Raw genomic sequence first — 144179 nt, 5'->3', positions numbered from 1 at the left:
TTCAAGAGCATTTTGAATTTGAGGAGGAATATTAGAATATATTATTTATAAAGATTTATTATTTATTAAAATTTATTCAGTTGAAATTTAAAAAAATAAATGTGTTTCAAAAAACTAAAAGTGTTGTTGAAGGGAGAATATTGCTTGATACACACCATGAAAGCATACGAGAAAGTAAGATGTCCCAGGATTTGATTGACACATTATTATCTAAAAGGGAAGAGATCATGATTCAGAAAATAAAAAGTGCCTTCCTTTATTAATATAAAGAGCTTACAATATAAAAATCATTATAATAATAATTAATAAATATCTTAACAATATTTTATGAATACAAAACATTCCTTTAATCTCAATAAAATAAATCTTAAAATATAACAAATCTCAACACAATAAATATCAATAGATAATATATACAGATTGATCAGGAGAGAAGATTGAAGTAAAGAAAATGGGATGAGATAAAATGAAGAGGTGAGAAAACTAAAGATAAAATATTTTCTCTCATTATGTTTAAAAAAAATAAGATAAAGAAACAAAGAATACTGTGGGAAAAGTGACTAATAAATACATATAATGATAATAATACTTCATCCATTTAAAAATATAAAGTATTTTTAATCAAATTTCATCTTTTAATAAAATAGTTACTTACTTTCAAACTAATTTTATTTTTTTATATTTATTCCGATTAAACATCTTACAATAAATATAAAGTTATTATTAATAGGGGCTCTTTTGAAAAAAGCAATAATTACATCTCAAAAGATTAAAAAATATTTTATATTTTTAAATATATAATTTTTTTAAAAAAATTTACATTTTTAAATGAAGGGAGTAGTAATTAATGTACGTGTGTATAAGACATGGACAACATGCCCTTTTTTTTCTTATGTGAGGAAAATCTTTAAAGGGGAAAAAAAAAAGGGCTACAATTAAAGAAAGTGGGCCTCAATCGAACTGTTGGACCCAATTAACAAAATGTTTGGACTTCAAAACTTGTAGAAATAAATGTCATTACATTTTGTCATAAAGAATTGGGAAAATCCCTTCCAAACAAAGTGGGAGAAGGTTATTCATAGAAAATGATTAATAAATAATGTATTATTATCAAATTAAATATATGATTTTTTTTTCAAATGAAAACTTGTTATTGGTTTTTATTTGCAGATAATATTTTTCATAAGTCATTGAATGCAATTTTCTCTTAAAAAATTCAGTATTTTGGGCTCTACCTCTTATAATTTTAGGCCAAATAAAAAAAAATTAACTTAGATATATCAAAAGAAGCTAATCATTCATAATATAGCGAACTCCTATGAGAAAAAGTGTTCAGTTTTAATATTCAATGATGTTTTAAACTGGGCTACCTTTAATTAAAAAGATATCCATAAAAAAAAATTTAAAGTTACATGATGTCAATAAATAACACAAATTGTTCACATCTTTTTGTTTGGCCAACAATACCACACATCTTTATAACTATTAAAAAAAATCCAAACTTGATTTAATAAGATTAAATAGACCATGGTAATCAAGTAAACAACCCATCATTTCCCAAAACAATCTTGTTATGCATGTCCTCTTGGCGTCATCACAAAAAATGTTGGATCTAAATTATTAAAATTGGTAAAAAAAAATATATGAAGCAAATTAATTCCTTTACATATAAATTCACCTGGATTGATTTTCTCGGATATTTTTCAGGGATACAGACACCATGCCACTTTCCCACTCTCAATCGGGGCACTGAAAAAGCTTGAAAAATTGTTCTGGTTGGAAAAAGAAAAAGACAAAAGCTTGAAAACTTGTTGCGCCACCATCGCTGGATGGGGTCTAAGAAAGACCTGTTTCTGTTCATCTGCATCACAATGAGCCTTTTGGGTGCAATTAATTGGTTGCATTAAAAAATGGCAGCTTTTTCCCAAAAAAAAAAAAAGGAATAGCAGCTTTATTTATGCAGCATAGACCGAGGAGCCCCTCATCAGAAGAAGCCGTGACTCTGGAGTCTGCATCTCTTCGATACTTATGCTTCGGGTTTTGCATTTAGAAGCTCGAGAGTTCCATAAAACAAGCTTTAAATCAATACCCATATAAGAAATCTTGGCGATGAGGCCAAAGACTATTTGACTGTTTTGTCTGTTGTGTCTTTTTCTCAGTTTCGCTGTAATGGTTTTGACCAACTTCTCTGTGTATTTTGCTCTCTCTGTGTTTTTTTTTTTTTGGTTTCTCCAATTGGGGTTTCGATCAATGATCAGGTCGGTGTGGTGCTAAGAGGATACAGTGGGTATAATACGAGATGGGCACTGAAGGTTTTGGAAAGTGTCTTCCCTGCGAAACAAGGCGGTGATGGTGGGAATGGAATTCACAGCGAAAGCGAACCAATTGCGGCAGTGACGGTTTTCTTTGGGGCTAATGACGCTAGTCTTCCCGATCGATGCTCTGCGTTTCAGCGCGTGCCTCTCCATGAATATAAGCACAACCTTCACTCTATTGTCTCCTTCTTCAAGGTATCCCTCCTCTCTCAGTCCAGTGTTCATGCTTAAATGCTTACGATAAGAAAGTTGGAAGCCGTTGAAACTGGAACGATCAGCTTTTTTTAAATAACACAGGGGTTTTGGCCCTTCGGTGTTGAAGTTGATCGCATGCTTATCATCAGCAACACTAATTCTAGATTGTAATGTAGTGCAAATTTGCTAAAAGATGAATTTGGATCCCTAAGAATTTTTAAAGCTGAAAGTTTGGTAGGGAAAAAGAACGAGAAGTTGGTATGATCCCATTGGGTTTTCCTAATGGCTTTTTGAAGCGTTCGGCTGCAGTTTCAAATTTTGGATCCTGTATTCGGTTGACCTAATTATTTCCTTGCTTTTACTTGGGTTGCACTTTGATTATTAATTAAAAGTCCTAAATTTGAAGTTTAGACATGATTTTCGTAATATATCTATGCTATATATATGTATATATCTATATATAAATATATATATATATATATATATATCTCTTACAGTTAATTTACTATTCTGTTTTTACTTATTACCTCATCCTGTCAACCTGTAATTAGATAACTTCTCTTGTTTGATGTCTGATTCAATTTTTAAGACACTGTCATGGATCTCATCCTGTGATTTAAGGGGACAATGAGAAGAGAAATAGAGGATGTGGGCTCCACTATGTCAGTTGGCTCTGACACCTCTCTCTCTCCCCCCCTCTTTCAGTGAAGCGGATCCAAGTCTATTTGTGTCTATTTCTTTTTTAATTTTTTGTTTTTTCTAACTTTATACTGAAAATTACCTCCCTGAGATTAATTTGGTAACAAAGCATTGTTAGGTATGAACGTGGTTATTCAGAAAATCAACCTCCACCATCCCACCTGCTAAAGTAAATGGTCCAAGTGTTAAAATTCACGTGGTTGTACATCTATCTAATGAATTCTTAACGGTCTATTGTTTACTGGTATGTCCCCCCCCCCCCTAAAAAAAAAAACAAAAAGAATAAAAGAAGGAAAGAAAATCTTAGCCTAGATCCTTCACTGCTTGCTTAACTCCCTTTGCTGGATTTGGCTGTCAATTTTTTTAGACAGCAGAGCGGCTTAATTTTTTTAATCAAGGGAGTTCAAATCTGAAAAGGACTAATCATTTGTGCCTTAGTGGGGTTGGGTATTGTATGGTTTCTGTTTCTTTGGTTGGTTGGTCAAAAATGGTTGTGGGAGTGATGAAGTGGCCCCATTAGAGAATGATTCCTTGAGCATGCCATGCAGTGGTTGTGGCCTTGATTGTTTGTGTTTGTAGGGCTATGGTAACCATGATACCTTTGGAAAAGTAGTCTGATCCCATGTGTTAAGATACGTCAAAGATACAATATAATATTGTATAGTAAATATAGGAGTATATATATCGAGATATTGTGCCATCAGTTGTTTGACCGGTATTATCATGATACTGCATCATTTACGTGATCTCAGTGTGTGTACATATTTACGCCATTGTGCTGAATACAATCAATCAGCTTTTGCCTCTGAATTTATTATGGTATCAGAGCATCGGGTTCACTAAAATATGGTAAGCTTAGGGTTTTGAGCGGCACCTACAAAACTTCTACAGAGAGCTTAGGGTTCTTAGCCGCACACATGACCACCGAACAGTCTACCAACAAAAATGAAGCCATGGATGTGTTGTCACCATACTTCATCCATACTTCTAACAGTTCGGGTCATGTCTATGTTGGAGAACTTCTACATGAAAGTAATTACGGCGAATGTGTTAATGACATGAGCAACGCTTTGTTTGCAAAAAATAAGATTGGGTTCGTTGATGGAACACTTCCGATGTCGAAGGCGGATTCACCAAACCCGAGTCACTAGATGTGCTATGGTGCCATGGTAAAAGATGGCTCGAAGGCACAATAGACAAAGAGATAAGGAGCAACATTAGATACGCTAAGATTGCACAAGAGATGTGGGTCGATCTTGAAGAAAGGTTCGGCAAGGGCAATGCACCGAGAGCTTACGAGTTGCGTAAGGCCATGGCACACATGCGACAAGACAAACAAACTATATTGGCATTCTTCACCAAGTTGAAAGGGTACTGGGATGAGATTGAGTCTATTGCACCATAGCTGAAATGCTCTTGTGGTGGGTGCAAGTGTGACATGCAGAAGCAGTTGATGGAGATGAAGGAGAGGAAGCACCTGTACGACTTCCTCATGACTTTGGAAGACACCTATGCAACCATTTAGACTCAAGTATTGAGTATGAGGCCTTTACCAAAATTGGGAGTGGCATACCTTCCAGTGGCTGAGGATGAACAGCAGAGGCACATCTCTACGAGTCACAAACCAGCGACAGAGGCTGCCGCTTTTCGAGTCCACAATGATCGCAATGAGCATCGAAGGGATAGACCTTGGTGCAATCACTACAATAAATTGGGACACAGAAGATAAATGCTATGATCTTTTTTTCTATCCAAGTGATTGGAAGGAATTCAATTGGGAATGGCGTGACAAGAGAGGTGCACTAAAGGCAGCACAAGTCAGTGGAGAAAGAACCAGATACCTGGTCTCACAATGGAGTAGTTCAATAAGCTTTTGTAGTGCTTAAATTTGGAGGTAAATGAAAACAAGGTGACATCTCAAATCCAACTAGTGGCAAACATGTCAAATAACACTTGGGGTAATGAACCATGGATAACCGATACAGGTACTTCGGTGCATATAACTTGTAATAAAGACCACTTGATGACTTTGAATCTCTCTCACTCACCACTTGTGAAGATACCAAATGGACTGGCTATACTTGTCAAAGGCATATGAAGCGTGGCGCTCTCTCCAAAAATGAGGATTGATGATGTTTTATATATTCTTAAATTTAAATGTTGCTTATTTTCGGTTAGCAGATTGACCAAAGATTACAATTGTGCTGCGATCTTACTTCTTGATTTTTGTGTGATTCAGGACTTGAGTACGAGGAGCTTGATTGGAGTGGGTAAGTGCAAAACTGGATGCCATGAGATATAGGAGGCTAGTTAGGAAGTTACAATACATGACAGTGACCAGGTCGGATGTAGTCTACGCTGTTAACATACTAAGTCAGTTCACAATTGAGCCTAGACACACACATTTGGTTGCAGTGGAAAGGGTGCTATGTTATCTAAAGAGCGCTCTTGGACAAGGAATATTGCTCAAGACTGATGAAAACTTGGAACTAGAATCTGATAGAGCGCTGCTCTAAATTAAATGCTATTAACAGAACCTTAAATGCAAGAAGAGATGAATGAGGAAAATTTTGAGGTTTTTTTAATATTAAGTCATAAGAACCAAATCAGTGTTACAAATGAGAAACTTACTAATTCTAGCTAAAACCTTATTCTGTATAAATGAAAATTACAACAAGGAAGTAACACAACAGCGAGAACAAGATCTCTCATTGATATTCGAGGGACTAGCACTCTCCTTACTTTTGTCTAACTCACAAAAACATTCTTGAGTGCTAACCAAAATAGTAACAGCAAAATAAAGCAAGCAAAAGGTGAGTCTAGCATCGAGACTAAATCTAAGCCACCTTACCAAAACATCATGACTTAATCCTTCTTTTTTGGACTCCTAGGATATTAATTCTGACCCACTGAGTATTTCTTTTTTGCATCCACCTACCCCCTTGATCTCCTCTTGTAGGTTTGACCATATCTCACGGTCACATTAGAAGCTTATTGTGATGGAGATTGGGGGGGTTGCCACCTGACTAGACGCTCTTGTAGTGGGTGCTTCATGTCATTAGGAGGATTGCCAATGTCGTGGAGGACCAAGAAACAGCAAGCTGTGGCAAAATCCTTCGCTGAAGCAAAATATAGGGCAATGGCGTGTGCAATCAGTGAGGTATTATGGCTTCAGTGGTTGCTTGGAGAGTTGTAAGAGACCCAAAACAAAGTGACGCAACTATATTGTGACAACCAAGAAACAATACACAGACAAGAATTCGGCATTCCATGAATGAACCAAACATGTAGAAATGAACGGCTACTTTGTGAGGGAAAGGTATCAGTCTGGAGAAATATCATCAAGCAAGGTTCGGACAAAAGCGCTTGGGAAGGATTGACTTCAAGGCCTAATAGATAAGTTGGGCATTGCAGACTTGCACTCTCCAACTTGAGGGGGAATGTTAAGATATGTCAAAGATACAATATAATAATATTTTATAGTAAATATAGGAATATATATATACATATATACATATATATGGAGATACTGTGTCATTAGTTGTTTGACTGAGATTATTGTGATACTGCATCATTTACGTGATCTCAGTGTGTGTGTATATATTTATGCCATTGTGCTGGATACAATCAATCAGTTTTTGCCTTTGAATTTATTACCATGCTTTATATTGCACAGTTAAATCCCCACTAACTATTTTGTGTAAAGGCCCTCTTCTTAGAGGGACCATAGGTTCAACTATAGATGGCTAGTTAGGTATTTCTTTTGCATTATTATTGTAATCTTGTGGCCTTTTGAGGGGGCCTATTGACCTTTTTGGGAATGTGGATCTCTACATTCATTTTTTTGAGTATATAAAGTATTCGCATAGAGATAGAGTAAAGGGAGATTATACGTGTAAAGATGGGTTGTATATCCCACATATTATGATTTTCTTTTAGAATGAATGGATTTAGATGAGCTAATTTACTCTTTTGGATGTCCACAGGCACAACAAATCCTGACTCTTCTGTTGGTTTATCTTGTTTTGATGTGAAGTACATGAATGTGGATTATGTTCTCCTATAGAAGTAATTAGTGATGAGGAATAAAATGAAAATTGGGTGAGTTTAAACAAATGAAGTTCTTGAATTAAAATACTTCTTGATTTTTAATTAATGAACTTGTGTTGTTGAGATGAAATTTGATGACTGTTGATGCAAAAGACTCTGGTCTACTTCAACATATATACATGTTCCTAATGATCTCTGGATCTTAGTTGTGATATGTTAGCTTCTAAGCTAAGGTGGATATTTTAGTAGTGGTCAAGGTACTTTGCCTGTTATCTCAAGAGAACAAGCTTGGCTTTTGTGTTTTGTATTGAACATTCCTCTGTTTTGTCTCAAATATCTGGCTGACTCAAAGGATCCTAATTGTTTTTTTAATTTACAATTTGAACCAATCTTTAGCTCATGATTCAGAGTCTCCATCTTAAGTCTACTATATCTTAGTTTTGTAGAATCAATTCAAACAAAATTTAATGGATGCTTGTTCTCTAATACTTTTCACTTTCCAATATATAGATGCTGAGAATTAATTTGACAGGTTTATTTTTGCATTGCAGAAGCGATGGCCTAATGCTCATGTGCTCCTCATAACACCTCCTCCAATTGATGAAGATGCGCTCTTAAGGTATGGTTCATAGGTCCCTTTAATCTCCCTCACTGATATTGCCAAATTTCTCTCCATGTATAATGTTTATGTATAAAATAACGGTTACTTATGGTGGAAGATTTTCTAAAATCCTATACTGTAGATATCCTTATGTGGAGAATAAGCAGGGCCTTCCAGAGAGGACAAATGAAGCTGCTGGTGAATATGCCAGAGCATGCACTGATATTGCTGGAGAATGTGGAGTACTTGTCATTGACCTCTGGACCAAAATGCAACACTACCCTGAGTGGAAAAAAAGAATGTTTAAGGTTCTTAATCTTTTTATATATACTTTTTTTAATCATATGATCATTCCTTGATTGTAGAGCATTATGTTACTGGTTTTTAGATGATAGTCCCAAAAAACATGTGAGGTTGTCTCTGTTTGATGACTTTGATTTGGATTTTGAATCGTCTAAATTTTGAAAAGAAATTTAAGACTGTCAAGTTGGAGAGTTAGACACAGAAGTGGGGAGGGGATGGGGTCCACTATGTTAGTCCCACTCTTTTTAATATGTATCTTTTCAGTTTATCTTGCAATCTACTTTAGAAGATCCAAATCCCATTTTTCCTTGAATTTAGTTTATAATAATGATTAGGGATCCTTTTTTTTTAGACCAAAATAATGACTATCTATGAAGTATGGAATCCCCCCCTCGGGGCCAAAAAAAAAGCAATGTTTGACGGTTGCATCATACATGGCACGATTTCTAAAATTATAGATGGAGAATTAAAATTTTCATCTTGTCATGTTGTCCAGACTAGTATCTGTATTTTCTGTGAATTGAGTTGTTCTGAGTTTGAAATGTTACACTCTATGAAGTTTTACTTCTGATTTGTATGTTAAGTTTTGATCTATGTTTAGATAATATAAATGGCTAAAATGCATTGGGGTGACTATGCCTAGTGCGTGAGATATTTCAAGCCATGATTTGGTTGAAATTAAAAGATGAGGAAATAGTTTAGATATTTGGGAGTCATTATTCAAAATAATGGTGAAATCAGTGGATATATTTCACATATGATTCAAGTTGGGTGGTTTAATTGGAGAAAAGTTAAAGGAATTATTTGTGACCATAAGGTGTCTAACAAACTTAGAGGAAAGTTTTATCATACTACTATCAGACCGACTATGTTATATAGTAGTGAATGCTGGGCTCTAACGGGACCGTAAGAGCATAAAGTTGGAGTAGCAGAGATGAGAATATTACGATGGATGTGCGGACATACACGTAAAGATAAAATTTGAAATGAGCATGTACGCGAAAAAGTGAGGGCAGCACCTATTGAGGAAAAATGATAGAAAATCGTTTGAAATGGTTTGAGCATGTACAAAGAAGACCGCGAGAGGCACCAGTGAGAAGAGTGGAACATATAACTTTGAATTCTGTTAAGAGGGGTAGAGGAAGGCCTAAGAGAATATTTTTGAAAGTTGCTGAACGTGATCTCTTAATTAATAATATTTCTAAAAGCTTGATAAATGATAGAGCACAATGGTATCTTGCAATTCATGTAGTCGACGCCACCTAGTAGGATAAAGACTTGTTGTTGTTGTTATTGTTGTTGTAGTAAAAGATGGGGAAATAATGTAAAAAATAGTGGCTGATTTGGTGACTCTTCCTCACATAAGGATCCTCTCAATTTCAGATAGAAAACTAATGGCAGTTTTATAATTTTGACTATTTAGTTAAATTTGTATGGTCTCAATTAGATAATAATTCTCTGGATGCATCCAGGTTCAGAGATCAGCTCAAGGATTTGCTCGTCCTTTGAGAAGACTTGGACAGTACAAATTTAAAGTTTTTCCTTTGCAATTTTTTAAGTTAAAACTTCATCTTTATTTAACTTTTGTTAAAATTGTTAATGACAGTTCCATAATGCCTTTGACCTTCATAGTTAAATCTTAACTAGCTTGGTATATGTGAGCATTGGGTTCATTCTTGTTGATTATTTACTCTTATGGACTGTGTTTTTACGCTTGTTTTGTGCATCATTATATATCCTTATGGATTTTGTGTTAAAGCTTGTTATTCATTCTAATAAAGTTCTACCAAAGAATATCTTGAAATTATTTATTTTGAATTAATTTTTTAAGCATGTTGATTTTCATGAATGAGATCTTAACTGTTTGACTGAATGTGGTAGTTAGAAAGTGGAATTTGATTATCATGTTATCGTTATATGAAGATGCTTTTGATTCAAATGTTTAAATGAAATTATTTGATTTATGAGTTATGGACTTTGGTTATTATAAATGATGACTTTAGTTAAATTTATTCTTACCCCATATTTCTTTTTTTCATTTCCTTTAATTGTAAATTATGATGTTATTCATTTGGAAAGATGTTTTTGACCTTAGATGGTATTAGCTGAACTTGTATATTGAATTGTTTATTGAGGAGCTTATTGCTGAATTGTGTGGAGATCTATTTTGAGAAATTTCTTTTTTTTTTTTCCTTTTGCAAAAGTGAAATTTATGTATTATATTTTAAAATATGATTTAAGTGCTCCATGTAGATTATAGTTAGGGTCCTGACCTTTATATTAGGTTGTCTATCTGCTATTAAGGAGTGAAGCTCTATATTATTGATTTGATATTATAAATTGTTGTTGTGGAAATTTTGTGAGATTTTAATTTCAAAGGAGGTTTTGTTGACATTTTTATAGAAAAGTTTGTGATTTTTAGTTTATACGAAAAGTATCAAATTAAAATTTTCTTTGATCAAAGTTTAAAGAATGTGAGTTTTGTATACATATTCTATACTGGTCACACTTGTCTTTGGGGCATGACACAGAGAGAGCTTAGTGAGATCATGGTTAAATCTTAAAATTGCAATTAGATCTCATAGTCTCCATAGACCTAGAAGAAAATTATTGAGCCGCAAAATATATGACAGCTTTTTAAGGAGATGGTGGCTTAAGATTCGTTAAATTATAGAGATTTTTAAGTTTGGCTAACTATTATATAGAGTATCTTTGACTATTTTTTAGATAGCTAAACTATTAACTAAGTAAGGAAAGGAAATAGAAAAAAATTAAGTACATGTAATTGCCTATTTGGAACCAAATGATAATTATTAATATTTAAAGATAATGATGTGTCAGCAAAGATATTTAGATTATGATAAAAGTAGAGTCGGTGATTTGGATTAATTTTGACGGGTTAGCTTGAACCCACTTGAAAAAAATTAGGATTCCTTAGCAAAATAATAGTTTTTGAAAAAGTTTATGCCAAGCCCAAATACTTGAATAAAAATTATATTTTTAAAAAATATATAAAATATGATAAATATGAATTAATTCGGTAAGTTTTAGGTTATTTTATAATAAAATATCATAACTTTGATTGCATTAGTATAGATATTTTCTTTAAAAAAATTAAAATGATTTATATTGTCATATTTTTGTTATTTTTAATTTATAAAATATCTTAAAATAATATTTAAAATATATTTTAATATTGATTTTTAGATTTTTAAGATTACATATTTTTTTAATTTTTTTTGAGTCCTATACATAGTTTTAATATCTATATTTTTATATTTTTTATAAAATAAAATGAGTAATTTTAAAATAAAAAATTAATTAAAAAAGCTTGTTTGAGTCGGGTTTATTTCGGGTTAAGCCAATGTGGGAATTATGATTGAGGAAGAAGGCACATTACGCCATCAGCATAAAGTTCAACTAAAGTTAAAATGTAATTTCTTAAAGTTTTGGGTATGTAAGTGTAACTATTTAAAATTTACCTAAAATTCAAGAAAATTACATGAAATTTAAGCGGTAAAAATACCTCAACAAAAATAAATTGAGTCAAACGGCTTATTTTGGCTTATAATTTTATATTGAGCCAAATTCTATGGTTTAAAAATTATGCAAAGGCCTTAAATAATTCAATAATTATTGGAAATAATTATTTTAGGATTGGAGTAAATTAATGGATAAAGTTGCTCCTTAAGAAAATTGAATTATAAGTTTACATTGCAAGAAAAGGTTGAATTCTCCCAAATGGATCCAACATTATTTGAGAGCAAAATGGACACGAGATTTAAGAAATTAAATATATGAAAAGAAGAAGTATTTGGGAGAACAATACTAATTTTATTGATTAAGAATTTCCAAAGGAATTAATTATAGAAACAATATTCATTTAGGCCAAGAAAATGTTCAAAATTCCTACCCAAGATTAAAAATATAATGAGAGGCCACTTGACCTCTTTCAAGAATACTGGAAGAAGGAGTTAGGCAATTTTCTTGGTCCAAATTGATTGAAATGAAAGTGAGAAATTAGATATTTTGAAATTCAAATATTATTAAATTTGGTTTAAACCTTCACTACAATCAACAACACTTTCTCTTCCTTCTCCCTTCCCATTTTTCAGTCATGAAGAGCGCACAGAGAGCATGAGCTTCTTCTGCAGAGATTTAGAGAGAGAAGGGAAAAATAAGGAAAATCTCTATCAAAACCACATTTCTACCTCAAAGTCCCTTTATAAAAGTTGTTCATCTCATCAAGAGCAACATTCCTATGGTTTTAGGTTTTCAAGAGGAAGAGTTTGATGTGACAAAGATGTGGAAGAAATGGAGAAAGCAAGAACAAGTTAGTGCATAGGGAAGAGATAGGCACAAGCTTTATTTTGAGCTAAGTATCTTGAGATTTAATTAAATCTTCACGAGGTTGTGTTGCTGCCCTGTCTTTGTAAAGATAGAATTTTAGGATTTTGATGATACTAAGAGCTTTGAAATGATGTTAAAAGAAGTTTAGGCATGATAGAATAAGAGTTTAGCAAGTTTTGTGAAAATTGGAAAGCTTGAAGTTAGGGGGAGATGTTGCCCAATTTTCCTCAAGATTGATTTAAAAACCTAATCTTGAGCCATGTAAATATGAAGCATGGAAATTGCTTGGAAGCAATCAAAATCTAGGATCTCAAATACCAATAATTATTGTCAAAACTAGTTTAAGGGGAAGGAGTTGGAATTTGTCAAATAAGAGTTTAAAAATGACTTGCTCATGAAAATTGAGTGGGGAAACTATGGTACAAGAATTTTTATGACAAGGAAAGTTCATGTGAAAAATTAAGATAAAGAGAGTAATAATTAAATAAAGAGAAAGTTGTCATGTATTGACAATGTGATTAATAGCTCTAAAAATTATAATAAATATTTTATGTCATATATTTAAGGCTAATGGTTGTCATGGAAAAGGAATTGGAGTCATGGGGGATCAAGTTATGAAAGCAAGAAAAACAAAGAAGAAATAATAAAGTTAAAAAATAGTGAACTTACCCTTCGTTGCATATTTGAAATTTATGCTTGCTTGATGATATGTGTGATTTATTTGATTGATTATATGAACCATGAGGGCATGTTTAAAGCTCTGTTTTTAAGTGTTCTATAGTCCATGTATGATGTATGAAACATTGAGCATGTAAACATATCATTATGTGTTTGTTACGCTATGATCAGTTAAGTAATGCAAGCATATGTCATGTATAAACGTTTTTTCCTTGTATGCTTGAATGGTATTGTTTACTATTGAGATTTTTTTGAGTCTCACCTCCAATAACTAGCCATTATTTTCAAAGGAAGAGCTAAAGTGCGAAGTAAAGGTAAGTGAAAGAAAGAATTATTTTTCTATGGCATTACTTTTATAAAAGATGAAAAATGTATAAATAATTCCATGAGCTATATGATTTTATGATGTGACCTTGATATATATAAGTGACATGTGGTGATGTATGATGACTAATTTGGAGCTCTAATCAATCCTTGAAATCATGATTGGTGCTGTCCAAATTAGGTTCTTTAGAGAGCAAGGTTACTTTTTCATTGTATAACATACAGTAAACCATGTTCATTGGTCATGAGAATTTTTATGAGAAAATTAGATACATAAAGTTTTCTAACAAGTCCAAAACCAAGTTGTTTGGATGTCTAAACCTTGAGTTATGAATTTTTGAAGTTGGCATAGATTTTCTCCAAAAAACAAAGCAGTTTTAAATTAATAAACTGTATTATTTGAAATGAAAGATGGTTAAAAATGTATTTTTATTATGTAAAGGACTTGAAGAGAATTCAAGAGAATTTTAGATCATCTTCACATGAATTTTTTAAATTTAATTGTGATTTTTCAAAGTTTAGCAAAAATTTTGAATTCACCAAATGAGCAATAACTCGACGATTAATTTGCAAATTTTAATTTATAAGCTTAAATTTTTGTTTGCTTGAACTATATTGCTTCCAAGTGCTTAGAGAAAGCGTCTAAAGTGAGGATATAACAATGAGTCCTTTTTTTTAAAACCATAATTTATAAATTTTTAAGTGATTTAGATCCTGAAAAAAAAAAAATAAAGCTTGAATCATCAATCTAAATTATCCAGATGAATTGATTAATTATACAAGTTTGTTCTTTAACATCATGTCCATATGTTTGTTGATTCATCATTATTCTTCTCAATAGACTTTAATTAGATGTATTAATTACCTCCTAATTAAGAGGAAGAGTGTTGTTAAAAATACACATACACAAGATTGATCGTTTACTTGGATAGAAGCTTCTTCCAGGCTATGTACATAAAGTATGAATTCCATATGATAGGGCTTAAGAATTATTAAAATTTGTTCCTAAATTAAAAATAAAATTCAGTATTTAAGTGACTTGAGATTCTGATTTTCTCACTTGACGGTAGTTAAACCTAATGCTATTTATAATTTGTCAATGTTTGAGAACTTTTGGGGCTAAAGGCTTATATTATGCCACAAAAATTTAAATAGAATGAAGTAAAAAGATCATTTTATACTTAAATTATAAGGTCATGAGTATTTGGAATTCAATTTTTTTTTTAAACAAATCGAGAGAGAGTTGAATTTATAATGTCATTCCCTCGACAACCAACAATTTTCTTGGAAGTGCTCAGACGAACCTAAAGTATGAATTTAATTTGTTTACTTTCATGCATGCAACAATTAGTTGAAGGCCTTCACCTTTGAATTGGAAAGCGACTTAAACATTGGCTTGCGATAAATATGTATTACTACTAGTACTAATTTGATAAAATATATTGGTCGTCACAAATAAATCATAAATTAATATTTTTATCAATTAAGGTAAACACTCGTTAACATTTCAATTGTATGAGAAGAATGATGGGGCATTGGTGCTGGTTCGAACTAATTTAGTCATTTCACTGTCTTCATTTTATTTTCTGTCCATTTCAGTAAATTAAACAAAAAAAAAAAAACAATTTCAGCTTATCTCATATATGTATATATATAAGCAGAATAAAAAATGATTATTGTGATGTTCCTAAACTCACTCATTACAAGATCATGAATAACAAGAAAAACATACAACATGAACATTATTAACACAACAAAAGCAAAGGACAATTTTGACATGAAGAAAGTAAACTAAGTTGCCAAGCGCGACGCTTATTAACTCTTCTTCTCGTCCTCCTCTTTGAGAGATCATGCACCATATTTGCAATCCGAAGGGGTTTTCCTGAGAAAACAACAACCCAAAACATTGATGCTCCAAAAGAGGCTCCACATATATACCCTAGCAGAATAGGCTTCCATCCAAATTCAAAAAATTCAGCATCAGAACTTGAACTTGATAGTGGGGGTTGACTTTTCTCATGAGTGAGGCATGGAATGTTAAGTTGAAATCCATGCAAGCCCTTGTTTCCTTTAAAGGAATCATTTGAGAATGTGTCAAAATGTGGTACCACAGGAATGCATCCTTCAAGCTTATTTTGTGATAGGTTCAAGTATCCAAGAGAGTCAAGACTTGCCAATTCTGGAGGAATTTTTCCTGCAAGCTTGTCTGATGACAAGTCCAAGGATTCCAACACTCTCAAATTTCCATTTGAGCTTGGAATTTCACTAGTTAGCATATGATGTGAAAAATTGAGTCCCTTCAATGCATCAAGCTCTCTGATAACTTGTGGAACTTTTCCTTCAAACATGTTGGATACATCAATAGTTGTAAAAACAGTCAAGACCTTTTCTAAATGAATGTCCAATCCTTTAATGATTACCTCGATCGAGTCTTGATATTGTCCTATGGAGTTGTTTTCATAACCCATGTAATGCAAGCCATATTCTTCATTTGCTTTTTTCATAGCTTCAAAAGATTTGAAGAATGTTGCAGGTAAAGAGCCACTAAAATTGTTATTCGAACAAGTCCATAACTCTCAATTTTAAGAAGGCAGGGTTGGTTTCACCCATGAAACTAGGAATTGAATCGTGTAACTTATTCTCTCTAAGAACAAGTACTTGCAACTCTAGAAGCCCTTGAAGCCAATGGGGAAAGCATCCTCTATGCCATTTCTCCCAATATCCAAGACTTTCAATTTTGTGCAATTGACCAAGGATCGAGGAAATGACCCTTCCAATAAGTTCCCATTGAGATTTAGGGTCTTCAAATTGTTGCCCGCCTCAAATGATTCAGGTATATATGATGCTTGAGAATCTATTCATTTGCAAATCCATCACAGAAAGAGCAAGGCGAGAGCTATCGGTATAGAGAGGAATGGTGCCTGAGAATTTGTTATGAGACAAGTTCAAAATTTCAAGAGAGCTACTGATGCAGTGTGGAATGGTGCCGTTGAAGTAGTTGTGGGACAAGCTTAGAAATTCAAGTGAGGTAGCATTACAAATAGAAGAAGTAAGCTCTCCTTGAAGCAAGTTGTTACTTAAGTCAAAGTACTGCATATATTTCAATGACAAGTGGTGCAACTGCACACTTCCTGTGGGAAAGTTGTGAGAAAGGTTTAGATGCGTAGGGTTTTCAAGGGAATGAATTGACCTTGGAATTGAACCGGACAACTCATTGTTAGACACATCAAGAGAATTCAATGAATAAGAGGATATTTCACCTATTTGACCTTTGAATCGGTTAGAAGAAATATCTAATCACTCCAAAGATGGTAGAGTAAAACACCAAGAAGGAATTGTTCCATTCAATAGGTTATTGTTCAAATACAAATATTTAAAAGTGAAAATCCAGTTATTTCATTTGGAAGATGTCCTTGGAAGCCATTATATGACAAATCTACATACTCGAGATTTTTAATTTTTGAAATTGAAGATGGAAATTGACCATTGAAATTATTTGAAGATAAACTTAAACTAGTGAGCCTTTGAAGATTTGAAAGTGATGGTGAGATTTGACCAACCAAATCGTTATCCGAGAGTTCTAAATAAGTAAGTTGTGTATGGTTCCAAAATGATTTCGGAATTTCTCCCGTGAATTGGCATGACCAAAGATCTAAATACCTGAGGGAATTACTCCAAGTAGACTTTGGAAGATAGCCTGTGAGATTCTCGTTACATCCCAAATCTATCTTCTGAAGGCGTGGAAAAGAAAAGATTTCATCTCCCAAATTCCCTTGCAATCCAGCACAAGCAATCATGAGATAGATTAAAGAAGATGAGATATTCTTGAATAAATGGCTTGGTGATATTGATGACATATCCACACCATTTAGATGAATATCCTGTATGTGGGTGGCATTTTTTAGGAGTCTCTCCCAAGTGTTTGGTTTAAAACTTACACCATAAGAAAGATCAAGTGAAACAATTTATTTAGATAGACATTTGAAGTGGAACTTCACCAGAAAATCCAGGCTTAAGTGTGTCAAATTTACAAGCTGTGAAAAGTTGGATAAGTATAGAGACCCCTGAAAGTCATTCCTTCTAAGGTCAAGCCTCTGAAGATAGGTAAGGTGGAAGAGACTATTGTTGGGAAGAATTTTACCATGAAGGCAACTACAATTAAGGTTGAGACTAATCACTTGACCTAATGGATTGCAAGTGACTCCATCCCATAAGCAACAATTTGTACCGTTTTTCCAAGATGATTTCTTGGGGCATGGAATGATGTTATTACGAAGAAAACAATTAAGAAAAATCATAGCAAGACTCAGAATAGGGGTCAAGGTCAGGTTTTGTAGTGGGAAATGAGTTCTTGAAATGGAGTAAAGCAGAACTTGGTCCGGACGGCATGATGGAAAACCAAAAGAAGAAGAAAAGGAGCACATGAGAAAGAGTTGGAGACGGAGAACTGAAGAGAGTGAGAACCACGCCATGTGAAACTACTAACTCTTCAAAGTCTAAACTCTGTACTGCGTACTGATTGCTATGAGTGGTGAGAAGAAGTCCCTATATTTATAGCTAAAGGGGAGAGAGTCACTTTAGTGGCAAGGGGACAAAAAGAATAAAAGAATTACTTTTTAGTACAAATGCTTGAAATATTTTAATATTAAATGTAGAAATTATCTGAAAAGGCTACTAGAAAGGATAGATGTTAAAATGACTATGAAATTTTTGAATGAAATTAAAACTTAAATCTCAAGTATAATAAGTTAAATGCCACTTTTTATTATATTGTAATGAAAAAGAAAGATGTTTAAAAAACATGTTGGAAATAGTATAGCTACTTATTATATTGAGCATGTGTGATTCGAAATGTTTCATGCGTCAATTAAATTTTGGTAGAAGGGCAATTAAGTCCCAAAAAATTAAATTAATAATAGTTAGGCTTCCCACAGAATTTTTTAGAAACTGAGTTATAAATACTGATTCAGTATATAGTCACAAACAGAAATTCTTGTTATAATTTAGGAGTTACATTTGATATATTTAAATACTTATTTTGATCAATATTTTTAATTCATTTTTCAAAAACTTTTGTCAAGAGGTTAACTGTCATTAATTTAAGGTTATGGGTCCTAATTGCCATTCTTCCTTAAATTTTCTAGCCATCCTCAACGTTATTTCGAAGTCATCCCCCAATCTCGGAATTCCAAATTATTTAATTTAATTTCTAAACCGACATAAACACAATTATAAAATCATGAGAAAATTAGTAATTTAATTTTCGAAGAGTTCTTTCATTAATATATATATATATATATATTTATACTGAAAATTTAATTTAACCATGTAGGCTTAGTTTAGGTGATAAGGGTAATTAAGGTTGGTCATCGGCCGCGAGATTAAAGGTTCAAATTAGTTTTTCTTCAACTGATATTCGAAAGCTTAACAAGTTCCTACAGTGATATAAATTGTAATTAAAACAAAATATATTGTAAAATAATTTATTCTCAGGTGAAATTATAATACCGATTAAAAGACGGTACTATAAAATGCTAATTAGGTGAAACTTTGAGAACCAAAACCAAAAGTGCTTTTCCTTAATTATATTAAAAGATAAAAGTAAATCAACGATGCGCGAGGAGCCCAAACAAAATGGAGTCCGTGGCAATGTCTTATTCATTCACAAGTCAAGTTTAATATCATATACTGTATAAGTTTTTAATGTCTTGTTTCTTTTTCATCCCAAAAACAGTCTTATTTGTTTTGCCACCGAAACTACTTCACTAATTTAAATTATATACTGTATCAGGGGCACAAAAAATTACTTTAATAAAAAATAAATAATATAATTTTATATGATACTCTCTCTGTCTTTATAATTAAGATATTTTTAATCAAATCACATAAACCAATAAAAGTTAGTTACTTTCTCCGTCCCTATATATAAGAAGTTTTTTAAAACTTTTTTGTTAAAAACATAGAACATTGTAATTTTACCCCTAATTATTGTAAATAAAAAAATGAAACTCCTTTTTCAAAGTAAATTAATGAGAGTATTTATTTTTTCATTTTTAATTTAATAAGGATATAATGATCCATTCATTAAAAAATATGTTAATAACTTTTTATATTTAGAAACAAAATTTTTTTAAAAAAACCTGATGAAAGAAGTATATTGATGATCAGCAATGTCACGCCTTGGGATCCTTCGACATACTTATAATTTTCAAAAAGTCTCATACAGTTGCAGTGATGGAGAACCAGTTTTCTGCTTAAAAAATGATATTCATGAACCTGTAAAATAGATTAACAACACTTAAGGACGTTAAAAAATAAAGATTTTGTGAGTGACCAAAGTTGTTGAGGCCGCTACTGGCTAGCCACGGAAGTCAAGTGTTTCACACTTGTTTTTTATAATTTATTGCCACAGCTATCCAAAGCCACACACGTATCCGAGAGATGTGTTTAGCAAAAATAGAAGGAAAATGCGACACTGATGTAATGACGGCGAACCAACTGATTAATTATATTAAAAAGATAAAAAGTAAACCAACAGCGGGTAAGGACCGGAAGTGGGGTCTCTCCACTTCCTTTTCCTCCATTTCCCTCCACTTCTCCAATCTCCACCATTTATTAATTTTTTTATTTAAAAAAATTATTTAATAAAAAAATTTGAATGGTGATGATGGGAGAAGTGGAGGAAAAGGGATGATAAAAAAAGGAGAGACCCCTGGTCCGGACCACCAGCATGAAGAGTTAAAGATAAAAAATTGTATATTATATATGTGAGGGCGCACGCACACATATATATTATTTTGACTTACAAAGAAAACTTTTTTATTTTTTCTAAATCCGCCATTTATCTTTTCTTTGATTTTCTTTATTTTTTAATTTAACCTTCAATTGTAAATTTATAAGTGTAATGAGCTAGTAAAAATATTCAACAAGTTTATTTTTAAGTTTTGAATATTTATTTTTATTATCTTTTTTTTGGAGAATTACAATTAGGTCCCACACAAGGAAATTAATTACTATAAGATTTATTGACAACTGAAATAAATTGTATTGACAACTGGTTGTGTTGTCAATACAGTTTAGTTCAATTATCAATAGACCTTATAATAATTAATTTCTTTATGTGAGACTTTAACATCATTCTCCCCTTTTTTTTTTTTTTTAACTAGTCTCTGACTCTAGCCGTATATGAGATGAAGACGACGCAGGTCTGTTTTCATAATTCAACAATCTTCTCTTTATCATAATAATAACTTCTCCTTATCTCTAAAAATAATAATAACATTATCTAAAGCTGTCAGAACCTGCCTTTCTCCCTAATTCTTCTCTCCCACAATTCTATCCATTATCATAATTTTTTACTTTTTATTCATAATTTTAAATTTAATTATAAAATTCTTAATGTAAATATATTTTATAAAAATTGATTTAGTTTTTAAATTCATTCTATAGGGAAGTTACAGGGGGATTTTAAATTCATTATTATATTTAACCTTTTATTATTATTGAAAAAACATCAATTACATAATTTAATTTAAAATTTATTTTTCTTTAATAATAATACAAGTTTATAATTTAACTTATATATATATATATATTATTATTTATTTAAATTAGTACTTATTATTTTACACCCATGCATCGAACGAGACACATACTATTATCCAATAAAGACAACCGTTCAAAGTCTTAAATCGGAGCAAGTGGCCTGCGATGCGAAATGCTTCATGCGCCAATTAAGTAAGTCTTTATACATGAAAGACTTGGATGGTATTGGTGCTTCATTGCGTTGATTTTCTTCACCTAATCCTTTCCATGTCTTTTTGTTTCGTTTTTTCCACCTCGTGGAATGTTATTCAAACTATGTGCCACATTTTTCCCTCAACATCTCTCAAAAATAAAGAAATACCTCTGTTTTAATTACATTCTAATTAAACAGCTGCTTTCAAAGTTTGCAATATTCCACACGCATAGCTTGAAAACACATTTAAGCATGATGCCATAAAACTGCGAGATACTTTTGTATAACTTAATATTACAAATTTGAGAATTTAAATTTTTAGAAAAAAAGTAATAATAAATAAATAGCTAAGAAAATGGTCACTCTATTCCTAAATACAGAAAAGGCCTAAGAATAAGCATCAATTGTAATTACCATTGAGCTACCAATTGACGAAGCAATGTTAAAATTTCCACTGGAAAAAGTACCCAGATTTAATACCCTATTATATCTCAAACAAGATTATCTTTAATAGGAAGATAACTATGAGTAGTCAAAAAATACAGAAAAGGCCAATCATAACAAATTTTCTAAACTTCTCAACGTTATTTCTAGGTCATTCCCTCATCCATGATTGAGAACTATTTAATTTAATTTAAAGCTTAAATTCATAAAACTCCCTTAAACTTTAGGTGAAATGCACATAACACCCCTAACATTTAAAACTTAATTAAGGACCTCCCCTATGTTTTATTTTTATCTATAAAACCCCCTTCCCTTAACAGAACTGTTAAATTACTAATCGACTTTGCCCCTTCAATTTTTTTTATTTTATTCAATGGCTGAGATCTAAACGGAAAAAACAAACACGTGAGATCACACTGGTGCCACCATTGCTGCAGCATGAAGTTCGTCCACGACTCTTGTTTTCAATTGGGGAAAAAAGTAAGAAATTTTGGAGAAGTAATTTGTTATGCAATCGTTAATCCTTCACTTTGAGGTAAACAAAGATGAATCTAAAGGCAATTTTAGTGTGACTTGGTAAACAAAGATGGGTATGTTGTGGTGGTTAAGGTATGGGGATAGTGAACCCTATGTAAGACCGAGGAAGAAAACTGAAGGGAAATAATTATTCATTTACATTTTTTAAAGCCATGTCATACAACATGTCACCAAACTAAACATGGCAATTCTATTCATAATTTAACAGTTCTTTTAAAATAAAAGGCTAGTGACCAATGTTGCCCACTTCTTTACTTAGTAATAGAGGTTGTGAGATTGAAATAGATACAAGCACAATCATCAAGAAGGTTAATTTGGGATGACTGTGCTATTAGTGCACCTGTGCCTAAGTACATTGGGTTTGAAAGGGTCTCACTTTCCACTCTATCAGGGACACCTGAGGGTAAACTTTGAGATGAGAGAGGGTGAACAATTATGACAAAATGCAAACTCAATAAACCCATCCACATCATTCCATTATTCTCTAGATAGTCAATTAACCCATAGCCACTTACAATCCATATAACTAATATCATCATAAAAATTCAAGAAACAAAGACTTAGATTTTTTTAAAAAAAAATTCAGTAGAATCTTTCTTAAAAAAAGAACCTCCCAAATAATCAAACAATCAAATACTACAACACAATACATTTAAACTAAATAAATCAATTCATCCAAATAAAAATTCAGTAGCATGATGCATCTAAATTCTATCAATCAATTATAATTTAACAATAATCTCCCTTAAAAGTGAAACCTTCTAAAGAAAAAAAACATTTCATAAATAAAATAAAAAAGTTCAGATAGTTTCCTCCACAATATTATAACCCTCCATTCATCATAATTTACTACATTCAACTTTAAACTAAACTAGGAGAAGAGAATTTCAATCATGAAATTAACAACTGATTGCAATGCAAAACCGATGGCGACGCAGATATGCAACTTCAAACACAGATTTTTGATTTCAAATAGAAGATGAAAGCTTCGAATAGCGCAATGACAATGGACCGATGATGGCGTGATGAAATGAACTGGACAGACGACGGCTCACAGAAGGACGATAGACTAACAGCTTCTTCGGCTAAGTGGACGACGTCATGAGAGAGAGAGAGAGAGAGATAAAAGTTTGATAAAAGTTGATATGTTGGTGGAGGTGCTTGGTTAAAGGAAAATACACATGCCTTTCAGAGCGCTCTAAAAAGGTGGACCTTTAGGAGCACTCAACATATGAGCGCTCTTAGACACTAAGAGCACTCTGGAAAGCTCAAAGAACACTCATAAAGATTTTAATTTTCTTTTAATTTTGCATTTTATAACTTTGGAGGGTTCTTTTTTTGAGCGATCCAAAATGGATGACGTATAGGAGCGCTTTTTTTAAGAGCGCTTTGGTAAGTTTCAACTCAATTTATTGTTTTTTTTATTTAAGTGCTTATTTAAGTGCTCCTAAAGACCTGCTCCGGAATATTTATTTTGTAATAGTGCAAGATGGTAAGCTTTATGATCCCATCACAAGGTATTTCTAGGTTATTTCCCAACCCTTATTCAAAATTATTTAATTTTTAAATGTTGAAACAACATTAACAATATACAATGATGAGAAATTAATAATTTAATTTTTGAAGACCTATATCACTACTACAATAGAAGGCATAAATAATGGTTATTTTTGCTGATAAATTATGGTTAAGAATTGTCATTTAAAGTCCTCCCTTTAAATGACAGTTATTTCTCTGTCCTTTATTCCTACCTATAAATGACAGTTGAATAATTCATCATTTAAAGGTATACTTTTTTGATCCCTTCTAGGTAGCAATGAATAAATAACGGTTATTTAAAATATTCATCATTTATTGTGATTATAAATGACTGGTATTTCATTTACTTGTCATTTATTCTTTGGTACGTAAATGAAATACCCGTCATTTATAGTCACAAAATAATGACTAAATAAATAATTGTCATTTATTTTTTATTTTTTTTTTTAAAAGGCTATTATTTGTAGCTGCCCCCTGTAACAGCTATACAAAATAATGACCAAATAGCAATTCCAACATTTTCATGTATGAATAACAATTGAATTTGATTGTAATCAATGCAAAATGAAATAAACACATATCTCTTATTCTGATCTATTAAGTAATCAATGCATAGAGTTTTCTAAAGTAAACTAATGTATCAACTAATATCAAGTATTGAAAACTTGTAAAACTAAAAACATTGATGATACTATTTCTACTAACTCTATTTTTAGCATATCCAGACAACAATACAATTGAACTAGGATAGAAATAATAGCAAATTGATTTCACAAATATAATGCATTCCAAATCATTTCATTCAACTTAAAAAACAATTATTGTCCACTAATCCATATCAAAATCAATGTAACGAATTTACAAATAATTGGTTCTAATATAATAATAATTAATACTGTATCCCAAGAGTATCAAAAGAAATTTGTAAACCTTAGCAATAGATCTTCATATCTCCGGCCTACATTATCCTCATGCCATAGAACAGGGACTTTGATATCAACGGGTTTCAAAAATCTGCAGACAATAGATGCTGAAGTAAATGTGATATACATTAGTGATCCAAAAATAAGACAAAGATCAATATCTAATTTTCGTCTTTGATTTAAAAACTTTAAAAGAATATAAAGCAAAATCCAATGACAAGTCAAAGCGTATGAATCCAATGCATATATACCAAGTCTGAAATAGAGACCCAATAAATTAACATAGTTGCCAATGTTAAAGTAGCAACAATATGCACACCTTTTTGGGTATGACTACACGTGTAGGAGGTCTTAGAATGTGTCTATGACTACAAGGAGGATTAAGATAAGTACTGTTGCTCAAATTCACCAAAAAAAAAAACTCATAAATTGTATTAAAGAACTTTACATATACAAAGGGCACTAAATAAGCATTAGGCACGTATATTAGAAAGTAATGAGCATTTTGGAACAATAAAGTGATAAGCACATATATTACAATCGGAAGCGCAGCAGAAAAGATCTAAGGATAGGAAAGGGGAGGAAACCTTGACGCAAGTAAGGTCCCATAAGCTGATCAAATGACTTCAAATATTTCTCCCAACAAAAAAGGTTATTTCCATATCAGCTAATCTTTAGGAGCAGAAGCAAAAGGAGCATAGTGGTATGGGTAGTACCTGTAACAACAATCAAAGAGAGATTAAATAGTAGTCATAGGTGATATTTCATTTACAAAAAAGGCCAATCTTCTTGCAGTTACTGTCATTTGTCCTAAAGTAACTCACAGATAGCCTTGATCTTAGAAGTCCTCAAGAGTCTGTTTCCAACCTATGGAAAGAAAAATGGAAAAGAAGTCCTCAAGAGTCAAGTACAATGGAAACATTCATCAAGGCACTCACAATAAGCATTGAGTTTCAACAGGCATAGAAATGTCAAAAACTATCATTTATAGTACAAGGAAAATATACCCAGTAAATCAAGCACAAGAAACTCTCCATACGGAATCCTGCAATATACCTCACAAAATTATTTGTGAAATTACAAAAAAAAAAAACTAGAAAGTAGTTTAAAAAAAAAATCTTCAAGCTCTCAAACCACTTGAGAGAAAATGCTTTTTAAATATTACCAATTCTCAGAGTAATACCCTTGTAATATCAGCAAAATCAATACTAAATATCCTAAAAAAGCAAATCTTATCATAGAACCTGATCAACAGCTATAACTTGTGGCTCTTTAAGCTTCCTCTCTTGCCCTCACTTTCATCTCTTCATTACTTTTCGCGCCAGTATATGGAATCAAAAGGAAAACGAAACTTAAGCACACTAGTTGTTGGCAAAAGCAGGTAAAATCATAGTCTGAGTCATGCCCAAGGACACTGTCCTTAAGATCTATTCTACCATATCAGGTTGATCGCACAGCAGCTCTCCAAGATTAAACAGACTTTTCCTACTAAAAGTAGGGACACTGAACAACAAAAATTCACATAATATACTTAGGTAACAACACAATAAATCAATATAATAGAACAGGAGAGAAAGGCTGAGAGTACCAAGGCTCTCATTGAACTTGTCGTAAGCACTACCTTTTATAGGTAGATATCATAATGCTAGGCAATAAAACCACCTTAATCACATTTAAAAAATTGTTTCAAATGATAATGCTATTTAAATTATATGTTACAAAATAATAAATAGACTTAAATATAATTACTATTATTAATTTATAATAATTCATTTTTAAATACTCAAAAAATATTTTATAATATTCAACAATCCCTCACATTTCAAAAGGAAGGAAATTTTTTTTGGAAAAGTATCTTAGACAAATAATTTTGTATCTTCAAAAAATAGTTCTCAAAATTTTAAAAAATTGCCCAGTACCACATCTAACTCATGCGCCATTGTATGCAAGAGCCCATTTCTCCTCTAAACTCATTTATTACTTCACATCTTAACATCCATAAACTAAGGCCTCCATTCATTTGAGCAACATGGGAATTTCTTTTTTGACACAATTGCAACAATCCCCTACATTTGTAAAAAAAAACCACTATCATTTGAGTTTTTCACACGAAAGATAATCATTTCGAATTTAGTGTCTTTCGACTTGAACCAAACTTAGACCAATAAAATTTAGCACATAAAAAAGTCAGTATAACTTTGTTATTGAACTAACAAATCTTGGTCGTGTGCTAGAGGTCTTATTAGTCAAATTATACCCCCATAATTTTCGCTATTAACAATGGTTTTGCACATTGTCAGCCATGCGCGTGCCTGGTTTTAACAAATGCTCCAGAGATTTTGTCATAATCTCATAGGAGCGGCCTCACTCCACATTCGTATAGGTGATTTTATCAAGTGTATTTGGAACGAATACACCATCCAAAAAGGACTATGAAAATCATTAAGAGCTTCGCTCAGCCTCATGTCATGCATTCTAGTAGCTTCTCAAGCCAAAGGAAGGGACATAAAATTTAGTGCTAGCAGAACTAATAAATAACTTATTCTTACCCATTAAACCTTCTTCATGGGATCTCCAATAATAAAGGTGAGATTGCCATCATCGTTAATTTCAAATAGGCTTAAGTCCGATTTCCCTTGACATTTTAATAATTAAAATCATCCTTAGGATCTAGTTAATGGATTCGTCAGATTTACATCTAATCTCAAATAATCAATTGAGATAACTCCCTTTTTTAGCATGCTTAATTGTATCTCAAACAATATCTACCTATGTCATTGTTCTCTTTACAATGACTATTTCCTTTTGGCAATTATATAAATCATTGACATGGCTTGTATCAGTTTTACTTATAGTAGAATATTTACTAAGAAGTTCTCAACTACTTAGCCTCATTATCAACCAACTTTAGAGTAATAAACTCCGGCTCACATAATAATTTATTTGGGTACCAATGGATTTTTCCTCATCTGAATATCAAAATTAATTTACATCATTGTATTATTTTAATACAATGAAAATTCATTATATGTAATACCCGCATTTATGGAATTTTTCAAAACACTCATTTGTCTCATCCTCTTATGAGAGTAATTGATATGCTTAATTTCCATGCAACATAACTATAGCATGGGATTAACATTAATTATTGCAGTAAACTCTTTAAAGTTTGTACATTCATATATAGGTTGAGCAATAAAATCATTGCATTTTCATTTTTTTTAAATATGTTAGCATCATAGGAATGCTCATCTACACTAAATGTCAGTTTTACACCAAAATAATTGCTAAGGAAATTTTCCACAACTTAACTTCCAATTTTAAAGTAATGCACTCTAATTCTATTATGGTCGTATTATTATATTTGTTCGTATCACTACTGATGGTGGATTATCTCTAGTAGATTTTCACCCATGAATTTGCAATTCAATCAATATTCGTATATTTTATACAATAGGAATCCACTATACACAATATTATAATTCACAATATCTTATGAATATTTCATTTATCTCAAAGGACCATAACACATAAACAAACCATCATTCACAACAATGAATCTTTGTACCAAGATAATTAAATAATTCATGCACTTATTTGAAAATACATTTATCTTACCAAAAAATGATTAAATTTGTGCTCCATCACAATACTTATTTCTAAGCCACATAATTTCATAATTAACAAACTTTACCCTCATGCAAATAATAGCCTCCTCTTAATTAATTTTCCTCTCCAAATCACAACACAAAGTAATATCTTGACATTTATAAAATGAGGCTAATATTTTGGCACAACACATTTTTTTATTAAAGCAAAATCATTTTTTGCAAGGTATTCCACACATTAGGCATCCCCACACTTTCAAATATTTTAGTTACATGAAAAACATTTTCATGCCTTAACAACAATAATTTTAATTAAATTAGAATCTCACCATATAATCTCATCCCATTCTAATTAGATTAGAATTTCTCATAAATTTAAATTCATCAAATAAAATGCCCAAATTTAACGCCATATTACTTTCTTTAGGACAATAAGGTCCACATGAATTCAATTGAGACAATTACAATTATGACACTTAAAAGTCATATGATATAACTTATTTTCACACTCATGAAGTCATGTGACCATCATCATGAAACAAATTTTATGTCTCAGTGCTGCCAAAATTATAAAGCCCACAATAAATATATTTATATTTATTTATAAAGGTGCATATTTTACCACACTTTAATTAAAATCATAATGTATGTCATCATGATATAGTATCGCAGCAACACAAGCAAATAAAATGGAATCATTAAACCAAACACCAGTATACACATAAACAAGAAATGTGGATATTAAATTAAATTTCACAAAATTTTAATTTCATGAAGCACATAATCCACATGCTCCTTACAATTCAGAATCATAGGTTAACAGTACTATTAACACGATCAAACACAAAAAACACTATAAAAATTTGTTAAATAATATATCCCATCACCTTCACCATTAATCGGAAAAATTATTAGTGCACACCACACTCAAACCAACTAATATATGCTATATCCACTGCATATAATAATATTACTATGACTCAACATACAACCAAACCAACACTCCAATTCCAAAATGAATGAATGCACAGGGGAACCTCCTCCAGCCTTGCCACGGAAATAAAAATTATGATCCGCTAATAGCATTCTTAATTTATTAGATTAATTATCACCCAAATATCAATACTATTAAAGCTTACAGCGTTACTAATTCATGATTGATATTCAAACTCCTTAAAGAAACCAATAGCAACACATTTTTTCCTCATTACATTTCACCCTTATTATTTATAAAATTGAAAGCTCATTATGTCTCATTATAACGATCCATAATATATGATAATTTACATTCACACATATGTTATCAAAATATCAATGCATGCATTATTCTTGCCACTGAAGCTGTGAACAGAATGCACCTTTTCTAAAGAACAGCCTTCATCATTTCGGCAATAACAAAAGACTAATCTCTCACTAATTTCCAGCAGGTGACCATTTTAGCCCAGAGCTTCAACGACGGCTAAGCATTCCATACCCAGATGAGGGGAGTCATCCTTCCCGCTTGGGGGCTCATATAAGCCTTTTTAGTGGAGACTATCGATGCAAGTTGAAGAGGCAATGACCCTTATAAGGACCTCATCGTCCTTAATTAACATGTCTGAGTGGTCGTCCCGTTTTTGAAACACTTTTGGGTCACCTTCACTGAGGAACGTGAATGATGTACTCTAATACCCAATTATGCTCATGAACATCATCGAAACTTATTGTCTCACGGTGCACCTCCATAGGATCTAAACTCACCAAGTTCAGTACAACTAAATAAGACCAATATGATGGAGTTAGTTCTTAAGATTGTTGGCAAAAGTAGGTAAAATTATAGTTTGAGTTGTGCTCAAGGACACTGTCTTTAAGAGCTATTCCACTACACCGGGTTGATCATGCGGTAGTTCCCTAGGATTAAACAGACTTTTCCTACTAAAGGTAGGGACACAAAATAATAAAAATTCATAGAATATACTTAGGTAACTGTACAATGAATTAGTATGATAGGAGAGGAGAGAAAGACTAAGAGTATTAAGGCTCTAATTGAACCTGTCGCAAGCACTGCCTTTTATAGGTATATCTCATAATGTCAAGCAATAAAACCACCTTAATCACAATTTAAAAATGGTTTCAAATAATAATGCTATTTAAATTATATGTCACAAAAAATAAATAGACTTAAATAATAACTAATATTATTAATTTATAATAATTCCTTTTAAAATACTTAAAAAATATTTTGTAATATTCAACACTAGTCCATGCAAATATTTAAAGAACCTTGAGTTTCTTGTGCGCGCGTGCGTGCAGGATTCATACCAAGGGTTTCTTGTGCTTGATATCTGTAGCAGAGTCACTAGTGCCCATGGTTAATCCAATGAATGTAGCATATTACAGTGACGACGCAAAGGAAAACGATGGGGGTGGCGGCATCATTTCAAGGCTCCGAGGAGATCTTCAACGTTGATAAGGTGGAAGTTAGCAGCAAAGATTGATGGTGTTTGAGTATAATAGGGTTCAGAGTAAAGAAGCAGAGGAAGGGGAACATGATTCTTTGCTAATACAAAAAAGTCTGATATGATTTTGAGATAAGAAATATGACAATTACTATCATACATCTTTATTTGTTGACTTAACGATATATGATGAGTGTTAAAACAACTGTCATAAAACACCCATTATATAATAGTTGTAATTTTTAAAAAATTTTAACTATCAAGAATTTGATCCTTTATATGTTGAGTAGTGTGTAAACACCCGTCATTTATAATAAAACATTATATGACCCTCATATATTATAAAAGTGTCTTCCACCTTTTCTTTATATCACGGTCTTTTTATGATAGTCATATTTTGAGGCATCAAATATTTAGAATTTTGTAGCAATATATATTATTCTATTACTTTATTTCTTATTGTAATAATGAAAATTTTGAAATTAATTATTTTCTTGTGTGACCAGGAGTACACTCTACTAACAGCGAAGCCGATCACCCCAGTACTTACTTGAATTTAATTACTTATTAAGTTAGCATGATTTCAAGTTTAACATTTTTTTGACAGGGATGTAACTGAAGAATTTGAAAGTGAAGTAATTCTCAAATCATTTCTACTAAAATATACCATTTAATATTAGGTTAATGAGTAAATAGAACCTTGAAGTATTGCTTGAAAATCACCCTGGATTCTAAACTCTTAAAATATACAAAATATACCCTAAACTTTTAAATTCATAGCAAAATAAACCCTGACTATTAACTTTTTTAACATTATTACTGTCCATGTGGGTACTGTAATAGTCAAGGTTAAATTTGTAGGAAAAAAATTCTGAACAATACCTACGTGGATAGTAACGGTATTAAAAATTAACGGTCAAAGTTTATTTTGCTATGAATTTAAAAGTTTAGAATTTATTTGGTATATTTTAAAAATTCAGGTCCAGGGCGATTTTCAAGTAGGAATTCAAGGTTTTATTTGCTCATTAGTCCATTTAATATTTGTGTTTGAGATTCCATGAGTTATATTTTTATATATTAGGAGTTTTGAACTCTTGACCTCTATTACGTACACCACTCCTTACCCTTAAGTATATCATTTCTCACTCCTTCCTTTGTAACAGCCATACAATTGTTGAATTAAAAACAGAAGTGTTCATACTAATGTGCAATTCACAAGTCTACCCACGCATGAACATTGACTTACAAGTCATTATCCAATGACGACTCAACCCTTCAAAGTCTTCACCATTCTATACGCGTTGTTGGAGCAAGTGTGTAGAAATGCTTCATGTGTCAATTAAACATAAGTCTTTGTACATGAAAGACTCGTTAGTACTTTTTATTGGTTTGATTTTTCTTATCTTAATCCTTTCATTGTCATGTTTTATTTATCCTTGGAAACGACTTCCTAATTAGCTCAAATTAGAAGATAAATAATATTTTTTATATCATAATGCTTTCACAACACGATATATTACATTATAATCTAAACCTAATTAGCACCTTAACTTTTTAAATTATCTCGTAATGATTTTTTAAGTTAATAACAATATATATTTACAAAATTTATTTTGTCTATTCCGAAACACAGAAAAGGCCAATCATAGTCAATTTTCTAACCCTCTCGAGGTCATTATAGAGTAAAGACTTGATAATGGTTCATTATTCGTTTGATTTTTCTTCATTTGTCTAATCAATGCCCTTAATAAATAAGAAAATAAGGGTCAATATAAAATATTTATATATTTCGTCATACATACATACATATATTAAGGGCATAGTTGGTATATGTATTATAATTGGGAGTTATTTGTACAAATGCCAAGCGTTAGAAATTATATGTTTAGACTTTTGATTTTAACCCCGTAATACCCCTTATTTTGGAAAACTTGTAATTTTCCTCGTTGGATGTATTTCTGTCTACTGAATATTATGTTGTTGCTAAGATATAAGCAACAAGATATATGTTCTGTCCACAGGAAAAAAGCCTAAAATTTTTATAATGATGTAATTCAAACATATTTTTGAGAAACAGGAGGTTTTGAAATTAATGATATATAATTAACGAAATTAAATTTTGAAATTTAAAATCTTCAAAAATCATTAATGTTAACTAGCCTTATTAGTTCTCCCTCCTTCAATGCAGTTGATCAATTAAAAAAAGTGCTGTTCATAGTGAAGTGCAATTCACAAGTCTACTCACATATAAACATTGACTTACAAGTCATTATCCTTTAATTTAAAGACTAAACCGTTCAAGGTCTTCACCTTTCCATACGCGTGGTTTGAGCAAAGTGTGATGACAAATGCTTCATGTGTCAATTATATATTGATTTTTCTTCTCTTAATTATCCTTTCATTCTCTTGTTGTCTCGTTTTTCCACCTTAACGAATTTCTATTAGTGAATGCTACTAAACACAAGCCAATTATTCACATACAAACATTGACTTGAATTTTCTTCTCCTGATCCTTTCATTGTCATGTTTTAGTTTTCCAAGGAAATGACTTCTTGATAATTAATTTGCATTAAAAAGCTCAATTATAAAAGCTTCATGTGTCAATTAAATATAAGTTCTTATACATGAAAGACTTGGTAGCGCTTTTTTATTGATTTGATTTTTCTTCTCCTAATTATGCTTCCATTATTTAATGAATTTCTATTGGATAACATTTGGATGGTTGGATTTGGATTTTAAATTTAAAATATTACATTTCAAATCTCACATTTAAAATTTATGTATTTAAATTTCTTTATTTGGGTAGTTTATAAAATTTCAAATGGAGAGAAGAGACAGGTTGAGATTCAAAATGAAAACAAAAGATTAAGAATGATGAGTTTACCTATATTTTTAATCAACAAGGGATGAGAACGAGAGACAAAAAAAATACGAGAGTTATAAATGCATCAAAGGTAAAAACACGAGGAAAATAATGTGTATAAAGTGGCCAGAATTTTAAATGATTAGAGTGTAGAAAAAATTTGAAATTACAAAAATTATAATAAGAAATGGATTTGAATTTAAATCCATGAATTTTTGTGGACCCAACTAGAAGATTTAGTTCAAATTCAAATTTAAATTTTCATTAATCCAAATATATCATTATTGAATACTCAACGCAAGCCAATTATTCACATACAGAACATTGACTTGATTATTCTTCTCCCAATCCTTTCATTGTCATGTTTTAGTTGTCAGTCATGGAAATGACTTTCTAATTAATTTGCACACATTAGAAGATAAAAATCTCAATTATAAATATATAATCAGTAGCTGTTTAAAAGTTTTCAATATTCCATGCATTAAGCATCAACACAAATTTAAGCACGCTATGCAGTTGCGAGATATTTTTGTATAAATTTCTTTGACCAGAAAATATTTTTGTATACCTTAATAATATTACAAATTTGACCATTATAAATTATATCATAGTGGGTTTGTTTTAACAAAGTTATAATAAATATCTAAAAGAAAAGGCCTATCAAAGCACACTCTTTCCATGATTTTGTATAAAATCACAAAACAAGGATGTACTGCTAGAAGGTGATTGGAGTTATTATGGCATATTGGAATAATCGAATCAATCATGCAGTTAAGGTCCTAAGAAATTCTTCATACTTGATAAATAGCAATTTTATATATTTTTAATTTAGATTTTTAAATATTTATTTGAGGCTAATTGAGTTTAATTAGATATTATTTGATTTTATTAGCCAATATTTAGTTTTGAAATTTTAACTATCTAAATTAATAATTTTAAAATATAAATGATATCTTTAATATTTGTGCACAGGTACTATTGAATTTTATTTTATTTATGCAAATTTTTTAGATTCAATTTAAAAGATATAGAAAATATTTTGGGTAAGAAGAACATGGATATGCTTGGAGATCAAATTAAGAATTAAATATTTAAAACTTTATTTATATTTATTTTAGGTTTTTTAATATAGTTTTTAATTAGGGTTATTTAGGATAATTTTGTCATTTTATTAAATTATCAAGTTTTATTTATAAGGAGACGCACGCATCACCTGAGGGAATATATATATATATATATATATATGAAGGAAGGAACGGAGAGAAAGGGGAGCACGATGTTTTAGGGAGAGGAGAAAAAGAAACAAGTGGCGGCATGCGTAGGAAAAAGAAGAAAGGATAAAAGCGATCGCTATTTTTTTTTTTTTAAATATAGGCAATGGCTTTTCCTATTCTCATATCATATTATTTAATTTTTAATTTTATAAATAATTAATTTTTTTAGTGTGATCAATCACAAACCATGATCCTAAATTTTAATCGAAATCTTTGATATTTAAAAAAGATTTTATTTTAGCTTTATTCTAATTTGATTTTCTACTCGCTACCTCTAAATTTTTTGCTTTAATTGCTATTGCTAATTAAAGTAGTTTCATTGCATAATTTTGGATTATAAATTTTATATGAAGTTTTACTTGCTATAATCGATTGATATAGCATTGTAAAAGTAATTTGACCTAACTTGGGTGATTATCCATGCTTTGTTTCTGGTATGGCTAACATAGAATAGTTGTTAGGTTGTGAATTAAAGGAGATCTCAATTAATCTATTACTTAATTTCTTGTTTAATTCTTGAATGATAATTTGAGAAATAAATAATAAAGCCAGAATAATAAAATTAAATAAAATTGATTATTTGTGGACAAGGAAGATTAAATTTAGGTGATTGGGTTGTGATTAATTGCGCTACTTGTGCTTGATAATTTTCTTAGTTGAATTTCCTCTATTTATTTAATTCTAATTTAGTTTTAATTTCATCATAAAAAACCTCCCATTATTTACCTTTCCATAACCATAATTTAAATATTTACTCTATTGATTCTTAAGGAGACGACCTAAGTTGAGCTTTACTGTAAAATTTAACTTTTATTAATTTTGATGCTATTTGACAATAATGTCAATACTTTAGTTATTAGGATTTTTATCTCACTTTCAGTTAAATATTTTCCAAGTGATAGATCTATTAATGTCAGGAAGGCACTTGAGTAGAAACCTCTTCACTCATAATTCACATACCACATCACTCTACATTAATATACTTGGTGTATATATATTGTAACTGGGAGTTATTTGTACAAATGAAACATGTTAGGAATTATGTTTAGACTTTTGATTATAAACTTGTAATACACTTGTTTTGGAAAATTTGTAATTGTCCTCGTTGGATGTATTGGGATCACTGGTTTTGAATACTATGAACTTTAATATATTTCTGTCTATTGAATATTATTGTATTGCTGAGATGTTGGGCTGGGCCATGTTTTTGTGCCAGACTCCTCAGAGTAGGATCGTGGATAATTTTGTATTTCTTTTGCAAATATTTCTAAGAAGTTATCTTATGAATTAATGGTGTTACAACGAGCACATGAACAGAAATTACACACATTTAGATAAACACTTGCACATCGGTAATATACTTCATACAACCAATATGACGAAATAAAGGTAATATACTCCCAGTAACTACGCACATGCACACAACCAAGAGAACAAGATCTAAAGAACCTTTGAAGTTTAGCCACAAGTAAAATTAAAAGTTGAATAAGGACATAAAAACTATAAGCGTCTTCATTGTCTTGATTCATGGCTTTAATTCATTAGAATACTGACATATGCTGAATTGGCTCACTTAATGTTGTCGATAGAATGAAAGAGCGGTGAGAGAAGTGGTTGAAGAAGGCATTGAGGATGTGGAGGAGAGACGAGACATGAGGTGGTGCAAGGAGGAGGAAGATGGCTTTGTTCTGGTCATATCTGTTTAGTCAAAAGATTAATAGGATCGCAAAAAACTTGATTAAAAACATTATAAGGATTTAAACTGTAAAGACTTGATTACAAAATGAGTGAAATCATAAGAATTGAAAGATTAATTTTTGCTTAACTTTATCTTTTATGAGAATGTGAACGTCATTAATACAATAGGGCTTGAATTGCAAATTGAGATTATATATCAACTTAAATAATTGAAGATAACTTTCCTAATGGGGGACAAGAAAGGTTATGATTTGATTGATTAGGAGAGAAAATTGAAGAAAATGGGATAAGTGAAAATGAAGAGAAGAGAAAAAATAAAAATAAAATATATTCTCTCTTTGTTTTAATAAAAAAATAGGAAAGAATAAGAAAAAAAGGACTAAATTCATAGTAATAGTGATATTCATATGAATAAGGGTCTATTTGGTTAGGAGGGAAGGAGGGAGGAGAGGGCCAATTTTAATGAAAAATTTTCTTTCTTTGTTTGGATGAGAAAATGAAGGGAATGAGCTCCCTTTCCCTTGGCAATTTTAAGATGGAGGGGAGAGGAAGAGAAAATTATAATTAATTTTCCTTTCCTTCGCCTCTCAATCCTTTTTGTTGAAATCTCTCTCCTGCCCATTTTTACAATCAAACATGACGTGAGATCTGAGTGATGTACTTGACCAAAAAAATTCCAAGCAACATGCCTCTTTTTTATTCCTTTGAATAAATCTCGAGGGAAGACACGCGAGCCACAACTAAAAAAACTATTGGCCTTAAATGCACCGTTTGACCCAATTAACAAAATTTGGGCTTCAAAAATCGGAGAATTAAATGCCTAAGCATTGTGTACCAAAAACATAAATATCATAGCATTCTGTCAAAAAACCATTGTTCATAATATCTTGGGCTCTACCCCACTACGATTTTTGGCGCAACGAAAGTATCAACCAGCCAATTTAGATTATTTAAGTTAATGTATCAAAAAATTTATTTAAATTAAAGTTAAACGATGTAAATAAATGACATAAATTGTTCACATCTTTTTGCTTGGCCAACAATTGGCCACATCTTCATAACTATTAAAAAAAACCCAAACTTAATTCAATAAGATTAAATATAGCCAAGTCAAGTGGACAACCCATCATTTCCCAACACAAGCTTACCATACATTTCCTCTTGGTGTCATCACAAAAAGTGTTGGATCTAAATTATTAAAATTATAAAAAATATATATGAAGCAAATTAACTTCTTTACATATAAATGCACCTGGCTGATTTTCTCCGATATTTTTTAGGGATACATACGCCATATCACTTTCTCTCTCTTAACAGGGGCACCGAAAAAGATTGAAAACAGTGTTCTGGCTGAAACTTGGAAAAAGAAAAGGACAAAAAGCTTGAAAACTTGTTGCGCCACCATCACTGGATGGGATTACCTAAAATTTTGTTAAAATAAAATTTAATAAATATTATTAAATTATTTAATATTTATTAAAAAAATAATATTTTAATAAAATTAATATTGATTAAGTCTCTTAAACTTTTTAGGTCATTCTTTATAATTTTTTTAGTCAACTAACAATCAAATTAACAGATATTTAAAACTGAAGTGTCACTTGATCTTAATTGCTATTTTCATATAATGCAATATGTTCCCAAAGCGAGTTGCAAATTTAACAAGATAATATTAATTTTATTCGTTTATTTGGAGATTCATTCCCTCCTTTTTAATTCCAAGTTGCAAAATACTAAAATATTAAATTTGGGTAGTATAATATTTTGGAGGAAGATTGTTAGTTGATAAAAAAAATTAGAAAGAATGACATAAAAGATTTAAAAGGCTTAATCATTATTACTTTTTTTGTAAGGTCATTTTTTATGATCATCATCATCATCATTCCTCCTCCTCTTGCTAGGCACAGTCATTGCAACGACTCCACTGTGCACACTCTTTTGTGCGATTTGTTGGTATGATTTCCTTTCATTTTAGCCCTCTATCTATTCTTTACCTATCTATCGGTGGTTGTTTGTCAAGGTGGTGACTTTCTGTTCGTTATCACTTTACCCTTCCCCGATTCTATCGACTGGGACAGTCTTAGCTGGTTTTCTGCATGCTTAACGTTTCTTTCAAAGAAATTCAAAGATGTTTCTCAGTGAAAGAGATTGATTGGAAGAAAGGTACGGATTGACTCATATAGCCTGGTATGAGGAGCATCCTAATGCCGTCTAAGTAGGTATTTTCTTTACACCTAACAAATGATTCAGACATTTATTTCCCATTTGCATCAACTTTACAATTAGTTATTTGAATTAGGTAATATGCTATGATCGTCTTGCTTCATCATTTTCTCTTTATGTTTTTGTGTGTGTTAATGAGTAGCTTATGTTCTAGGTTATTGTTTTTGTGGTGTGTGCATTTTACACTGATCCTTGTACTCTGTAACTTTATTCAGTTTAGTGTATGGGTGTATGAGGGAGTTGGGTTAGCTCGAATCATTGTCTTTCTTGTAATCCTTTTATTATTCAGCAATAGTATTTTTAGTCCATTTTTACTATTTTTTTCTGGGTTTTGCTTGTTCTAAGTTTACTAGAATAGAAGGTTCTATCACATATTAGCTTAATGTCATTTTATATTGGGTTAAGGGTCATTTTTTCCTCTTAACTTTGCTTGAATCATCACTAGGCACTCTAAACTCAACTATAGGTTAATATCTATCTTCAATGTAAAATATCCCCTCTTTTATTATGTTGATGTTAACCCACCATCTCTTTATGGTTAGTAGACCTTATATTATATTTTTTTAATATTTTTTATTATAAAATATTTGAGTTGAGGGTGCCTAGTGACCTATCGAGTAAAAGTTGAGAGATAAAATAACCTTTAACCTAATAAAAAAATAATAAAAATATTAAAAAATGGTGGGATTCATTGATAACAAACGGACATTAGGCATTTTTAATGTCAAGGTGATGATGAAGAGAATTTTTAACTTTAAAAAATAGAATTGACTCATAATTAAATTTAGAGTACTTAAAATAACCTTTAACTCTTTTATATTTATTTGTTTCTCCTCATTTTTAGGTTTTTGGTCTCATCTTTTTCTTTTTCTTCCAAAAGAGCACTATATGAATGTTTAAGCTTTATGAATAGTGGTATAAATCTAAGGAAAACATTCAAGTTTGATTTGGAACTTTTGCTTCTTCCTCTTCATTTTTTTGTTTTTATTAACTTATCTGACTAAATAAAATTGAAATCATTTTATGAATGTTCATTTTCATGAGTTTAAATGCATGCATATACCATTGGCAAAAAGCAATTTTTATGGCTTTTATTATATCATTCTGATTTTTTTTTATCTTCATATATTGTGATAACCCAAGAATTTTAAGTAAAATTAAATATGTAAGTTTGTGTTTTAATAGTAATTATATTAACTCTTGGAATAATTCGGACTAGAAAGAAGCTGATGTGGTGGCGGCTGAATATGTATTATTTCATCAGGTCTCAGCTTCGAACCTGGTCAGGCCAAGTAGCTCAATTTGTGTTTTTTACCTTATGAAATTACTAAGCTACCCTTATCACAACCAGAATATTTTTAATCCTTCTTTCTTTCCTTCTTCGACCATTCTGGAGCAGAAAAGAGTTGAGAGATTTGCACAGAACCTTGCTCTATCACCCACCGAATCACTGCCTTCTTCATTCTCAATCGATGGTTGTCGTCGTTCATGCCAGTCACCGCCGCTGATGTGCCCTCGTCGTGTTGTTTGCCACTTTCGTGAGTTTTTCCCTGGTTTTTCATCATTTTTTCTGCTCGCTCCATGGGTGCACGTTGAAATGCTTCTTGTTTTTCTTGCTCTTGCTGCTATATATGATCTAAGTTTGTCTATGGGAAGGGAAACACGCAAGACTTGGGGTTGCTGGTTGAAGGTCTGTTATTGAACTTCATCACCTCTGTTGATCCGCCACTGCACAGCTTAACTGAGTTGAGGTGAAGAGTCTTGAACCTTTCCATTGTTGGTCTGTTGTGCGTGTGAGAGTAAGGAATAATAACATTGAAGTTGTAATTTGCATCGATAATTTTTTTTTTTTTTTTTAAGATGAAAACGTAAAAGGCATGACTCTAACATGTCTTTTGTTGATGTATTAGATTTAACTATAAACGGACTCTCTGATATTCACATTATTATTGTAGAAATTTCTACAAAAAAAAAAAAATTACTGAAACTTTCCTCATAGGTGAACATTATTAAAGGTGTTAAAAATTTGAATATAAATCTAATTAAATTTTAAAAATAAATATTAAATATTAAGTTAAAGTTTCCTTTATCACAGTTTAAGGGATGTATGTTTGTACATATATCCCATACCAATCATGTCTATTTTTGGAGTGTGATAAAAGGTTGAAAAACAAGAGACAAAGCTTAATCAAGTAATTAGAACCCTCAAATTCACTTCTAAACCACTGAAAAATCATGTCCTAGCTGAAAAAAAATTCTAGCTCCTTCTATTTTTCCTTCTTTCCTTTTCCTTTTTGTGGCAATTTCCTATTCAACATCTGCCACGATGGGGTGTTTCTATTCAACACCGGGTGTTTCTATTCAACATTGATAACCCAAAAAATTGTACCAATTGAAAATTTAGGGTATTACTTGTGTCTTCAAAAAAATTTCAAGACAAAATTGCTCTTTAATCTTAGTATAAATTGTTCAATTAATAGTCGACAAATTGCACCATTTCTAAAAACTTTTAGAGAAAATACTGTATTAATCAAAAGTTAAGAATACAAATTATACCTAATGAAAAACCTTGAGGCAAATTTATTATTTAATCTTACTTTTGTGGTATTAGGGTTGGAGGACTAAAAGATATTTTATAAAATTAAAGGATCAAATTAAAATTTTATATAAAGTTAAAAATTAGAAGTACAGTTTAACGTAATAAGAGTGTTATGTACAAGGAAAAGTGAGTCTCTTGTAAGAGTATATATTCAAACAACTTAGCCTAAAAAATGATGGCCCAAAATATCTTGTAGTGATGGAGAAAATAATAGAAAAATTTGTCAGAGATCATCCATAAATAACTAATTAAATATTCAAACCCATAAAGTTAAGGTACACACTGATGACCCTAAAAAAGGCAGCCTAATTCATCCTTGAGTAATTTAAAAATGGTGTAATATCATCTCTTCTTTAATAAACCGTTAGTTTACCATTAATAAGTGGGGAATATTACATGCAGTGCTCCAAAAATTACAAATAAATCTCCAATAAGAAAATTAATTTTAATTGAGTCCTTAAAATTACAAAATTATTATATACCAAAAGGTTTGGTTGTTGATAGAATATAATGATGCCATACAATCCATATAATAGACCTTGCCTAATAAGATAAAATTTATTGTTGTTATCTCTCGTACCACATAGGGAAAATATCTTGGTGAATGGTTCATATTTTATTAATTTATTATTATTGTTATTGTTGTTATTATTATTATTACATTTATTAGTTTTTTAAATTGTCGACCATTCATATATGATCTATGCATGGTATCCACACATCGCATGTATATTTCCAATTGATATCCAAGTCTGGGTCCCATATCTCTTGACAATATTTGATTACCATTTTCCCTCTTTCTATTTAATCTCTTAAACTGATAATTATTTGCAGCTTCAATACACAGTTTCTCCAATGATGAAGTATCCACTCCAACCCATCGTTGCTTTTCTCATAGTGAGATCACTTTCTTTCTTCTTCTTCTTCTTTTTCACTTTTTTCTTTTCCAATGAATCTAAATCTAATGAATATTTATATTTTTACATATTATATTGAATAAATGAAATATTGAAATTGCAGGTTGCATTAGTAACGCATGCTGCTTTATCTCCTGAGCTTTACTGGAAGTCCATGCTTCCCACTACTCCCATGCCTAAATTTATCGCAGATCTCCTCCACCCAGCTGGTTAGATTGCACTCTTCATCAGTAGTTTTCTTAGAATTTCAATGTTCACTTCACCAATGATACTCCCTCCATTTCAAAATTATATTGTCTTTTGAGATATTTGCACACAAATTTATTAGAAACTAAATGTAATTAATACATAAAAAATTGGCAAAATGAACACTATTATCAAATTTACCAGAAGCGTGACAAATTGTCCCTCCGTTTTCATGTATAGTCAATGCTGGGTCAAGTGATAGCACCACCGTCCACAGTGGCCGAGTGGAATTAGGCACAAGACGTTGCGATTTTCGGGTTTGTTATGCTGACTCTGGATATGATACCAAACTCACAGTAACCCCAACACAACTCTCTTCTTCTTGGAAAGGGATTTGAAGGCAGGTCGGAGAATGAACTTTCTCTTCACGCTTGCCTCCAACCAAGAATCCTTCCTGCCTCGTGAAGTCGTGAAATCTATTCCATTTTCCTCAAGCAAGGTAGGTAGCGTCAGACTCATTCTACCATGTTTGTGAACACTGATATTCTGAAGAGTTAAAGATTATTTTCTCTCAAACTTTTTTTTAGGTGTTAGGTATCCTGTACTGAAGGGCAATATGTCCCTTAAACAATTTTTTTCATTAAGAGCAAAATCACTCCTCTGTGAGACCCATAATCTTCACTCCATTATCTGCTATCTTAGCTCACGCACAGTGACAATAAGGTATTCTGATCCATTTTGACTAACTGATGCGGGCTAAAGGGGCTAGAAATGACAGTGGTAATAGCAGGAACCAAGCCTAATGATTTTAGTAGTAAGTGGTGGCAAAATGGGTTAAAATGCCTCACTGTCATCATGTGCGGGTCTCACAACTATTCCAAGTATGTTAGCAGATAATGGAGATGATGGGTCTCTGATGGAGGCAATTTTCCTCTTGAAAAATTGTTCAAGAGAATATTGCCCTGCAATTCATTAGAGTGCCTAGCTCTCCTCAAAAAAGGTTTAAAGGGAAAATTGACTTTTTACTCCTATTTTGAAATTAAGATGGGAAAAGCAGATAATTTATGTATTTGTGATTCTTTACTAACAGATGGCTGAGATATTGAACAAATTCGGCAGTGAAGCCCGGGTCAGTAAAAGCTGAGGTTATAAATAATACAATTAAACTTTGTGAGGAGTCAGGGATTAAAGGAGAAGAGAAGTATTGTGCCACGTCATTGGAATCCATGGTTGATTTTATCGCTTCCAAGCTTGGGAAAAATGTGGAAGCTTGGTCTACGGAGGGGAAGAAGGAAACAAAGAAGCAAGAGTACACAATAACTCAGGGAGTGAAGGTGGGAGAGGCCAAAGTCGCAGTGTGCCACAAGCTTAATTATGTGTATGCTGTGTTTTACTGTCACAAAATAGAGAACACAGTGGCCTATACGGTGTCGTTGAAGGGGGCTGATGGGAGCAGAGTGAAAGCTGTGAGTGTATGTCACAGAGACACGTCACAGTGGAACCCAAAACATTTGGCCTTCCAAATGCTGAAAGTGAAACCAGGGAGTGTTCCTATATGCCACTTCCTTTTCCAAGACGCTATTGCGTGGGTTCAAAGATGATTTCACATATTAGGTGAATTTCACTGCTGACTCGTTTAAATAAGAGAGTTTGTAGATGGTATGTACTACTTGTGTATCATTTAATTAAGCCTTCTAATTATCGTTCTTTCTTACTAGCCATCACCATAAAAAGAGCAAAAACAACGTGCACTTCTGCCTTTGACATGCATTTTCAATCTCTGTAGGAACAAATTTGATTCTCTAGAATGGGTTTAAATTATAATAGAAGAAAAATAGACGTTTTGTACGAATAAAGAAAGTGAATCTCATTTAAGAGTATTCATTTATACAACTTAGCCACAAAAAAATTGATGGCCCAAAATATCTTACAGTAATACAGTAATGGAGAAAATAATAGAAAAATTTTGTTAAAAATCTACCATAAGCAACTAAATATTCAAATCCATACATAAAATTAAGGGTTAAGTCCACTGATCACCCTATATGCCACCTTTAAGTACCTCGTTGTTAATAGATTGTCAATTTGACCATTAGTGAACATAAAATCAGTTTTTTAAAGACTCAAAATATAAGACTCAAAATTAAATCAGTTTTTAAAATCAATTTGACCATTTGGGAAAATTACATATAAGACTCAAAAAATTACAAATAAGTTTTTTAAAATACTAAAAATTAAAAATATGTGTCACACTATAACATAAAATCACAATTAACTGAATTTCACGTACTAATAAAAGTTTATTATTTAATCAAAATCACATAAAATCATAATACTTTTCTAGTCTTACTCTTAACAATGCCACAATTAATGTTATGGTCGCGGTAGGTAAATCACACAATTAATATTTTCTCCCTTTTCAAGATTAAAGCAAAATTATCTAATTACTTAAAAATATTATGACACCCTTTATATTTAGGGACAAAATAATTTTCTAGAAAACATTCTATAGGAGGAAGTATAATTTAATTAAAATACAATTTTAATACTAATTAATGTGGATGAGTGACGTTCTACCCTCATTTATCACTTAAGTTGAGCTAAAAGTAATCAAATCGAATCAAAGATTTAAACGAAGGTAAGCAACAAATGAGGAAACAAGTCTAAGCTATGGTTAATGTTAGTGGTAGTTTTAATACCCAAGTTGTGACATTTATTATAGCCTTGCTTACATCCTGATTAATGTACAGCTTTTCCCTTATATTGCAAACATTGTATCAGTCTAGGTCTCTTATGGGCCCGTTTGATTCAAAGAATACATGGGAATAGAATGATGTTTAAGACTATTTTGTTTGTGATGTTATGGAGGAAAGAGGATGCAAAAGGATAAAAACGTTTGGTTCATATTAAAAAAAAAGCATTAATGAGCAAATAGGATCCTGAATTCTTACTTAAAAATCACTTTGAACCTTAAACTCTTAAAATATGAAAAATAAATCATAAACTTTTAAATTCATAGCAAAATAAACCTTGACTGTTACCTTTTTTAACACTGTTATTATCGACGCAGGTACTGTAACAGTTATGGTTAAATTCGTAGGAAAATAAACCCTGAATAGTACCTGCGTGGATAGTAACAATGTTAAAAAGTTAATGGTTTGGGTTTATTTCACTTTGAATTTAAAAGCTTAAGGTTTCTTTTGCATATTTTAAAAGTTCAAGATTTAAGGTGATTTTCGAGCAATTGTTCAGGGTCCTATTTGCTCATTAATCCTAAAAAAATCATGGGAATAGATTGTATTATTGAACCAAAATAAAAAAGTACCCTTGTGCTTTGAAGAGAACCCTGACGATGTTCCAAAAATTAATCAAAAATATTACTATACCTTTATATAAAGAATCCATATAAATTAATCAAAACAATCCATATAAAGGTCCTGCAAAGCTAATTAAATATCTAGAAGTCTTGCACATTTATTCGAGAAGGCTTTGGATTCAAGTAGTCATCTCGTCATCTTTATATGAGCCTTGTTTATCTCACCTCATGTGAGTCCCTGTACTCCCAAAAATTGACTCTCTATATATGTATATATACTTCCTTTGCTCTATACAAATCAATAGGACCGAGCTTCTTGACTCTTTTCGTATTTCAGCAAATTGTAACATCCTTTATCCAGACCCGACGCGTAGAAACATGTTGAGACTTCTAAAAATTGCTAGGAGGGTTTGAACACATCAGAATGGGTAAAACGCAGTACTGTGGGTATTGCATGAGATAACAACAACTATGTTTTGTATAAATGAAAATATGAATGGAAAATTATGTTTGTACTCCTAACAAAAAATAATAAAATAAAAAATGATTATGGTTATGATTATGATAGTGATGGATATTGCATAAGTTAACCACTCATTTGTATGCTTTCATTATTCATATGCCGTCTCCTTTAGGCAACCCAATGTGCTGTTAATTAATGTCATCTTAGACACAGTGATATGAATGGCATAAACGCGTAGCTCTGGCATTTTTATGAAAGTGATAGAGCGAGCAATTATATGAAGCTTCGCTTGGTTTCAAAGGCATGTGCTGCCTTAAAGATTTTATAGGAACTCTGAAAAAATATAAATAAAATATTCTCATAAAATCTTACAATTGTTATTAACAAAAATCATAGATTTTAATTTTTTTATTTTTTAAGAGTTTAAGATATATATATATATATATGTATATAAATCTTTTGTTCAAATTTATTATAATATAAAATGACATATTAAAAATCTGTATAGTCACCCAATAAGGCTTATATAGAATTATTAAATGTCTATTAAGAAGACTTGTTTTCCTTTATTTGATTTACAATTATGTCAACGCATGCTTGATGACTATGACTAGACATTATCAATAAATCAATAAATTTAAGTTATCTTACTTGTATGGTTACTTTCTAAGATTGATCAGAAGAGACAAATTTAAAAGAAATCAGTGAATGTGCATGGATCCATGCATGGCATGCATTGGGGCCCTACAACTTTTTTTAAAGGGACCCTTATAATTTATTCAGAGAGTTTTGAGCAAATTCAATTTTTTTAAAGGAAAACTCACATCCAATGATCACTTCAGCAAATTATTTATAAATAAAGATTAATAGCAAATCCCATTTGAGAAAAGACAAATCACGTTCCTATTTTAACAATATCTATTTCATATTGATGCTTATCTATAAATAATTTTTTTGAATATTTTTTAATGTGATTCTCCCTTTTCTAAAATAGATGAAAATCTAAACAGTGGTGTGTCTCTGTGTTTGTGTGTGAATGCATTGCTTGTGGAAACAGCAACTTGCCCGGTCCTCAAACTTTTGCAAAAACAGCAACTTGCAACATAATTTATTAAAAATTTTCAGAAACAACTTTTATGATACGTTTAGATAGTAAAGGAAAAATAATAATAAAACCCTTTCAAATTATATAAATAATAATTTCGTTCCTCGAAATACCATGATATCAATCAAGTCTCCAGAGACCTCTTTGTCAATAACTTTTTTAAAAAAAATACCATTTTACCCTTATTTAAAATAACAAGATCCAATCATAATTTTTATTTAAGGAATCATAATTTTTGTTCTGTAAATCATAAGAGTTGAACAAGAAATTATAACTTGTCAAGTGTAATTTCTGTTATTAAAAAATAAGCTCCACTTACAACTTTTCTTTAAGGAATAACAATTTTATTCTGTAAATTGTAAGAATTGAACAAAAAATCACAATTTGTCAAATGTAATTTCTATTATTGAAAAACAAGTTTTCAAAATAACAAACTCCATTCATAACTTTTATTTAAAGAATCACAACTTTTCTTCAAAGAATCATAAGAATTGAACAAAAATCACAATTTGTCAATAAGGATAAAATAGTCTTTTCCCTAAAAAAGCTATTGACAAAGAGGTTTCTAAGGATTTTATTGGTATTATGACATTTTGAGAGACCAAATTGTTATCTATATAATTCGGAGGAATTTTATTATCATTTTCTCATAAGTAAATGTGCCAAAGTACCTACTTTCAAAATGGGTCCCCGTGAGAAAATTTTGTTGGGTGGAAGTGTGATATACATTGAAATATCGAGAATAAGATGTGATGGTCCAACTAATATAAATACTTTGTTCAAAATTAAATAAACTAGCATTATTGATCACATCATAATTGAATCTCTTATGTTCAAAGTTAGTAATTAATGTTAACATTATTATATGCTAAAATTTGAATAATCTCATTAACTTATTGATATTTTTAATAAGACATTCACTTAATTATTTTTTTTCCTATATATGTACATATAAGCACTGCCACAAAAACAAAAAGGGTTAAAAATGATAAAATTTTCCTTGAAATCATGGTTTGAGAGTTTGAAGTCAAATGTTTAACATTTCTCTTCAATGAATGATCTTTAATTTGATGTCACACTCGGATGAATTAATGAGTCATGAACAAGGAGTAGTCGAGAATTATCATACGAAGAACTTTCAAAATAGGTCCCAATTTGGCCAAATGTGTCATATCTATATGTCGATATCTAGAATAAGATGTGTTAGGCGGCAAAGACTTTTTTTCGTTCAGAAGCAAATTAACATCACATCTAAGATACTTGTCAACAAAGCATTGAATTTCTCACCATTACTCTCAATAATTAATGCTACTACTATTTAGAAATCAAGAATCAGCATAACCTCATCCACTCGTTTGTTTTAATATTTTTTAATGAACATTTTAAATTGGGTTAAAGGTTTTTGTCCCTTAAACAGTGTTTTAAAAATTAAAGCGGATCGGAGGGTTCAACTGCCGATCGGCCACAACAACGGCTCAGTTCTCTTAAAGAAAAAAAAAACCATTGTTGTGATCGAATTGGACCATATTGAGCTAAGAATAGATCAGAAAACTGCTATTGGACTAGAACCTGAACCTGATGGTTATTATAATTTTGTTGAGATTTTTTTTCTGGTGAGAGAAGAGAAGAGGGAGCTTTGATGAGGAGAAAAGGGCAAGATAAGAAGGGAGAGGAGGAAGATTTTTTATGTATTAAAGAATAAACAACTTACTGATAATATTGAAGAAATGATGAAAGTTTGTCATTAGAAATGGAAGAGTTGGACATTACAGGAGAGGAAGAAACATGCTTCGTTGAAATGAGGACTCTTTCCAGACAAGATGAAGGGTAAAGATCGGGGGAAGTTTAAAACTTTTGAAAATCATGACCTTCTCACGTTTTTTATTCTTGCACGTCTCCTCCTGACATTCATGGTAAATGATAACAGTTAGGCTTTGTTTGGTTGGGGGGAGCCCCCCTCCCCCTCCTCTTCTCTCCCCTCCTCTTGAACCAAACAGACCCTTAAAGACGTAGAGTCTAACATCCAATGACCTGACTTTCTATTATTAATTAATGTATATGCATGTATATATTAAATATTATATATAATATTTTTTATTTGATTATCGTATCACCGGCTTGACTGTTCAATTTGACAGGTTAGACCATGTGAACTTTAAACCATTAGCTTTTCTGATTCATTAGCGAGTCCGGTTTTCAAAACATTGCCCTTAAGGATACAATTATAAGCTTTTAATATTCTAAACTTACATGTGGTGTAATTCTTCTTTTAGCATTTGTAAATGATGCATTAGAAATCCTCACGTTCAAAAAAATTAATTTTGATTAGTAGTTGACTCAAAAATTATCATATAGAACATCAAAAATTTCACAATATAAGGAGAGTTTATCTAAGGACATTCATTGGATGTGACATATTCTCAAATCAAACCTAACACAACATAAAATTTCACTACAGTATGCTGGGCTTGAATTGAAATAAATTATAAAACAAAATGACTAAAATATTCTTATATCAATATGTTGTAGCGAAACGAGTAATATAAGAGAATTAACATGTAAAATAAAGCTTTTAACAAGTAAAATATCCTTATTTAATCTTCTTTCATTCTTTCACATTTTTTTTATTTAATGGAAAAACACAATCATTGGCCTATATAGTTTTCTTGGATTTTGCATTTAATTTTTGTAGTTCCCCCCCCTAGTGTTTTCAATGACCTGAGGAACAAATATCACCCAAGCTTGTTGAAACTATAGAGATTGAAAAAAACTGAAAAAACTACAAAGATTAAAAGCAAAATCCAATGAAATTATATAAGAATTGATGATTATATTTTTCTTTATTTAATTTTAGTTTCAATAAATTTAGAATATATTTTTATTATTATTACTATTTTAATTTTTTATTTCAAATAGAAAGTATGATAGTTAAAATATATTAAATAAATTAATAACTGGTTTGACCTTGGTTAGATTATTACCCTTAAATCAGTCTTTTAATCGATTTAATAATTAATCTGATTTTTAATAGCTTGCTTTACAGTAATTTCTCTATCTTGTGGTCCTAAATCATATGCCTACTTGTATTGTTTTTATCTGTCATTCTCAAATTTTTTTTCTGTAGTATTTGCTGAATCTGCCCCAAATCCACTCACATGAAATATCCCAAAAGATATTTTCGGACCCAAAGCCGAGTCCCATATCTCTGTACAAGAAAAAGATGCCTGGCCTTCTCCCTCTATATAATTCCTCTAGCTTTTGTCTCTATCATCATCAACACATTAGTTTAGCTTCAGAAAGGAGCTCCTCCAACAATGACGTTTTCACTCCTACCCATCATTGCTTTTTACATAGTGAGCTTCGACTTCCTTTCATGATTTCACCTTTTTTTTATTTTATATTTTCCCTAATGAAACCAATTATGTGAATGAGTATTTAATTTATATTTTATTTATGAAATTGCAGGTTGTGCTGGATGCTGCACATGAAACCTTATTACTTCTGAACTTTATTGGAAGTCCATGCTTCCCACTACTCCCATGCCTAAATCCATCAGAGATCTCCTCCATCCAACTGGTTAGTATTTTTAAAGTTTGTAGGTACCTTATTAATGCAAATTTTGAAACTCACATGACAAGCACAGTATGCTTCTTTTCAGCCATGAATGAAAACCTGACCTGACCCACCAATTAAACTGGCAAATTGGCACTCAGTTAACTACAGCTTAAGGACTTCTTTGATTTCTTTATCTCTAATATTTCTTTTGCTGCTTTTTTTTTTTATTGAATCAAACTGTTGTTATCATGCCATGTAAAATACTCATTGAATGAGTGAATTTGTGCAACTTATGAATCCAAATCCATTTCGCTTCAAGTGCTGATAGTTAATGCTGACAATGAAGTCAGGTTATGGCACCACTGTCCATGGCGGGACCGAATACAGACTAGAAGATATATGGTGCGTCAACTATTGTTTAAAAGAACAATCGGAACAAGCTACACGATAACGACAACACAGCTCTCTCTTCTTGGAGAAGGACTTGAAGGCTGGTCACAGAATGAACTTGTTCTTCACGCAAACCTCCAATCAAGCATCCTTCCTGCCTCGAGAAATCTTGAAATTCATTCCCTTTACTTCAAGCAAGGTACGTAGTGTTAGAATCATTCAACCATGTCTGTGAACATTGATATTCAGAAACTAAGAGAGGAAAAATAGATAATTTATGTATCTGTGATTCTTTACTAATAGATGGCTGAGATATTGAACAAATTCGTTGTGAAGCTGGGACAGTAAAAGCTGAGGTTATGAATAATACAATTAAACTTTGCGAGGAGTCAGGGATTAAAGGAGAGGAGAAGTATTGTGCCACTTCATTGGAATCCATGGTTGATTTTATCGCTTCCAAGCTTGAAAGACACGTGGAAGCTTGGTCTACTGAAGTGGTGAATGAAACAAAGAAGCAAGAGTACACAATAATGCATGGAGTGAAGAAGGTGGCAGTAGAGACGAAAGCAGTGGTGTGCCACAAGCTAAATTATGTGTATGCAGTGTTTTACTGTCACAAAATAGAGAACACAGTCACCTATATGGTGTCGTTGAAGGGGGCTGATGGAAGCAGAATGAAAGCTGTAAGTGTATGTCACAGAGACACGTCACAGTGGAATCCAAAACATTTGGCCTTCCAAATGCTAAAAGTGAAACCAGGGAGTGTTCCTATATGCCACTTCCTTTTTCAAGACACCATTGCGTGGGTTCAAACACAAATGAATTCACAGATTAGGTGAATTTCACTACTCACTCATTCTTCTTCTAGACTTGTTGTGACTGGTGAGTGAATGAGAGAGAGAGCACGCGCGTTTGTAGATGGTATGTCTTGTTTGTGTGTCATTTAAATAAGCTTTCTATTTTTCATTTTCTCTTACTACTCGCCATCACAATAAAAGGGCAAAAACGACATGCACTTTTGCCTTTGGCATGCAATTTCAATCTTCTCTGTAGGCACAAATTTGATTCTCTAGAATGCGTTTAAATTATAATAGAAGTAAAAGAGACGTTTTGTACAAAACAAGAAAGTGAACCTCATATAAGAGTATGCATTTATCAATTATACAACATAGCGGCACGCAAAAATGATGGCCAACATATCTTACCGTAATGGAGAAAATAATAGAAAAATTTGCCAAAGATCTACCACAAACAACTAAATATTCAAACCCATAAAGTTAAGGATTAAGGTCCACTGATCACTCTAAAAAGGATGGCATAATGTCACCTTTAAGTATTAACACTGGTGCAATGTTACTTCTTCGTTTAATAGATTGTCAATTTGATCATTAGTGAACAGGAAAATTGCATATAAAACTCCAAAAATTACAAATAAAATTATTAATATGAGTGATGTTCTACCCTTATTGTAACATCTTAAATTTCCAATCACTAGGTTATCAATTAATTATAGGTAATTTTGAGGCATAGAAAGGAAATTCGTATGCATAGAAAATTATTGGATATTTATTAAGGATTAGAAATTTAGAAAATAGATAAATTATAAGGATGTAATTCCAAGTAAAAATAATAATAATAATAATAATTAATAAAAATGACATATGCATAAATGCATACATGCATACATACAAACATACATGTATATGTACAGTGGGTAAAAATAATTATATATATATATATTTTATATTTATAATAATATATTATAAATATAAAATTAAAGAGAGAAAGAGAGAGAGAGAATAGAATGGGAGGATCCACGGCCACACCCAATCCATATAATCAAACCTATCACTCTCTTTGGTGCTCATCGATCAGAACAAATCTAGATGGCCTAGATTTTTAAATTTTAATTTTATATTTATTAATATAAACATTTATAATTTTTTTTATAAATATATTCATCATCAATCTTAATAGTACTAATTTAATCTGAATGGTCCAATGTAATATTATAATTTTTATAAATTGACTCTCTGAATGTATTCTAGACAATCCATATTTAATATTAAATTTTTATTTTCAAGGTTCAAATTTAAAGTTTTTATTTTTTTTATTTATATTTATTAAAATAAAAAATTATTAATAAGTTTAATATTAAATCTGTATTGTCCAAAGTATATTTAGATAATCAATTTATAAAAATTATAAAATTAAATTGAACTATTTAAATTAAATCAGTATTTTTCAGATTGATAATAAACATATTTATTAAAAAAATTATAAATTTTAATTTTTATAAATATAAAATTAAAATTAAAGTTAAAAAAATCTGGGCGATTTGTTTTGGGTGATGAACGGTGCTCGAAGACAGATCCCTTTTTCTCTGGCCCCGATTAGTGATTCCTATCTTTTCTGACCACGATGTCCTGATTACTATCACCGACTCCTCCTCACATAAATTATTTATGATAAATATATGCTCCCTTCTCGTATTTTCACTCCCACGGCCCCACCACTATATAATATATATTTTTGTATTATATTTTTATTTTTAAAATAATATTAAATAATAATATATTTTTTCTTCCCTCTTTATTGTAAAACATATTTAATAGCAGTAAATTTTTTTAATTTAATTATAATTTTTAGTGTATAATATTTAAAATATATTAATTATATTAATTTATTTATAAACAATTCAATCTTGGTCAAACTATTAAATTGTGAATAATGCCTCGACTGATTTAATGGTCGGTTCGGCTATAATACCTTGGTTGAAAGGGAATAGTCTAATTGTCTGCGTTGCTTTGTTATGTTCGTCCAAGTCATTAGTATAAAATAACCAATTCACTTTCTGTAGTTATGCGAGGTTCCATTAATACATTTTCTTACACAATATCACATCACAAGAAAAAGCCTTTCTAGTAGCCATGCATTAGAGTTGATAATTTGGGTAAGGATAATTAGACTAACTTGAATAAATTAAACCCAAAAAATTATAAAACCAAACTTGATAGTTTAAAAAGTTTTCTTTACTTTAAATTTATTTAGGCAGCCTGAATAAATTTGAACAAATTTGTGCCAAGCTCAAATCCAAATGGGTTTAGTTTGAATATTCAAATTCTATTTTATTATTGATAAAATAAAATTAAAATAGAATAACAATTCAAAATATTAATTTTAAGATAAAATTGGAATTAGCTACTAAAGAAAAAGTAAAATAAATAATATTTAATAATTTGGGTATTTGGATAAGCCTAAATAAGTCTGAAACACCAAGATGTTAAGGTTGAGTTTGGCTATATGGGTTTCTTATATGATTGAATGTTTGAAGCCTAACCTGCCCAAATTACCTATTACACTCTCCTGTCTTTAATGTAAAACAAATTTGACCAATTTCACAGATATTAAAAAATTATACTTATATCCAAAAAATGTTAAAAAGTATATAATTGTTCAGTTTTGCCTATAAATTCAAGCTATATATTAATTACACTAACTTTGCCTTATATTAAAAATAACTTTTAAAATTTGTCAAATGTAAAGAAACAAAGAGAATATTTATATATAGAAAATAATGCATTTACTTTAAATATTTCCAAGTGGAGAAAAACAACCCACCCTTCGCCTATGCAGTTAACTTTTCTATCCAATTTTTCAAAGTCATCTTAGAAAATGATGCATTTCCTTTTATAACAAGACTTGCATTGACAGCCAATTTTGAAATTTGCACGAAGTGGACGATTTCACAACTTTTTTGCACGTCATTCTAGGTTTTTTTTTAAAAAAAATTAAGAACGCCTAGCAAAACGAATCATATATGTAAATACTAAAGATTATTTAATCCATGCAGTTAACTTGTCATCATTAATTGATAATTATTTTTCTCTCCCTTTCTCTCCCTCTGCACGCACAAATTAATTGATAATTATTTGCAGCTTCATTACACAGTTTCTCCAACAATGAAGTTTTCACTCCAACCCATCGTTTTTTTTTTTCATTGTGAGCTTCGACTTAATTGCTTTCGCTTTTCACTTTGTTTTTCTTTTTTTTGACTATTCAAATGAAGCTAATGCGAATGAATATTTATATATTTACATATTATGTATGAATACATGAAATTGCAGGTTGCAGTGGTGGCATCACATGCCTTACCTCCGGAACTTTATTGGCAATCCAAGCTTCCCACTACTCCAATTCCTAAATCTATCACAGATCTCCTCTACCCATCTGGTCAGCATTTTACTGTTCATTGGTGCTTTCTCTGCTCACAGGTAATGTTGGCAAGTCATTTATTATATCGATTCCACCAACATTGAGGTTTTCTTATATTCATTGTGGGATTGAATTCCATGATAATCCCAACACAGTTCTCTTCTTCTTGGAAAAGGACTTGAAGCCACATCGCAAAATGAACGTGCTCTTCACGCAAGCTTCCAACAAACCTCCTTCCTTCCTCGTGAAGTTGCGAACTTTATTCCCTTTTCTTCAAATAAGGCAGTGCCCAGATCCCCTTTCACAATGCAGTGCCTGCGAACCACTAATATTTTGAGACAACAAATACCTTGTGTATTTATATAATTCTTTACTTATAGATTACCCAAATATTGAACGAGTTTGCTGTGAAGCCTGGGCCAGCAACTGCCGAGGTTATGAAGAATACAATTGAAGAGTGTGAGAGGTCAGGGATTAAAAGGGAGGAGAAGTATTGTGCCACGTCACTGGAATCCATGATTGATTTTATCACTTCCATTCTTGAGGAAAATGTGGAAACTTTGTCAACAGAAGTGAACAAGGAAACAAAGAAGCAAGAATACACAATAACGCAGGGAGTGAAGAAGGTAGGAGAGGCCAAAGTGGTGGTGTGCCACAAGCTTAATTATGTGTATGCTGTGTTTTGCTGTCACAAAATAGAGAACACAGTTGCCTATACGGTGTCATTGAAGGGGACTGATGGAAGTAGAGTTAAAGCTGTGAGTGTATGTCACAGAGACACGTCACAGTGGAACCCAAAACATCTGGCCTTTCAAATGCTAGATGTCAAACCAGGGAGCTTTCCTATATGCCACTTCCTTTCTCAAGGCACCATTGTGTGGGTTCCCAAACAAAACTAATAAGCATGAATTTCAGTCCTGGACGATCGAGAAGCTGAAGTATATGTGATTTTGGTTCAGGTCTTTATTATCTTTGCTTTGCTTCCATTGCTATGTTTTTTTTGGTTTTGGCTTTTGTGTTTTTTTAGTGACTTGTACTCATGACTTTGGTTTTTCTTTGTTTAAGTAATTTTACATTCTCTGTGGTAAAAAATAGACATAATTGAATTAAGGTTAACACATATAAAGAAATAATTCATCATCCTATAATCTATAATCATGTTATAACAACCCAAACCAAAAGTTTCACCACATAAATTGAACACTCCATTGAATAAAATGCAAAGCCATCCAAATCCAAAATAAAAGATATAGAGATGAAGGGAAAGGAAAGAGTTTAGTGACTTGTACTCATGACTTTGGTTTTTCTTTAATTTATTAAGTAATACAATCTCTATGGTAAAAAAAAAAAACCATATTTGATTACCGTTAACACATATAAAGACATAAATTATCTATTTTCGGCCACTTCACTAATCTATCTATTTTCATCTAAGACTTGAAAGCACATGTTGCACATACGTTTGAAGCCCCCTAGAATTGAACTGACCATGATGGCAGAAACAAGGACTTTGATATGTTTGGGGCATCTTTGATAATGGAAGTTAGCAGATTCACACTTAAGAAAATTATTATATTGTTCAAGTGTGAATGGATAAAATGCTAATATGAGAAGTTTCACATCAAATAAAAGTTGGACTTCATAAGTACTTCCTTCGTCTCAAATTATAAAATACTTTTAGATAAAATTTTACATACCAATAAAGCTCATTAAATACACTTTATAACCTTACTTTTTTAAGATAAAAATATAAACTTTCAAAAATGTCCTTTCTTTAATACTATATTGATGAAAGAATATTGAAGAGAAAAAAATATATAAGAAGGGTACGTAATATTGAAAAAGAGTCATTAATGAAACCTTATTTTTCTTAAAGTATCTTATATTTTGAGACATTGAATCTTCCTTAAAAGTGTCTTATAATTTAGGATGGAGGAAGTAATATATAATAAAATGTGGTGTTCTTTAGTTATTCTTTGCCCATTTAATTTATTCTTTCTCCCAACGTTTGAGGGAGAGATTGTTAAGTTATTCAAGTGTGAATGGACTTGAGTCGATTTTTCACATCGGATAATGTTGGGTTATAAACTAGAACCTTAAAATTTTGAGTTAAGATGTAAAGCTATTCAATTATTCTTTATCTTTTAATAATCTAAGCTTTCCAAATCAGTAAAAAGAAAATGGATCAATGCATATCTTTGTATTGACAACAAATGAATACACATAAAGGGCATTTGAAGAGAAATAGAAAAAAAAAATTAGTTGTATATATATATATATATAGACTACATGCATGTACAGTTTACTTTTTGAGAAAATACGTACAGATCTCATAGATTAAACTTATTTACAAATAAGTTCGGCGAAATTCAGAATCCACAATGAGGTCTCTTAAGACTTGAGTATAATTTAAAATTATAATTCAAAGACAATAAAGCCCCTATTAATCAATCAAATAATTTACAATCACTTTGTCAATAATTTATAACTATCATTTCAACTTTTTACGATTGTAACTTCACATATCCAACATTTAAATCGATCATGTATTATAAGTTTAATACTAATTATATGCAATTATGTCATTGGTAATTTACAACTATCACTTTAATAATTTACAACTATAACTTCACATATCTAATAGTTAAACTGATCATGTGTTACTAAAAAGTGTTAACACTAATTGTTTATAATTATCTCATCAGTAATTTATGATTATCATGTCAATATTTTGTAATGGTAACTGCAGTATTTTTTAATAGGGGTAGTATTGTTTTTGTAAGCTAATTTCAAATTATACTCAAGTTCTAAGAGATTTAGATGTGGTTTTTTAAATTTTATAAGATTTATTTGTAAATAAGTGTGCTCCACAAAACATATACATAATTTTTCCCTTACTTTTTTTGCCTTTGTTTTTGTTGTAAATGCAGGAGTAAATGAAAGAAGAAAGGAACTAGTCTCTTCTTAATCTTCCTTAATTTTCTGGTCAAAGTCATTTTTGGAAAAAAAAAATTAATGCATTTAATAATATGATGAAAACAATGACCGCCCACCATAGTTGTTCTCTCACTGAACAACCCATTTTCAGTATGCTTCCTCGCACTTTCTTCAATTAGCTACTCTCAATCTATGTATACTAAGCAGTAGGTGACTCTAAGTTTCTGCGCTGACAGAGAGTCGCTTAGTATAATTCGACTATTTGGGTTTTAGTTGTCAAAAAGTTGCTGCTTATAGGCACTACAGATTTGGTAGTCGTCTTTGTGGGGTTGAAGGCTTTGAAGCACAAGAAAGTGGGACAAAAGTGGAAGCAATGAAATTTCCCTCCAGTTGATTCATTCAATATGGGACTTGACTTTATTGGCTTAGTGTCTGCGATTACCAAATCGCTTAGTATAAAGAAATAAATTTCAGATATTCGTGGATTTCGTTAGCCCTTGGCGCGCCATGGTCAATTACCTGCTTTTGTTTCATGGCTTTGAACACGTCTGTTTCATGGCTTCGACTGCGTCTGGTTACTTCTCCTCATGGACTATGTGTCTACATCTATTTCGTGGTTTCGGTCGCATCTAGTTACTTTCCCTTGTGGACTATGTGTCCACATCTGTTTTGTAGTTTCGACCGCGTCTGGTTATTTGCCCTCGTGGACTATGTGTCCACGTTTGTTAATTATTCTAACAAGTCCCTAAAAAAATGAATTTGATTATTTAATAATTTTATATCCCATTAATTTTTAATTAGTAATCTATTTATAATTTCTCATTTCATTTATTAGCTTTCTTGAAATCAAGTGATAACAATTTTTGTTATGATAATTTAATAGCTCAAGATTTTATTTAAAAGTTATATAGAATCCTTTTATTTCGAATTTATTTAAATCTTCATGAAGATCGTTGTGTTTTTAATTTACATAATTGCTTTCAACTTTCCTTTTATTCATGTTTAATTATTTATTTTGGGACGTTATTCACTGAAAATAATTTTAGTCTCAGATAATGTAGCTGACACTGAACCACTTGTTGAACATTGAGGAGTTCATGAATGACTAGATGTGGAGGAGTTAACGATTAAACTTTTTCTTGATGTAAAGTTTTAATCATGAAATTTTATTTTGTAAACTTTTTGTTAGGTGCTCCACATAGTCTGTGGTTAGATTGTTTATGTTGTTATATATATTTGTGTCGGCTGGCTGGAAGGAGCTCTACTCCTAATTGACTTGATTGATTAAATATTTTGGTTGAGATATGGTGTTGTAGAATTTTTAGGAGATCCTCTTTATAGGGGAGGTTTTGCCGAAATTTCTACAAAAATTTCAAGTATGTTTTAATTTATACTAAAGCATAATTATGTCTTAGTCATGGAAAGATTACTCGATTTAAGGCTTAAGGGATGTGCGGTGGTTTACATCCTGTGCTGGTCACCTCTTATTTTTGGGGTGTGACAAATTTTAATTATTAAGATCTATGTTTCATATTAAAATTGAGAAAACGATCTGAGTTGCAAATTTAACAAGATAAAATTGTAAATTTGGAAGATAAAATTGTAAAATATCACAATATCACTTAACAAAAGGACTTATACTTTACATGCATGAATTTGTAGGGACTAAATTTTAATAAAAGGGTCCCTTTAGAACATATATGCCATTCTCCCTATTTTCATTGTGGTAATCTGTAAAGTTGGAAGCAACTTGTCTTTTTTGTCTGCGTTGCTTTATTAGGGACTAATCTTTTTTGTCTGCGTTGCTTTATTTTTTTTGTAATTCTAATCTTTTATCATCATAAGTTGTTTTCTTAGAACAAATATTTTTCTCTGAACCTTTTTTCTTGTTTTTTTTAAATTTTTCTATTTGTTTTATGATTTTCTTTGTTCTATCATTCAGATCTTTTATTTTTTTTTCTGTCAATGAACAATCTGTCCAATTAATAGATTGAATTGGAATGGTGGATTCATAAATCATTGGATTACTCTTACACCATTAATACATTTTCTTTCACCATATACCACATCACAAGAAAAAACCTTTCTAGTAGTTACATATTAGAAAAAATTCAGGCAAGTAGGACTGAGTTTGGGTGTTTAAAAAATTTTCTTTACTCTAAGCTTATTTGGATAGTTCTAATAAATCTCAAGAAATTTGTGCCAAGCCTTAACCAAAATGGGCTTAGTCCTAATATTCAAATTCTATTTTATTATTAATAAAATTAAATTTAAATAGAATAATAATTCAGAATATTAATTTTTAAAATAAAAATTGAAATTAGGTAAGAAAGAAAGAAAAAAATAAAATAATATAATATTTAATATTTGGGTATTTGGACCAGCCTGAATAAGCCGACAAGCCCAAGATATTAAGGCCGGATTAGATTATATAGGCTTCCTTATTTGACTAGATATTTTAATCTTAACCTGCCCGAATTATTGGCTACACTGTCCTTTCTTTAATATAAAACAAATTTGACCAATTTCACCTATGTTAAGAAATTATACTTATATTCAAAAAAATGTTAAAAAAAGTATATAACTGCCCAGTTTTGCCTATTTTTATAATTAATAACCATAATAAATTATTTTTTATAAATTGAAGCTATAATAAATGAACAAGAGGTAAAATTAAAAAATAAAATTAATTATTCAAACTTTGCCCTATATTAAAAAAATAACTTTTAAAATTTGTCAATTGTCAAGAAACAAAGAGAGTAGTTTTATATAGAAAGTAATGCATTTACTTTAAATATTTCCAAGCGGAGAAAAACATCCCACCCTTCATCTATGGAGTTAACTTTTCTATCCAATTTTTCCAAGTCATTTTAGAAAATAATGCATTTACTTTTGTAACATGACTTGCATTGACATGCCAATTTCGAAATTTGCACGAAGAGGACGATTTCGCAACTTTTTTGCACGTCATTCTAGGTTTTTTTTTAAAAAAAAATTGAATGCCTAGCAAAACGAATCATATATATATATATATAACTACTAAAGTTTTTTTCATCTGTATATGGTGTTAACTTGTTATCATTAATTGATAATTATTTGCATCTTCAACACATAATTTCTCCAATAATGAAGTTTTCACTCCAACCCATCGTTGCTTTTCTCGTAGTGATCGTTAGCTTCGACTTACTTTCCCTCTTCCACTTTTTTTTTCTTTTCCAAGGAAACTAATGCGAATGAATATTTATATATTTACATGTTATATATATGGATATATGAAATTGCAGGTTGCATTGGTGGCAACTCATCCTGCCTTACTGGCACAGAAACCAAATAAAAACAAGCAATTCTTATTCTTTTTAAGTCTGCTTCTTACACAGCCACAAGGGTCCTATTTATAGTCTTGGAATTCGTGAAACTAAATCATACAAATTTAAAGGGAGGTTACAGAAATTAAGGGGAGGTTACAAAGAGTTTATTATGCTCCATTATGTGTGTGTCTTTCATTTTTGCTCCATTATGTGTGTGCCTTCCGTTTCAGCTCGTTTCTGTTCTTTCTGTTTCATCCTCCTTGGGTTGGGCAGAACTCGCCCTTGAGTCAAATTCATCATCTTCATCAATGTACGGAGATAGATCAGCGACATTGAAGGTGGCAGATACACCATAAGAACCAGGTAATTCCACCTTGTAAGCATTGTTGTTGATCCTTTGCACTATCTTGAACGGACCATCAGCTCTTGGGGACAACTTGGTGTTTGGCTATTTAGGAAATCATTCCTTTCGTAGATGTATCCAAACCAAGTCTCCTACCTTAAAAGTCTGCTGTCTTTGATGCTTGTCACGTTGAGCTTTGTATCTCAAATTCTGCTTTTGGATTCACTCGCGGACTTGCTCATGCAACTTCTTAATTTCCTTACCCCTTTGGTCAGCATCACAGCTATATTACTGCTTATCAAGTGAAGGGCTCAAGTCTAGTGGACTAAGAGGACGAGTGCCATAAACAACTTCAAACGAACACTTCCCAGTTGCTTGATTGACAGAGTTATTATAAGCAAACTCAACTTGAGCAAGAATAAGATCCCACTGCTTCAAATTCTTCCCCATGAAACTGCGAAGAAGATTACCAAGAATCCTATTTATAGCTTCAGTTTGACCATCTGTCTGGGGATGACTAGCGCTGCTAAATTGGAGCTTAGTTCCTATCTTCTTCCATAACATCCGCCAAAAGTGGCTAAGAAACTTCACATCACGGTCAGAAGTGATAGTTTTAGGAATGCCATGAAGACGCACAATCTCCTTAAAGTACAAGTCTGCTACTTGAATAGTATCGTTGGTCTTCTGGCATGGGATGAAATGGGCCATTTTTGAGAAACGATCCACAACTACCATGACAGAATCTTTTTGCCTCTGAGTCCGTGGTAAACCCAAAACAAAATCCATAGTTATATCTTCCCAAGGTGCTTCTGGAATTGGTAGAGGCATGTATAGTCCGGTATTCTGACCCTTGGATTTAGCCAGGTGACAAATTCTGCATCTTTGTATATGCCTGTTGACATCCCGTTCAAGTCGAGGCCAGTAAAAGTTCTCCTTCACCAGCTCAACTGTTTTATCCCGTCCAAAATGTCCAGCTAATCCACCGTCATGTGCTTCCCAAATTATGGCTTCTCTCAAGGAACCCTGTGGAATACAGAGGGTTTTTCCTCGAAATAAAAACCCATCATGTCTGTAGAACTGGTGGAAAGGTTGATTGACAGTTGCTTCCCACACTCCTTGGAAATCAGGATCATCTTGATACAATTCTTTGACAAGGTCAAATCCAACAACCTTGGTTTGTAGTGTTGTAAGTAGCACATGGCGACAACTAAGGGCATCAGCTACGGAGTTTAGAGTGCCAGCCTTATGTTTAATAAGGAATGGATAAGACTGTAAGAGTTCACTCTAACGAGCATGTTTGCGACTGATCTTCTGTTGGGAATTTAAATACTTGAGAGCCTTATGGTTAGAAAAAAGTATGAACTCTTTATTCAGGAGATAATGACTCCAATATTGAAGAGCTCGGACAATGGCATAGAATTCCTTATCATAAGTAGAATATTTGAGCTTGGCATCATTGATCTTCTCACTAAAAAAGGTAATAGGATGGCCCTTCTAGCTTAAGACAGCACCAATGCTGGTGTTAGAAGCATCACAGCTAACTTCAAACACTTGGTCAAAATTAGGAAGAGCTAGGATTGGAACTTCGGTCAACTTCTTCTTAAGCTCCTCAAAGCTTTTCTGAGCTTGCTCTGTCCACTGAAACTTCTCTCCTTTGGTGCAATCTGTAAGTGGTGCAGCAATTGAGCTAAAATTACGGATGAACCTCCTGTAGAAAGAAGTTAATCCGTGGAAGCTTCGAACCTCCTGGATAGATTTTGGAATTGGCCAGCTGTTAATGGCTGCAACTTTACTTGGATCAATGCAAACACCCTCTGCGGTAATGATGTATCCCAAGAACACAACTTTGCTGGTGAGGAAGGTGCATTTCTTGAGATTTGCATAAAGCTTCCGTTCACGCAAGGCTTGCAAAACTTGCCGCAAATGATCTAAATGCTCCTCTTGATTCTTACTGTAAATAAGAATATCATCAAAGTACACAAAAACAAATTTTCCAATAAAAGGTCTCAATACCTGATTCATCAGGCGCATAAATGTGCTAGGGACATTTGTTAACCCGAAAGGCATCACATTCTACTCATATAAGCCATCTCTGGTCTTGAAAGCAGTCTTCCACCCATCTCTTGGCCAAATTCTGATTTGATGGTACCCACTACGAAGGTCAATTTTGGAGAAAGTAGTGGCACCATGCAACTGGTCCAGTATATCATCAAGCCAAGGTATCGGAAATCGATACTTAATAGTGATCTTGTTGACGGCTCGGCAGTCAATGCACATTTGCCAACTCCCATCCTTCTTAGGTACTAGAAGAATAGGTACAGCACAAGGGCATGTTCCTGGGGACTCATCTTGTAAGCAGGCTTATTAGGAATGACTGCTCCTGGAACGAAGTTAATGGCATGCTGTATGTCTTGCATTGGAGGCAACCCTGGTGGTATCTCATTAGATATTACAACTGAAAATTCTGACAATAGCGGAATGACTCTAGGTGGATTAGCCGTCTCGTCGTTCACCTCAAGCACTAGAATAAAACTCATCATTTGGGCTTTAGATTTCGACACTTTGAATTCCTCCTTAGTCAACAAAGACACTGACGGCTTAGAGACACTAGATTCCCTTAAAGATTGGCTAATCTCACTGGGTGGTAGAGGCGCTAGTGTGAACTTGACACCATCTTTTGTAAAAGAATAAGTGTTCGCTCGCCCGTTGTGCATAGCATGTCGGTCATATTGCCATGGCCTCCCCAAGAGAAGGTGGCATGTATCCATGGGAACAACATCACATAAAACTTCATCACAATATCGATTCCCAATAAAAAAAAGGTCACAAGGCATTATTTAGAAACTTTTACCTCATTCCCTTTGTTGAGCCAGTGCAGCTTGTAAGGTTGTGGATGATCTTGTGTTGGCAACTTTAATTTCTCCACCATGTAGTCAAATACTACATTTTCACAGCTTCCACTGTCAATGATGACATTACAAACTTTTCTTTTCCTTGGGCCATGCAACAAGTGTGAAAAATGTTGCGTCGTAGCCAAGGTTCTTCTTTGACTATTGTTGTATGCAGACTTCGTCTAAGCACCAATACTTCTCCTTGATCAGCAGGTGTGACCTCCTCGTCATATACGGGATCAGTGCCGTAGAACTAGCATCCTCCTCATCTTTTTCAAGTGCTTCATACCCTGATCCTTCTTAAATGGTGACAACCCTTCGAGTAGGACAGTCCGCAACAATGTGGCCAAATCCTTAGCATTTAAAGCATTTGATTGCTTTAGAACCAGATTCCTTGGCAGTATTGGATGGTGGTTTGTGCATAGCAATAGGTTGTGGCTTGCTTGAGGAGTTGGTCTGTTGAAATTCTGCCTTACGGCCTTCTAGATAACCCCTAGAGGACGAAGGTTGGAAAGTGGATCTCTTAGGCATTTGCTTCTCAACACGCATGGCTAGACGGATGACATCATCCAAGGTCCAATATTATTGAAGCTGAATTGGACGACTGATATATATATGTGTTTAAGCCTGCAAGGTACCGAGCTATTGTTTGCTCCTCCTTCTCCTGAATATCACACTTCATCATGAGTTGTTCAAACTCTCTAGTATATTCTTCTACAGATAAGGATCTCTGTCGAAGATTTTGCAACTAGATAAAATTATCCTGGTGGTAATGATCTGGTAGAAATTTCCTAGTGAGTTGGCGTTTCATTTTCTCCCAGGTCTCAATCTTGTGCTTTTCCTCACGTTCCCGCTTCTGTCTGACGTTTTTCCACTAAATAGAAGCATGTTTCTTGAGTTTAAGGGCGACAATCTTGACTTTCTGCACATCTGGAATCTCCTTGCATTCAAATACTCGTTCAACAGTTTGCAACCAATCTACAAACTCGTCTGGCTAGAGCCTTCCCTCGAATTCAGGAATGTTAACCTTGATGTCATTAGGGCGGACTTGTTGTTGTCGTGTGCGGCTACGGTTGTCGGTAGATGATGAAATACTACTTCCCGAATCTCCCTCTAAGTTTTCTCTATTATTGTTTAACAGAGTTTGCTGCAATTTCACAATGGCTTCCAACTCTCGTATCCTACGTGTCATCTCTTCCATCTCAACCTCGTGCACATGTCTACGTCTTGGAGGCATTTTGGATAAGTGTCAAGGCTAGGGCTATGGGAAAGATTGGGGTACAGATGGAAACGTTGAAGGATATAGGGGTAAAGTGAGATTTTTCAAAAGGCTAGGGGTAAAATGGAAATTTTGGACTGTCTAGGGGGTAAAATAGAGATTCTGGAAGAATGATGGGGTCAAATTAAAATTTATGGAAAATATAGGGGTTAAAATGAAATTCAGGTAAAATAAAGGGACAAAAGTGTAATTTTAGGAAAGTTTAGGGGTTAAAATGGAATTTCAGAAAAATTTGGAGGTCAATATGAAATTTCATAAAACTTAGGGGCTAATTTAGAATTACCAAAAGATTTGGGGCAAAAAATGTAATTTTAGAAACTTTGACTGACTGGGTACAGTGATGTGGCAATGATGACACGTGGTAGAACACTATTGGGCTGACCTGTCGTTGAACGGTCAAATCACTGACATGGCAGATGACGTCAGCATCTTCAACCTCCGGATGGCGCGTGATGGCGTGTGGATCGCTGACTTGTGGTATTTTTCTATGACTTTTGATATTCTCATGAAGAATACAATATCTATTTCTACTCACAGTTAATGGCCAGTCAGGAGTTAGTTCCGGCATCATCAAATATAGACCACCAACTAAAATCAAGTTTTCTTATAATAAAGGTGGGATTGAATTCCATGGTAACCCCAACACAGTTCTCTACTTCTTGGAAAAAGATTTGAAGCCACATTGCAAAATGAACTTGCTCTTCACGAAGGCCTCTAACGAAACCTCCTTCCTTCCTCGTGAAGTCGTTAGATCCATTCTCCTTTCTTCAAACAAGGTAGTGTGCCCGATTTCCTTTTTTACAGTTTAGTGCTTGTGAACAACTAATATTTCTGAGAGAACAAATACCTTATGTATTTATTGTGATTCTTTACTAACAGATGACTGAAATATTGAACGAGTTTGCTGTGAAGCCTGGGTCAGTAACTGCTGAGGCTATGAAGAATACAATTAAAGAGTGTGAGGTCGGGGATTAAAGGGGAGGAGAAGTATTGTGCCACGTCATTGGAATCCATGGTGATTTTATCACTTCCAAGCTTGGACAAACGTGGAAACTTTGTCTACAGAAGTGAACAAGGAAACAAAGGAGCAAGAATACACATTACTGATGGGGGTGAAGAAGGTGGGAGAGGCCAAAGTGGTGGTGTGCTACAAGCTTAATTATGTGCATGCAGTGTTTTACTGTCACAAGTTAGAGAACACAGTTGCCTATACGGTGTCATTGAAGGGGGCTGATGGGAGCAGAGTGAAAGCTGTAAGTGTGTGTCACAGAGACACTTCACAGTGGAACCCAAAACATTTGGCCTCCCAAATGCTAAAAGTGAAACCAGGGAGTGTTCCCATATGCCACTTCCTTTATCAAGGCACCATTGCGTGGGTTCCCAAACAAAACAAATAAACATGGATTTCAGTCCTGGATCGAGAAGCTGGAGCACATGTGATTTTGTTTCAAGTTTGTATTATCTTTGCTTTTGTTTCCCTTGCTATGTTGTTTTAGTTTTGGTTTTTCTGTTCTTTTTGTGAATTGTACGCATGACTTTGGTTGTTCTTTTTTTTTTTTGGGATGCCAGTTCGAACTCACGTATCGCAATTAAACTTTGGTTGTTCTTTAATTTGTTAAGTAATACAATCTCTGTTAAAAAAATAACAATTGAATTAACGATAACACAAAAAAGACATAAATTATCACCTCATATATAATCTAGGGTTACATGGCATTATTTTCCATTTAACTATTTGCTAAACAACGCCTGTTATTTTAAACTTACATGTGATGTAATTTTCCTATTTAACATTTGAAAATGATAGCATTAAGCATCTGGCTATTAAAAAAATTAATTTTGACTATTAATTGATTTAAAAATTGCAAAAAAATAACTTCAAAAATTGCAAAAAATGACCTAAAAATTACACATAATTAAGTACTCGGGAAAAAAATTAATACTAATTAAATTCACTAAATAATATATAAATATCAGGATTCAAATGTTATCTTACAAAAGACTAAAATACGATTTTGATCAACCAATTTAACCAACGTCTGGATAATTAAAAGATTACAATTGTTGGCAACAATATCAATACAAAATTAAAATATTATATTTGTTTTTCAAATCTTCACACACGTGTTATAAGTTAACTTTTAATATTTAGACATTCTCTAAAAATTTACAACTTAATTATAGCGTATCTTTTCTTATAAATGAATGTGTTTTTTACATTAGCTGTAAAAATTTTAAGGGAATTATAAATTTTGGAGGAAGACTTATAAATTATCATACTAATTTAGAGATTTAATCAACATTAATTTTTTATAAGGTACTTATTTGTAATTTTATAGGTCCTGTTATGTAATTTTTGAGGTTCTTATCGCAAGAAGGTTAACTTTTTTAACTTAACATTCTCATAATAAGTTGTTCTCCACTTTAATGAACTAGTTTATGCAAAGTGTTAAAATTAACCACTAGTTCATATCCAACATATTCATAGCTAAGTTGAATTAGTGTACCTCAATAGAACATTTTCACCCTTTGATTTTTTCATGACCCAAAGTTTAGGCATGACCAGCACAAAATATATGCAAGAACTCACATCTCTTAAATCTAAACTCAAGAAATTCCTAATTTCAATCATCAACACATTTATCATATAGAGTAGGATTCTTATATATCTATTATAATGATAACAAAATTCATCAATTTTCAATAAAAATTTTGAATAAATTTACAAATATGAACACATGAAAACGCTAATTACAAATATGAAGACTAACCAACCGCCAAAAGAATAAAAAGACACTTCAATTTTCTCAATTATCGCCACATGACTTAAAAATAATCAAAAGTATGGACAAAAAGAAAAACTTTTCCTCAATTATTTGTTTGAAATTTGGCAAATCGAAGTATCAATTACAATAGGAAGCCACTTGACTATAGTGGCAGGGATATAATTAAGAGTGAGCTATAAGTAGATGTCTATCACTAAAGTTGTGAAGCCCCATGTAATAACTCAACAATTAAAAAAAAAGGTTCATTTTTGTAATTTTTTTATAGAATTACCAATATACCCTCCCCTGACCAGATATAATTGTCTCTTTCTTCTCTTTCTTATTTGAGTGTTGGTGCATCAGAGTATAGGGGCAGCAAGAAGAATCTGGAATTTGGAGGATGGACGCTCCTCGTTTCTCTGTCATCATCGACTCATCTCTGCCTTCTCCATTTCTTGCCATTACCGGTGTCTAAGGAGGCTCACGGTTGCTCTCAAATATTCATGTTCATCTTCATACCTCCCATCTCTGTTTTTTTTCCTTTCCTTCGTCCGCTGCTCTCCCTGTGTCATTCACGTCCGAGTTGTGGTTGGGATGAAGGTCGAAGTCGTCGGAGTTGGAAGGTTCTACTTGCAAGTCCTTTCCCCCCCATTTCATCTGTGAACTTCATCATCTTCTTCATCGTTCCATACTCCCTGTTTCTGTTGCCTCTTTGTCTGCTGTGCTGTTCGTGTGGTTCTGGGATGAGAGGTCACAAAGCATCGCAGCTGAGGGGCTGTTGCTGTGATCTCGTATTGGTGCTGTTGAAACCAATCTTCCTTCCTTTGCTGTGCATGGTGATAGTGCTGTTTTCCTCTCCCCTGTTCAGCGTTCAAGAATCTCTTCTTCTCCTCTCGGTCGGTCTGCCACCGTTCAAGCTAGCTAAATCGAGGGTGTGTGGAAGAAAAGTAACCTGACAAGAATTAAAAAAAAATATCTTGAGAAATTTAGAACTTCAACGGGTAAGTGAATAGCACTCCCATTATTTTATCAGTAAAAGTAATCTATTTTTAAAAATATTACATTTTTATATAAATTATTTCTAACAACTATGACGATTACTAAGTATTTTATTGATTAAATTATTTGGTTTTGGAAATTATAGAATGATAATGAAAGTTAATTAAATTATGGTATATGCATGTATTTTCTTTACGAAATATATTTTTAAGATTGATGAAGGCATCTTTATTTATTTTACTTTGGAAATTCTTAATTATTCAACTAACACAAGCTTGTACATTAGCTATGAAATATTATTCTGGCAAGCTTTGAGATTTGAAATGATTCATGTGAGTTCAATTTTGAGAATGAGAACTGTATCTTGAAAGTGATGATTTTCTCACATGTTTGAAAATGAATTTAAAAGGAACTTTATATAGAACATTAGTTGCTAATGACAGTTCTGTTAGCCCTTAGCGCGCCATGGTACACCTAGTTAGCAGGGTGTTTATAGGAGGTGCTAGCCCCGTGCAATGGCCAATGCACGTGGAACGGAGGGATGGTTATTCATGAGCATTGTACTCACGTTTGATTTTGTGGCTGTGAGCCACATTTGGTTAGTATTACCCTCGTGGATTGGGTGTCCACGTTTGTTTCGTGGCTTCGACTGCATTTGGTTATTTACCCTCGTGGACTGTGTGTCCATATTTGTTACCTGTTTTGGTAAGTCCTCAAAATTCTAAATTTTTTATTATTAATTGGTGTATTTGAAATTTCAATGAATTCAATCAGTAAGTGTGTTACTTTGATTTATATTTGAATAACTTGTTTTCTTTAGGCATGAGTGAATAAAGCAATTCCAGTTTACTTGATTTTCTGGTTATGATTAAAATTTATTGGCTTATGAAGTTTAATAGATTGAATTATCACTTTGTCAATTATTTTAATAATCATTTGAGTTTATTATTTTTACTCTTTTAAATTCTATTTTTGGGGATGCTATTCACTAAAAAATATTTTTGGTCTCAGATTCATTAGCTGATATTGAATCTCTTGCGGATTATTGAAAGGCTTGTCACTGAGCTGGGTGAATATTTATTGTGAGATCGTATTTTCGTTTGATGTATATATTCAATTAGGTGCTATATTTTGAGACTAAGTTTATGTACTCCACATTAACTATAGATGTGATTCTGATTTGTAAATTTATATTGACTGTCTGTTGTTGAGAAATAAAACGTTATATTATTAATTTATCTATAAGTGGTTATTGTAGAGATTTGGAAGTTTTTAGTTACAAAGGAAAATTTTTTCAAAATCTCTACAGAATGTTTAGGAATATTTATTTATGTGAAAAATGTTACTATAATTTTCAATCCTCCTTCAAATGAATTAAAAAAAAAAATTTGTATTGACCGAGGCTTAAAGGATGTGTATTTATACATTTATCTTGTGCCGGTCACGCTTAATTTTTGGAGCGTGACACCCCACATGATATAATGGAAAGAAAATATTATAAGAGTACGCCAAAGTGTTAATATGGCTTGATAAGAAAGAAAAAAGATTATTTGAAATTTTTATGGCCAAAAGATAATGGTAAATAATCTTAATAACTCTCATAGTTAATCTCTCCGCAGTTGAAGGTATATAATGGTCTTAGATTAATTTGCATAAAACTTGAGATAAACCATATTATTTGTGACATATGAATATTAGAATTGTTTAGACTTATTATATTATATTTAGATAAATGGTAATGTGTTGAAGTGTTAATATTTTTCAAATAATTTTTCAATTAAGATTTATTTCATCTTATTATTATTTATGAATTGTCAAGAAACCTACGTTTTATTTCCTTACATCTATTTTATGTCATCATGTTTATAAAAATGTCAAAATTATGTTTGGTTCAATGAAAATATGAATGGAAAATAATGTTTGTACTCCTAAGAAAAAATAATAAAATAAAAAATGATTTTTTTTGAATCCCGGTAAGAAAAAGTATTTTTATTTAATATCTGACTGTGTCTCGAACAGGATTACATCTAATAAGAGAATAGTGATAAGCAATTAAAAAAATTGATTACGATTATGATAATTATGAATATTGCATAAATGAACTACTCCTTCGTATGCTTTCTTATCCAACGACCCGCAGTCTCCTTTAGCAAACCCAATGTGTTAATGTCATCGTAGACACAGTGACATGAATGACGTAAATGCCTGGACTGGCATTTTTTGTGAAAGTGATAGAGTGAGAAATTATATGAACTTCGCCCGGTTTCAAAAGGCATGTGCTGTTGATGTCATCTTAGACATGATGACTTGAAGATTTTATAGGAACTTTTGAAAAAATATAAATAAAATACTATCATAAAATATTTTCAATTTTTATCATCAAATTTCAAAGATTTTAAGTATGTAATTTTTTTAAGAGTTTATGTCATATATATATATAGATATTCTTACAATAACTTTTTTTCGTAAATAAAAATAAACGAAATAACAAAGTAATTTATTTTCATTGAATAAATCTATAAGAGGAGAATGGAAGAAAATATGAACCTAATGGATGGAATAATGTTGAAAGATATCTTTGAGCTTGCAACTTGACTAGGTGAACTCCTTACAAGTTTTCACAGGCCTGCCGGTTCACATATTGTGGATAAATTTGAAAAATCATTTTAATGCATTAGGTTCCTATAAAATGGATGGCTTCTATTTCTTTTTCAGTTGAACAACTTGTTCAAAGACTTTTTCCTGATGTAATGCACATTAAACCCAAGAGCAAGAAGAACAAAATAGGCAACTCTCAACGCGGAGGAGTTTTTTTTTTAAATAAAAATTATAGAATATTGATTATTTTATATTTTCTTTATTATTATATTTTTCTTTATTGATTTTATAAATATAAAAAAGAAATCATTAATCAACGAAGTCAGCTCGATCAAGTCTTCCTTCGTCCGTTATATATAAATAAAATTTTGATAGAATGACAGTTAAATCGTTAATATTAAATTAATAATAATTAGTTCCCCAATAAAATTTTTGAAAAATAAGTTAAAATATCAATCTAAATAAATGTAAATCTTGAAGTTTTAATTGCAAATATGTAACTCTTAAATTGTAATAGGAATTGTTATTTGTAACTTTTTAAATTGATATTTATAACTTATTATTTTTTAGAAAATTTTGTCAGAAATATAACTATCCTTAATTCAAATTTTAGTGTCAATTCTGAAAATATACTAAAAGAAAATACTCTCACTGTCTCAAATTATAAGGTACTTTTAAAGGAGTTTCTCTCTCTTAAATATAAGACACTTTGAGTAGATTAAAATTTTATTAAATACATCAATTCCCATATCACCTTTCTCTCTCTATAATTAATTTTTGTCTCTTCTCTTTTCAATATATTAAATGATGGACATTTTTAAAAGTTTATATTTTTGTTTGAGAAAGATAAGATTGTTATGTGTATTTAATGAGGTTTATTGGTATGTGAGATTTTGTCTAAAAGTGTATTATAATTTGAGATGGAGGGAGCATCAATTATGATGTCTATTGCAGAAAGAACTAATGCCATAATAAAAATGATTATTTAAGTTAAAGAGATCCAAGTGAAGCCTCTAATACTTAAGTTTTACATGCTTTAGTATTTTTTTATGAGAAACAGAAAATTAATGTATAATCATTAAAAGGATTAAAGTACAGTTATATATATACTGTTTGTCAGGAACAATAAATTACTAAACGTGCCAGAGACGCTGAGTCTCAATTGATGACAAAGGGTTCTCGAGCTCCTTTATCATAATTTACCTGAATGCAAAAGATATGCAAGGCTTAGTAGAACAAGTGCTTAATTAATACTAAAGGATTATAAAGCGTAAATGATTACAAGTCTAAAATGAAAATAAAAGCTATAAGTAAAAACTATATGATAAATCTAAGAGTTCTGGGTGCAAAGTGTAAGTCTTTGGAGTAATGTTTGTGTCTTTCCTTGGTTTGATCTCCTATTTATAATGACAGAGCTACAATAGTTTTTCCCTTGGAATCTAGAACGTACTCGTGAAATATTAGGCATTGGCTGGGCACGGTCTACTTCAGAGTGTGTTTTATTGTTTAGTTGTTAGCTCATGTCTCCGAGATATTTGGTACTAATGGCCATGTCTTCGCAAGATTCAGGGCTACATGAGATTGTGGTTCTATGTATCAACGATCTAAGGAGCAAGTCCACAACTGACAGGATTTCAATGTGCTTATTTGGCCGAGACTTTCTCTGAGATTTGGGCTAGTCCTTTTGTTTAGAATATTGATTGGGCTTGACTTTTCAGTAACTTAGCACATATGAGGGTATGGCTTTTGATAGGTGACGTTTTAATTTAAGCCCAAACATACACTTTAGAGAAAAACAAAAAGTAGAGAAATAGTCATCATGCAAGATATTAATGTCAAATAAGTAGTCAAAAGATTATTTTTTTAAAACTGGAAAAAAAAGACCATGATCCTTGAATTTAATTTTAGAATGTTGTGGTCCTCAATCATTATTACAAATAATACAATGGGGAAAATTTACCAAAAGAGTCTCATTCAGTCATTCAAAGCATAAAACCACGGTACCAACATATATGAGGTATCTAATTAAGTTGAGCAAATTAACCGTTGGCTATTCTTTTGCCTATAATTTGTTAAAAAATCCTACTTATCAGATTTTTTTTAACAACTTATTCAACGATTTGATTAATTCATACGTTACAATATATTATTATATGTCAGTGAGATTGAAAACGTATGAACAACTTGTACAAAGACTTTTTCTTGTGATTTGATACAAATTAAATTGTATGAAAGGAACCTCACATGATTACAAAGAGTGAATGCATCATTTTCTACAAATGATTTGGACAATTTTCTTAAAAAAATTAAGGAAGACTAAAAACACTAGTCTCTACCAACTTAGAAAAATTGAAATGACTCCAAAGGGTATAAACAAACACATCGTCAAGCACTCTTTAATAAGGGTTAAATGAAAAATCAATCCTTAAACTATTAAAAAGAGTTTTTAAGCTCTTTTTTTTTTGCAATATTCCCCTTCAACTATTAAAAAGAGAGTGATATTACCCTATCGTTAACAAATATAAATTATGACTGTTAGTTGACAAAAATATTACAGAAAAATATCTAAAAAATTATAGAAAATGATTAATAAAATTTTTATGGTCTTTTCTATAATTTTTGGGTCCTTCTCTGTAATTTGTTGTTATGTTTTGTAATTTTTTTAGTCATTTTCAACAATTTTCTAGTAAACTAATTGTAAAAAAATAACTTTTGTTAAAAGAAAACATTGTATAAAAAATAAGTTTAGGATACTAGGCGCTCTCGGACCTAAATTTAAGGGTGAAATTATATTTTAATTCTTTTAATAAATTTAATCCTTTTGAGTAATGCATGAGTTGAGAAAATTATGATAAAAAAGATACAAGATATTAATTGGATTTAAGGGGTTTGTTAACATTGATATTATAGAGGAAAAAAAGATGGATTTCTTTTTCCCCCTGTTTAACCAATATGTAGAATTTTCTTCACACTATCATATAAATGACCCACAAATAAAGAAAAAATATAATGCTGAAAAAGGTTAAGAACCTTGGTGGTTTCTTTCTTACTTGGCTACAAAGTCTTGTCCATAATATAGACAAATATTAACCAAATAATTTTACACGCTTTCGTAGGGTTCACATATTGCGGATAAATTTTTCAATTTGAAATCATTTTAATGCAGGTTCCTGCAAAAATAGATGGATTCTATTTTTTGTTTCACTTGACTTGGAAAATTTTCGTGTAATTAATGTTAATTGATGTTTAAGACTTTTCTTTATGATGTGACGGGTGTGAAATTGAAATGCATGATATATCGTTCGATTACAAAATAAAGGATCAATGAAATATGAACACTGAAATTAAATTGTTATCCACTTTGGCCAAAAAAAAAAAAAGAAATCATAAGAAATTGTTGTCCACATGACTTGAATAATTGAAAACGTATGAACAACTTGTAAAAGATTTTTCCTTGTGATGTGATACACATTAAATTGTATTAAAGGAACCTCAAATGATTAAAAAAAAGTAAACACATCATTTTCTACAAATAATTTGGACAATTTTTTTAAAAAATAAGGAAGACTAAAAGGACTAGTCCCTACCAACTTAAAAAAATATTGAAATGATCCCAAGAGTATTAAAAGACACATCGGTTGTCACACCCCAATACTAAAAGTATGGTTGGCATGGAATATGAGATAACCTCACATTATATAAGTCTTAATTAAGCAAACATTAAGCTAACTTATCAATATATAGTTTTTATATATGTTTATAAAGGTCGTAAAGTCTTAAATATTTTGTAGAAATTTTGGTAGAATCTTACTTGTAATTTGTACCTCCTAAAATTCCTACAATAGTGAAACCAGTCAATCAATCTTGTAAAGGAGACTAGACTAGCTCCACACCAGCAAATTACATACCACCAAAATAAAATTTGAACTTAATTACAGTATACGTGAAGCACTAACTATCATTATATAATATAATGAATGTTTACATTAAAAAAAATGAGTAAACCATGCTTCCATCATCCAAAAAGCGATAAAGTCCCTTGATGATTAGGAGGAGATACATGGTCAATTACATTATCTAAGATCAAAGAAATTTTTTAATGAGTGGTGTCCTGATCAAAATTATAGACAACACATGTAAAGGTAGTAATTAATAAAATTTAGTTTAAAATAAATCAATGGAATATTAAACACAAATTTTAACTAACAATGAATGTTTTTTTTACATCCAATCTAAGAGGGAATTTACAATATAAAATCATACATGATCAATCAACAGTTTATTTAATAAAATAAATTTAAAAATAATAATTTTCAAAATTTTACATTTTAGGGGGATTTAATTAGAACGATTAACAAGTGTGGATACAATCCACAAGGATAAGTAACTAACAAGTATGGCACGAAGTCACGAAAACAAGTGCAAGTATAAAGCCCACAAAAATAAGTGTAAGTACTATACTCACGAATAACCATCCATTCATTCCACGCATATTGGCCATCGCACGGGGCTAGCACCTTCTAAGTATCTTACTAGCTTGGTATACTATGGCGTGCTAAGGGCCAACAGAATTGATTTTAGCATCTAGTGTTCTGAACTCAGTCATCCTAGTTAAATCGAGCATGCATAGAGTTGAAACATTCATTGAAAACCTTTCTTTTCAAAACATAATATTCAACTATCGAATTTTCTTTTCAACTTTTTCCATGCATGAAACACCATATTAATAACTATAACATAAATAATAAAATTTAAACAATAGAAATGTTTAGAATAAACATTCAGTTAATAATACACTGGATCCAAATATTCCTTGAAAATAACATAATTCTTAACAATTCTAAAGCAGATTCCATAATAAATCAATTAATATAAAATTAAAGTAAGTAAAAAGGATTATATGAATAATAAAAATTGAATTGACAAGAACATTTATACAACTTATAAAAGAATAACGTAAAAATTTAAATAAAGAAGTTTTATAACCACTTTGCAAAAAAATTATTGGGACACTACCCACTTACCTTACACACATATCCAAGTATCTCTATGGCTTGCTCCCTTTTTAAGCCTCTTACTTATACTCCCATAATGCCACTAATTAATTACCTAATCAAACAAACAAACCAACAAGCTAATAATATTAAACTTCCCGTACTATAACCCAATCTATTTATGTTTCATTTAAATATTCACAAGACTTTTCAAAACCTTTTTTTCTTAAATCAACTGTCTCAAACTGCGCTCTCTTCCAAATTCTTTAAATTCAATAATAATAATTTCCATAATTTCCTTTAACATAAAACATAAGAAGCCAAATTAAACTCATACTTTTTTAAAATTTCACAATGTGCTACAAGCTACAAGTTCGTTTAATCTATTTATTTTTAAATATTTCAACTAACAATATTGTGAGTGCATCAAGGTTCAATTTACAACAAGCATTCAATAAGGTCTTTAATATTTCCCCAGTCCAATTCCAATCCTTAAAACTTTTAATAAGCACTTTCTGCACATTTCAATTTAAATTAAGGAACTAGCATCTTGGTTTAAAACAGACAACCACACCTTCATATCCAAATATAAATTCTTAAAATTTTCTCATTATCAATATAAACTTTTAAACCAGAATATAAATTCCCTCCTTCTCTGTCAATGAATTACAATTTAATTTGAATAATCACTTAACACCTTACTCTTCTCTCAAGCACTTAAGCAACCATTTTGAGAGCATTCAAATATTACAAAATCCAAATTCCATTAGTACTGGTTTATCTTCGTCATTTAATTCCTAAGTCAAACTCCCTTACTCTACTCAAACATCATCAATAATACAAATTATTACTAAAATAAATCCCAACCTAACCTTTAAATCACATCTAGTAAAATATTAAAATTAACAACCAAAAGCTTGGGATTTTCTATAGGCATTACACTTGCACATGTTCCTCCAAAATAAAAATTTAACAACCTTCATTCCTTAAATTCTTCTCTCAAGCATTTTAACAACACCTTGAGGGCTTTCTCCATTAACTAAGTCATAAGAAAAGCATCCAAGAAAGTTCAACATCTTCCAAGATTTAATTTTATAATTAAAGTCCAGCTCAACCTCTTAACTAAATAACTTCTAGCACTAACCAAAGTAACACCTTAATCCTTCTTAAAAACACAACAGCAGCAATGAAAAACAGGGATTATACCAATTGGCCAAAGGAAGGACAGGATGATTCGGAGCTGTCATATAACTTGAAGAGGAAGGAGAAAATCAGCCACTCACCTCAAACGAAATTTGCAATACCCATCACTAAAAATCAACAAGTGACCGACGCTGCAGCAGGAGAAGAAAAAGAGCTTCAGCTCGCTACACAAACGAGAAGGTGGAAGACCATCAATTTTTTTTCCCCCAACAAAAGAAGGAATCGAGCTACCACACACACACACACAACTTTTTGACAGAAAGAGACGAACAGCAGAGGGGAAAGAAGAGACAACCCAGCACACGTTCATCCCATACCACTGATGGAACACGGTATGACAGCAACCAGAAACAGGGGATGAGAGACAATACCAATTCTCGGTAGATCTTCAGTGGAGAAGAAATAAGCAGGTCACAAAAAGAGTAGACGAGAAAGGAGACAAGGGAAGAGCTTCAATCACAGCTCCATTTGAACAGACGAACAGACGGAAAGAGAAAAGAATAGAAAGACCTGAATCACTCATCTCAGCGGCGGACGAACAGCAGAAAGAATGGGAAGATGGCAAGCCGCCGGTGATGAGGAAAGAAATGGGGAATGACGGCGAGGAGGAGCTGAACAGAGAACGCACGGAAGATCTCTCTAGGTCTTGCAGATTCTGGAGTTCGAACGGCAGAGGAGTAAGAGGAAATATCTTGACATTAGAAAATTGAGAAACTACAAAAAAGGGCACAACGCAAAATTATAATTCAGAACATAAGCAAATTACAAAAAAAAGTACAAATTTTTCTATAATTTATAAAAATAAATAAAAAATAAACTTTTCATAAATACTTACTAGCATAAATTTTACGAAACTACCACTTTCTATTTACTATAAAACTTATATAAAAAAATATTCATTAGGAGCAAAATTTTGTTAGATTTAAAATTTAAAATTATTACATCATCATGCACTTTTTAATAAATTTAATATGGAAGAATGAGCTCACTTATAACAAGGAAACAAAAGTCTTTTTATTAAATCTGTTTTCTACAATTTTATAATTTTATAATAATAAAAAGTCATTTTATTATGTATCTGTGTAAAATATGTAAGAATTGACCTCCTAGACAATAAATGATTGCAAGAAGGTATATCATGAAATTTCAAAATATAATGGTGTGATGTCAACATAATCTATCTTTTCAATAATTAGTTGTTGAAGGCTCAATAGATTTATCGGATTGGAGTTGAATGTTTCTTTCAAAATTCTAATGTTAAATGAGTAACGAATGAACTTTGTAATAATTGATTATAGAGTTAAGGTACATTTTTACTCTTAAAGTATTTGTTTAGGAAAGCTAGGCACCCTATACTGATAAATGGGAAAATTTCTCCCTGAACTATTTTTTCGAGAGGCAAAAAACTCTTATTAGTTAGCTGTTAATTTTGCTATTTTCTACTGGCATGAGACCCATGCACAGTGATAGGCAGAACTCTAATCATATCCTTTGATGTTAATTTATCCTTGAATTTTTTTTAAGGAACGTTGGCCACCTTAAAGTTTTTCTCTAGAAGTGCTGAGTATCCTGAAGTTTTGTTAAAATAAAATTTAATAAATATTACTAAAATATTTAATATTTTAAATATTAATTAAATATTATTATTTATAAAAAGTCACCTAAAATTTGTAAATTACTTTTTAAAATATTAACAGCTCAAATTAATTTTTTTCATAAATTTATAGATGACTTGTTACTTTTTATATATCAATCTTCGAGTTTTTCTTTGAGATAGTGTTCAAATCATTGTATCTTTCATGCAGGTAGAAACTTGTTTATAAATTTAAAATCTGATTTCAAATTGAAATCCTTAAAATACAGCTGTTTTAAATGATATAATGAGATGTCTTATTAAATTATAGCAAATTAACGGCGACCAATTAATCAACCATTTAATTAACTCATCATATGTTATTGTTATTACATATATCTGTAAAATACATTGACGTTCCTTCTTCAATTATGCTGAAATTATATAGACTTTATTTTTTAAAGAATATTATGTTAAAATTTCTGAAATTCTTTTATTATTAAATATTTATGTTAAAATAATTTAATGGTGTTTGGATGCATGGATATTTGGATTTGTTGAACTATATATTTTGATAATAACAAAACGTCATATATATTAACAAAATGAGAAAACTTAGCATCAGAGGTTTATTTATTTTGTTCTTCTCTTTGATTCAATTGTAAAAACTAATAAGAGCTATCACATGTTTTGAAAAGGGTAAGAATGCATTATATTAGAACCAACCTTAAGCTTATAAGTTCATTGAACTTTAGTGTTAATGTCACATCTCAAAATATAGGAGTAACCGGCATGAGATATGTGTACAAAACACATTCCTTAAGCCTTAGTTCAAGGAAATTTTCTATTACTTAATTATATTTATATTGGAATTAGGAAATCTGGACAACACATCCCTTATCAGTATGGCTTCCCAAAAATCCTACAATACAAATTTTACCAGTAGAATATCACTAAACTCAGGATAGCACAGCTCCATCCAGCCCGTAGACAGAGTATATAACCAAATAAGGATCCTAACTATAGCACATGTGGAGCACCTAACCATATTTTTTTAAGACATAATACACAAATTTCATAATTGCATCAAAAAAGAGATATTTACAAAACAACCTCTACCCTACTCCACAAAAAAATCTCTTCAGTAATCAACAGGACGTACAATATCAGTTACATTATTTGAGATCAAAAATAATTTTTTAGTAAATAACATCCCAATTATGATTGATAGAAATAATAGAAAGTATACCATATTATTATATATATAATAAAAAAAAAGGAAGAAAGAGGTAGTAGGATGATGGGACCCACATTATTTTTTAAAAAAAGCCAACAAAGCCTTTTGGCTTTTCATTTCTCTTCTTCCTTTTTGTTTCTGCATCCGTGCACAAAGAGCGAGCGACGCCATGACTGACTGGAGCTGATTTAGAAGGTGAAGTTCTATAATAGGATACTTCATATGAGATTTGACTAGGTAAGTGTTCTAAATATTTTTCTTAGTCGTTTTTCCTTTTAAGTTGCAAATTTTGAGATTTTGAAAAGCTTAAGGTTTGAAAGAGAGATAAATTTTTGATGAGTAACTTTGGTTATTGAGGTTGTTGGTAGTGTAATAAATTTTACAATATTATTTTATTGATAGGATTAGAATTTGAGGCCTTTGAGTTTATCCCTAGATCTATATGGGTAGTTTTTTGATTAAATTTGAAAATATAGATTGATTTGTTGATATTTAGATGATTATTTGAGATGAAAAATAAACTATTATAGTTATAAAATAATGATTCCAGGCTTGAGGTCAAGTTTTCAATTTTTGGGTATTTTTATGTGCAAATTTTTGGAATAAAAAGGGAAATTTTGATGTTAGAAAATTATTTGATTGATGTTTTTAGCCAAATTTCAATGAAATTATGGTGAAGGATGCTATTGAACTAAATAGATAGGTTCAAATATATTAAATTAAATTTTAAAACTCAAAAGGCTAAGACTAAGGTCTTAAAAAATGAAATAAAAAAAATAAATACTTAGGTGTTAGAGTGTGAGTAAAAATTATGTTAATAATATTATTGACATATTGGGATATGATCAATTGTAGATTAATTTTTTTTTAACACCATTCAAGCTTTGAAAAGCTTTGGAAGTGTTGTAACTTGAGGGATAACCTTTGACCTCTCAAAGGTTGAGGTAATTGGAAAAAATTTATTTTATATATTTGTATGTTAATTAATTATTTATGATGGTGAAATAAAAGAATATATATATATATATATCTAAATTTTGAAATGGTTGTTTGTAATGCATGTGTGGCTTTATTGAGACCCTATGATTTGTGACTAAGTTAATTGTGACTTGATATGAGTAATGAGATTAATGATTGATGATGATGTGCATACTTTTGATTATAAATTGTGGATTATGTATAATGATGAATTGTATATGAGCATGTTGAGTTTTATATGATGTTAATGTGGTTTTATGTAATAATATAAAAATTGATGCAAGAGGCATGATTGAAATATGATGATCCTTGATACTCATTGAGTAAGAAAATTGATGAGCATGTGGGATAACTGTGAATTATATATGAGTTTTTGAAATGCAGTTTCTCATAAGCATAATTGTATAGCGGGAGTTCACCTTAGTGAAGGAGTTAGCAGTTATGCAAAATTCATATGGTACTTGGCTATTAACCGATAATCCTAGGGGTTATTACTACTACTTCCCTTGTAAGATATTGTAGCATTATTCCTATTAAGAGACTTGACCTTACTGGCCTACCTGGAGTTTTAGGTAGAGCTAGTTTTGGGTATGACAACCCATAATATGTGATTTGGGAGAAACCGTGTTCATAAGTAAGTAAGGTAACCCTAGCCTAGTAGCCCCTCACAATATGATTAAGGCCTTAGGTAGTCTCACTACATGGACAATCCTTTTCGGTTATTGGCCCACAGATTTCATGTCAGAGGAAATAAGAGGGGATATAAGGAAGAGATTGATCATACATATTATTATTATCATACCATTTGAGTGATTGATGGCTATGTTGAGAATATGATTATAATTGTGGAAATGAAAACATGTAGTAATTATGTGAATAATGCATATGTGGCCATTTGTGCAAACTTTGTACTTGACTTTATTCTTGAAATTATTCACATGAGTTAAATGTTAATGTGATTAACATGTTATTAATGTGATTGTTTACATGGTCACCTTAATAAATTTATTAGCCATTTACATTCATGATTAATTATCATGCATTTGTATAACTTAGATGCACCATGGTTACTAAGTGGTTGTACTCACCCCTCTCTTTTAATATATTACAGGAGTTAGCTCATCTGAGAAGAATAGAGGAAAGGAGCATTAGGTCAAGTGATAATAATCACTTCTGAAGGCCTTTCTCTTTTTATTTTGATATGTGTATTTAGTTTATGATATTTCCAACTAGGATAATATATTATTGATCCACTTGCACTATGGGTTTTGTGTTAGGTGGAAATGTATTTTGGGCCCTTGGGAATGTGGTTTGATGCTTGTGTTATATTAATGGGCCAAATATTTGTGCAAGTGAAAATAGTTATTATTTACTTAATTTGAGAACTTGAATGTTGTTATGGTCTCTCCTTGTATTTTTTATGTCCAAAGGTGAGTAGTTGATATTAATTATATGTGAATGAAAAGAAAAATTCATGCACATGATGGGCTATTGATGAATAGATGATATATAGAGTATGATGACTAGGTAATAGTCATTGTGATAAATGTGACGTGATTGAGACCTTGGCCCCTCGCTGCCAATTATGAAAGGTTTTGAGTGACCAAGTGTTATGTTGTAAATATATATATATATATATATTGTGGAGTAAGGCATAGAGAGAAAATAAAGGAGGAAGCTTTTCTCTTATGTTGAGATATGTTTTCTTTATCATGCTTCTGCATATGTTTAGTTGAATGATATAAGTTCTTGAAATATTTTAAATACTTGGGATCTTTGTTTTGAATCGTTTGTGAAAATACATATTAAGAATTTATTTAGGTTAATCTCGTATTAGATAATCCTTTTAGGTTAGTCCTTGATTAACCATAGTTAGTGTGATGATCTAAATCCTAATTTAAGATGCCCTTTACATCAAACACTTAATCCACTAACCCTTTTAGTGAACTGAACCCACAAATAGGTAAGGTAACACTAAGTACTGGTAGTGAGCCATAGAATATTATAAAACCACATCTCCTCATTGGTGAACTCCTATCGAGATCATACCTCCTACCCTTTTTCTACCTTTCCCGAGTATTGACCATTTCAACACTCAAGGTAGTATAACACTCATAATTCATCCCTTAAGTGATTTTTTAGCCTATCTAAGGTACCTAATCTAGTTGTACTTCCCTAAATGCAACTCCTCGTCTTTATGATCACAATGCATGCTAATAATCTCATTTTCATAAATAATATCATTATTAAATAGATAGTAAACCTAAATGTATTATTATTAAACTAACACCCTATAAACTCTTTTAAAACACATTTTATTTGCATCCAATTTTTTAAAACATGTAATGTATGCTAGATAATATTATCTACTCAAGAATAGCTAAACAAAATAATAAAAAATATAAATTCTCTTGTTACCTCAACCCTTTTGTACAAAATGAGACTTGGCTTGTTCCTTATCCTTCAATTGAGTTCCACCAACAATTTTCTACAACATATAAGTGATCCACATCGCTTTTCATGGCAAATAACAAAAAAGAAAACTATAACTCATAGCACACAACTTGAGTCAATGAGTCGTAATCTATCCCAATGGTTCATATATTAAATCAACCATTCTCATAATATTACTTAACCACCAAAACCATTTATTAGCCACCATTAGGCCAATTTTCAAACCATACAATTTTTAATCAACCAAAAATTGCACTTAGCATTATCAACTTTAACAATTAGCCCTTATAATGAAAACTAAAGCTTAATTTAAATCTTATTGGATTTAAATAGCACAATTATAACTAAATCAATATGTTTAAATCATTGAAGAGCAAAACCCAATCCCATAGAGTTTGAATTTTCGTCCATTTTATCCTCTATCATCCAATTGCTCACTCAAAGTAACAAAACACTAAATAGAAACTCAAAACAACTTTTCTGGGACCTAAGGAAACTAAAGCTTACAAGAATAAAGTCTTTGGAATCAAAATCTAAAAATTTCCTCTTCTAAAAATTTAAGAAAACCAAGAAGGAAGGAAGATGATTTAAGCAAGGAGCTTACCTATCGTGTAACCGGGCTTGCAACCACTGTAAAATCTCTCGGCTTCAAGCTCTAGCTTCCCTCTCTTCCTTCCTTTCTCACTCTCATCCGTTCTTGCTCTTGGTTTTGTTTCTTTCCTTTCTTTGTTTCATTTCATTTTCTGAGTGCTTTACCCTTTGGAAAAAAAATTGAACAAAATAATTTAGGAAAAATTATAAAGAAGGACTCAAATCTTTGTTATAACACAAAAGCCTGGGGCAACTTTAGTAATTTTTTCCATGGTTAAAAATAAAATAAAATAAAACCTTTGTTTAGTATAATTCAAACTCTAGACGTCTGTCAAATTATTTTTAATTTTAATTTAATTATATATATATGTATTATTTTAAATTAAATCTAAGTCTTAAAAAAAATTTTAGGATGTTACAAAATTTATATATATTATCAGTGGAACAATTTATACATCACATCATATATTTGCTTGAATAATGTCTAAACCTACCCACATATTCACCATTGTGATGCATTTGATGGGATGTAACATTATTTATATGAGCAAGTCATCACAATTCCACAATCACACACACACATATATACATATATATATATGTATCCTAGTTGGTAACTCAAATATTTAACAACATTATTATATATCCATTACACAAAAGGTAGTTATACTACTATTAAATGAAGCTAATCTTTCCTTGCTTCTTTTGCCAACCTTCTCATACTCTCTTCACTTGTATACAAAAGATAACAAAGTGAGACATACATCCTAGTAACTTGCATAAACACTAAATATCGATTAGTAAGTAAAATCAAGAATAAGGGATAAAGTAGCATCATTTTTTCCATAAAAACATATAGATAAATATATACACAAGATCATATTCTATCATCCACTAAGCTTATGCATTCCCATTCCCCTAACGGAGTAAGCTCAATGCTCGGACTAGGACTTTCTAGCCTTACACGAAACAAGGCCCACCAACCATTGCCTCAACCCAAGGTGTCCAGGATGGGTGGTTTGCTCTCCTGTATCCCCACTAGTGGATAAAAATCAATGCTTGGACCATCAGAACTTCCTAGCCTTACATAGAGTAGGGCCTTGACCCCCTACCTTAGTCTATGGTATACTTATGGATATATATATTCCTGAGTTCTTACTAGCGGATCATAATCAACGCTTTGGACTTCTAGGACTTCCTAAGTAATGACCATAAATTTTAAATTAAATAAAAACTTTTTCTCCCAATTGATATTTTATTTAAATTAGTTTTATAGCAAGTAGAAAGTGGTAACTTAGTAGAACTTATGCTAGTAACTTTCTTGAAGCTTTAGAGTTTGAATTCTACTAAGCAAAAGTTTAATTTTATTGCGTTTTAAATTAAAGGAAAATTTTGTGCTTTTTCTTGTAATTTTCATTATGCCCTTTCTTGTAATTTTTCCTGTGCCCTTTTTGTAATTTTCCCAATTAAGCTTTATGTTCATATTTTTTTTTCTTCTCTTTTGGGCCAAATACACACACCAGAGGAGGATAAAAAAATTATATATCTTTCTTCTTTTTCATTCTGGTTCACCAACTCTCCATTCCTCTTTGATTTTTCTGGTAAGTCTATGTTACTATGCCTTCAGTGACCATCTTCCCATCATTCTTCCTCCTCCTGCCAGCTTCCTCTTCATACTCCATCATTGGTTCTATCTCACCTCCTTGCTCTGTAATTTTGACTGGTGCAGAGTATGTGGCCTTCATCTTCCGTTCCTTCTTTGTTTTCTTCTTCTATTGTGACTGATGCCGTGACCATGAAAATGCTAGCCCCTTCCTCCTTTAACAGTGTTGCGATTGACTTGCGTCAAATTTCCCCTCCCCTATTCCATAGGCACTATCTTTTTCCTTCCCTCCTTCGTCATGGCTAATAATTAAGGAAATTAATTGCAACATTGGAACTAAAATGAGAAGTCAAAGTGAACGAGCTTTAGAATTATTAAAAAATTCTCAGGTGGGCGGGCAGTGTCTTAAATAATTTCTTGCAAAGTATTTATAAAATTTCTTTATTTAAATTTTTATAGTATTCCTTTATAAGTTATATAAATATTCTTGTTAATTCTATATTTATGATTTATACAATTATTTTTACTTACCTCACTTTTATATTAATTTGTTTGTTACATAATATTTTTTATTTTCATTAAAAATTATGCTATTGTTAAGGATTATTTATTCCAAGTATTTCTATTGTTTAAATTTTACAATTTTTGTGACAGTGGTTAACATGACAATTCGTGCATGGAGAAAAATTGAAAAGAAAATTTGATAGATGAATAGTATATTTTGAAAGAATGGTTTTAAATGAATGTTTCAACTCCATGCACGCTTGATTTAATTAAGGGGACTGAGTTCAGAATGCTAGATGGTAACGGCAGTTCTGTTAGCCCTTAGCATGCCATGGTTCACATAGCTAGCAGGGTGTTTAGGAGGTGCTAGCCTCATGTGAGGGCCAATGTACGTGGAATGAAGGGATGGTTATTTGTGATCATCGTACTCACACTTGTTTTCGTAGGCCCCATGCTTGTGCTTGTTTCATGGGCTTCATGCCTATGCTTGTTTTTGTGGCCTCAATCTGCACTTGTCGATTACTTACCCTTGTGAACTATGTGTCCACGCTTGTTAATTATTTTGATGAAGCCCCACTAAAAGTGAATTTTTGGAAACTTATTATTTTTTTAATTTATTCTATTAAACAAATTGATGTTTGGTCATGTATGATTTTATATGGTAAATTTCCTCCTAGATTGGATTTAAAAATTTATTTGTTTATATTAGTTATTTACAAACAATTTTTATTATATCATTATTCAAATTCCTTTTATATATTTTTATGAGTTGTACAATTCTTGATAACCTATAAAATTCTAAAATTATTTATTTATTTCATTGTTATATTGTTTCGCAACTTTGTCATTTATTATTAGTTAAAATATGTATTTTAATATTCCATTGACTCTTTTAAACTAAATTTTATTAATTATTACTTTTACATATTTTATCTATAATTTTGATTGGGATACTACTCACTAAAAAAATTCTTTAGTCTTAATTAATGTGGTTGACCCTATACCTCCTGCTGATCATTGAGGGGCTCTATTACTTTTCAGACAGTGAAAGCATGCTTCAATCATTTATTTTAATGTAAATATTCATTATATTATACAATAGTAGTTAGTGCTCCCCGTATGCCATAGTTAGATTGTAGTTTTATTTTGCTGATATATAATTTGCTAGTGTGGAGCTAAGTTCCTTTGCTGAATTGGCTGACAGATTTTGTTATTGTAGAAATTATGGGAGGTCTAACTTACAGGAGAGACTTTGCCAAAATTTCTATAAAATATTTAATATTTTTTTAACTATATAATTATATATATAAATTAGTTATCGATATTTTAGCTTAATCTCATATAATTAAGGCTTATGGAATGTGAATATATCTCATATTCCATACCAATCATAGTCTTAGTAGCAGGGTGTGACATCCTAGCTTTACACAAAGTAAAGCCGTGACCCCCTACTTTAGTCTAGGGTAAACTCACGGATGCAAAAGCATATGCCTCTTCGCATATATTGCAAGCATTACTCATACACACACACATGGTTCTTTCACAATACTACTACTCTATCATTTCATAAAACACAATGCATATGACTTGCATAAAATACTTGTAAATCATTTTACAAACTAATAGACAAACTTTTTTACCCTTATTACCTGGGTTACCATTCTCATTAACTTCTCAAATTGTGTCAACTTTCACGAGTAAATCCTCGAATACTCAGTCTACATAATGAAACATTCTTTAATCAATTCTCAACACTCAACACAGGATACTAATCTAGCTAAGCCAAATTCCTTAATACATAAAACAATTCCATTAACACCTTTTCAGTTAACATAATCCATTCTCAATATTCATTTACCCTTAGGGTATTCAAATGACTAAAACACCACCTTTCTCTTACTTAATCAACAATTTTACCCCTTTTTAACCTTATCCTTTAGGCCAATTTGAGCCTATATTCATAAGGTTTAACCACTAAACCCTAGACTAATCACAAAACCTTAATCTCACACCAAAGAGCCTTTTTAAAATCCTTTTCTCAAATTTTAACCCCCTAAATCTCCTTGATTCAATTTCTTTATCAATCAAACTTAGAGAAATTAAGGTAGAATGAAGTATAGGGCAGTATGAAACTTACCGAGCAACTCACTGGTCAAAGTAAACTCCTAAACCCTGAAAAATTAATGCCCTAAAGGAGTTGAGACTTCCTTCCTCTTTCCCATGCATTTTTCCTCCTTTCCTCTGAACCATTAATTGATCCATGTTCTAACTTATCCATGCTAAGTGTCACGGTGCGTGACACAATGAGATAACTCTCACTGTTGCTCATGATTTCATTCCAGTTTTCTATTCAACTACTCAATCTTATTAACATACCAACCAAGCAATACAAAATATCAACCCATTAATCACTAATTTATCCCTTATTAGTAATTAATCTCTTGGATTAAAGTTTAGGATATTACATTAATTCTAAAGAAGACTATATGCAAAACACTAGTTGCTAACAATAGTTTCGTTAGCACATAGCACATTATGGTTAATCACTAGCTAGTTTGACTTTTTTAAGCTCTATTCTCAAGTTTATTATTCGTGGGTCTTATACTTGTATTTGATTTTGTAGCTTTAAACTACATTAGGTTAGTATTATTCTCACATCTTAAAAATTAGACATGATTGGCACCGGATATTTGTACAAACATACATCTGTTTAGCCGTGGTTAAGGAAACTTTAATCTACTATTTAATTCTAAAACATAATTAGATTTATATTGAAATTTTTAACACCTTTAATAATGTTTACCTATAAATAAAGTTTCAGTATTTTTTATTTTTTAGAAATTTTGGCAAAACCTTTCCTATAAATAAGACCTCTCAAAAATTTTACAATACAATATTTCAATAAAATATCAAATTAATTAGGAGTAAAGCTACTTTCAGCCAACAGACAGAGTATATAACAAAATAAAGGATCTAGCTATAAACTATGTGGAGCACCTAAAAATAAGTTTACAAAATAAAATTTCATAATTAAGACTTTACATCAAAAGAAAGCTTAATCCTTAGCTTCTCTACTTCTACTTATTAATAGACTCCTTAATGTTTAGGAAGTGGTTCAGCGTCAGCTATACTATCTGAGACCAAATTTATTTTCAGTGAATAACATTCCAACATTTATGAAGTTTAAAAGAATAAATGAATAAATGACAATGATTATAAAAATTAAAGAGACAACAATTTCATATAAAATATTTCAAAAACTTTAAAATTAAGAAATTTTTATATAGCCATAAATAAATCTTAACCATTAAATTTATAATATCTAATATACTTATCACTAGATCTCAAGAAGACAAATAAATGTAGTAACATTTACTAATTAAACCAATAGAGTATGTAATCACCAAATAATTTAAAAATCATGTTTTTATGGACTTATCAGAACAATTAATTGACACATGTGAATACACAATCTATAAGGATAAATAACCGAACATGACTTATGCCACGAAGACAAACATGGATACACAGACCATAAGGATAGCTAACTAGACGTGGTCAAAGCCAAGAAACAGATGTGGACACATAGTCTATGAGGTAACTAACCAGATGTAGTCAAAGTCATGAAACAGACGCAAGTACAAGACCCACAAATAACAGACGTGAGAACAAAGCTCACGAAAATCAAACTAGCTAGATATTGATCATGGTGTGCTAAAGACTAACAGAGCTACTATTAGCAACCAGTGTTCTGTATATAGTCCCTTTGAAATCAATTTTTAAACATGCAAGAAAAATAATCACTTTTCAAAATATATATTCCTCTTCGTAGCATCAAACTCGCATGAATCAAGTAAAACAATCAATCTTCTAAATATGAAAATTCATAATTAATATCTCATAAACTCTTTCACTAATTTCCATGATTATCTTTATCAAATAAAGGATTACGAGAACTTGTAAAAAGCATTTCTGTCAACCTTAAAAGTATATGTTATGAATTCAAGAGATGGGATAATTTAAATAACAAAGGTAATTGGTACTAGAAATATATATTAATACATATAAATTATTTAAAATAATATATCTTGATAACAAAATTTGCTAATAAATTGATTGGAATGTTATTTACTTACTTGAAGTGTTCCCAAAATTCAAAATTTCTCTCTTACCATTTCAATCGAATTTTTCTTCCTCTGAACACCCTATAAAATTATAACAAAATTTTAATAAACTTCCTACAAGTTCCATATTTCCTTTTCAACACCAATACAATGATAGTGAACTTTAATGATTTAAAGTAGACAGCTTTATCTAAAAGTCAAAAGTGACTTTTGATAATATTATAATAAGACAAATACATAAAAAATAGATTCCTTCTGTGATTAACATAGGCTTTGATGGATGCACTCCTGATCATGTGATAGATTGAGCCATCTCTTTTCTTCCCTTTTACGTCTCCTAGTGGCAGGTCTGTTACGTCTGAGTTACTCCAGCTATTCTTCTTCCCAAGCAGCTTGATCCTTATCTTCTTGAGTGGGTCTTAATGCAAGTGTGTCTTTTAGTTCTAGAAATAATTAGTAGGTTTAAGTCTCTATCTGGTATAGGTCTTGCTTGTTTGGTGGAAATGGCGAAGGTATGGATGATGATACTCCATCATAGGATTACATCTAAGTGGAGTATCCTTTTGGTACAAAGAGGTTTGTGAGCCATTTAGGGAATTGATATTGGACAGATGGAGAAGGATCACTTGAGGAACTTTGAAAAAAAATGGTTTATGAATATTCTAAAAAAATTATTTATTTATTTATTTATGTAGTTGTTTTCTTTACAAGAGAAATTTTTATGGATTGAAAGGATGGAATTTCATGTATAATTGTGAATATGCATGGAGTGAACAAACATAGAACACCCATTATTTATGACCTTTTGTGCTATGATTGTTATCCGAGGTCTTCATGCTGCGCATGTTATTTGTGGCCTACACCATACTGGATTGGTAATTTTCCCATATGGGCTGTATGCCCATGACAAATATCTTTGGCTATGTCGGTTCATCTGAAGAATCTAGTTTTTGAGAACAAGTGATTTTTATTAAATTCTTATTATTGAATTAATAATATTTTTTAAAATCTTGTTCTGATTTATATCTTTGGTACCACAATTTTGAATCCATGTCGATTTACATGCACCTTAAGTGTTTTAAATATTTCAAATTATCATGGTGTGTCTCTCATCTTGACGAAATTAAACAAGATTCAGTATTATTTGTTTTTTTAATTTTAAATATTTTAATAATGATTCTTGTTATTATGTACTTACTAAATTATTTGTATTTTAGATAATAGATACATGCCACATCCTTCATCTGCATTAGAAAGAGGATCTCCTGTTGGATAGTTGATTTTTTTTTTGTTTTGCTATGCTTAAGCTGTTTTCGTGGTGAATTTTATTTCATGATTTCGTTGCAAAAACAAATTCATTATTTTAAAAGTGTAAGCCATATGTCCATATCTTTGATTTGTATTATTTAAATATTGGGAAAAAACTCTTGTATTTTGTTCCAACTAAAGTTGATTGATTGTTCTAAACATTTTCATTTTAAATTGAAGGAGCTAATGCTGGATTTTATACACATTAATTGTCATTATACTTTAAGTATTTTTTTTCAAGTGTAATTAGAAACGTTATGAATTGATTAGGCTTACAAAGCAAGGTTTACCTTGTTTCTCATGCCAGTCACGCTTGTTTTGGTGGGACGTGACAATTACACCCAAGAATCCATGTTTCACTTTTGTGTGTGTGTGTATAGTATAAAATCTCTCTCTCTCTCTCTCTCTCTCTATATATATATATATATATATGAATGTATGTATGTCTACTTTTTTCAGTCATGTTGGCCTTTGGATATAGATATATAATAAATGAATCTCCTATTTTGTGTATATTTCTATCTTTATTTGGTATTGTTATCCTTAGATTGAAGTCAGTCCATACCCTAAATAGTTTGTCACCCCCAACATATCTTGACAATTCAATCAAACTCAGAATCAATGGCAACAAAAGTTTCTTAATACAATTAAGTTCCTTCTTTACAAGACCTTTCATCACTAAATCAACAGCTACATTATATATCTATGACATTGTATTACAACATAAAGCAGCTAGGACTAAAAATAGGCTTAATATTTTAGCATAATTTCCATTTGGACCATGGAAGTCTTGAAGGATATCTTTATTACTTCTACGATCCATGCAAACAACTTTCTTATTCTCTTTCAATTCACTTGTAAATGTAGAAGTAAGATTTCAAATACAGAAAGATAATGACACCAAAAAGAAAGACCACAAATGCTCCTGCAAAACTCCATAAGAAAGCTTCTCGGAAGTCATCTTCTTTGGAATGAAATTGATGGATGTGTCTTCCTACTAGGTTATCAATAGATGAACAATTATGCTCCAGAGGTGGGCCACAAAGAAAAGGGTTACCTTCATAAGAACTTGGATCAAAAGTTGAAAATTGATTTTTCCAATCAGGCACCCTGCCGGATAGATTATTGTGAGCCACAGAAAAGACAGACAATGAGTACAACTGGGTCAGTTGGGGAGGAATATGTCCTGTTAATTTATTGTATGAAAGGTCTAAACTTTCTATTTGCTTAAGATCAGAAAATGTTTCAGGAATAGACTCGGTCAAATAGTTATTTGACAAATTTAAGGCATGGATAGTATTCAAGTATCCAATTTGTAAAGGGATTTCACCTGTCAACTGATTATCTGAGAGATCTAGGCCTGACATTAACTCCAATACATTTCCCTCATAAGATTCATACCTACTTTTTGACATGAAATTCACTTCTTGTTCCTCATACCATGTAAAATTTCTTATGTCTTCTCTGTTTTGTTCAACCTCACCGCTAGTATAATTATAGACTAATTTTGGGCCTTTCGTAATCCAGGGAACAAAATATTTTCCTATGGTGGTCCCACCCATTGCATCCGTCCTTCTAAATATGATGTTATTCAAACAATGTGGTATACCTCCAGAAAGATTGTTCTGTGATAGATCCAACATGGTTATGTTCTTGAGGTTACACACATCTAAAGGAATGGAACCTTCAAGCTTGTTTCCCTTTAGGAGGAGGACCCTTAAGTTTAACATTGACTTGAACCACCTTGGAATTTGACTTGAAAATCTATTCTTTGTCAAATCCAAAGTTAATAGAAAGGGAGATTTGGCTAAAACAAAAGGTATGGGTCCAAAAAAATGATTTTCCCGTAAATGTAAGTACCTCAGGGATGGCATATTTAGACAGCTTGGCAAGGTGCCATTGAATCTGTTTTTAGAAAGGTCTAGGTATTTCAGCTCAACTAAACTGCAAAAGCTTTTTGGTATTGGACCTGCCATAGAATTTTGGGACAAAATGAGCAAAACCAAATGCTTAAAGTTTCCAATCCAGCTAGGCATTTCACCATATAGTTGGTTGGCACTTAAATCCAGCATTCTTAATTCAGAACTATTATTAATTCCATCTGGTACTTTTCCTTTGAAGTTATTCTTGCTCAAATCAACAGACAACAAATGCGTGAAATTTGAACCTATTGGTAAGCATGGACCGGTTAAGTTGTTGTTTGACAACCTTAGAAACCTCAAGTCATTGATACCCTTACCAAATTCTTGGGGCAGATAGCCAGACAAATTGTTATTGGACAAGTCTAGCAAGTTCAACTGCCTCATGTCACCTAGTGAAGCTGGAAATCTACCCTGTAATGAACTCGAAGACATGTTCAAAAAAACCAAGTTTGGGAAAACTGTGCCAATATGAGGAGGGATCTCATCATTAATAGGGTTAGCAGAAGCTTGAAAAAGTTGCATATCAAGTAATCTTAAGGTGTGGTTGAGCTCAAAGGGGCCAGTCAAGAAGTTGTAATTGAAACTCACAGAATTTAATTTGGTGTTGTTCGTAAAAAGCCAGTGTGGGAAACTTCCTGAAATGTTTAATTGGGCAAGGTCTAGAACTCTCAAGTCATATTGATGACGAAGAAAAGAGGGTATAGTTTTGTGATCGCTTGCTTCATTCATAATGCATTTGACAATCTTGAAAGTCTTTAATTGGAAGGATGGGAGAAATTGGGGATTTTCAGTTTCAAGCTTGAGACTGGGGTTGTTACAACACGAGATCGTGAAGAGTTGAAGGTTTGAGTGGTTGGCAAACACAGAAAATGATGCTATGCCAGTGAAAGAGTTTTCCTCTAAAGAGATGAATCTGAGGTACTTTAGAGAATGAAAGAGTGAGGAAGGGAAGCTTCCTTCAAAACCATTGTATTGAAGATCAATTGTAAGAAGAGATGTCAAATTACTGAGGCACGAAGGAAGGAGTCCCTTAAACTTGTTGCGGCCAAGAGACAACATTTTCAGATTTTTCAGATTGCACAGGCCTCCTGCAACATATAAATTTTCTTTTTAAAATTCACTTACTTTATACATGAGTCTTTAATTAATAGTTTTCAAACAAATAAAAAACAACACTCTAAGTGATAGTTTAACTGTGATATTAAGTAACGACTTTTTTTAAGAATGTATAGATGAAAACTGAACTAATTTAAATTTAAAGTGAACTTAATTACTGCATTAGATTTAATATTTGAGTCACAAAAACCTCGATCGCGAGCCTAAAAGTAAGTAATGTATGAACTAATTAATCAGATATATTTAAATCCCGAAAAATGTAGCTCCCAGGTATAAATAAATAAAGACTACATAGGGTTACTCGGCTAATTTAGATGGTAAAGATGGAGTATGGTATGATGCATTTAAAGATGTGAGGCAAAGTTTTTATTTTGATGTATGTATTGATTTCAATATTGGAAAAATTATAAATAAGGATAGTAAATTTATTTATAAATAAATTCCATGAATTTGTAAAATTACATTAAGATCTAAGGGATTTGATTGTAATTAATTTACCATATAAAATGACACCAATGCCCTTGAACTCCCCCATTTGACTGGTGTTGACCAGAGTTACCCAATAACTGGTGGTCATTGACTGGTCAATAGACTTGTATTTTTCAACCAATTTTAAATTTAAAAGTTGATTTGAAAAACATGGCTGGATAAATTCTCTGTCAATTTAATCTAATCTTAACAGTGGTTTACTCACATAATAAATGAATTTTACTGAAAATGCTATAAATATAGTACCTTGCTGTGGCAATGAGCCTGAAAGGTTATTGTTATAAAGGGACAATGTCCTCAAGGAAGTTAGAGATGCAAGAGATGTATGAGATTCTGAAAGATCAGCCCCTAAGGAATTCAAAGACAATTTCGAAGTCTTCAAATTGCGGGAATGAGAAACATTATCTGTCAAATATGAAATAGAAATAGTCAAAAAGAATCTTACAATAACAAAGAAGTAAACAAATGCATGTACAAGTTTTATGTCTTTTTCTTTTCTTTCTTCCATTCCATAGATTCCTTTTACATTACATTCCCTTGTTTAAAGTCTATTATTTCCTTTTGGCAAAAAAAAAGTCTATTCTTTCCTTACTGAATTGTCCTTACAACCATTACAAGTCCTTAACGCTGGTGCTACTATTACTTATTTTATATATAGATGTCAAAATTTATTGATCAAGTTAATTGCTAAATGAATGATTTACAAATCTTCATTTTTTCTCCAGTCATGTTTCCATCATATGTTAAGTGTAAATGTCATCTTATTCAACTTTCCATATTCTCAACGATTTCTAAAATTAAATCTCAATTGATTTTTCAAAAAACAAGAACCAATTCAGGAAGTAACAAAAAATTAAAGTATGGCATCTGAAATAAGTTCGAAAATTAAAATTAAGCACCAAAGAACGGCATTTCCGTCAGCCTATTATCTTCCAGATACAAAGTTTGTAAGTTGTCCAACCTAATTTCGCCAAATAACCCTGATCCAACAACAAAAATGTCATCACTCACTCTTAACGTTATAATAGGTAAAAAATTTCATAAAAAATCATGTAATTAATATCATCATCCTCTAAGAGATGTAGCATGAACTCACAGGTTGACCCCTAAAAACATTACTTCGAAGTTACCTTTTGCCCCATTCAGTTCATTATGTATTAAAACTAGTGATTTAGCATAAGCTATGTCGCATGATTACTATATCAGGGTTTTAGACGCTTTAAAATAGTAGTGTTTGCGTGATACTTTTTGCGTCTGTGTTCTAAATATGTACGTAAATCATAAATCATAATCATAAATCATAAAATAGCCCGAGAGGAGAGGAGAGACCTGACAAGTAATTTCCAGACAAGTCCAATACTTGAAGTTGGTGAAAAGGGAGAAAATAAGAAGCATTCAATGACCAGTTGATGTCTTCAAACTCTTGAGCTCTTATATAGCGCAGAAGAAGGCTTGTGACTCTCTGAGAGTTGTCACAGCTGATTCCCTCCCAGCTACAACAATCAGAACTGGCAAGGTTATTCCAAGAAGGAAGAAACGAGCCATTTGGATGATTGAAAGCTTCTTTCAGTTTGAGAAGAGCTTCTCTCTCTTCTTGCAAACACCCCTTGATGATCACAGCATTAAACTCTAATATTATAAAAACAGCCACTGCCCACCACATTTGTTCTCTCACTAAATATCCCATTCTTTAGTATTATGCTTCCTTACTTTCCTTTAATCTCTCGCAATTTATTCAACTGCGCATAACTCTCATTCTTATAAGCCATGGTGATAAAGATGGTCCCCATATGAAATCTTTCCATTGGCATTAATGAAAGTTGAAATGGCTGCCCTGGCAATGATATTGACATTTTTTGCTATGACTGAGTCGTCCATAAAAGGTTTGAAAAAATAAAATTCAGAGGATAAGGTATTAGTGATATTAGCGGCCCCAAGCGTGACTATGAAAGACTAAGAGCCCGTTTGGTTTTCTTGTTTTTCACGTTCAGAAAATAAAATTTTACTTTTAAAAAGTTAAAAGTTCTTTGGATAAAATATTTTACAAAAAAATATATTCTAAAAATATATTCAAACAGTAGATGAAAGAGGATTTTTGAAATGTAACTATCTGAAGCTTTTAAAAAGTAGATTTGAAAAGTAGAATGTTATTTGACCATACTACTCAAGTTTAATCTCTTATTCTTTTATTTTAAAAAAATTAATTTATTAAAAATATAATTATTATTTTAATAATAATAATTAGGTATCAAGTTTTTAGCATTATAAATTGAATAATCAATCATGTTAATCTTTAGCATTAATGTATAATAAAAATTACAAAACTGTATTACATTTTCTAAAATTACAAATTAAAAAAATACAAATAACTAAAGATTAAATTTTTAGCATTATAGATCAAAATTTATGTTATTTAAAATTTTTATCACATTTTTTAAATATTCTAAATATATTACATTTGTGTGATAAAAATTATAAATCATCATAAATCAATATTTTTTTTTATAATTGTACATTCAAAAGCACATTTCACTATCACAAATCAAATAACTTTCAATATACTAAACCAACTTTAAAAAAAATGTATTCAAACACAAATTTCGTTATAACAACTAACTTTCACTAAACTAATTTTTACAAAATAAATTTTTACCAAATGAACTTTTGACAAACTAAATATCAAACACACACTAAGAGTGTGTGAAAAAGTAAATGTGAGATTTCGTGTAAATTATTGTTTGAGTGAGGTACAAAAATCTAATTATAAATAATCTCGAGAGCTGTATATCAATAGTTGGTGGTATGGATCCATAGTGCCACCACAATAACTGGTTTAGTCATTAGATGGTCCATTGAAAATGATCAAAATTATAAGATAATTCAAATGTATTGATTTATTTATAAGGACCCATCGTGGCCATAAAAGCAATATGTTTTCTTACTAATAATAATGAAAAATCAGTCGTCTGTATTTAATTTTATTATCCATATTTTTTAATTCTCTATTATTTCATGGTTTGGTATTTCACTTGATGTGTTCCAACTCTTGAGCTCTTAATCTTTTACTCCATTTGTTAAAAAATATAAAATATTTTTAATCTTTTAAAATTTAATTATTTTTTTTAAAAGTACTTTTATTAAATAAATCACTTTATATTTATTTTAAAATAAAATACTCTATTAAATAAAAATAAATATAAAAAAATAAAATTAATTTAAAAATAAATAATTATAAAAGTATAATATAATTAAAAATATTTTATATTTTTAGACGGAGTACTACATGGCACAGAAGAGCTCCCTCCGCGCGGAGTTGGCACAGCTGACACCCTCCCGACTGCAACAGTCAGGATGGGTAATTTCCATAATTAAACCTTGACAACATATAACTGCCACCACACCCCACACTTGTTCTCTCGGTGAAAGATCCCACAAGTAAGTTTTTCCCTCTAAACAAAATCACACGTATTAATAAAAATTATTAAATACTTTTTGTTTACAAACATAAATATTTTTAATTGAATTTTACATCTTAATAAAATAATTATCTATTTTTAAATTAATTCTATTTTTTTATTTTTACCTCTATTAAATACCTTACAATAAATATAAAGTCATCATAAATAGGGACACTTAAAAAAAAAGACAATAATTACACCTCAAAATATTAAAAATGCCTTACATTTTTTAATATCTAACTCCTCAAAAAATACCTTATATTTTTAAACAGAGAGAGTATACATTACAATTTTAACTTTTTAAAAAAGAAATATAAATTTTCAAAAAAAAAACCATCTATTAAATACTCTTCATTTGTGAACGAGCAGTAAAGAGGGAGAAAATATAATAATAAAAGTAATATTAAAAAAATTTTATTAAAAAAATTTTATTTTTACTAAATTTTTTGATATTTTGTAGCATTATATTTTTTAAAAATTTTTTTATAAATTAATATGAAGATGATAATACATCATATCAATAATAATAAAATAAGCTAGGAAGATAATTCACTATTAAATTAAAAAAAAATTTGTGGTGCTATGGGATTCCTCCAAAGCGTTTTCATGTCCATCACATCATAATTAATATTGTCCACACATTCATGTAATTCCAAGCCATATGGCGATTGATAAAATTGGAGTGTCTTTTTATTTTTATTTTTTCCTTTTTTTCTTCTTTGGTTTTGGGTTAATCAGCTAGACTGACTTGGTCTTCAAATTTGAACTCCTTCCTTTTAAAAATATAAAATATTTTTTGAAGAATTTAATATTTAAAAATATAAAATATTTTTAATTTGTTGAGGTGTAATTATTATCTTTTTTCTAAAAGTGTCTTTATTAATAATGACTTTATATTTATTGTAGGGTGTTTAATAGGGATAAATATAAAAAGATAGAGTCAATTTAAAAGTAAGTAATAATTTTATTGGAATGAGATTCAATTAAAAATGTAAGACATTTTTAAACGAAAAACATAATTAATTGCATTTCATTGTTTACAAGTTTATTTGAAAATTAGAGATTTATCGATATCTCTATTTTAAGAGGTGCAAATTTATTCTTCTGCTTTGTCTCATTTTTTCATTAAAAGGAAAATGATAAATCCAATGAAACAGCTATCAATTTTATTATCTCTGTTTTCTAATTGAATGATACATTTGAATGGCGATGAAAAGTCTTACTTGTTGGCCAAAAAAAAAAGAAAAGGAAAAGTCTTACTTGTCCTTTCTGCAAAGCAGATAATTTAGACATGTGCATTGATGAAATGACAATGTTAACCCTGAATTTGTAATTCTCGAAATGACAATGCTAACCCTATGGTCAAAGGGAGGAAGATGTTCTATCAAGGTACTCAACCTATCTATTAATTTGTAAGATATGAACTCGAAGTAAATTTTGCCACTTTGTATGAACTTGTTCACTAAAGTGGAGAATAACTTATCGTCAGAAGGTTTAATGACTTGACTTAGCCATCAAGCATGACATAATTGTAAATCAAATAAAGAAAACTGGGTCTTCTCACTACCAAAAAGGAAAAAAAAAAAACTTCTAACAATGACTTTTAATAACAATAAAAAGAGTCATTGCCAAATGTCCACTTTTATTAGTGATAATTAAAAGTTACCAACAAAAGTGAATCTTTGGTGACTTTATTTTGCTGATAACTCACCACCAAAACTTGATTTTTGGCCGCGGTTTTTAAATGTTACCATTGAAGGTCAACTTTTGAGCCACAACTTTGAGTAATTATTAACAGTTATGATTAAAATTAACTTTTAACGACGACAAAAGTATTCTTATAAACAAAATTTTAAATTTTAAAATAATTTATATAATTACTTTTGGCAGAAACATTTGTCTCCGCTAAAAATATTTTTTAAATAAATTAAATATAATTCTAAATTATATGAAACAATTTATAAAATTATTATTAGAAAAAATTTCTTATGAATTATTTTAAAAATTTAAAATTAAATGAAAATTATTCAAAAGATATTTATGAAATTAAATTTCTTATTTTATATATAAAATGAGAAATAAATTATATATAGTATCAAGAAGCAAAAGAAATAATAATGAAGATGTGTTAATTTTAATTATTAAATATTTAATTTTGTTTTAAACATAATCTTTTTTAGACATAATTTTAAAAGTTAGTATTTTAATATGATATAATTAAAATCTTGATGGGTGATTACTTTCAATTATAATCATGTTAAGTTATATATAAATATTTATTATTTACAAATGCATAAATGGCATTGTGATGTTAAAGTTGTATAGATTTCAATTTTATCATTAATACTTATTACATACAAATATAAATAGTATTGCAGACTACTTGACACATTGTGTTCTTTATTCTTGACCTAGTATACACATGGTATTTACTTTGTTTGTTGAACTCTAATGACTTTGTGACAAGGTTGCATGTCTGGTGATTCTACCTACAATTTAAAAATTGATTAAAATTAGAGCCAAAAAAACGCGTTGACTTTGCAGGCTAGCCCATCCAACCCAACAATTTTGATGGGTTGAGTTGAACATATTAACCCATTTTTTAAAACGGGCTGGGCTAGCCTAACCTAAAAAATTAGCGAGCTAAAATGGGCTAGCTTATTTTTTAAAAAATAATTTTTTATTTTTTAATCACATTATATCTTTTTATAAATTTACAATAATGACAACATTTCTCAAATATATTATTTATGACTCCCAAATATATTCTTTACATTTGAAAGATAATGTAAATCTTTCTTACAATTTGCAAATAAAATTTTTGTTATAGTCTGTAAATTAATTATTTATTAGTTTCTATAGAAATATTTTGAATATATATTATTTGTTAATCCCATAAGATTTATTGATTGAAATCACAAATATGAATTCATTGAGAAAAGGTTTATATTCAAATTTTCTTTTTCAATGAGAAAGATAATACATCTAGGTGAGAAGATAATTAATAGTAAAAATCTAACAAAATAAATCTGCTTGATTAAATTTTATATTTATTTTATTTATTTACAAGTTCTTTTAATTGCTATTTTGCCTTACAATGTGAAATATATATATATATATATATATTATATAAAATTTAAGTGGTTAAAAAAAATTCTAATAAATTTTTGCGGGCTAACCCACGGGCTACTTAGCCTACCAAAAAATAGGTTAAGTTAGATTTTTTAACTTATTTTATTAGCGGGCTGTTGCAACCCAACCTACAAAAATGCTAGTCTGCGGGTTGCCCCGTAGCTCATTTGTCCAGTACTATTGACAACATCACTCTTACTCCCCTAGTAGCAACATCACCCCTTGTTATCATATCCCAATAAAGTATACTAATCTCTCAAATGGATTGTTATCAATGCCTTTTCAAGCAAGTATTCCTTGTAATTGAACTATTCATAATGGATTATCATTGTATAATATTTTTTCAAGTATATTCCTCTAACATATTTTTTAGATATGTTGAGTCGTCAATATATTCTCCATTAGCCTTATGCAAATGGTTTCATAAAATTATCATATCGAATCTCTATTTCATTATCCATTTATGTACTTGTAGGACTTCATTTTTACCAACAAAATTATAACATGCGCGATATCAACAAAAAAATTGAATATTATCATGAGATAAATACGTGGGATTTCTTGACCAATAAATTCAATAACTTTTAGACAAAATTATCATAAAAAATTTCAATAAATTTGAAACCATGGGGATATTGAATAACTCACGAGTCCAATAAAATGTAAAATTATACATATCATTCAATGCATATTCGTTAAGTTAATTATATACTTGGATTATTTTAATCCATATAACAAATAACTATCTTGGTCATGCTTCTGGCATTTTTTTTTCCTTTAAGCATTCTCATGTAAACTTCACTATTTAGTGAATCATATGCATTTGCTATAATATCCCATAGACACATTGTATTTCAATTTCATATATTGCCAAAGTAATGATATATAAAAAAATCCACTATAAGATAATTCTTATTTTCACATAAATGTTCATATATTTTATAATAATTTTACACTTCAAGTGTTTGGACTACATGTCCATGATTTTGATATATTTAAAATAAATGTAATCATACTCAAATCACATCATTTTCCTTTTCTTTTCCATTGGCCAATCATCTTTTCACCTACTTTTGATGATATATTTATGTATAAGTTCCTCATTTGATCACATAATATTATTATCAAAATTGTTATCAACAATTTTATATTTTCGGTTCTATTTTTTCTAATTGTGACATAACCTTTTCAAATTTCTTAATTTCTTTCAAGTACCTGAACATCTTCTAGAGTTTTAATAATCAATTATGTCTTGTCTCTCTTTTAGGGTGTTTGCCTCCTTAGTATAAAGATTTTAATTATCTCTTTTTCAAGACATTTATATTTAGAACTGATTAACTTTTCATGCTTTATGCATGTCTCATTTCCTTTTATAATCAGTATAGCATTTTAGCTAGAAAATGAAATTTAATCATTCTCGTTTTGGTTAGTAATTGTGTCTAGCAAATATTTTGCAATATTTTATGAATGCATTTGATGAATTTTTGGTTCATAGTTGATGGACCCCATGGAACGAATGACAAGGCATTAATGGCAACGAAACTTGAGGATGGTAATTATGAGTATAGTGGCATGAAAGGAGCCCAAGGCAAGGGGCAAGGAGCAAGGAGCCTAATACTTCCAATCTAACGTGTCTAAAGACCTTTTATAACATATTAGAGAACCAATGACAAAAGCCCAAATTAAAGCCATAAAGCAAGCTTTGTTCAATCTTGTGCAAGAAGTTTAAGAGCTTAGAGAGTATTGGGGCACTCCTCTCAAGCCCAAAGGAGAGTATTTAGGCGTGTATATTGTGCTTAAGATTTAAATCTATAAAGAGTCAAGCCCAAAAGGTATAAACCCTAGCCTAATGTAAGGAAGACTATAAGTGAAACCTCTTGCAAGCAAGGAGGCATGAAACCCTAATGAAGAAATTAAGGGTGGCATGATTTTGAGTCCTTTATGATTCCTTGATTGTCTCCTTAATTGTTTCCTATTTTAGTGAACCTTTAACTTGACTCCCTTTCTTAAGGAGTAAGATTAGTCATAGTTTTCTATTTTGAGTCTAGTCAAAGATTAGGATTAATTATATTATTTTTAATTTCTAAGTTTTGTAATCCCATAATTTTAGGATCATATTTCCTAACTTATGTGGATGAATATTTTCTCCATTATTTTATTTTATTTTCTTTCTCCTTTTAGTGTTAGAAAATTAGGGTTTTAATTTTAGGAAATAGTCTTCTCTATGAGCTTATATATATTAGGCATGCTTCTTCCTGTAAATAAAAGAGAAGTTGAATGAAATTATTCATTTTAGAGTTTATAACTCTTGTAAGCCTTAGTGCTTTGTGGTGGCATCTCGTGTGAGAAAAAGACGTGATTAAGAGCGTGATTAACTCTTGTGGTATCTTTGAAGGTTGATGCTTCTAGAGGAAGGTGCTTTAGAGGTTCTTATCTTTGATCATTATCACATTATTTATTTCATTTCTTTCTTTATTTTCATCATAAATTTTGTCATTTCTTTTTATTCTTATGTTTTTGTTGTGTTTCAGGGTTCTGTCCCTAAACTGGCATGATTCTGCTTCTACACCCTCTATTAGTAGTGCTATTTGAGAGGATTTAAACAAGATAATGATAATGCATTTATTCTCCCTCCCCCTTCTCAGGGTTTACCTCCTAGGTGTCTCTAGTAGAGTAGAGAGTAGGAACCTTTTGAGCCCAATTTACTCAGGAACAAGTATACTGGTGGTACAAATATCCTAACTTAACCTTCTAAATGATCATGCCCATATTAGGTTTAACTCCATGATACCAATGTTGCTCACTTCTTTACTTTGTAAAAGAGGTTGTGGGATCAAATTCATGATGTCATCAACATGACTAGAGATCTTATTTATAGTGATTGGGACCTGGAGGTGCAATATGCTAGTAGTATGCTAGTAGTGACAACATTCCTTGTGCTGACGTAGTGGTTAAGTCTAGTCATAATTCTAGTTTTAATACCACTATTCTCTTGGAGGCTCCCATTGAATGTACTTAGTGTATTTTGCAAGACATAGCAGTTAGTGCTTAGTTTTTTTTTTTTTTGTAAGTTGTACTCCAAGCTTAGCTTGCCTTTGTTAATAAAAAAAACTATACACCACATACATAACATAATCAATTATATTCAAATCAATCATGTTAATTAATTTTTCATAATCAATTATGTCCTACTAGAATCCAAGCACACCCTTAGATTACATCAATAAAATATGCAGACTATTACATTTAAAAGAAAACAAATATAAACACAGATTTTATTATTGCTACAATACTTAATGGACATAATACAACAAGCCAAACAAAGAACAAACGAAAATGACATAGAAATGACAACAGCATATCCAGAGCCTTAATCTCTATAGCAGCTTCATTCTTCAATTTCAGTGAGCCTCCTTCTTGTCCTTTTTGCTTGTTTCTTAGACTGACCCCCAAAAATTCCAATGAGGTTTCCCTATTGAGAATACAATATATCCCATGAGAATTCCAAATACCATTCCACATCTATATCCCGAGGCTATTGGTTTCCAAACGAATTTGAATTTCTCATTAGATTCAAAGGTTGATGAAGATACATCCTTATTGTAAGTTTTGGACAACGGAACACCACACGATCCTACATTTCTTTCCTATGAATCATTTTGAAATGTAACAAATTGTTTACCACTTGGTATGGTCCCCTCAAGTTTATTTTGTGAAAGATTCAAAACAGCAAGAAAGTTGAGATTTGTCAAGGCTTGAGGAATCTTATCCATGAGCATGTTGCATGATAGATCTAACCATTCTAGACATGTCAAATTTCCCATTGATTTTGGAATAGGGTTAGTGATTCTGTTGTGGGAGAGATTCAGCCCTATTAGAGCATGTAGTAAATAATTTGTTGACCCTAAATTATAGATAAATTGATTCAAACAGTTAAGAACTGTAGTAAAAATATTAAAAACATATATTTTGTAAATATTAAATCTGGACCATTGGAAATTTAATCTAATGGCTAAAATGTGTAAGCAACAAAAAAGTGGAGGAGTGAATAGTCAAAGAGAAGCCAAGTTCAACGAAACTATGTGATATTTTTCACTTGATTTCAAAGTCTTCGCTATTAATATAAATGTCAAATACAACAAATAAATAACTTCAATTTAATTTTCAGTTGATCACTTGAAAAATATTTCTTTTATTTTATTGACGACTTGGAAATATTTCGTGTACGTAATCTATGTCCAAAAGAAGATTGTTCATAATCTCATTCACCCAATAAAAGTAAATAACACGGTATAGAGATATATGAGATATCTAAGTTATAGGCTTATAACACGATATAGAAAAGGAAAAGGAAAAACTTTTCTTAACATTTAAATATACCCCATAGCTGCTAAACAATCTATCAATTTACTCCATTTCATATTTAAATATTGACATAAACTAATAAAACTGAAAATAAAACTTATTTACATTACTCCTATTTCTGCTTGCTTAGCTTGAATTAACTCAAATTAAATCTACTATCAGGGTTAAGTTAAATAATATTAATCAATTGTGGATTAGCGTGTGTGTTATTCTCACTCACTCACTCCCGCATATTGTGATTATATTATTGAATATAATTAATTGAACAATTTTGAGATTTATGCAAAATAAATTTAGTGAATGACATTTTATGATATTGTTTGGGCTAAATATGAAACGTCGCTCAAATAAGTCACAAGACTAGTTGGGTTGAGTAATCGAAACATCAAGCCCAATATAATACAAGAATGCAAAAAGACAAAATGAATGATGAAATAAGTGCTGGTTCTCACGAACCAGAAGAGATCTCTGCACACGCAGGATCAGAATAGATATGTACACATAAATTGTCGTGTCTTGAATAAAGGTTTGTAGAGTCAACTTATGAAGAATTTTCAAAATGCTGACCGACATTAACAAATTTTATTGACCATATGTGTCATATATTCATTGTAAAATCGCGCGTGGATAAGGTTTGATGGATGAACATATGCAAACACATTTTTTTGTTAATATATATTTAAATTAACATCAAATCTAGAATAATTATCAACAAAGCATTGATAATGTCTGGTGTTCTCATAATAATAATAATAATAATAATAATAATAATAATAGTAATAGTAATAGTAATAATAGTAATAATAGTAGTAGTAATAATAATAATAATAATAATAATAAATATAAAATTTGAATAATTTCATTCACTTGGTAATTTGATTATTAATTTTTTAAAATTTAAAAATTTGGTAACAAACAGCCAGAAAATATGTAAAAATGGTTCTAATGCTTGGAGACTGGCCATCATATGTACTGGAATTTTTTTTTGGTTAAAGTATACTTTTAATTCTTTAATTTTATATAAAGTTTCAATTTGGTCACTTAATTTCATAAAAAATATTTTTTGTCCTTTAACCCTAACACCATTAGCTTTTAAATGATTATTTTTTATATCAGTTATTGTTATTTAAAAAATTAAAATTAATAAGGAAATATTTGAGAATATATTTTTAATATTTAAAAGTTCAATGTAAAATATTTTTGGGATGAAATTAATGATGTTAAGGTTAAAGAATTGAAAAAAAAACATGATTATTAGTTCATATAGTTTCATTAGATTTTGCTTTTAGTATTTATATCTTTTTTCAATATTTTCAATTCTTATAGTTTCAACAAAATTGGATGACATTTGTCATTCAAATCCCTAATGATGTTAAATTACAGAGACTATAAGAAATAAAAACAAATTATAAAGACTAAAAGCGAACTCGATGAAACTATAGAGACTAACCAAAGTAAGATATTGTGTAAAATTAAAAGATTAAAAGTATATTTAGTAAATTTTTATTTTATATTTTTCTTTTCCTCTGCATGCGTGCGCCCACTCAGTGCAACATAAAATAATAAATTTCTTGAGATTTAATTTAAACATCGACACTACTGCTGCTTCTTTTAAAATCCCCACATTCATAGTCATGTTATCTCAACTATCCACACCATTAATTGATAATTTTTTTACACGTTTCCTGTTTTACTTGCAAAATAAATATGATATATCTTACATAACCTGTGTATCGAATAAAAAGGAAAAAAACTACTACATCCATTCTCAAATATAAGGTACTAGAGAGGTTATTTTTATGTATTAATTAATTATTTCCAACTTTATTAAACCTAATTATAAATCTTCTCCCAGTTATAAATCAATTGAGGAGAGAATAGTAGAAAATTATTTAAAGGATTTTTGACATGTACAAATTATAGTCTTGAGTCCTTTGAAGGAAGACCGATGAAGACCAAAAAGAACAATTGATTAAGTTTTTCAATGACATCTTTTGATTAATAAGATACTCAAATATTTGGTTATTAATATGGTACAATGATATCATGCAATTCATGTTGCCAATCCTATATAGTGAAATAAAGTATCGTTATTGCATAAATATAATCTTTCCCCAAATAATACTTTTATTGGAGAGAGAAAAATTAACATTTGGGTTAAAGTGCAGAAATATTCATAAATATATTAATTTAAATATCAAGACCTTCTCATGTTCAATAATTGGACTTAGCTCATATCCCCCAATATGGGCAGATACTAACAAAATTGGATTACTTTAATTTCTTTTTCAGTTGACTTAGAAAATATTTTGTGTACATAATTCATGTTTAAAAGAAGATTATTCCTTATATCACGATGGTCTTGAAAATGAATCAAAAGAATCTCAATCATATATTAAAAGTAAATAACACGCCATAGAGATTAAAATATATTAACATTTCTTCAAATTCACTGGAATTAATCATTATAGAAACTTCTCTTTTATTTTTAAACCATACACTTTATGTGTTTGAAGAACAAAGAAAAGCAAGTATGGATGTATTTATATAACTAAATATAACTAAATATTTGAAGACAAAATTCTTTTTTCTTTGCTGAAGAACCGTCAATTCACACTATCATATAAATGACTCTAAAATGAAAAAATTAACGAAATTTGGTGGTCCTTTCTTGCTTGACTTCAAAGTCTTCGCTATAATATGGACAAATATAAAACAAACCATTTTACAAACTTTTTCTGTCCACATATTGTGGATAAATTTTACAATTTGGAAATCATTTTAATGTAGATGCCAATAGATAGCTTCTAATTTTTCACTTGACTTGGAAAATTTTCGTGTAACTAGCGTATTTAAGACTTTTCCTCATAATATGACGGGCGTGGAATTGCACCAAATGTATTAAATTTTGAATCATCCTAATTCATCCATTGAAAGTAAATAACACGTATAGAAGAAGAAAGAAAAACTTCTCTTTTGCATTAAAATATTGACACAAACGACAGAAACTGAAAATAAAACTAATTTACGTTACCCCGATTTCAGCTCACTTAGCTTGAATTATCTCCAACTAACACTACAATGAATGTTAAGTTAAAACATTAATCAATTGTGAATTAGCGTGTGTGTCTCACTCTCACTCACTCCCTCAAGCGTGGACGCATTGTGATTATATTATTTGATATAATTAATTGAACAAGTTTGAGATTCATGCAAAATAAAGTTAGTGAATGGCATTTTATGATATGTATAGGTGAATTGATGTGCCGTGAATAAAGGTTTGTAGAGCCATCCAATAAAGAATTTTCAAAATAGGTCCCATATTAACCAAATTTATTGACCACATGTGTCCTTATAATATTGAAGATAAGGTTTGATGTATGAACAAATGCAAGCACACTTTTTTTGTTAATATATATTTAAATTAACATCACATCTAGAATATTATCAACAAAGCATTGAATGTCTGATGCTCTTAACTACTACTAATACTAATACTAATAATAATAATAATAATATAAATAAAATATAAATATAAATATAAATATAAAATTTGAATAATTTTTTCAATTGGTGATTTGATTATTAATTTTTATAAATTCAAAAAGTTGGAAAGAAACAATTGGAAAATAAGTAAGAATGGTTCTAATGCTTGGAGACCGGCCATCATATGTACTGGAATTTTTCTTTTATGTTTTTCTTTTCCACTGCACGCGCGGATAGACATCCTTAGTACAACATCAAATAATAAATAATAAACAATTAGGATCTTAGGTGCAAGTAGCACATGTTATAATTCGTTTTATTGCCAACCCTCACAATTTAAAAGTTACAAAAACAAATAAAAATTCTCATGCATCACAAAATTAAACCACCAACGGTTTATTAATATCTTCTCTAAAAAATATTGCGTATAATGTTTCTGTGCCAATAATAATATACTGTTACAGTTACGCACAGCAAATAGGAGAATCGTATTGTATTGATAGCGTAAATGTCTCAGTCTCAATTATTACAAAGATGCAAGCACGAAAGAAAGGAAATAATGGAATTGTCATAAGGTATAGAAAAGGAGAAACAGAATATCAGAGGGAAAAGCTCATTCACATTCATCACCCCCTCTCTTACTGCCATTCGCAACTTAAAGACCCTCTATCTCAAGAAGCTTCCACGTGGGCTTCCTCTGGCGAGTGCTTCGATGAGAAACCTTCTCCAATTCAGCATGTTGGTCTAGCCTTGCTCTTAGCCCAAGTGTATCAAATCGTGGAGGCCCATAACGCACCTCCATATTAGATGTGGACGTCACATGCGTGACAATACCCGCCCCATGAAAACGGACCTTGCCCTCAAGGTCAAAATAGGGTTACAACAACTTTATATCCTTAAGTAATTCCCACGTGGGAGAATTAGAGCAATCCTACTAAACCAAAACTTCTGTGACCTGCTTATCAGCACGTTGACTTTGCCGAATGTCCAAGATATCAGTAGGCTGTGCGAGAGGACCCTCTGGTACAGAAGACAGAGGGAGTGGAAGCATCGGTCGATGACCATCTCCAAAACACTGCTTTAAGAGCGAGACATGGAAGACTGGGTATATGTAAGCCTCCGGAGGAAGGCCAAGACGATAAGCAACAGAATCAATTTTCTCCAAAATAGGAAATGGACCAAAGTAACACAAGGCAAGTTTCTGAAACTTGCGGAGTTGCATAGAATGTTGGCGGTATGGTTAGAGCTTCACATGGACTAAATCACCGATGGCAAACTGAGCTTCTGAACGATGCCGATCTGCGAAATGCTCCATTCGTTCTTGCACTTTCGATAGAGCAACGTGCAAATCAGCAAGAACTTCATCTCGGATAACTGAGCATGTACATTGAAAGGAGTATCTTCCAATGAGGCGTGATGAAGCACTGGGGGTGGGTCGCGGCTATAAATGATCTTGAAAGGTGACATGCCTAGTGAGTTATGGTAAGCTGTGTTATACCAGTATTCCGCCCATGGTAGGTACTCCAACCAACGCCGTGAGTGATCAAACACATAGCATCTAAGATACATCTCGAGAGTGTGATTCATAGCTTTTGTTTGTCCATCACTTTGTGGGTGATATGAGGAGCTAAGCTTAAGTTGAGTCCCCTGCAATTGAGATAAATGACGCCAGAAAGCACTAGTGAATGCTTTATCTCAGTCTGAAACTATTATCCTGGGTAACCTATGTAACTTCACAACATGATAAAGGAATGCATCGGCCACCGTTTGACTATTGTAATTAGTACACAGGGGAATGAAATGGCCATATTTAGACAAACAATCCACGACGACAAAAATGACAGAGAACCCATGTACCAATGGTAGACCAGTGACGAAATCCATAGAGATGTCTTCCCATATACGAACTGGAATAAGGAGGGGTTGAAGAAGGCCAGCTGGGTGTAGCTGTGAAACTTTAGCTTGCTGACAAATGTGACATTTTTGCATGTAGTCACGAATATCATTTCTCATTTTGAACTGATAAAATAGGGATGCTATGCATTGGAACATACGAAGGAAGCCTGCATGACCCCCAACTATTGAATCATGAAACTCATATAAAACCCGACGAATCAAGTCATCATCATCGTATGGAAGCACAAAGTGATTCCGCCAATACACATCCCCATGCTTCAAAACATAACTAGGGAAGATCGAACTCGTAGATACACTTCCTCCATGAAAACTGATTGTACTTGAGTCAACGACATGCATGAGACACAAGATAGAGCATCTGCTGCAGCGTTGGTGGACCCAGGTTTATATTTTATAGTAAATTGGTAACCCAGGAGCTTTGGTAAATAGGTTTCTTGCTCTGGTGTCTGAACACATTGATTTGTAAGGTGTTTCAAGCTGGCATGATCTGTATGTATTATAAACTGATGGCCAAACAGATAATGTCAAAATTTTGAGACCGCTTCTACTATCGCATATAACTCTCGATTGTAAACTAACCGAGCTTGCTATCAGTTAGAGATCTTTTTTGAAAAATAGGCAATGGGATGCCTATCTTGACACAATATAGCTCTTATCCCTGTTCTCGACGCATCTGTTTCTAGTATGAATGGTTTTGAAAAGTTGGGTAATGCCAAAATAGGGGCATTCATTAGGGTATCTTTTAAGGCATTAAATGCACAATGAGCTTCAGGGTTCCACACAAATCCATCTTTCTATAATAACAGAGTCGAGGGACTCGCGATGTGTGCGTACTGCTGTATAAATCATCGATAGTAACCTATTAAGCCAAGGAAACCCTTAGCTGGGACACCGTAGTTGCCACCAGCCAATCTCTCACAACTTGTACCTTTCCTTGGTCTACTTTTGTAATAACTCAGAAATTTTAAGTAAAAATTTAAAATATATAATAATAAATTTTAATTGTATTTGTATTAATTTTAAAAAATATTTTATCCTGAAGAAATGTTAGTCTAATAAGAGTATAATGATCTTAAATTTTAACTTAAACAAATTTTATTTCAATTAATATTTAATTTAATTATTTTAATTTTTGACAAATGAGGATGTAGTAACTTGATTGAACCCATATTGATTACTTATATGAAAGTTTAGAGTTTAAATTTTATTTAAATTAAATATGTTAGTTTTATTTTATATGGGAGAATTACTGAATGTGCCCTTGCCTATTATTATAAAAATATAATAATAATAATAATAATAATAATAATAATAATAATAATCTGATGGGGTCTTTAATGGTAATTTTTGCCATAGGCTTTATATATTATTTTCATTTCCTTTTTCTCTTTCATTCGGCGGTCTGAATAGAGCAGATTGAGGAAGGATCGCGATTTTTCTTCATTGCTCTTCTCCTCTTTCCCGTCACACTTTCTTCTTCCCATCACCGTTAGTTTGTCCACCGTTCTCCTCTCCATTCATTTTCTTCGGTGACAGTGAGTTGGATCCTTGGATTCTCTTCTATTCGGTTCATTCTTCCTTTGTTTTCCTCTACCCTGCGTCGCCTATCTCTCACTGCTGTGGGTCATGGCTCACTCGCTCGTCTACCGTATATCCACGTCGCCGGCATTTACTGCAGCTCCGTCGGCTGCTGTCCGTCAGACTCGTGGCTTTTGTCTCTTCTGCTCCTCTGTTCCAGATCGAACTCACTAGAGACATAGGGAAGCTCAGAATCAAACCCTCTACCATCTCTATTTCCTCGTCCTTCCTTCTCCAATGTCCTCCCCGTGTCACCGGCGATCGTGGATGCTCAGCACTGCCTTGCAAAAATGCCCAGGTTCTCCATGATTCTTCTTATCTCTGTTTTGTTTTTCTTGCTATATCTGCGTCGTCGGTGTGCGTAAAGGGTTGAGTTGCTGGAAGCTGTGGACGGTTGGAAACGTCCTTCTTGTTCGTTTTCTGTCAGTGTGTCTCTATAGGTGCTGCCATTAGCGAGTGAGTTATTTCCTCCTCTGTTTCGTCGATTTCCTTCTCTTCCCCTTCCTTGATTCTTTTTCAGCGACACACACACAGAGAGAGAGAGAGAGAGAGAGAGAGAGAGAGTGAGAGAGTGTGTGTGTGTGTGTGTGTGTGTGTGTGTGTGTGTGCTTGGCCTTTTTCCTTCCTCTTTTGTCCTAGTGTTCATACGGATGTGTGATCGGCTTTCATTTTTCCATGGTTATATAACTAGCTACTGCCTCTTGCTTCTGCTGCCACTGATTGAAGGTGAGGAGCTTCGAACTTCCTTCTCCTTGTTGGTTCTGTTGCTGTGCGTGCGTGTTTAAATTTCAGATTTTTTAATTTCCTCTTGCTTTGCTGCTGTGTATGTTCGAACAGAGGAGAAGAGGTTTGGGCAAGTTGGAAAGTTTCAGATTTTTGAAGCTAGATGTAGTGTGAATATGGATAATATTTGAGCTTATCTCTAATTCAATTGAAAGAATGAAATTTAGGAAGATTTATTAATTTAGATATTGATATTTAGAATTTTTGGGACAAGGTATCGAGGAAAAAGAGGTTTGGTATTTGTTTAAATATGGGTGCATATGAGATGTTTGATAAAATGCTTGAAAGGAAGTTGGAATTAGGAATAGAGATTTTTGGAGAGAAATGAACTTGTTATTATGGTTTAAGCGGTGATGCCTTCAAAATGTTTGAAAAAGTGTCAAATAGAATGAGTTTTATTTAGTTATGAACTTCTTGAAGTTGCATTAACTTTTATAAGGACATATTTGGTTTAGGTATCAATTATCTATGGATTTAACTTGAGTTTTGTAAAGAATTTTTTTATTATTATTATTTTTATCGTGAAGTTACTGTGAGACAAATTGAATTTTTGAAAATTACATGATTGATAATAATGTTATTTGAAGACTTGATTTTGGGAATATACCTCGATAAAAATGGGTGATAGAAGAGATTTGAAGTTCTAGTGTGATTAAGGATAAGTAGGAATTAAGGCATAAATCGTATTTAGTTGAAAACTTAAGTGATCACGATGTTGTTGCTAGTATAAAGAGTTTATTGAATTTGAGTAAAAATCATTTAATTATCTTCTACATTGAATAGGTTGTTTAGAAGAAGGAAGATTTGACTTTAAAGTGTGAATTTGCACTTGGGAACACTACAGGTAAGTGGATAACGTCCCAACTGATATTTCAATAAAATTTTTCACTGAAATATTACATATTTATACAAATCCTTTTTACAGCAATAATGTGATTATTGGATATTTTGTTGATTAAAGTATTTTATTTTTGTGAATTTATCTTTACCAGATTTGATAATTTTATTTTATGAGTAAATACAAGTTTGGATTTTAATTATGAGATTTTCATTCTTGAAATTATTGAATTGCTATGAAAAACAATTCATCATAGCATTGGCAATTGTTGATTATTCAATAAATGCAAGCATGAGCATTGAATATGAAATTTTATTATGACAAGTTTCAGTGCTTAAAATGTATTCATGCGAATTTAATTTTGAGAATGAGAACGGTATCTTAAAAGTGATGATTTTCTCACATGTTTGAAAATGGTTTTAAAAAGGGACTTTATATAGAACACTGGTTGCTAATGGCAGTTCCGTTAACCCTTGGCGCGCCATGGTACACCTAGCTAGCAGGGTGTTTATAGGAGGTGCTAGCCCCATGCGATGGCCAACGCACGTGGAACGGAGGGATGGTTATTCGTGAGCATAGTACTCATGTTTGTTTCGTGGCTTCGGCTGCGTTTGGTTACTTACCCTCGTGGATTGTGTGTCCACGTTTGTTTCGTGGCTCCGATTGCATTTGGTTACTTACCCTCGTGGATTGTGTGTCTGCGTTTGTATTCGTGGCATAAGCCGTGTTCCGTTATTTACCTTCGTAGACTGTGTGTCCATGTTTGTTTATCGTTCTAATAAGTCCTTAAAAAAATTTGTGAATTTGACTATTTGATGATTTTATATTTCATTGGTTTTTATCTAGTAAATTATTTACAACCATTTATTTCATTTATATGCTTTTTAGAAATCAAGTGATAAAAACATTTGTTATGATATTTTAATGGTTTAAGATTTTATAAAAAAAAATTTATGGAGTCACTTTATTTTGAAGTTTATTAAATTTTTATAAAAATTGTTGTCTATTTGACTTAATTATTTCAAACTTTCATTTTTAATCATGTTTAATTATTTATTGTTGGGACGTTATTCACTGAAAAATATTTTATTTGGTCTCAAATACCAAAGCTAATTTCGCACTCCTTGCTGATCTCTAATGGGCTCAGTGTTGAATTGATTAGAAGATTATTTTTGAAAATATCATCTTATTCATATAAAAATTTGGAAACCTATATAGTATCTTTTGGAAGTCCGATTTAGAGAGCTCCACATTAACTATAATTAGGGTCCTGCCTCTTTTTGTTATGTTAATTATTTGCCGCTGAGAAGCAAAGTTTTATATTATTGGATATATGTTGTAAATTTTCTGTTGAAGATATCTTCGATGGATTCTACCTTTAGGGGAGATGTTGTAGAAATTTTATAGAAAGTTTGATGTTTTGATTTATGTGAAGAGTAAAATTTGATATATTAATTTAAAACTTTTCTTAATTGAAGCTTTAGGGATGTGAATTTGTATATTTCATGTCAGTTATGTTAAAATTTTTGGACGTGACAACTTTAACCCCCCTTGGGAAACAAAGTGTCCCAGATATTTGACCTTCTTCTGTCTGAAAGAGCATTTCATGAGTTTCGCATGCAACCGCAGTTGTTGAAGGGTCTGCAAGACTAGCTCTAGATGTTACAAGTGTTGCTCCCAAGAGGAACTATATACAAGAATATCATTAAAGAAAATCAACACAAATTTGTGCAAATAGGGTTGAAAAACAAAATTCATAAGTGCCTGAAAGGTAGCGGGGGCGTTCGTGAGGCCACACGGCATCACTGTCCACTCATACAACCCTTGGTGTGTGCAGAATGCAGTCTTAGCTCGATCATCTGGTTCCATTAATATTTGGTAGTAGCCTGCCCTAAGGTCTAGCTTGGAATACAAAAAAAAGCCATGCAGCTCATCCAAAAGATCATCTACAGTCGGCATAGGAAAGGCATCTTTAATGGTCACAGCATTAAGGGCTCTGTAATCAACACAAAAGCGCTAAGACCCGTCCTTCTCCTTCACCAAGATAACAGGCGCAGAAAAAGGGCTACTATTGGGTTGTATGTATCCCTCCTCCAAAAGTTTACACACCAACTTCTTTATCTCTGCCTTTTGGTTGAAGGGGTATTGGTATGGTTTGACCTTGACTGGTCCTTCTCCCTTCTGTAGATTAATCCTGTGAACATAGTCTTAAGGAGGTGGTAGTCCCGGCTTCATGAACACCTCACAGTGTCATCGTAAAACAGCAATGAGATCCTTAGGTAACTCTGTTGGTAGCTGTAATGGTACCTCTTCGTCTAGTATACCCTGTTTCACCTATCCTTGGGGCACAAACAACTCAGTAATGGCATCAGTGTTATAAATCCAAATTAACTGGTGTAAGTGAGCTTGGGCTATAGGAGCTTATTTGAAACCATTGAGGGTAATAAAGTTGCCATTCTGTAGGAACCGAATCGTTGAAGCATTGTAGTCCGCAACATGTGGTCTTAGTGTCTCCAACCAAGAAGCTCTAATCACGGCATCAGCTCCAGTGACCGGTAAAATAAATGCTGGGAATGCAATAATGTGACCACTAATCTATACAGGTAACTTTGCTATGGCTAAATCACACTTTATCAATTAACTCGTTCCCACCAAATACCTGAAACGGTCGTATCGACTCCTGAGGAAGTTGTAAGTGCTGAACAATTCGAGGATGAACATAATTATCAAAGCTTCCTCCATCTAACAGCACTTGCATGTCAGTTCCATAAATCGACCTGTTACACTGAATTGTGGCTATGCCTGAAGAGCCTCGGAATGCACAGAGAGATAGGTGATGCAATGTACTAATCTCCTCAACTGAACCTTCAGTCACTTCTTGTTCATCTTCGGTACCGTGGTCTGCAGTCAACATCATTAATTGTTTCTTCCCACAATAATGAGATGGAGAAAATTTCTCATCGCAGAACTAGCAAAGACCTTTCTCTCTTCAAATTTGCATTTCAGCAGGTATGATCCTTCGAATCGAAGGTCTATTAGGCATTGGAAGCAATGGTGGTGTTGTCGGTTTGCTATTAGTTCCGATTGACAGTCCTTTTAATGATGACGCAGGCATATTTGCTAATGGTTTCCCACCTCCCATTGGTGATGGTGAGAAGGTAGTCTGCAGATGTGATGAAGTGGTCCCCAGTGCGTCACGTCTAGAATATATTCATCCTAACACCACCGCCTTCAGTAACGTGGTTGGTGCTTGAGCAACGACATCACGACATAAATCTGATTTCAACCCACCTATGAAGCAATCAATCAATGCACCTTCTATCATGTAGTCGGAACAGATAGTCTTCAAATGAATCATTCTGTACGAGCTTGAATAATTGCACTCGTGCACACTCATAACGAGTCGAGCCAAAATGCTCTTCAATTGCTCTAGTGAATGAATTCTAATCCACAAACTGATTCAATTTTAGCATCATCTGAAACCATAGGACTATTGGTCCCAACATATGTATTCCGGCCATGACTAACTTCTGTGCATCGGTCGTCTCGTAAAACTTAAAATATTGTTCATCTCTGAATAGCCAATCTAATGGCTCTATTCCATCAAACCTAGGAAAATCTACCTTCACTTGCTTGGTAGGGATAACTTGATATACTTGTTGTTGTTGTTCAACTGAGTTTTGACCTGTGGGTGAACCTAAATCGAGCCCAAAATTTAAGGATTCTGATCGGCGATTAAGGCTCTCCATGGACTTCATTAAAGATTCCAGCAATCCTTCGATTTTAGAAAATCAGTTGGTTGCCACATCCATCCACTCGTGCATCTTTTTCATCTTAGCTTGCAACTCTTTCATTTTGGTGTTGTTGGCCATTGAATTCTGCTCTGAATGAAAGCACTAAAATGTTATAGTTACACACAGCAAATAAGAGAATCATATTATATTGATAGCATAAACATCTCAGTCTCAATTATTAATGCAAGCACGAAAGAAAGGAAATAACGGAATTGTCAGAAGGTACAGAAAAGGAGATACTGCCATTCGTAACTTAAATACCCTCTATCTCACGAAGCTTCCACGTGGGCTTCCTTTGGCGAGTGCTTCGATGAGTAACCTTCTCTAATTTAGCATGTTGGTCTGGCCTTGCTCTCAACCCAAGTGTATCAGATTGTGGAGGCCCATAACGCACCTCCATATTAGATGTGGACATCGCATACATGACATATTCCTAATTTTATTCACGATCAACGTACAATATAATTCATATAATTCATTATCATAAACATACCATCTTGATAACCATGCACGGAGATGAATTCTAGTTGTAACTATTAAGCCTTCAATACATGTGTCAAATTGTTACAATTATAGTTGTAAATTTATTTAAAGAAATAGGAAAATCACATAGAGGTCTCACACAAAGGAATCAATTCCTATAAGATTTATTATCAACTGAATTAAGGTCATTGACAACATAGATGACGTTAGTTTAGTTGTTAATGAATCTTATTTTTATTGTTAATAAATTTTATAGTAATTAATTTTTTTGTATGAGATTTTTTCATGTAATTTTTTTTAAATAAATTTTTCATAGGAATCTGCCTTCAGCACATCTACACTTGTTTTCCTCCCTTAGCCATCAGCTCGAATATGAAGACAGTGTTGTGCTGTGTGTCGGGCCTAACAACCTTCGTTGTATCAAAGAAGAAGGCTTGAACCCAATACCATCCCCAATTAGAACTCAATACAAATCATTAATTTGACCTGAATTTAGATGGTGGCTCGAGAATGACTAAGTGAAATAAGACATACAAAAAGGTGACGTCACTTCTGATAATATGGGTCCCAGACAAGAAGTCTCACCTTTCCACTGCCACCACTTTTTAGAGCAATTTCAAGGAATTTAAATGGGTGTGTGCATGATATTTTTGATTGATTAATAAAATTCTCTTTTTTGATCAACAAATAAAAGGCGGATGCGTGTGAGTATGTGGTAAAATGAATGAGTCTACTAAATTTTGAGGATGATTGATCTTTTGGTTAAGATCAGTGTGGAAATCATAGAGAGAATATTAGAAGCCATGGAATGCAACTGAGAGAGAGCCTTGATTTTTTTGTTTTTTGGTAAAAGAAAGGGCCAAAGCCTAAGAAAAAAAAAAAAAACAGAAAAACAAAAGGCCTCAACCTAACTAGCAAACACCAAAAATTAGCCTCTCTCAAATAGAAAACCACATTTTTTGCCAAAAAAATTAAACTAACTCTTTTTAGGACCTGATGCCAACAAGTGGTCCCCCTAGGCAACTCAAAACTCTAATTTGCAAGACCATCCGCCAGCTAGTTCCCTTCATATGGAGAAAAAGACAATTTGACATCCCTAACATCCTTCTTTAACCTACAGATTTTTTGAAAAAATAGATCTTCAACCTTGTCTTCTTCCAGTCTCTCCAACCTTTGAACCAGAGCCAAAGAATCTAGCTCCAACATTACTTGATGAAAACTGAGCCTTCTACAACAATCTAAACTAACAAGCACACCCCAAGATTTAGCCTCAAAAGTACTACCGAATCCTATATTATGACTAAAGCCAAAAATCTAGTTACCAACTTCATCCCTCACAACTCCTCCACAACTAGCATGAAACCTCATAGATCTATAAGCTCCATCCGTATTAAGCTTTACCCACCCCTCACAAGGAGGCTTTCATCTCACTAACCCCCTTGTCCTACCACCAATCCCTTCCAAAAACCCATTTCTAGCTCTAACCCTTTTTGCAATAAAACTTAAGATTCTCCTCGTAAGAAATGAAGAATCCCTCACCTCTGGCCTTCCAAAAATCTTCCTATTTCTTCCTTTCCATAAAAAACCAGCAAGCAGTGCCAAAAATCAAACACCATGGAGAACCTTTACACTGTTTGGTACATTTCTCTAAATTAACCAAAAGCCAAGATCTCAAGTCTGCATAAAAGAAGTCATTTCAATCATCCTCCTAAGCAATCCTTGCCAAATTTCTCAAGCCACAATACAAACATATGGAGTACATATTCACTTTCCTGACATATTACACATCCATCAGAAGCACCCCATCTCTGAGTTTAAATACTATTTGTGTGTAGCCTATTATGACCCACCATCCTTAAAAAAACTTTGATTCTTTCAACTCCTGGCCATTTCCAAATAAGTAACCACAAGCAGTCCTGTTAAGCCCAACTATTCTTCATCAAACACCAATATCCCTCCTTAACAGTATACACTCCCCCAGCACCCCCTTTCCATCTCCATCCATCCTTACCTTCATCAAGATCAGGAGGTAAAAAGGAGTTAATCCTCATTAAAGCTTCATTTAAAATTACACCCTCAATTTTATCCCACCTCTACCGTCCATTTTTGTCAACAGCATCCTTAACCTTCCAATTCTGCATATCAATAGGAATCTCATACATAGCCTCCTCTTGTATAATACACCTACCACCTAGCCATTCATCATGCTAGAAGTCCGTCTCACCACCCCCTTTAACATCACGAATCCATTTGCCTTGCATAAGATGCCAAATGGCAGCCAAGTCTTTTTATAAAATCAAATCCACCCTCTTAACAACTACATCATCCTTAAAACTACTACCATCATTATACTTTCCACCCATAAATCACTAGAATCAAACCTTAACGTACGGCACCAACCTTTTTTAGAAGACAAGCATATTCATAACACGTAAGTTTAACAAACCTAAATCCCCAACTTTCTTTAGTTATTACATGTATTTCCAATTAATCAAATACATCTCTCTCATCTATGTTATGACCCCAGATAAAAGCACGTTAAATCCTTTCAATCTTGTCACAAGAAGCCATTAGAAGTTAAGCCACTATCATTGGGTATATTGGAATTGAACGAATAACAGACTTTGCCAAGGTAATTCTCCCTGCCATGCTTAAACACTTAGCTTTCCAACCTAATAATCTCTTCTTTACTTTCTCTAGCTCATAATCAAATCTTCTTTTCTTAGAACACCCATAATTAAGAGGCAATCCTAAGTATCTATCAAACTCCTCCACTACTTGAACACCAAACATCTCCACCAACTCCTCTCTAATCCTACTACTCGTATTATCAAGAATAAAATACTTGTTTTCTCAAAATTAACCTGTTGTCTAGACATACAACAAAAATCCTGTAAACATTTTAAAACACATTTCACTTGAGAGAACAAAGCTTCACCAAATAACAACAAATCATCAGCAAACATTAAATGAGATACTTCAAGACCATTTTTGCCAAATTTAAAAGCATTCCATTCGCCACAAACTCTAGCATCATTAATTCTATGCCCCAACTTTTTCATAACCAAAACAAATAGATAAGGTAAAAGTGGATCACCTTGCCTAATCCCTCTAGAAGGGGAAAAGAAATCAGAACAACACCTATTCCATAATACACTAGTTGAGATAGAACATATGCACCTCATAATAACCTCAACAAGTCTCACCAAAACCAACCTCCTTCAAAACTTTCTCAATACATGACCATTTGACCCTATCATAGGCCTTTTTCAAATCTATCTTAATCACAAACCAACCTTTTTTACTCCTTAATCTTTTGATACTATGCAAAATTTCATAGGCAGCAAACAGATTTTCCTGAATATGACAACCAGGCATAAAACTCACCTGATTAGGAGATATCAAATTCGATAACAAATGCTTTAACCTGCTAACAATCAACTTGGGAATGCACTTATAAATGACATTACATAAACTAATAAGTCTCATTTGTCTTATACTCTTAGGTTTATCAACCTTTGGAATTAACGTTAAGAGAGTACCATTGATTCTGCTCATGTCATCAACACCTTCATAATATTCTTAACCACCTTACATACACCTCACCAACTTCATTTTAGAATCTATGATAAAAAAAAGTGCAAGAAAACCATCACTGCCAAGCACTTTCCATACACCAATAGAAAATATGGCTCTCTTAATCTCATTATTAGAAATAGGTCTATAAAAAAAAATCCTCTTTTGTTCAAAAATTCCTTCAAAAGTCATCAAAGTGACAACAATTTTGTTATGCTCCTCCTCTTCTAAAAAAAGCCTTTTCTAAAAGTCTAAAGCCATTCTGCACAATTCCTCCTGATCCTTAACCCGTTGACCATCATCCCTTCTCAACATTTTAACTCTATTCCTTCTTCTTCCTCTAATGGCTTTCAAATGATAATACCTCGTATTGCAATCCCCATCCATAATCTACTATGCCTGAGATTTCTGAAACCATAACACTTCTTCTTGCTTTAAAACCTTTAAGAGGTCATCTTGTAATTTCCTTTCAAGATTAAACAAATATTGATAAGGTCTAACTAAACTACTAATCTTTCTTTGCACCTCATCTAATCTATGCAACAAACTTTTCCTCTTACCTTCAATATTTCTGAAGACATCCTTATTCCACTTTTGTAAATTCTTCATCAAAATCATCAAACCATTACAAGAATCCCCCCTTTTACCCAATTCCTTCTAACAAAGCCATCAAAATCTTCATAAAGTAACCATGCCATCCTAAACCTGAAAGGTCTTCCCCTCCACCAAATCTCATTTTCAATTAAGGACACCAACAATAGATTATGATATGAACAATCAATATGAGGCAAAACCATAACACTAGCATCCTGGAATTGACTTCTCTAATCTGGATTGCACAAGCCACAGTCTAATGTTTCAAAAATTCTTGCATACCCTAGGATCAAAGGACCCCTTTATGTAAATCTTTGTCCATGCTTTGCACATCCATTAAGCAACAGCAATTAATACGCTCTTAAATCGAAGGCATCTTGCCATATTAACCTCTTCCCCCTTGCTTTTCCTATGCCCCCTTAATGTCATTTAAATCACTAATCACTAACTATTCTAAATTCATACTTAGTGAAATCCTCTCCATTGCCTCTCAAAACTTACATTTCTCTTCCCCCCGAGGAGAGACATAAGCAATAGTAAGCATCCATGCCCTCTCATTTGAGAAAGAAACCATCAAATGACAAAACTAAGGATTTTCCTCAATCACATCAACTTTAACTATCAAATCCTTTTAACCAATCCAAATGCCTCCAGCAAATCCATGTCTTTAATAGTTAAAAATTCATCAAACTAACCCTTCAAAATAAATCAACAGCATGATCACTACTAACTCTAGTTTCAACCAGTGCAATTAAACTAACCCCCTTCTCATTTACCATCATTCAAAGTCCCTTCTCAAAATTCTTATTCCCTACACCCTTATAATTTCATATAAAAAACTTTTTATCACTCATTATAAAATCACTAATAAATTAATCAATGGCAAGATCAACCTTAGAATCCACAGCACCAACATAAACCTCTTCATCATTCGAACTCACATCCATAGAATAATCAGTATCTATCTTACCCGAAGTATTAGGCAGCCTCATACTAATAGAACCCTCTAACTTAATACATTTCAAAGGGCCTACATAGTAACCATAACATTTTGACCAACTTCAATTAAAATAGCTCTGCTATAGTTAGAGTTTACACAAATACCTCCAATAACAACAATAGCATTTTCTCAAGTCTTTTTTGCAGAAGCCTCTAATAATGCCTTCTGAGACACTACTACTACCACACGCTCCTACCTCACCCTTTTTTCCACCATAGAATTTTGTTTCTCAATAAAACTAGAACAAGAAACATTCTGAGCTTGCTCTTTCACAAACCAATCCTCCTAATCCTCCCTCTTATTATTCAGCTTGGAGGATTTTTGAGAATGCCTAACAACAGAATCCGTACTAGCACCAACCATATCAGCCCCAATATCTACTTCCATTTCAACCCCATGTTGCTTATCTTCCCTTTCATCCTCCTGAAATAATCCTTTAAATCTGGAACCATCAAACCTCCTCTTATCAAAGCTCTTCTTGTTAGGTTCCACCCAATTAAAACCACCTTATCTGTTAAAGCCCCTGTATTGCATTGAAGACCAAGTCATAAAGAACTTCTCACTTTTGGCTTATTAGCAGCCTCCTTATCAATCATTACATCACAGGAAAGATTCCTTTGACCACATTCTTTTTCAACATGACCAAATTTCCTATAGGTAAAACAAAGTAGATGTAGACCTTCATACTCCACTAGATACTTCTTCCCTTCTAAAATAAATTTTGGTAACAAAGCAACATTTAAATCAATCTGCACACACACACGAGAAAACTTGGCTCTCGTTAATAAGGAAGTAGAGATATCAACTCAAACTGTCTTCCTAATCCTATTACCAAAGACCTCCAAGATCTCCTCATCATAGTTTTCCAAAGGTAAATTAGGGAAACGAATCCAGACAAGGACCTGATCAATTATTGTAGTAACAGGATCAAAATTTGGCATCTATTACCTAATTGCCAAATAACTATCCATCATCATCCACAGACTAACCATCGCTACTTGATCAAGATCCTTAAAATTCAAAAAGCAAACCATAAAAAATCATTTATCAAATTCGTGATAGTGATTCCCCTTTCCTTTGCCCACACCTTCACTAATCGTTCCTCCATATGTTTCAAACCAACCTTAAGGCCAATCAACTTGCTGATAAGAATTTGCTCAAATAACTTATGAATTAGCTCCTTTTCTTCCTCAAATAAAACAAATTTAGGAATAAGCCAATTACCTCTTTTATGCTCAATAATATGAACTCCAACCTTTCACTTTTCCTTCGTACCAACCTCCTCGCCATCGACAATCCCCACCAAACCCCTAACCATCTGACTGAAGGATCTTTTTCCAAAATCAGACACCACTAAATCACCCTTGATCTTCTTTGTACTCCACTGGAGAAGATCATCTTCTTCAACAAAATTTCTTCGATCACCAAGCATGGAAAAGTCTGCCAATAAGAGTGTTTTACGAGCCATTACATGAGATTAATTTTTCTTTTAGCAAAGTTAGAGAGATAAAGTCTTGATTTGATATCCTTATATGAATTAAAAATAATTTTTTCTTTTTTGTAATTAATGATATATAAATGTTTATTTTACTCTTCTCTTAATACTTTTAAATGATTAAACATCACATAGATGTTTTGTTTATTTGAGTGGTATGATATGGTTGAGAGGGCTAGCCATGTTTAGTGTTTGACTTACACACTTTCTTCTAAAACAAAAAATAGACATTTTTGGCATTCAAAACTTAAAAAACTCCTTTATAATTTATTCAAAAGAAAAGTCAGTGGTGTAAGCCATCTTGCAAAGAACTTTCAAAACTTGGAAAACATTCATTTAATTTTTTTCAAAATGGTCTCGTTTTAATAGATTTTATTGACCATACATTGCAATATCTAGGATAGGGGTGATCATTTTACCCATAAATCTACAAACCCTCCCATGCCCACCCAACTCAACTTAACCTATACCCATAAATGAAGGGAGAAAAATGGGTATGGGCAGGTGCTTACCCATTTGGCAAAAACTAGCAGGTAACGGGTAAGGCCTCAGGCTACTTGTACCTGCTTGTATATGTTTATTATTTTTTTAATTAGATTCAAACCCCCTACCCTACCCAATCACTCATTTATCCACCCACTTAGCCACGCCCAATCACCCAAGCCCTAATTCATCTCTAGTTCTCTTTAATGTTTGAGACTTTGAGCTTCTCACCGTGCCTTTACTTGTTAGTCTCACCCTCGCCTTCACCCATTCTCCTTGCCTTTGCTTGATACCTATACGGCCTTATGATCAGAGTTTTGCCTCGCCCTCGTAGCTTGTAAAACAGTCACATGACGATGACACACAGTTGTACTTCTCCTAGCCGGGCAGACCGTAATCACATAATGGAGACGCAAGACACAACGCACAGACTTATCTTACACCTCACAAATTGTAGTAGAACTTGGCGTCTCTTTTCTTGCTTCTTATCGGCATCTCCTCCCTCCACCTCCACCTTCGACCTCCTTACCTTGGTCAAGAATTTATTGCTCTCTCCCTCCCCTTTCTACTCTTTTGAATCCCTAAATGGCTATAGGCCTGTGGCTGAATCCCACTTCTATTAGATATATGATTTTTTGATAGTTCTAGCTAGAATTTGCTGGACATATGAATGGCTGAATTTGCTAGAACTTTTTATTGTGCAGTTAGTCAGTTCAATCATCATAGTATGACAATGTGATTGAGAAATTGATCTGAACATTTGTCTTGGATACTTTATATTGCCTTAGACTTATACAGGTTGTAAACTTGTGATCTTCATAGAATGAACTATAATAAAGGGTGATTGCATCCAAAGTCCTATGTCTTACTTATACGGGTTGTGCTTTTGGGAATACTCTATTTCTAGTATTTTTAATGTTGTACTAAATAGACTTGTACCTATTGGTTGTTGCATCATTTAGATTGAATTGAATTTGTGGGTTGTGATTTCTTTACAATTACATAGGTGGCCCATACCCGCCAAGGCCCATTTCCACACATTTTAAAATGGGTGTAAACAACAAGAAACAGGCACGTAACGAGTAAGACCACAGGACACCCATACTCGCCTATAAATAGCCCTAATCTAGGATAAGATGTGGTTGGCCAACGATAAAAAGACTCTTTGGTGCATAATAAAATTGACATCACATTTGAAATATTTATCTGCGATCATCAATAAAAGCATTGAGTGTCATACTAAGCAATTAATACATATTAATATTATTATAAATCAAGAATTTGAATAATATTATTCGCTCGATTTAATTATTTTTTTGTTAATTTTAAAAATTGGTTAGAAACAAGTGCAAAATATGTAAGAATTAACATCTTAGACAATGAATGATGTGCAAGAAGGTATACGATGAAATTTCAAAATAGTGTCTCATATTATTAGTAAGAGTTATTATATATGTAAAATTCTTGAAATGTAATGGTGCAATTCTAACATAATCTATCATTTTAAGAATTGATGTTTAAAGTCTCCACATATTTATCAAACAAACTGATAAACTATGGCTAATGCCTTAAGAAAATCAATAACCTGCTCCTTCTAAAAACAGTGATACATGTCACCTTGATCCTGTGGCTGATTGTGCCTTATTGAAGAATTTATATCCTCACAATTTAAAATTCCTTCGATTAGTCTCTATCGTAGATGCTAATTATTACATTAATATTGTGGTTTAGATTCGTTTCCATAGATAAATACTGTAAATATAATGGGAAAGAAATAGATATAGTATCCCATAGTTTTTTTTTTTGGATGGGCACAATAACAATTTAGATCATTGACTGTAAATTAATTATAATTAGAATTAGATTTGAGATCAAGAGGGAAATTTCTGGTAGAATAGTTTAATCTTTAGTTATTAGTTAGGTCCTTTCCTTTTTTTAATAAAAAATAACAGAGATAAATTCCAAGTTGAGGGGAGCAAGTAATTAAAAGAACTAGCAAGAGTTCGGATTATGGAAAATGATAAATCTCTTTTTGAAATATGCAAATGACAATGAAGTCTTGTGAAATATGATAATTCTTCTTAATTCTACTCTAAGGACCTTTATAATATCAATGCCTTTTATAAAAATGGCTATGCCCCCAATTTAAAATAAAAATAAATGGATCAATGATTCAAAAATTTGCAGAGTGAAACTTTTCATTTGCTATCCCATTTTAATCATTATCAGAATAAAAGTAGTTATTATTTAAATACAAGTAGTTATTGATATTTACAACACTTGGACGTCAATGATTAAAAAATTTGCAAATAGAAAGTAGCAATTACTTATCCCATTTTAATCACTATTAGGAGAAAAGTAGTCATTACTTAATTATTTTCATCTAAAAATAAAATAAAATTTAAAATTGTTAAAATTTTTTACAAGAATGTTTAAAATATAAAATTTGTTTCATTTTAAGTTCATTTTCTTAATAAAAATAATATTTTGGTAAAAAATAATATTTTATTATAATATAAATAGTCATATACATTATTTTGTTATGTTAACAATAAAAAATAAAATATAATATATGTATATCTTTTTAATAGTAAATTATTTGATATATGTGTATATAGTTAATATATATTTAGTTTCACTATAATGATTGTAGGCAGTGACAAACCTACAAAATTGGGTAGTGGGGGGAAATTTTTTACTCAAGATAAATATGAATTATTTAAAAAATATCATTTTAACATATTTATTAAATTACATTAAGGTAAGAATTTGTTAAAATTAACTACTTAAGAATAAGGCATAGTACATAAAATATATGATTTATTAAATAAAACAGTCCCAATATAAATAAAATTTTTTATAGTTATTAACGTTATGCTTTTTTATTTTTTTATTAAATAAATTTATTTACCTTTAGTAGCGAAATTTTTTGTGGTAAATTTTTTTTATTTGAACAAATAAAGAGATTTATTTCTGAATTATTATTCCCTCCATTCAAATCATTATTTGAGATTGTAACATATACATTGATTTGAGTTAAATAAATTTTCAGAGGGATGAGTGAAAATTTTTTGGAGTCAAGTGAATTTGTCCTATAGGAGGGAGGCAATTGAAATTTTTTGAGGGGGCATAGAAATTTTTTTGGTCATTTTGTACAATTTTTCCTAATCTTATAAGTTAACAACTAGGTTCGTCAGTGATTATAGGTGCATTTTAGCTCAACTAAAAAAGAAATAGGGCATAAAACTTGAAAGGTGGAAGGTTAAGGGTTCTAGTCTTGGCCTTGACATATTTTGTGACAAATATGTGATGCAGCATAAGAAGGCGACATGGTGTGAGGTGGCAAGCGACATATGATGATGTGGCAAGTAACATGGTATAAGTTGATGCACACATGGTAAGTGACATGCATGGCGCTAACTGGCAAGTGATATGGCATGACTTGATGCACACAGGGTGCTTGATTTGGTGTGAGGTGTCATGTGATATAGGATTAATTGATACACATGATGGTGTAAGGTAGCAAGTAATGTGGCATTAGCTTATGCATATGTAGTGGATGATGTGGCATTAGTTTTGTAATGTTTATGAAAGACTAATGAATTTCTCTTACAAATATTTTGAAAGAAAATGGTCAAAGGAAATTTTCATAGTATAGCAATATGAGAGAAATTCTCACGCCATTTATGTATGAGAAGTTGTCTTAGATTTACATTGAAAGAACTTCTCTTAGGACCATTCTGCGAGAACTTCTCTTAGTTTCAATAGCTACGAGAACTACTTATGGATAATGGCATGAGAAATTGTTTTCATAGTTTCATCCGTGTAGAAAGTTTTGTCCTTCAATTGGAGAAATTTTGTGAGGAACAATGTTCTCACAAAAATTTGGATGATTTATCATAAATATATGCCATGAGAAAAGCTCTATTTTGGTGTGATGGTACTCACAACATTGAACCCATTAGAATTGTGTCCCCTCCAACTAGCCCACACACCAGAATCACCTCCTCCAAGATTCCACCATCTTCCTTATTCTCACTGTAACTCAAAATCTCTCTCTCACTCTAAGTTTTTAATTCGACGTAGTTATGCATAAAGGGACAAAATGATATGTGTATATACACACTACACGAGACAATGACTATTTGTGAATTAATGGATATGTATCTACCTTATGAAGGTCATTGATGTATAGGAAGTTTTGGAGATGATGAAGAGGGGTCTGGCTAAATTTGCCCACAAAATTCCTCAAAGTAGAGATGCAGCAAGTGTTAAGAATGTGAATGATTTTTTTTCTAAAATATAAAGACTAATATTTTAAATGTGTAAAATTATAGAGACTAAGTTGCATTGAGCAAAGTTTAAGGTTAAGTTATAACCGAGTCAAAATTTTAAAGATTAAGTTATAATGAATTAAAGTTTAGCAATTAAATTATAACTAAATCAAGATTAAAAGGACCAAATGATTAATTTTTTCTTTAAAAAAAAAAGTTAAGTGGATTAGTAGGTTGACCCATTTAATCTACCAACCCATATGACTTGAGTTGGGAAAATCCCGACCCATGTGAAAATAAATTGAACTTAATTAGCCAAACACATTAACCTATATAGACCAACCATATGGTTCAGGTTAGCTATTATTTAAAGTCAGTAATTCCAATTGACACTAAATAAGTCTAAAAAAATTAGGTTATGCTTAGGAATTGATAAATTTTCTTTATTTTGGACTTATTCAAGCCACTCAAATAAGCTTGAACTTGAACAAGATTATTTTGAATATCTGAATTCTTTTTTAGATATTAAAATAAAATTAACCTTCTTACAACCTTTGCTTTAAATAATAGCTAACCTTCACTTATTCTCATATGCCCAATTTGCAAACTTCACACTCTTAAATTAACTTTCAATGTTCCAACAACTGTTTAAGAGAGTTAGGAAGATTGTTGATACATGACAAAGTTTAAGAGAGTTATGTATAGCTTAGGCTTAATTAAAATCTATTTTGCCCTTGCTAGAAAAATTATTACAAAAAAAAAAACCCTCCCATCCAACCAAACATAGGAAAAGAATTTTGTGTTTGTTTTTGAAAGGGAAAAAATAATTTCTTCACATAAACTACAACATCATCCACAATCAAAAAAATACAACATGAAAACAAATGAATAATTTGAAGAGGAACAATAATAAACTAAACTTATAATCTCTCTCCTTACACCATGTTGCATTGTAATTGCAATTCAAAAACCTTACATTTTTCTGGCCACTTTCAATCCAAACCAAAACCAACATTATCATTCATGAGTACACAACCCAAAACAACATCTAAAGAAATTGAATAAATTTGAATCATGCCCTACCATTAGTAGTACCATTCTATTAAACAGTGTAAGAGATCCTCATATAAAAAGAACAAATTAATAGTGTTTGGTAATGTCGATTTAAAGGAGAAATTTCCTAGAGCACAGGTTCATCTTGAGGCAATTGGTTCTGATCATAATACGATACTAGTGGATATGTGCCACAAGAGTTTTACTACATAGAGATTTAAGTTTAGAATAAATGGCTTACTCATCCTGATTATGCTGAAGTGGTGAGACAAGGGTGGAAAGAGGTAAATGGGAAGCTAGAAATGGTGTTAAAGGAATGGAGCAAAAGAGAATATCCTAATAATAAGAAAATTATTGATGAACTAATGAAAAAATTGATGACTGCTCTAATAGTTCTTTCACGGAGGATACAACAACAACAACAACAATAACAAGCCTTTATCCCACTAGGTGGGGTCGGCTACATGGATTGCAAGACGTCATTGTACTCTATCATTTATTAAGCTTTTAGAAATATTATTAATTAAGAGATCACGTTCAACAACTTCCAAGAGTGTTCTCTTAGGCCTTCCTCTACCTCTCTTAATCGGACTCAAAGTTCTTTCACGAAGGATAAGTTGTGAAATTTGAAAGAAGTAGTGACGACTTCCAATATTTTACTAAATTTTATTTTGTGTTTTTAATGCAATTGGAAGTCATTTGTTTGAATATATTAGCCAAGATATGATTAAGTGGATGATAGTGTGTGAAAATGGGCTTGAAAATGTGATTGAAAGTTAATGGATCAATTATATCTTTAATTATAGGTTTTATGCATGTAGGGAGGCCCAATTTTATGGGCGTAAAGATGAAAATTTTAGAGCTTAAGTCAAAGAAATTAATTTAAAAAGAAAAATCTAAACAAGTCATATTCGCTGCAGTGAAAACGTGTTTCATTACAGTAAAGCACGATTTTAGTAAAACGCAGGGTTTTGATCTTTAGCAAACTTTTAGGGTTTGGGCACCTTATTATCAACCATTCTTCACCTCCAAGTGTTGCAGAATGTCCAAAGAGAGCAAACGGAGCCAAAGGAGAGTTGACGAAGCGTGTGTTTAGTGGAAAATTAGGTTTCACTTAAGATTGCGTCAGTTAAGCTTTTTCTCCTTCTTCTCTTTACTTTGCTATATATGCTAATTTTACTTTCATGAAAGACATGTGTGGCTGATTTTCTCTTAATCTAAGGTAGCTTTGAACTGATTCTTGGATTAGAGCATGTTTGAACTATTTATTTGAGCTTAATATTAGTTTTGTTTACTTAATCTTGTGCTTATATGTCCACTTAATGCTTAGTCACCATTGAGTGCGAATTTGTGAATTTAGGTTTTTACCTTGGAAAATGAAAATTTGAATTTGACCATTAGATTGAATAATGTGAGATTAGAATTATTTCTAATTTGCTAATAGGATAGGAATATACCTATTGGACCCATATAATCACATTAGAGTGAATTTGTGTCTTTTTTCCTTTTTGTATTTGTGTTAGGAATAGAAAATTAATTCAAGAGAGGGGTGGTATTAATTCAAGATAATTATTTTTATTAATACTCTAGATTAACAAATTAATATTAAGTAAATTTAATGCAATAATTACAGTTCTATGAATTGAAGAAGAGATTAGCCACTCTAGGTTACCTTAATTGTTTGTGGTTGTTGAATTTTAATTTAGTACAATCATATAATTTCAATTTCTCATTTTGCAATATCGAATCCAAATTTTCTTTTGCATGACTTAAATGAAAATGGAGAATTTATTTCCTAATTACCAATTAACTTGATTCTCTGTAGAATCAACCTTGATTTATCACTTACTATTTTACAATCTGTACACTTGCAAAATTCATTATATATTTGTGTGCATCAGTAGAAACCTAAATTAAATAAAATTTGGCAAACAGAGGAGGAATTTTGGAGGCAAAGGTCAAGAATTTCTTAACTATAATTAAGGATATGAATTCTAAAGTTTTTCACCTATCCATACTCCAAAGGAGAAAGAGAAACACTATTATGAAGATAAAAGGAAGGAATGGTGAATGGTGGAGGAAGAAGTGATATTTCTAGATGCTTTATTGACTATTATGAGGATCTTTTTCTACCTTCTCTCCTAGGGATTTAGTAGATGCTACAATATGTTGACTTTAGAATATGAGAGATATGAATTCAGATCTGATGGGACCTATTCTTAGGAAGAAATTCATTATCTATATTTCAATTGGGAGGGAATAAAGCTTGAGGACTTGATTGGTTGAATGACAAGTTTTTTTAAAGCTTCTTGGAGTGATGTGAAAGAAGAAATTTGTTGCAAGGGCTTTATAGCTAAGTTAACTAGACAAATATCACTTCAATTCCAAAGTTAATAAACTTGAAATGGTTTCATAATTTATGCCTATCAGTTTATGTAATTTTGCTTACAAAATTGTGTCAAAAGTCTTACCTATAGATAAAACCCTTATCAAGCTTCTGTATTTCTCCAGTGATAAGGCCTTCATACCTAGAAAAATAATACACAATAATGTCATTATTGCACATGAGATTTTTCATTATTTGAGGAATAGAAGAACTGGTTTGAGGTGTGAATTTTCTTTAGCTTCTATTATTCCAGGGAGAGGTTTGAGAAAAGGTGATCCTTTGTCTCCATACATCTTTATCATAATGGTAGAAGTTTTGTCTTGCATGATTAGTAAGAATGCTAAAATAGGTCTGTTGAAGGGTATAAGGATGAGCTTTAGTTGCCCAGTTGTGACTTCTTTGTAGATGATTTTTTTTTAATTAATACAACTGAAGATAATTGTAAACATTTGGCTAGAATACTGATTGATTATTGTAAGGCTTCAGTGCATAAAGCTAACTTGCCTAAATCTGGAATTTTTTTACTCTAATAATGCATCTAGGGTTATTAAAGACAGAGTTTGCAATGTGTTGAAAATAGATGATATTGATGAACCTATGAAATATTCAAGAATTCCTGGTATGTGGGGAAAAATAAAAACTCAAGCTTTGGCTTACATAAGAGAAAGGGTTGGTGAATTAAGCAGTCGCATACTTAGTAATTTAAACTAGAGTAACCAACTATATAGTATAGTAACAACCTAGGTCGATTTTCCAAGACGTGTTTAAAGATTAAATTTAGAGCTTCCTAATGCAACTAAATTAAAATAAAAAGTCCCAAGAGTTGATTGGTTTTAAGTGATTTGAACGAAATACTAATTAACCTAATTAAAGCTTAAAATCTAAGCTAATAAGTTTATGAAAATGGGATGGAATAGGGTACTTGAAGTTAGATTAATGCTCAAATCTTAACCACTTATAAAATGTTAATTAGTCACCCTTAATTCTTCTCTTCCTAACCAAATTATGAAGTCACTAGGATAATTCTCCCTAGCAACTTAACTTCACTAGGGACCCTAATTAAGCCTAGAATTCTATAACCTAATTTAATTCCTAATTTAGTTTTAGGCCCAAGTTAGGTGATTAATGTGACATCTAAAAAAATTAAGCATGATTAATTAGTTTTAATGAGTGTGATTACTGAATTAATGAGGTGTGTGGCCAGAAGGGCCTCATTAGTGTAATTAATTGTGCTCTCAACCCTAGAAATGGGTTCAAAGTGAAGTCTGGCCACCCGAGTAAGAAAAGATGAAGAAGAAGTAAGAAGAAGCCCTTTATACCATATGCCGCGGTATGTTGTCAATCTGTCATGGTAAACAAAGGAAGATTTAAATGCAATGGGCCTCTCTATGCCATGCACCGCGACGCATAGCTAAAATCCTAACTTTATCAATTGCATTCTGTATGCAAAATCAAAGAAGAGTAAAGGGAAAAATCGAAGAGCATGTCTGAGGCTCTACTAAGGCATAACATTAGATCCCATTAGTGATATTTTGAAACTTTCTAATGCCAAAGGAAAGTAGTTTATGCATTTCTTTTCCTTTCTCTCCCTCATTTATGAAGGTTTGAGTTAGGGTTTAAGTTGATAAGTTAAATTTTGATCCATAGGAGCTCTGGGTCCAAACCCATTGGTTAAAATAGATATAATAGTATTTGTTTATGGTAGGTAACCTTACATTGATGATTTTATCATGAGTTAGTTGGTGTGAGCTATTATTATGCAATTTTTGCAATTAATATGGTTGTTGGGAGTGTTTGAGGCTCCTTAATGATCGTTTAAAGACTCAATGGTAGTAAGGTGAGTCGATGGAACCTAGTGAACCATTAGATATATATGGGTAAAGATTTATGGGATTGGTAGAATAGAGAAATGTGAAATTAATGTTAACATAAACCTTAAGGGTGAGATTATGTTGATATCTTTGTAATGTGATTGTAGACATTATTATTAGCACTATTCAAGCTTGTGAGAAGCTTTATAAGTGATTTGTGTGAGGGGTAAACCTTTGACCTCTCAAAAGTTTAAGGTAATTGACCAGGGGAAACCTATTTTATATGGTTATATATTAATTTAATAATCGTTGAAATTGATGTTTTGAAACTTTTTTGGCATTAGAAAACGATAGATGCAATTTTGGCAATGTGGTGGATTGTAAGTGAAATTATTTTCAAATATGCAAAGCCATTTGCATAAGGCATATATGTGTTTTAATGATGATGATTTATAATATGCCATTGTGAGAATGATAAACATGCATTATATGTGGTGTCTAGTATGTGGAGTATAATAGTGAGAAAATGAAGTGAGTTATGTTATGATTGGTAATTGAGTTGTATAAATGTGTGACAATATGCATAGCAAAATTATTGGCAGGAGTTCGCCTAGAGAGAGGAGTAGTTGGTAAATCCACGTGTATTGCTAGGACCGTTGGAATTGAGAACTTGCCTTGGCATTGACTATTAAAATTGAGAGATAGCCCATGTCCCATAGTTGATTTAGGACTGTCCTACTTGTTCTTCAAGGGATTCAAACCTAACTGGTCTTCATTGATTCATAAGGAGGCTAGATTAGGGGTACAACACCTCATAGTTATTAGTATTAGGGGAAATTGGATTACATGAGTGAGTAAGTTAACCCTAGCCTAGTAGCTCCTTACAAGTGGAAGGCCGGGTTAGTTTGTGAAGGATGTAGCCACCAAATAACCACCAGTTTCACATTGAAGGTAACAGGAGGGTATAAGATTGACATTTGATCATGCATTTAAATTTGGCTACATGGTTGTTATTATTGTGGTCTGGTATATGTTAGGGGCATATGTTTGGTATTATTGTGACCCCAATATGTACATTAACATTTAATGAGATTATCTGTTCTTAAGGCTCGGCCACATGGTTATTAGTATTGTGAGCCGTGGCCATGCTTATCATATATGCTATATATTTGATTGTGTTTGCCTATTTGCATCTGTTACAATTGATATGCAACTATATAGATTAGATGAAACTTGGTTACTGAGTAGTTCTACTCACCCCTCAATTTTTAATATTTTTAGGGCCTAGCTCATCAGATGTAGTTCAAGAAAGCATTATGAGGTATAGGATTGTGGTGAAATCCTACTTTTATGCCTCTCTACTCTTTTTTTATGTATTAATATTGTAAAATTTCCAACTAGGTTCCACATGATTCATTTTTGTACTACTTGCATTATTAGAGTGTACAACTTATGTATTTTATGCTCTGGGTTACTGAGTTTTAGTTGTAAACCCATAGATAGAGTCAAAATACTTGTACAAATAGAAACATGTGTATTTTGCATGATTTGGAATGAAAATGATGGTTTTATGTAAAGTTTTCCTCCCCCTTGTGTTTTATGAATTTAGGGTTGAGTGAAAATTTTGAGATTTATCTATTTTTGGTTGTGTATAGTGCATTGCATTAGTCTGTTAGAGTCTATTGAATGTAGTCAAGGGGTTAGTGTAGGCTTTTAGCACCTGTGGTTGAGTTTGGACTATATTGTTATGAGATTTTTGTGAAAAAGTGGTAAAATAGGTTTTGGTGTCCAACTTTTTGTAGAAAATGAATTTGGTGTGAAACTGTGCCATTAGCTAGAGCTAGGAGAAAGCTTCATGTAGACACTAAAACCACCTCAATCGGACATCAGATGAAGATTTGAGGCGTGTGTGAAGTTTGCTCCCTGTATTATCAAATTGACAGCTGATAACTATCAAATTCGTGCAATGCACCATGGCGCATGGCATAAAAGGATGTGAGCCACAGCATATGGACCCTTAACCGCAGTGCATGTCACATTTTCTACACAACACAGTTTTAAATTTTGAAACTCAATGTTTTGGGTCCCAAATAATTTCTAAGCTTCCATATTGTTTTAAAACTCTGATTTGAGCATAATTCATGTTAATAGAGATTAAAAGTGTTGAATTTTAGGATTCCATTGTAAGTGATTTAAGACTTGTTCTTATTTATTTAATGTTTACAAATTTGGTAATCTGTTGAAGGTTTAGTCCCTTTATTGCCTCAATTTTGGAATTAATTATGGTTTAGTAAGGGAGACCTTATAATTAATAATAAATTCTAGCAAGCATGCTCAACCCTTAATACCCCAAAATTATGGTGGATCACAAACAACCCCAACAAACACTCCTTAAAATTATGATGAAGTATAAACAAGGTTAAAACACTCACAAAACATTTAAGATTATGAAAAATCTAAGAGTGGTTGAAAATGTAGCTAAATAAACAAGCTAAAATTTGACATTAATCAAACTAATCCCCATACAAAAAAAATCAATCAAGATTATGATTGTAAAGCCAAGACATAGCAATCCAAAATTATGGTCTTACAAGTCTATTAATGGAGAGAAATTAAGAAAAAAATAAAAAGGTTACAAAAGTGAAGACCTAAGTGGTTCATTAAGCTTCTATCCTCTTTCAAACACCTAAAATGATTTAGCCTTCAAGGTTCTTCAAGTCCTTCATGGAAATGGCAAAGTAGCCAAACCCCTCCATAAAACCAAGTAGAAAATGAAGTATGAAATGGATGATCAAGTAGTAGGGATATGTGGAAGGGAATGAGAAGAGAAGAATGGGAGTGATTTGGTGATAATCTAATGATTAGATAAAGATAAATGGAGGAGAGAAGGGGTTGTCATGGCTGGAAAAATGAGAGAAAATGAAGAATAATGAAAAATAAGAGAGAAAGTGTAAAATGAAAATGAAGGAGTGGTGAGATATTATATGTAATGGCTAGGGTTAATGTTTTAGGTGAAAAATGGTTGAGAGGGGCGTGAATTTTCAGCTACAAATGAGGAAAAAAATAAAACAAAAAGGAAAAGAAAAAGCTAGGGTGAAACACATACTTCCCACGTGCTTAAATAGGTGGCTTCTTCTTATTGGCTTAAAAGGAATATACTAAGTAAAAATACTCTCACTTATTTTATCAAATGATCTAATTATTCTCTCCCTTTTCAACCCATAAATGATGCCACGTCTTGTGTATTTTAGCCCTCTTCCATGATCCTTGACCAATTACAAAAAGTCTAAGTCCACATGTGCCACCTAAATCACAAAATGAACATAAAATCAAAGTTAAATATTCATGTGACCTAATAATTAAAATATTTCACATGGAATTAATTAACTAGTATGGAAGAATATTAATGAAATAAAATCCAAGGGTAGTAACACGTGAAAGCTCATGTATGCATATAAAATCTTAATTCAGTCAACAAAGTCAACCACCCTAAAATGTTATTTCTATTTTATAACTCCCAAACCAAATTGAATTTTGAAAAAATAATTTCATATTCATTCTTTTGGGCTTAAAACACATGGAACACAACATTAACCCAATTTTTCATAAAAATTGTAATTTTTTACCAAAATACCCCTAGTGCATAATATTGCCCTTTAGGAGATTTTCTTGCTTTAAACACCATGAATGCACCAAAATGGAGAATAAAACATGTAAAATGAATCTTAAATGAATGGATAATGTGTGTAAAATATAAGTCTTATCAATTGGGAAGAAAGTGCAGGGTTGGAAAAGTAAGTAGCTTTCTCATGCTAGTAGGGAAATTCTGATAAAGGCAGTAGAGAATGCTATGCCTTTATATGCAATGAATTGTATTAAATTTTTCCAAAAGAATTGCAAAGATTGGATAAGATTGTAGCCAACTTCTAGTGGAGTGAAGGAGGTGAGAAGGACAAAATTTATTAGAAAGATTGGGATGTAATGACTGAGGCAAAGAAGGAAAGTAGAATGGGATTTGGGGATTTTGAAGCAATGAATGATGCTATGTATGAAAAAATAGCATGGAGGCTGATGAACTTTGGATAAAAGTGCTTAAGGTAAGTATTTCCCTAATACTTCTTTTCTTGATACTAAAGGTAGTAAAGCATCTTGAATATGATCTAGATATGGTCTAGCCTACTTCAAGGTTGATATGTATTGGAGAAAGATCTGTGTTGGAGGGAAGGAAATGATGTTGATATCAGATTCTATATCACAGATGGATTCCATGGCTAGAAGCTAATTTGGCATAAGTCTCGAGGAATGTGGAAAGACAGGAGGAAGCTAATGAGCATAGTTCTCGAGGAAGGATGGCCTTTTCGGATTCATATAAATATAGAGTGATCGGCAAGTGTTGGTCAGGGAGTAGGAACGAGGCTAATTAAGTAATGGTAGTGGCGACAGGTGTACAGGCTAGCCTGATAGGAAAGCAAAATGATTCGTCCTCCAATTCGACAATAGATCTTGTCATCTTCTGCCCTCATCTGTAATAGGCTCGCTTTCTAATTGCCACAAGCAAAGGACAACACTTAAAAAATCCCATAGAAAATGCCCTACAGCCTGGATTTCTCAATCAAACTCAGCCTCTACCCCATAACATGAACAACAAACCCACTCTTTCTTTCCTTCTCTCTTTCTCATCGTTATCCCTTTTTTCTATCACTAGTACAAAAATAATTTTTTATAGCAATTAAAAATAACTTTTTACAGCGGTTAAAAAGGTGATGTTGTTCCAGGGGGTGTAGAAAGTCCTTCTTTTTACATTAGTTATAAACCCAATGTAAAAACTAATATTTTTATATTGTTTATAAAACTAATGTTGAAAATTATATACAAAAAAATAAAAAAATTACTTTAACTTTTAACACCGGTTGAGCTTCCAGCTGGTGTTAAAGTCCACTTTTAACACCAATTATTACCATAACTGATGTAAAAAATATTATATTCTACAGCGGTTATGGTAATAACCAGTGTAAAAAGTATTGAATTTTTTATACTATATTTATTTTATCAATTTTACCCATTCCTGTGCATAAAAATTACCAAATTAGACAACTTAATTCATTTACAATTGTTTATCAAGTATTTATCAACTATACAAAACTATTTAACTATTAAAAAAACTAACAATTATCAAAATTATCAAAATTGCCATTCCTGTGCATAAAAAGTGCCAAATCAGACAGCTCAATTCATTTACAATTGTTTGTCAAGTATTTGTCAACTATATAAAACTATTTAACTATTAAAAAACTAACAATTGTCTAAATTGTGTCAATTATCAAAATTAAAACATGTCTAAAAGTAACAAAAAAATCTCACAAGTTCTCCACAAAATAGGTTGCCCAACGTATGCAGATGTCTTCAATTTCAGCTTTAGAAATGCATCCGAATTGTCGAACATCTAAAATTTGATTCATAAAATAGGCATATTAATCAATCTCAAATAACATAATAAAATAAAACTTTTAAAAATATATTTACCTCTTTTGTAAATTTAGTCATGCCTAATATGATAATATCGAGCATGTGTCTCATGATATATAAACTACACAAGTTTGTCCGTACAACTATTAAAAAAACTAACAATTGTCTAAATTGTCCAAATACCATTCCTATGCATAAAAATTGCCAAATCAGACAACTCAATTCATTTACAATTGTTTGTCAAGTATTTATCAACTATACAAAACTATTTAACTATTAGAAAAACTAACAATTATCTAAATTATGTCAACTATCAAAATTAAAACATATCTAAAAATAATAAAAAAACCTCACAAGTTCTCCCCAAAATAGGTTGCCCAACGTATGCGGATGTCTTCAATTTCAGCTTCAGAAAATGCATTCGAATTATCGAACATCTAAAATTTGATCATAAAATAGGCATATTAATCAATCTCAAATAACATAATAAAATAAAACTTTTAAAAATATATTTACCTCTTTTGTAAATTTGGTCATGCCTAATGTGATAATATTGAGCATGTGTCTCATGACATATAGACCGCACAAGTCTATCCTCACTGGTTGTCTATAACTCTGTATAAGAACAAATCATAAAAAATTAGTAAGAAATCTTAATAATTGAACATATTAATAAAGTATAGCATCACCTTTGGCTCAATCCATGTAGGATCCTTGAGCTTATGTCCATGCTTTTGTAAGACTACATTTTAATATGTTTTCATTGCCCTATGATCAAGATCACCAAGTTAGTAAATATATTCAAAAAGAATTAAATTAAATAGTTTAGTAAAAGTATTCTTACAAGTCTATCGTCTTCTTCATTTCTTTTCCAAATTTGTAATGGAGGGAGCATAAAAAGAGGACAGTATTGCTCTTCATTGAAAGAACAAATAACTACTAATGGTCCCTGCTAAATATGATACAAGTTAAAGTAAATCCATATTGAAAAAAACTATTAATTATAAATTGATCCTTATGAGTGCACATATAGAGCCATAAAAATGTCCTTTTTGACTTCACATATTCTCTGTTGGAGGTACGCGGCCCTTAACTCTGGAGTATTACCTTTCTCTATCATATGATGAGGGCAAAGGAATCTAAACTTATCACCTTTGCCCGATGTAATGCACAAATGATGAAGGTACCTACAACAATGTAATTATATTAGTTTACTAAACTTGATGATTAAATTTACTACAATGCAATTACATTAAAAAAAACATACTTACATCATAAATAGTTTAATGTGTGGTGTGGTAAGCTGATTATTCGACAGAAGTCAAACCAAATCTTCCTGTGCAATTGTCACTATCGTGTCTTTCTTAGCCACAACCTCCGGATTCATTTCTAAACTCTTAAATTCAAATGATAAATCATACGCCATTAAGATCATTCGTTGATGC

The 144179-nt window shown here is 31.7% G+C and overlaps 4 protein-coding genes, 3 long non-coding RNA genes and 3 pseudogenes across 9 annotated transcripts; 7 read left to right on the top strand and 3 right to left on the bottom strand.

The window, feature by feature from the left end:
- Positions 1-2093: 2093 nt before the first annotated feature.
- Positions 2094-9806, top strand: LOC129286292 (GDSL esterase/lipase At5g45920-like; the record flags this gene model as incomplete). Its single annotated transcript, XM_054922285.1, has 4 exons — positions 2094-2510; positions 7811-7878; positions 8003-8168; positions 9636-9806. Coding segments are annotated over 4 exons (822 nt in total), but the record flags the coding sequence as incomplete, so codon positions are not given.
- Positions 9807-15363: 5557 nt separating this feature from the next.
- Positions 15364-17312, bottom strand: LOC129286291 (receptor like protein 26-like). Its single transcript, XM_054922284.1, has 3 exons — positions 17176-17312; positions 15454-16059; positions 15364-15397 (listed from the first exon to the last, which is right to left on the bottom strand). Exons 1-3 carry the CDS (start codon positions 17310-17312, stop codon positions 15364-15366), a joined length of 777 nt encoding a protein of 258 aa, XP_054778259.1.
- A 22987-nt stretch (positions 17313-40299) lies between these two features.
- LOC129286733 (BURP domain protein RD22-like) lies at positions 40300-44209 on the top strand. Its single transcript, XM_054922739.1, is given in 7 exon segments — positions 40300-40338; positions 40457-40551; positions 42234-42296; positions 42420-42525; positions 42743-43001; positions 43593-43616; positions 43618-44209. Coding segments are annotated over 3 exon segments (597 nt in total). The 5' UTR covers positions 40300-40338; positions 40457-40551; positions 42234-42296; positions 42420-42525; positions 42743-42914; the 3' UTR covers positions 44104-44209.
- A 6392-nt stretch (positions 44210-50601) lies between these two features.
- On the top strand, positions 50602-51099 carry LOC129287138 (uncharacterized). 2 transcript variants are annotated; one of them, XR_008587600.1, is made up of 3 exons: positions 50602-50739; positions 50852-50962; positions 51045-51099. It is a non-coding gene; the product is annotated as an uncharacterized LOC129287138 (long non-coding RNA). The 2 variants fall into 2 exon arrangements; XR_008587601.1 differs by having other exon boundaries at positions 51030-51089.
- Positions 51100-51281: 182 nt separating this feature from the next.
- LOC129286290 (BURP domain protein RD22-like) lies at positions 51282-52295 on the top strand (annotated as a pseudogene).
- Positions 52296-55446: 3151 nt separating this feature from the next.
- LOC129286289 (BURP domain protein RD22-like) lies at positions 55447-56445 on the top strand (annotated as a pseudogene).
- A 10275-nt stretch (positions 56446-66720) lies between these two features.
- Positions 66721-67767, top strand: LOC129286288 (BURP domain protein RD22-like; annotated as a pseudogene).
- Positions 67768-76516: 8749 nt separating this feature from the next.
- LOC129287049 (uncharacterized) lies at positions 76517-79525 on the bottom strand. Its single transcript, XR_008587582.1, has 3 exons — positions 78944-79525; positions 77691-77775; positions 76517-76743 (listed from the first exon to the last, which is right to left on the bottom strand). It is a non-coding gene; the product is annotated as an uncharacterized LOC129287049 (long non-coding RNA).
- Positions 79526-93857: 14332 nt separating this feature from the next.
- On the bottom strand, positions 93858-98425 carry LOC129284808 (receptor-like protein 15). The gene is made up of 3 exons (XM_054920284.1): positions 98092-98425; positions 97009-97167; positions 93858-96245 (listed from the first exon to the last, which is right to left on the bottom strand). Exons 1-3 carry the CDS (start codon positions 98423-98425, stop codon positions 94087-94089), a joined length of 2652 nt encoding a protein of 883 aa, XP_054776259.1. The 3' UTR covers positions 93858-94086.
- A 16111-nt stretch (positions 98426-114536) lies between these two features.
- LOC129285408 (uncharacterized) lies at positions 114537-120114 on the top strand. Of its 2 annotated transcripts, XR_008587189.1 has the most exons (4): positions 114537-115424; positions 116265-116325; positions 116781-119328; positions 119431-120114. It is a non-coding gene; the product is annotated as an uncharacterized LOC129285408 (long non-coding RNA). The 2 variants fall into 2 exon arrangements; XR_008587188.1 differs by having other exon boundaries at positions 116265-119328.
- The last annotated feature ends 24065 nt before the right edge of the window (positions 120115-144179 follow it).

Source organism: Prosopis cineraria, unplaced genomic scaffold (assembly GCF_029017545.1).
Source record: "Prosopis cineraria cultivar Desert tree isolate PC_DT_omini unplaced genomic scaffold, ASM2901754v1 PC11, whole genome shotgun sequence".
Lineage (NCBI taxonomy): Eukaryota > Viridiplantae > Streptophyta > Magnoliopsida > Fabales > Fabaceae > Prosopis > Prosopis cineraria.
This window is presented reverse-complemented; position numbering and strand designations above follow the sequence as displayed.

What these genes read in the sequence shown, in the direction of transcription:
- LOC129286291 (XM_054922284.1), bottom strand. Translation starts at nt 17,312, where the DNA reads ATGATTGCTTGTGCTGGATTGCAAGGGAATTTGGGAGATGAAATCTTT. An exon ending in ACTTGGAGTAATTCCCTCAG is followed by an intron (nt 16,060 to 17,175) that starts GTATTTAGATCT and finishes TAACAATTTTAG; the next exon opens with TGGCTCTTTACCTGCAACAT. An exon ending in TGGAAGCCTATTCTGCTAGG is followed by an intron (nt 15,398 to 15,453) that starts GTATATATGTGG and finishes TTGTTTTCTCAG; the next exon opens with GAAAACCCCTTCGGATTGCA.
- LOC129284808 (XM_054920284.1), bottom strand. Translation starts at nt 98,425, where the DNA reads ATGTGGTGGGCAGTGGCTGTTTTTATAATATTAGAGTTTAATGCTGTG. An exon ending in GTCTGGAAATTACTTGTCAG is followed by an intron (nt 97,168 to 98,091) that starts GTCTCTCCTCTC and finishes CATATTTGACAG; the next exon opens with ATAATGTTTCTCATTCCCGC. An exon ending in AGGCTCATTGCCACAGCAAG is followed by an intron (nt 96,246 to 97,008) that starts GTACTATATTTA and finishes TATATGTTGCAG; the next exon opens with GAGGCCTGTGCAATCTGAAA.